Source organism: Onychostruthus taczanowskii, unplaced genomic scaffold (assembly GCF_017590055.1).
Source record: "Onychostruthus taczanowskii isolate IOZ18803 unplaced genomic scaffold, ASM1759005v1 scaffold20, whole genome shotgun sequence".
NCBI classification, from domain to species: Eukaryota; Metazoa; Chordata; class Aves; order Passeriformes; family Passeridae; genus Onychostruthus; species Onychostruthus taczanowskii.
The window spans coordinates 4,265,932-4,410,110 of NW_024499240.1; the positions used below are offsets into that span (position 1 = coordinate 4,265,932).

The 144,179-nt window shown below is 37.1% G+C and overlaps 5 protein-coding genes across 17 annotated transcripts in view; 3 read left to right on the forward strand and 2 right to left on the reverse strand.

Annotated features, from left to right (window-relative positions):
• Window positions 1–20,262: 20,262 nt before the first annotated feature.
• Window positions 20,263–46,046, reverse strand: METTL8 (methyltransferase like 8). Of its 5 annotated transcripts, none has more exons than XM_041403322.1 (11): window positions 45,917–46,046; window positions 45,279–45,391; window positions 40,403–40,558; window positions 37,009–37,100; window positions 31,806–32,197; window positions 31,185–31,234; window positions 28,641–28,704; window positions 28,169–28,308; window positions 26,188–26,294; window positions 26,027–26,092; window positions 24,980–25,310 (listed from the first exon to the last, which is right to left on the reverse strand). In XM_041403322.1, exons 2-11 carry the CDS (start codon window positions 45,281–45,283, stop codon window positions 25,123–25,125), a joined length of 1,260 nt encoding a protein of 419 aa, XP_041259256.1. In that variant the 5' UTR covers window positions 45,284–45,391; window positions 45,917–46,046; the 3' UTR covers window positions 24,980–25,122. The 5 variants fall into 5 exon arrangements, 4 of the variants coding, with proteins under 4 accessions (XP_041259256.1, XP_041259255.1, XP_041259257.1 ...); XM_041403321.1 differs by having other exon boundaries at window positions 45,866–45,997; XM_041403323.1 differs by lacking the exon at window positions 45,917–46,046 and adding an exon at window positions 45,653–45,788.
• Window positions 46,047–46,118: 72 nt separating this feature from the next.
• Window positions 46,119–64,949, forward strand: DCAF17 (DDB1 and CUL4 associated factor 17). Its single transcript, XM_041403320.1, has 14 exons — window positions 46,119–46,545; window positions 47,147–47,250; window positions 49,131–49,221; window positions 50,130–50,272; window positions 51,056–51,134; window positions 51,281–51,370; window positions 53,467–53,574; window positions 54,077–54,182; window positions 57,603–57,745; window positions 59,128–59,237; window positions 59,635–59,722; window positions 61,275–61,358; window positions 62,724–62,879; window positions 63,651–64,949. The coding sequence occupies exons 1-14, from the start codon at window positions 46,537–46,539 to the stop codon at window positions 63,774–63,776; spliced, it is 1,437 nt and encodes a 478-aa protein (XP_041259254.1). The 5' UTR covers window positions 46,119–46,536; the 3' UTR covers window positions 63,777–64,949.
• Window positions 64,950–71,852: 6,903 nt separating this feature from the next.
• Window positions 71,853–84,246, forward strand: LOC121335422 (plasma membrane ascorbate-dependent reductase CYBRD1). The gene is made up of 4 exons (XM_041403565.1): window positions 71,853–72,339; window positions 77,142–77,350; window positions 79,931–80,085; window positions 80,293–84,246. The coding sequence occupies exons 1-4, from the start codon at window positions 72,153–72,155 to the stop codon at window positions 80,591–80,593; spliced, it is 852 nt and encodes a 283-aa protein (XP_041259499.1). The 5' UTR covers window positions 71,853–72,152; the 3' UTR covers window positions 80,594–84,246.
• A 13,543-nt stretch (window positions 84,247–97,789) lies between these two features.
• DYNC1I2 (dynein cytoplasmic 1 intermediate chain 2) lies at window positions 97,790–125,446 on the forward strand. 9 transcript variants are annotated; one of them, XM_041403332.1, is made up of 17 exons: window positions 97,940–98,143; window positions 98,220–98,328; window positions 99,869–99,992; window positions 101,351–101,465; window positions 104,607–104,697; window positions 110,045–110,160; window positions 117,021–117,110; window positions 117,337–117,499; window positions 117,592–117,691; window positions 118,193–118,318; window positions 119,254–119,400; window positions 119,716–119,829; window positions 120,164–120,297; window positions 121,287–121,431; window positions 122,251–122,391; window positions 123,404–123,529; window positions 124,240–125,446. In XM_041403332.1, the coding sequence occupies exons 3-17, from the start codon at window positions 99,885–99,887 to the stop codon at window positions 124,351–124,353; spliced, it is 1,830 nt and encodes a 609-aa protein (XP_041259266.1). In that variant the 5' UTR covers window positions 97,940–98,143; window positions 98,220–98,328; window positions 99,869–99,884; the 3' UTR covers window positions 124,354–125,446. The 9 variants fall into 9 exon arrangements, with proteins under 9 accessions (XP_041259267.1, XP_041259266.1, XP_041259263.1 ...); XM_041403335.1 differs by having other exon boundaries at window positions 97,941–98,130; window positions 98,169–98,257; window positions 99,875–99,992; XM_041403336.1 differs by having other exon boundaries at window positions 98,078–98,130; window positions 98,169–98,328.
• A 2,159-nt stretch (window positions 125,447–127,605) lies between these two features.
• SLC25A12 (solute carrier family 25 member 12) overlaps window positions 127,606–144,179 on the reverse strand; it is a 44,677-nt gene continuing 28,103 nt past the window's right edge. Inside the window, exons 11-17 of the mRNA XM_041403337.1 lie at window positions 141,639–141,691; window positions 141,362–141,442; window positions 132,927–133,067; window positions 131,449–131,587; window positions 129,015–129,173; window positions 128,739–128,829; window positions 127,606–128,215 (exon numbers count right to left, since the gene is read on the reverse strand). Coding sequence (XP_041259271.1) covers window positions 128,026–128,215; window positions 128,739–128,829; window positions 129,015–129,173; window positions 131,449–131,587; window positions 132,927–133,067; window positions 141,362–141,442; window positions 141,639–141,691 — 854 coding nt within the window. The 3' untranslated portion in view covers window positions 127,606–128,025. The remainder of the gene's footprint in view (window positions 128,216–128,738; window positions 128,830–129,014; window positions 129,174–131,448; window positions 131,588–132,926; window positions 133,068–141,361; window positions 141,443–141,638; window positions 141,692–144,179) is intronic.

Here is a 144,179-nt window from a genome sequence, read left to right on the forward strand (position 1 = left end):
TTAGTTAAAGTTTTCTAAAACTGGTTTAGTGCAATAACACTTTTATAGGAAAAAGTTATTTTGAACTCAATTAAATTCTGAGACTCACTGAATTAGAGCTGTATTCTTAAGCCATATAGTGCACTACATGCTTTACAATTTTTTTTAATATGGCACTTGCTGGCAACTCTGAGTTGCAAGGTAACAAAAACATGCATAAATAATACACTAGCAAAAATATCTTCCCTACCAGCTTATCAAGATGCAGAGAAGCTAAAATGAAAACAATGTTATCACATTAGGCCTACATTTAAGAACTAGACACTAACACTGTGTAAACACAGTTTTAATTTTATCATTTATGTAATTGTCATAAACTACAATTATTATACCTTTAGTATCATTACCATTAGTCAGATCCAGTGATCCACCTCTGCTATAATGATTTTTGTTCCAAATCTCCAAGAAGCCTGCAAACAACTTCCTGTCAAACCAAACACAAAAATTAAATGGAAATCGGGGAATTTTTTTTTTGCCATGCAAATGTTCCTTTTTACTCCAGCTCTAGCTACTTTGATTATTAGCTACATTCCAGTAATAATCAAGGACAGTTGACAATCTTCTTGTTTATGTCATTTTAATAAAAAATAATTTGGTTTTAAATGTTTCCTGGTGAAGAAATAAAAAAAAAAGTCTGGATGGATGCTACATTCATTTTTTTTCTCCCCATCTGTCTGTTTTCATTTTATTGTATTTCTTTTCTTCCCATATCCCTTGCAATCTACTTGTCTGCTCTTCCCTGCAATTTTTTTCTACACTGAGACTATTCCTTTTACAATGCTGCTCTCAGGTAAACAGGCCCCTCTTATCTGTCAGGCTTCCTCTCAGTGTTTTTTTAAGCTCATGCTTTCCCACACGTCTTTCATAGTTCTATCTCACTCTTTACACCTTATATCTTCTTTCCTGAAGTATCTGTCTTGCCTGGAGCTTATTTTGTTGCCTTTGATTTTAAGCCATTAGAGACAAACAGTGTTTGCAGAGAGTCATGTCTGTATATGGTTTCCAATAGCAATGGGGCATGTCTTGATGCTTTTTTCAGTCAACAGGCTTACCAGTTTAGGATTGTTGGTTTGGGTTTTTTTTTTGTAATTGTTGAATAAGGCCTTCAAATTTTGGCCACAAAACACCAACAATAAGCCTGACAGATAATTAAATATTAAATGCTAAAATAACAGTATTCTAATAACAGATTTTCTGCCTCTGTTCCATTCCAGCTCCAGATGAGCTGGTCTGCTGCATCTTTCTGCAATGCCCCCTGTGCTGGGAATAGGGGAGCTGCTTTGCTTCAACTGTTCTGACACCCACTCTGTTCAGTATCCTACCCCTTGTTTTGTCCAAGCACACCTCCAAAAAAAAGATAACAGCCCCATAGTCAGCAGATTTGGAACAACATTTCTTTCGGGGTACAGAGACAGTTGAAGAGATAGGAGAGGAAAGGCTGCTTTGCATATTTAGCTCATCAATTAATGCTTCCTAATGAGACAAAGGTAGAAGACATAAATACGAAACTGATCACAGAACAATAAAATTAATGATGCCAAAGAAAGCATATGGCTTTCCAGAAGTGGATTTTTCTTGGCTTACGGAATGAATGGGTGGGTAGATCTTTTGGAAGAAATTCATAAGGAAATAGGAGCATAGAAGAGCCAACAGGTATTGAAAGAAGTGTACTAAAGGCACAACAGCAGACTACCCTGCTTGAAAGCAAGCACTGAAAGAGAGCAGCAAGGCTTCACCAGGAGCTATTTGGTTAACTGAAAAACAGGAAGGAATCACGCAAAACAGTGAAAACAAGAACCGATTACTAAAAATGAGTTTAAAAGAATAGTAAACTCATACAAGGAACAAAGGATGAAGGCTAAGAGGCTATATGAGTTAATCTAGGAAAGGATTTAAGTAAAAGACTGTCTAAGTAAAAGACAGCAAACAATGTGACACAAAGAATTCTGAAATATTCAAAGTTTATTTTGCTAATGTGTCTACAAAATATCTTCATGTCAGACATGCAAAGCAATTAATTTCAATGAAAGTCTGATACACAGACCAGAAAAGGGAAGGAATGTGTTAAGCAATATTAAGAAATGCCAGTTTCCAATCCTGCTGCCTTAAACATGTAGTTCAGAAAGCAGTGGATAAAGCCAGCTTCCCTGTATTCTCATGCCTCCTGATTACATTACCCCAGAGCAAAAAGTATGACTGAAATTTATGGCTGGAATATTTATAACATTCTTCTGTGAGTTTTCCAGTACTTGATATCAGGGTTTCATTTACACTGAATTCCTTGTTGCCATGGAAGGCTCTCTATTTACCTGCTTATTTTCACAAAATCTTTAGAAATGTGGTATCTCTGAGACCACAACTACTTGGTCTGCTTCAACTGGAGAGTAAGCAACAAGTTCAAAAGGCATGGTGTGGCCTGACTGGTCATATGTGGGATTGTATAAACTGTGTTTCCATAGGAAAATGTGTTAAAAATTACCCTGGAGCACTTAAAAGATAAAATAATCTCTGTATCATGATTCTGGTATGGGAGCAGGGGGAGGGTGTTCTGGAGGGGGTTTTTGTTTTGGTTTGATTTTTTTGAGAATACATTAAGTGCAAGAGAGGTCCAAGAAGACTAGAAATTATGAAAATACTGCCTTAGGAAAAAAATGCCATTGGCCTCTCATAAATAACCACGCATCTCTGAGAGATACTGTTATAGGTTATTAGGCAGTTAGTGTATAGGCATGAAGAGAACAATATGATAGAAAACAATTAGGTAGTAAGGCTTTAAAATGTAATCTTAGGATCATTATTGTGTCAAACCTTTCCAATTTCCTTCCTAGAAAGGGCAGCAGGCCTATTGAATAAGAAGGAAATAGTAAATGTGGTATCTGTACTTTAACAAAGTCTTTAGTTGGGTCCTCTCTAATTTTGCCTGCAATACAAAAAATGGTCAAGTAACAGTTGACACACAAGTAGTTAAGTATTTCTTCCAAAAAGTATTTATTTAATGGTTTTCTGACAGAGTAGGATGGCACTGCAGTAACATCCTTCAGGGACTTCTCATCCATCGCATTCTACTCAAATTTTCATTGAACAGTTTGGAAAAACAGAAAAGGGAGTAAACTTGTAAAATTTACAAAAAGTCTGGAAGGAGGATGCAAACCCAGGTAAGCAGATCAGAATCCAAAATATTTAGGTAATGTGGGAAACTACAACTGCAATAAGCTCATGCTAGACAGACTGAAATTGACAAAAATAAGACAGAGGATATTAATATAACCTGATGATGCTTTAACAAGGCAGTAGGATTGCAAAGAAGGATAGGAAGGTTCAGGAGGATTTCAAACTAAATACGAGTCAACATGATGACGCTGCAGAAAGGCATTTCACGTTCCAAGATGTATTAGGAAGTGCAGTATGTGAGATGCAGGACCTAATTATTTTGCAATCTTCAGTGCTGCTGAGGTCTCAGCTGGAGCATTCTGTGCAATTTTGGGCAATGCACTCCAAGAACAATTTCAACAATTTGGATGGAGTTGAAATGAAACCAACAAGAATGATATTTTGAGTATATGACTTATAAGGAAAGGTTGAAGAAGTAAGGCTTTGCTTCCTAAGAAAAAGGAAGACTTGGTGTAAAACGCATAATAGGTGCATACAGAAAGCCATGGTCCACAGATCTTTGTACACACGTGAATTATAACAAGTAACTGCTTAATTTGCATCAAAGAAGAGTAGTCTGGATATGAAAAATGAAACAACAACAACAAAAAAAATCCTTTTAACCTAAAGTCTAGATTAGATGGAATAGATTTATGAGATTGTGGAATCCCCTTCGTTTGTGGTTTTTAACAGCAGCCTATAAAAACATCTGTCAAGGATGACCTAGTTACCCATTTCCTGCCACAACAGGGATAGACTGGACCTCCTTTTTTTTTTTGTTTGTTTGTTTGTTTGTTTGTTTTGTTTTGTTTTTCTCTCTTTTTTTTTTTTCCCACTGTAAACATTTCATGACTGGAGAACCTGTTTCATTTAACTTGGTTGCTACAGATCAAGCAGTACAACTGTTACAACTGGGGAGCCAAGGCCTTAGTAAAATAAAACAAACCTCCACATAAAATAAAAATTCAGAAAATAAATAAAAAAAAGAAAACTAGCTTTAGTGCTTTTTTACATATATGTGTCAAAAATAATTATTCTGTATTAATTACATTATTTCTTAAAATACAATTCTATTATCCAAAACATACCTTTTACAACTATTAAGAAGTCAAATTGAGATTTTGAATTTTTTTCAAATAACCAGGGTACTAAAAGTTATAATTATGTTAATTCTTAATGTCATTATTTAAAGCAAAGTAATATCAATGATTTTCATCAGGAAAGAGAAGTGAAACGTGAAATACAGAAAAACAACTCACAGAAAAACTGTGAATGAAGCTCTTTTAGCACCTCAGGGATATGATGGTACTATAAACATAACCTGCACAAGAGCTTTTCTCCTGTACTTAAGATGCTGTCATCAGAAACCTGTGTTTATCTGCAGTGGCTTTAGATATCACTGTCACTGATCCTAGATCAAATCAAGCTATGCACATGCACAGACACACAGAGTGCCAAGCTATAGTTACAGCTGATCTGATGACACTTCCATCCCAAGAACTCATGCAATCCCTGTTAAAGAAACCAAAACATCACTTATGTTGAAATCTTCATGACTACTATTAAACTTTTAGATTATTTCAAAGAGTTAAGTTAAAAAAAATGCATGTTTCTTTTTCCATTTTTCTTAACTATCAAGAAGACCTCTTCCATTTTTCTAAGCATGAAAAAAATTCTGTTCCAGAATAATATTTTAAATTATTTATTTTAAATTACTTGCCTGAAACTCTAAAATGGTTATGTTTTCAGACCGAGCTTGTAGTTTACAAAATGTACATAGCATGAGAAGGTTTTCAGTTGTTTTAAACTCACCAATCAAGAAAATAATCCAATTCCTACTACTGGCCTGCAGTGGGATGAAAGAAAACAAGTCAGTAAATCACAGACATGTGGTTCAAAATATGGGATGCATGGCCAAAGGCATTAGCAGGTTCTATATTACCAAGATCCCCATTTACTTTTCCAAAATATGTGAATTATTAGAACTACACTAAATGGTAATTGATCCACGATCAATGTAATTCTTTCCCATTTCTGTAGACAGGTGTGTTTAATTCTTTGTGTGTTTCCCAGATTCTGATAGGTGAAATAGAACTTTGAAAGAATTTACTAAACTAGCAAGACAAGTAAGCAAAATGCTATTGCTTCACTTGGTGTATAACACTCATAAAGCAACTGAGGAGATTAGCTTTAATTTCCAATCTGAACACACAGTTGCATGCTGGATTTTTACAATACAAAGATGTGAGCTGGAGGATATTGCAGGAAAACTGACACACCAATGACTTTTCCATTTTCTGGATTGGATTTTTGATTGTCCTGCATGCCAAAATGTGGATTTTCTCCCCCCTCCCAAGCTGGTTTAAAGCACAAAGAAAAGAGATGAACTACATAATGTAAGAATTAGCATAACTGTTTGGGTAATACTGAGAAGAAAGTACAATAGTTTGCCTGTAAAACTAAGTTCTTATTCATGCAAAAAATCAAATGTAAACAGCTGTGCAGTTGTTACCTACAAAGTAAAAGTCTGTTCTTATAAATATATGTTTTTCTGGCTGCAATGTATGTAGAATTGCTTCTTTTTAAACCAGCTTCTTTTTAAACCAGAAGTGAAATTGAGTTTTAGGCCTTCCCATTTTTCCACCAATATGGTATAATACTGCATATAGAATGAATGGTATCATAAGGGATTTTTTTGTATCTCATATCCTTTTTCACCAAATTGTATTCCTAGACTGCTCCCAGCAGCTGTTCATCTAATTCATCAGCAAGAACCATATTCAACAAGATTATACTGCTTTCATCTGTCCCCTTCAGAAAAGCAGAGGAAGAGCAGAAAAATAGGAGAGGTAAGAATGCAGTAAGTGAGCCTACAGGAAAACACAAAATTCCCGAGTCCTGCAACTCAGTTAAACCCTAGTTATATGCAAAACACCACAAAGTGCCCTTTGATGTGTTAATTGAAATTTAGCTTTCCACATAGTCCCATTTTCTTCTCAGCACAGGGGACACTAGCTGTTCTTGAGAAAGAAAAAAATTAAATGCCTGTCATATAGTTTTTCCTTGCTTACTTCAAGAACAAAGGGTTAAGACAGGCATTGAAAAAGCATCCAAGAGATTAGATAAACAACTAAAAATGCTTATGTACATGTATATATGTGCACGATGATAAGACAATTCCAATACATCTTTCCTTCTCCCCTTGCTGCAATACAGACAAAAGACAGTGTCAAGCCTGTTAGGCCTCCTCCCTTTCTCTTCTGCTACAGCTTTCACTAGGCACAATGCTTATTAGTACCACAAGAAATAGGGATTTTGCAGTTCAAATGAATCACATATCCTGGGGTGTAATCAATGGCTAAATTAAAAAAAGAAAAGGTCATAAGTTAAGGATTGAAACAGCAAGCAAACCCAGAAAGGAATAGCAGATGTTAAACATGCCACAATATGTAGAGATGACATTAACTCTTACCTGCATCTTATCAAAGAAGCTCGAAGATCAAACCAGACACATTAATCTCTTGCTGGTAATTTGCTGTATGGCAGTCCAGCAGTGTTTCACACAAGTATTAACAATCACAACAAATAGAGATGGGAAAGAATTCTGCACGTCCTTCAGCCAATGCAGGATTTTTCATTTTGTATTTTTCTTTTCTTGGTTCAGTATCAAGCACTGGAGATTTTTAGTGGTGGATCTGCAGCCCAGTAGTTCTCAATACACTAGAGTATTCTTCATTATGGTCTAGCTTTGCTGATTTTTCTAGAAGGCAGAAGAGGTTTTTTTGCTACACTCTCTCATTAGCCTTCTAATTCTCCAATAAGTACTAAAGGGGGTTGGGTTCATAATTCTTGCCAATTTTAGTAGGAAGCAATTACTGTCCACTAATAATAAATATTTATATTTGCAAAGTTGTTTTTTCTGTTGTGTTACATCTTGACCTATAGCTGTTCATTTCACAAACAATCCATATTTGTTGCATATTTGTAAAAGTCAGTATCAGTATGCAGATGCTGAAGCATATTTTGAGGATGTCCTGTTGCTGTCTGGATTGCTGTGCAATTTATATCCTCCATTATGACCTTATTTTGAGATATATTTCTCATCTATGCTGTATTTCAATCCCCCTTTTTTAGATTGTCCCCTATTTGTTGGCCCTGTGCTGGTAATGAAGTGGCTCAAACTGACTGCTTTCATTCTGGTCTGACAGATGTATGCCAGGATGAATCTAGTGTCATAGTTCATATATTAGAGAAAAAAAAAAAATCAAAACTGCATCATCTGCAGCATTGATTAAGGGACAGCTTGAATCCCTAAGGCATTTCAGGGCATACTGCTAAAGATATTCCCTGTCAAAATAGGAGAATTTAATCTATTGCACATAGAATAAAAAGCCAAGTTCTGGACATATTTAGCACACAGCCTGAAACACACTAGCATGAAATGAGGCAATGAAGTGGTCTCACTGTGCCAAGCTGAGTATCTCAGGATGTTGACAGTTAACACCACAATGCAGAACTTTACCCAGTCTTGAGTAAAATTTCCAGTACTTTCAGACAGTAAAAGGACTCTGTCCCCTCACACTACTGTTCTGTTTCCCTCTGGTTTGATATAAATAATTCTTTTTTACTTTTTGGAAATTATTCAATGAAATCCTTTTCTTGCCTTCTCAAGTTCTCTCTACCACATGCACACATTTCTTCAAGTGTTTTCCCATTTGTGACCAAGAAACTTCAAGTTTCTCAGGGAGGATCATTGCAAAGAAATTCTGGAGCCATCTTTAGTATGAGTCTTGTTTTCTCTTTTATAGTGACAGACTACAGCCACTGCTGAGCTTAAAGTTACAAGGCATCCCTTGGTCTGAGAGTCAGCTGATTTTACATGTGCAAACAAATACAGGCAGGTACAACTGAATGATGTCTCAGAGCCCCCTTCATTTGGAAGAGGCTATTACACAATGCACTGAGGCACCCATAATGGCTCTATTCCTGCATATATGTATAAGCTCAGCAGAAGATGATCTCCATTGCTCGGGCAGGAGGCACTCAGACACTATTCAGAGAAAAGAGTGAGTGTTTCCATGTCATTAATCAAGCTGGTGACTAACATTAGTACACCCATTGACGGGATGCTCACAGCAGTTATTATTGGTTATGGGTGTCATTCAACGTTATCCTCTTCCCATCATGTTGCATTCATGATGTGCTGGCAGAGGCTGTATTTTATACATTAGCTTTCCTGGGAAAGCCCAACTACTCCATAGGAGTAAAACTGTGATCATCCTGAAGTCAGGAGCAAATCTCTCATTAGAATCATAGGCCTCTAGGATCACAAATACCCACTATTAACCTAGCATTAGAAATAGGGCTAAACTTTCACAGTAGGAGTTACTAATCCTTTATTTCTTATCTTTCTCTCTCAGGAAAACTAATTTTCACTTAGAAAAATCTTTTATAAGACTCAATACTGACACATAAAAAAAGATGTCTATCAGACTTGACCACTAAAAGACAATGCATCTCACCTTCTGCCTTCCAAAGATAGATCCACCATTCATATTCATCTGTCATAGCAACAACAGTGAAAACAATGCTGGTCTCAGATGAAGAGATTCAGCCAACGCTTAAGGGACTAGGGAGGCAAAGAAGACGTAGTTTGCTATCAGATTACTTGTCATACATGTGCTTAATAAAGTTTACAGTCCTCAGGAAGAGCCAAAATACTTCCTTCATTAGCAAGAAAATTTAACCTTAAACCACTAAAATCAGTTATACGACGCATAAGACAACTTTGTACACAATTTGCATATTTTTCCACAGAAAGTCCCACCCAATTTTCCTATCAGACAATTCCACTTCAGATAGTAAGGGTAAGTGCCTAATAACACACAGGGCTCTTTTAGCTGCTTGCACGCTAACAACCAGTATAATTGTGCCTAGCTTTTTATTTCAAATGGAGACTACCTGCTTCCCATCATAATGGTCCTTCATTAGAGGACCTATTCCATCATGATTTATATGATACCTAGGCGAGTTCCCAACAGGAGTTGTACTTTGAATAATAAAGGTAACTTCTTTGTTCCGTACAGATTTTGTGCCAGTTCTATCTCCTTTTCACTTATTCTAGTCACTATTTTGATCTTCTTTTTGATGACAGTACGACAGTACACTCATAAATTCATATGCCAAGTTATTAAAAAGTTTTTAAAATCCAAAGAAGTTATGAAGTATGCTGTAAAACTTGTTCAAAATTGAGTTTTTAGCAGAAAGGATAATCCATGGCCAATTACTGGCCATGGATTATGGCCAGTAATACTCATTTATTTAGAACAACATTTAGAGGCAAATAAAATAGCAGCAAGACATTTCTGCACATTCGTTTCCTTTTCTCATTCTATGTTTAATGTATTCCTGTATTGATTCCTGACCACACCTCAGGCATGCACAAAGCAACACAACTGCTATCCATGTAGTTCTATGATTCTACATGGAGCTGGGAAGAAGCAAGACAACTTGCTTTGTTTTGGAGTTTTTATTTTGGTTTACACACACATGCACATAAATATGGATACTTATGTTCTTTATCTGTAGTTTCTGAGACAGAGCTGAACTGTTTCCAAAGAAAACACTGTCATGGCCAAGCTTTGCTTTTACTGCAGAAAGATCCATTGGTCTAGATGACCTATGTTTTATTTCTGAGCTTTAGTACATCTCTTAAGTACTTCACATCTCATTTTTGGAGTGCCTAGAGAAAATAGAGCAGAATACTGATACTAGTTTATTATTCTTTGAATAGGTTGAGCAGAAAACAGAAGATGCACAAGAAGAGGTGAGCTGTACCCTCCATCTCTGAGAATACACAGCATTCTTCTGTCTTAGCTGCAAGTCTTCAGTGCCAAACCTACTGCTGTGCATGTTATCATATCCCCTTCACTCTAACCCAACTGAGTTAACAATGAGTGAGATGAGATGATTATTCACCAGGGCGGGACAACTTCTTACACAGGTTCATAACCATTTAGTTTAGCAGCTGTATTGAACTCGAGGACTGCAGCCATGCCATGCCTTTTTTTGCTCATGGGACACGTCCAAAAATATCCAGGTTGTCTGAGAAGCCTTTGTTTATATATGGCTTTAGTCAACCTTTATTATGGTGGTTATCTTATCCATGGCTCTTGTTATTTAGTCCTGATATTTAGCAATAATAAACTGTTTTCTGGATAGTTTCTTGTCATGGGATTCAACAAAATGAAAGCAAAGATTACATAGGAATTTTTTGGGGAAAAGTTAAGATTCCTCTTTTATAGAAGCTTTCACTTTTCAGTACTGTCATTCCAAACTCTAGCCCTTCTACCATCATGTGGTAAAGGGTAAGAGTAGCCCTTTTGACAAGGAATGCTGCAGAGGAGGGGAAGAAAAAATTCTATCTGGGGACCAGGGTGCCAATAAATGAGGCTAACACACATTCAGAATAACTCAGGACGTTCCAGACTCCAGCCGAAAGAGCAATTACACTGTTATTGCTAAGTTCCCCTAAAGACAGTGTGAGTGCAGAGTCCACAGAGACATGAGTTCTTTCTTGCTTTTCAGGATAAGAACCAAACTATCCCCCTGCTCTAATACAAAAAGTACTTACTGCTAGGAATAAACTCAAAAATGCTACTTACAATCTGATATGTCTAATGCTGAGTATATTAAATAGAATATGAAATATCTATTCCCCATTACTGATTTGGGTATTTTTCCACAAAGCACTTCCTGAGTATAATTCACTTATTAGATTCCTGTCTGATTTCAATATGATTTTGCTTTTGCATAAAAATCACAAATTCCAGTATATTACAAGTCTCAAGCACCTTATTAAATATTACCTTGTCCACAAAGACTGTACAAGATACCTGAGAGATCTACACACAAAGGCTGAAACAGAAGGAGACTGAAATAGGTGTATTATTAAGTAGTCCCACATAAAAAGCAAGATTTCTCTTATATTCCTAATACAGTATTTTGTGTAACCCCCGAGGCAAAAATTCTTATAACCATTGTCTGCAGGAAGAATTTACTGTCAACATATACTGTACACTAAAGGAACAAAATTACCTCTATCCACATTCACACCAATCCCACAGCTCCTTAAGACAATCATTTTCAAAATATCTTTGTTCAGTAAAATAGGAATTGTTTGAAGTTTCTTTATGGCAGACTAGTAGAATCAAAATGAAGGCAGACTTGCTCACCACTCAAAGCACTTGCCTTCTTTTTCATTTCTCACAGGAATGAAAAGTATATTCAGCTTTTCCTCCTTCAGCACCACACTCTGCCCTTGTAGATTACTGAAACATGAATATGTGAAGGGTGTTTCAAGCAGAAGGATGTGCCTATGTACAGGAATGATGTTAATTCCTGTCAGTCTGAACATCCAAGTGAGATTGTTGTTAAAGCTGCTTTCAAAGGACCAAGAGAATTTGTGCCATCCAGTTCAATGACTTTCTTCACCTCTATTAGACTAAACATAAATGTAATATAGCCAAGCCAGATTCCAAAGTTTAGTCTTTCATTTAGGCAAAATACTGGAGATGCAAAACCTGTGTAGCATTTACAGGAATCTAGCATGGATTCAATAAACCGACTGAACATGAAAGGAACATCCTTTCTAAATGCAAATTATTCAGGTGCAATTTGAGTTCCTTAAAGGTTACTCTTCAGTTCCCTCTCCCTGTCTAATAAATGAGAATGCAGAATAGCTTAGCTTCCTTTTTCAAAATTCTTCATATTAAGTCATTCTGCTGCTTCTGTTATGGGCCTTTTCTGTACTGAGCAGATACAGTCTCTGGACTGCTTCTTTTCTGTGACTGCTGAACAGAACATTCCATATTTTATTGAAGCATTTCTTACAAAAACTTAAAAACTAATTTAAAAAGCAGGTCTGACAACACAGCAATGTACAGATATACTCAAACTGCAGCATTTTTTTTCTTTCTTTTTCATTTTGCCAAAAGAGCCCAACAACTCTTGATGTTACACTCATCAAAGTGTCAACAGATCCCTGAAAAGGCATGCACAGCAGTTCTAGGTCTGACTATGAAATTTCTTTATGATGAGATCTTGGCTTAAGTGAAATCTGTGGCAAAATTTTTACTTGATTCCTGAGGGTCAGAACCCTCATCATATTTGTTGCATCAAATTTGAGACAGGGTCATCCTAGGAATCACATGAAAGAAAACATGACATATTATACTATAAGTGTCATAATAGAGGTGTTCTCACAAGAGGGACTTTATGTGTGCATAATAATAGTCACTGATCAGTAAGCTGCTCTAGGCCCTTTGTGGCAAGGCACATTCATTAGAGAAATTCACAAGTATATTTTATACCCCAAACTTGCGGGTTTTATGGGAATTTAATTTCACCACAAGTCATGTGGCAGCATTGTCAGAACTAACAGGGATGAGTGAAACTGGAAAAAGAAGCACTAGCAGTTTTGTGAATGCAGTAAATATTTTGCATTTTCCATGGGGCTTTTTTCACATAAGGCTCAAACAAGACATAATAACTGGTCACACAATGTTAATAGTTTAAGCTGAAATTGGCCTGTATTTTAGACAACCTCTGTCCCACCTCAGCTGTACTCTGTATTTTTTCAATTGTTTCAAGGCCTCACCATTATATGATTATGGTAGAACACATGAAATAACTAGTATTTGGAATGTTGTAGGTACAATATAGACAAATATCAGTAAAAAGTTCAATTAAGGAAAAGAGATGTATCATGGTTTTCAGTCTGTGCAAAGACAGCACCCAAAATAAAGACAATTATAATAGAAACTAGTAATAAATTCCCAAATGAGTATCTTCAGCATACCATGCATAACTGAAATAAGGATTCAGCCTTCTCCAAAGAACATTAGGAAATGGGCTGGATAATAAACATTTACTGATTTTTCTACTAGTGGAATAAACCAGGACTTTCTTGTTTTCCTTATAACTACCACAGACAGCAAAAATACACTTGTAGGTCACATATTAGGCATTCATCTTCTGGAGCCCATAGACCTTGACTCCACCCACATGCTGCCAAGAAACTCCATGAGAGGAACAGACAAGATGGTTATGGCTAGGGCCAGGCCTTTTAGCACAAGTGCCAGGAGAATCCTCTGCCCTAGTTCAATCAAAAAAAATTCTTCTCATCATGCTGCTACAATATTGTCAAGAAACCCCCTTTTGTTGCAAAATCATCTTAGTCTTACACCAGCTGGACGGAAATGGATAGAATTCAAGTATTTTCAAGATTTAATGAGTTCTTAATTTGTCGTGGCTCTATAACTCACGCATGGCCGACTAATTTTAAACCCTCACACTTTGCCTGCTTTAAGTTCTCACAGAAAATGAGGGCACAGCCTCTTTTGGAAGCTCACATCCTATAGTAAGGTAACGGCTGTTTTTTGACAGATGAATCAGCTGCACATGAACTGCCACCGTACAAAAGCACTGCATGTTGGATGCAATGGCCAGAGCTTTGTCACTTAACATAGCTAGAGGTTTTTTACATCCTGTTAAAGAGTTCCATTCCCAGCTATTTCACCTACAAAAAATAGCTCTTGAAACATACTGTGTATACTCATGATGAAAGTTAGACACAAAGTTTAAAATAAAAAACTATTTTTCCTCAAAACAGTCTTTCCTCTGCTGCCATCCACTTACTAGATAGTCCTTCCTTAACTCAGTTACAAGGAGTTTTGCCCACTTGGAATGTAAGCAATCTAAATAATGAAGCATGTGCTTCACTCAGAGCAGAGCCAGGCACTGGAGCGCCCCTGGACCACACTGGCCTGCCAGAACAATACCCATGGGAGCTCCCAGCTTTTCAAGGACTCACTTTCCTGGAAGATCTGGATGGGGAGATGGCACCTGCGCTGCACACACTCTGCAGCAGCAGATTTGAGCAGAGAGAGCCAGGGGTGAGTCACTGGCTGAGGTCTGGTACATGCTTAGGCAAACTGATATTATTGCTGACCAGGCAGGATTGCTCCCTCCCTGTCCCACATTTTCAGGTGGCAAAGCACTCAGCCAGCATCTCTTCAGCTAGGATCTACGTAGAAGGCACAGAATGCTGTCAAAATAAAACACTGAACCAACAATGTAAAAGCTTGCTCTATTAAGATGAGCTCCTACTGCATGATACTGAATTATACAAATTTATCTAAAGTGAAAGTGAAAATGCCTGTGTTAATTCTGATTCTGTGACAGCATTTTGAATGTCATAGGTCCTACTTTAGCAAAGTTTCCAAACAAGCCAAGCGTGCAGAAATTCATCTGAAATTAAAAAACCCACACCAATCTATGTACCGAATGTCAGTATAGTACACCAGCTACAAAGGTGCCTTTAATATAAATCTCTGACAATATTATTCAATAATATTATTATCAAACTGACAATTTTCAGGCAGACTCCCACAAACTCCTTATTCCCTGAATACAAATAGCTAAAACCCAGTCAAAGAGTCATAATTCACCCCTTCTAAGGCTTAATCTAAGATTCCTTCCTTAATTTAGGTTGCTCTTATGTTCCCTCCCCCAAAGTCTACTTATTCCACCTCTTCTGCATATAGCAAAGATACACAAGCTAGCATGAGAGGGTTCTGATACTTACCAAAGACTGAAACTTGTTGCTCTTCTATATTTCTTTTAATAATTTTTAATTTTTAGTTAATGTTTTGTCATAGAAACCATAGTTCTTCTGGAGTACTAGTCATACAAGCACAGCTTTGGTTTTGATACAACCCTATTAAGAATGAAATCATTCATGTTACCAACAGTGCACACGAGTGTCCAGTCCATTGTTAGCAGATTAGGGCTTTAAATGTTCACCTCTATATTTAGAAACCAAAAACCAAATGGCCAGCTTTCCTGATGACTCAGCATCCATACTGACTGCAGAAGAATGCAGATCCCCAGCAGGCCCCTTGCATAAAAGTGCTTCAAAAGTCCAAACGTGAAAGTTATGGCTTGTATACTTTTCCAGATTAAGAACAGAAAGATCTTTATTAATTTTTATTTTACTGCTCATTCCATACAACCATTTGTTTAAGGAAAAACTTCTAAGTGAACAACCTTTCTCTCTTACCTTGAGGTAAATGCCTGTTTAAAGAATTTATTTTTTCTCATAGCTGGACCTTTCTTTTCTTGGATGCCAGCCAATTTCCATTTCTCTACTTCTCAGCCTGCTGATGTTCCCTATGCTTTCATTTTATTTTTAAACATGCACACATACATATGTACATGTATGTGTATATATATATATATACATATATATATATAATCTAAGCCTGTTAGGCTTATCTTTGGCAATAACTGTTTTGTTGTGGTTTTGCTTTGTTTTGTTTTTAAAAGAAGGAGTACTGAAACTCTTGGAGAGAGAGAAAAGGTTGCTCTAGGCTACTCTGGGGAAAGTTTGCACGTTCATTGCTGATCTCACCAAACAAGCTGAGCATGAAAACCAAGAGGCCTGAAATTGTCATTGTTTATGTAGTTATACATGGATGCACATGCATGTTTATGTGAAACTTTTTATTTATTCACTTTATGAATACAACCCTTATGTAATGTATACTTAAAATATCTAAGTAATACTTACACTCCATTTGAGAGTCTCCAAAAGCTTTATTAAGGTAGTGTAGCTGGAAACAAGAATATAAAAATGATATAAAGTATCACGAGCATATATATAGCATACCTCTGCTAAAAAGAATTGCTGGTAACACACCAGATAAGACTGCTGTATTCTTGATGTCATATAGGAATGCAAAGTCCACCAGAAAAAAACACTTAGCTAGTATTTGCCTGCATTACCTTCAGCTATCTGTGACTTCCAAAGAGTGTCATGTTTGCTTTCTTTTTAAATCTGATTGATTAATTTAGAAAAAGGAGAATGAACAATTGGAAAAAGATGGAAGCCCAAAGCATAATGTAAGTTTAGATTATATTGCTTTACTGGTATTTCCTTAGAATCACATACCATTGTGCAAAGTCTTTTGGTAATGAAATAATACATTGTCTATGAAATGTGAAAACATAAATATGCATTTTTATTTTCTGACAATGCATTAAAAAAACCCATCTTTTCCCTTATTGGGGTTTATTTCCTATCTTCACAAACATTGTTACTTTGGACTTCAAAGGTCTTTTAAGAATAGGCATACTTTCTTACAGTAGTTTTCTCAAGTATTTGAGAGAAAAACAACAAATATGAACATGTCTTAAAGATTTTATTAAGAATCACTTACCTTAATCAATCATGCTTATGTGGTTGGTTATTATGTTTCATAAAACTTATTACCCACTACAGAATTTATTAGGATAAAAAAATCTGAATATCCTACACAAAAATATAAACACATATGTAAGCAAACCAAATTTTAGCCCTTAAACAAAGTAAGAGTAGTGAACAAAGTATTTTTACTTTAATGTTTGCAGTTTTATCTTTACAGGTAGTATTAGGCCTTGTCATGGATTAACCCCAGCCAGCAACTAAGCACCAAGTCACTCACTCGTTCACTCTGGTGGAGTGGGGGAGAGTCATGAGGGTGAGAGCAAGAGAAGCCATGGGTTGAAATAAGGACAGTTCAATAGGTAAAGCAAAAGCTGTGCATGCAAGCAAAGCTAAAGAATTAATTCAATCACCACCTCCCACGGGCCAGCAGCTGCTCAGCCATCTCCAGGAGAGCCAGGGCTCCACCACACGCAGTGGTGACTTGGGGAGACAAACACTGTCACTACAAACGTCCCTCTCCCCCTTCTGTTTTCCCCAGATTTATATGCTGAGCATGACACTACATGGTTTGTAACATCCCCTTGGTCAGCTGGTGTCAGCTGTGTCCCCTCCCATATCCCTGTGCTACCCCAGCCCCAGCCTTCTCTCTGGTGAAGCAGTACAAGAAGCAGAAAAGGCCTCGATACTGTGCAATTGCAGCTCAGCAATAGCAAAAACATCTCTATATAACCAAACTGTTTTTAGCACAAATCTAAAACATAGCACCATATCAGCCACTGTGAAGAAAATTAACTCTACTCCAACCAAAACCAAAGCATGTGCCATTAATTTGGATTCCAATTGTGAGCAACTACTCAATATCTTGAAAAAGCTCTATAGACCTTGAGAGTCTTCTGGACTTAAACTGACATAAATGACATTGGAAATTTGGGTCAAAGATTCAAAGATTTTTTTTTTCCTTTCAGATTAAACCCTGAGGCCTTTTACTAACATTGTTTCTAAGTAAAATAAATATTTACTGTTTCTGATATTCTGCCTCCAGGCAATTGATGCAAGAAGAAGAGTGTGATTTAGTAGCTTGTTAAATATCTTAAGTGATATAATAATAATACTTGCATTTTTTTTAGACTGTGTACCATGCAGCTTCCTTCTCCATCTGCTTTCTTTTGCTATTAAAATTAGTACATGTAAAAGAAAAAGAAACTAAACCCAAGGTTCTTGTTGATTGCATTGGTTCCTCATAAACTTTGGTAAAATAAAATGTAGACTTACTGCCAGGATGGTTTTGTTTTACTTTCTTTGTATAAGCTAGCTCAGACTGTTTCTAATTTAAAAAGCAGATCTTATTTCAGAGTTTGGTAACTATCACTGAGGATTTATTAAATTCACTACTATTCACTCTTGAATAAAAAGATGATATTTTAATCTAAAATAAGATAATGACTGTTTGTTGTAATTTATATGTCAGAGAAAGCAATGGTCTGCAACAATGACAGTTTTTTCATATCACCTTTTCTTAACACAAACATCTCTGGTTGTTAGATCACAAAAATTCAAAAGGGATTAAATGAATGATTTTGAACAGCATTGTGTGTCATCTTTGGGTTTAGCTCAGCCCATGTGTAAACAGGCTTAGCATTGTCATTGAGAATTGCACCCGTTTCTGCCAGGGATTAACAAGCCAGCATCTCTCTCTGTGAAATCAGAGCTCCATGCTAAAAATGCAGCTTCTCTCTACTGCTATTTTCTTTTCATTTTAAGTAAATGCACATTTAACTACAGGCTGCACTGGTAGTTTGCAGGGATGGAGATTAAACCTGAAGGGAGCACAGAAGACACAACTCTGCTCCACTTCAGAGTCAAAATTTTTTCTCTGGGGGATTGTCACCCACATGCAAGTGCTGGAGTGCAAATCTCCTCCTTCAAATGCCTCACACTGCCTTTTCACTTCTCCACCCACTACTCTTTCTCATGCTCTCACTGCTGAGTGTAATCAATGTCATTGGAAGCTAAGCTGCCCGATTCCTCAGAGCAACATCTGACTTCTGTGCTTAGTAGGGAATGTAGCAAACAGAGCCATTAAAAATGGCAAAGCCTTTCCTAGTGTAAAGTAAAAGACTACTGGTAGGTTTGGATTCTCTAAGCCCATCTGCTAAATGCTACACTGCACAACAACCCTTTTATTCAAGTTGAAAGATGCACTACTCCATTTAAAGAGCACTTGTTATATCAGAAGGAAATGGAGGCTAGAGTGTGCCTGACACTAAAGAAAGAAAAAATTAGTGCTGTCTTTGCAATGAAACTCTCCAAAACAGCCACTCTAGCTGTTAGCTGAGCATAATTAATTAATTGTAACTCTAATAGCAAACCAGCTACTTTCATTCTTTGGCTTTTGGCTTGTCCACGTGCCAGTTTGCAGTCGAGAGTGACAGGGAAGTGTGGCAAGACTGTTGTGTCTCTCCTGCTCTCTCAGGAACTGTACTGAATTTGTCATTCCATATAAAATACTAAGTGCTGTGTGATTGCTACAGGACTACACGTTGTCATGCCAATTATTATGTTCTCTATTTTTCTCCATTTTCTCCCTCTATCTTTTCTTAATGTGTTAACTGTGTCTATTAGACCCATTTTGTTGTATTCAGGCATATTCTTCAGCTCTATGGTTGGGCTCAATGTTGAGCAATGTTAGGACCTCACAAAAGGTAATGAGAAAAGTTTTAGGATTGTTATTTCTTCGTTTCTTTGGTTTTTTAATTGAAGCATTTAAAAATCTTGATCATGAAATATGCAGTTTCCCATTCATACATATAAAAATTAAAATGGAAAAATCTAATACAATCAGTTTTTGGTAACTCACCAATCTTTTAGCCTTATGAACATTGCGATTCCTTGTTTTAATAGGGCATGGTGATAAATATATACAATGAAATATATACAATGACCCTTTCTCTTCCAACTTGACTAATTTATCTTGCTTTTTGTATCACGTAAAGGTATAAATTAGACCTTCTAAATACTAAAACATAACATTATATGCCATTCTCACATGGTCTATCATTCAATTCCCAAAGCTGTTTTCATATGAAAATTCCTAGAGACATGAAAAAACGTCACTATCTATTTTTACTGCATCTTTTTCTTCTCGCTGAACATGACACACTACAGAGAAGACCATGCATTGGATTTATGCAGTAGATATAGAACATTCTGTTTTTACATCATACTTAAAAATTTTAACATTTTGGCTGTTTTTATAACTAGGAGTATATACCAAGTCTGTTTTTTTAATTAATTCAAAATTTCATTTAGAATCAAAACACAGGAATGTCTGGATTATTCTTAATCTAATTATTTATCAAATTGTATATGTCATCTGTGGGTTTTAGCCTTATTAAGCTACTTCACTTGCTTCCTTAATCTTTTGAATTCCCTTCAAAATTGTAGCAACCCGATCAATAAAATATCCTCTGAAAATGAGACTATCTTGTTGCTAACTCCTTTTTCACAGCAACAATTGACAAGATAGCTTTAGCTAACATTAAGTACACAAAGCTTCAAAACATGGATATTAGCTTTAATATTCTTGACATACATTATACCTCAAATAAGCAAAATTTTCAGCCTCTTGGATAAGTGCTCCTCTGCAACCATAAGTGTTTTAAAATAACAAAACACATTCCATCTCTAAATTGCTGTGATCCCAGATGAAGCCTATTCTGATATGTTTTTTATTTCTTGTTTATACAAATTCATTATAAGTTCTGTTGAACAGGTGCAAGTATAACAGAAACTGATATTGGGAGGCTCTTTACAGTGATAATCTGCAGATATTGTCTTGATTTAAATGGGGCATCATCAGAACACATGGAGTAAATTTAATTGTTCTACCTTGATTGCACACAATCAGGATACAGACACTTCTGTTATTCTCTGGTATTTGCTTCCCAGGAGGTTAGGAATGTAGCTTCTGTCACTATAGGATTCTACTTGAAAGCAGGTAAAAACATTTTTCCCTAAGGAGAAAGCAAAAGCAGGTGTATCACACACTTGCCTACATTGTTGAAAACGTGCACAGCACATACAAACTACAACAAATGAAACATTCAATCTTTTTAATATATTGAAATGCATTTTGCACATATGGATGAAAGAGAAAACCTGCAATATTCTACTAAGATGTGAAAATACATTACCATTTGGGAAAATAAAAAGTTTGAAGATAGGTCTTGCTACCTCCAGTCCTTACCTTGATTGCTTTGCTTACCCAGATTTCACTCTATTTTTGTGATGAATAGTCCCCTTTCTCTTCTCGCCTCCTCTATTTCTTAATTTAAATAATTTAATTAATTAATTTAATTTCATTCATTTCTAGGCCAAGGTCCTCACCCTGCACCACCATATCCCGTTACAAATCTTCTCCATAAACCATGTCCACAGTGTCCTGTTGCTCAGCTCCCTGTTCTGCATCTCATTTTTCTTGGTCAGTCTATCCAAGATTGCTTCTCACCCTAGCTCCCAGAGGAAACACTCCCTGTCTTGCCTGCCTTTGAGCTGCATCTTCATCTTTCTCCCCTCTTGCTTTCAAATCAGGCAAGTTCTCCTTTTGGTTGCTTGGTACTAGCAAGAAGTGAAGGATGGTCACTCAGCAGAGAAGAATTTCCTTCTCAGCCCAAAGCCCAGTCCAGGCATGACCTGCATGCCAGGAGGCACAGATAAAAGGAAGAACCTGCTAAGACACCCATGGTAACCCAGGTAGTTCCTACTGACTACATACAAAGTGCAACTGCATACAGGAGACTTACCTTGTCCAAATCCTGGATGATTCTTAAGAGAAGGGGAACTGGCACATAACTGATGTAAAAAACCCCTCATGTCCAATCCTTGTTCCAAATGTGGAGAAAGGTCAACACATACTGAAAGGCAAAGTGAACTGCATTATTAACGATAGCAGTGTTTAATATTTTTGCAACATGTATACATGTTTTATTTCCAAGGTTGTTCAACCACTCATTATGAAGATGCTCTATGGAGAAGAAATGGTTTATATATGAACTATTATCACAGACAACATACCCATATTCAAGGACAGGCTTGGTGGGACTTTGAGCAACCTGGTCTAGTGGAAGGTGTCCCTGCCTGCAGCAGAGGGGTTGGAACTAGATGATCTTTAAGGTTCCTTCAAACCCAAACCATTCTATGATTCTCTGACACTTGACTTAAAATGATTAAAAAATACAGCCACCACCACTATATATAATTTAGCATCTATACAATTAATTGCATTCACTCAAAAAGAAAAAGCAATCTGTACAGAAGGAAATAAATCTCCCTTTTTTCAATTCTAACAATAACTCAACCAGCCAACTTTACTGCAAATGTCTGTGTATATAGCTCCTTGGGAAACTGCTCAGTTGTCCACTACACATAGGAAAAAGAGGAAGCAAACCATATGTTCAAAGAGCACACTGGAACACTGAGTAAAGTTCACACCACAAATGAAAATGAAGTAGCAGAATTTATGTAAAGTGATTTCCACCACTGTTTAATACAAATTCTGGGGTTGTTTGCTACAACTTTTTAGCCATTATTAACCAGCAGAAACAGGAGATTAGCAGTACAGTTTCCAAGACAATAAACTTTTCCCTGGTGTTCCTGGAGGTCTACTCAGCATGGTGAGTCTCCTCATCATGCCTGCACTTGGCTGTCCTCTTCAGATTCCGTCAATTTGTGAATGTGGCACAAGCACATGCCTTTGTTCTGCTAAAAAAAGGTGTTGTTTTTTTGTTTTTTTTTTTTTTTTTCAAATATGAGCCAATTGTTATTGACTAGATACTTCAAGATTAGTGTGAGAAAAAAAGTTGGAAATTTTCTTTACTTTTTAACTTGCTCACACTTCCTTAAAAATTAAGCAAGATGTAAACAAATAAGTACCATGTACATCTGGGCAAAAAATACATAGTATTCATAAAGCATGCCAAAGACACTGAAGCTGAAGAACAGTTCTAGCAAGACTACCTTTCTCTAATTGCCATTACGAATTCATGTTTGAAACAACCAAAAAACTCCACAAAAAAATAAAGAAAATTTGCAAGTACAAATTAAAATGTTTTATATTTATAGAATGCGTATAAATCAATTTTAGGTTAACATCAGATTAAAGAATCAACTTCATATGTCAAAAGTGAAACTTAAGTGCATTTTTCTGTATTAATAAACTAGGGTTTTTTTTCCTCCAGAAATTAATTAACAATAAGCTCTTTTAAACTGCCTTTCCTATATACATGTCTGCATCTCTTTTTCTTCTTTTATTTCAGTAGTCCTTCTTGCTTAATACAGATAATTTGGAAGCATTTTAAAAATATGTCTTTGATTAAGCTTTTTGAAAACTAAAATGTCATGAAGCCAAAATACAGAAAGTGCTACTCAGATTCAAAAGTTCTTATTGGGAATTGTCCCTTTTTCCATATTCCCTTCTGTGAATCTTACAACTGCTCAGAGAGTGGATATTCTACACTTAAAATAGCAGCTCATCTTATTACTTCCAAATCAGGCACTATTATTCTAAAAGAGGCAGCCAATACTTGCCCTGTAATTGTGGAAGAGAAACAGCTGATTTTGCTTAAGGCCATTCAAAATTCAGGGTTTGTTTTTTTGTGATGTCACACTTTTGTTTAACTAACAACATAGCATATTAAAATCTTGCCAGAATCAATATACCCTCATGAGTGCCAAAGCAAACATTACGTTAGCCTCCACAAATGGAAAATTTACATCACACATGAATAAGACTGCATGATGCTCAAGAACTTATCATCATCACTTCCCTGGAAAATTCTACAAGTGAAAATGATTTGTGCCAGCTAAGAGCTATGTCTATTCAGAAGTCACAACTAATAAAACAGAATAGCAACATATTTAAAATATAAGGAGACATTTATTTATATTATTCATGAGGATGCTACAATCTCTCTTAAGGCTTTAAGAAACACAGCTGTGTTTTAACCTTGGATTTATGCCATGAGAATTTTATTGCAGGTTACAGTATTGCTATTGCTAACCAAAGCTTTCTAAGCCTCTTAATTCATAAAACAGTATCTTCCTCTAATGGGAGTTTAAAATATATCAAAAATTCAGGATCAGACCTCTTATTGCACCTCATTCTTGAAACATATCTGGGTTAAAGGGGATGAAGATATTTGGTATCCCTGTTTAGATAATGTAGGATTTTCTTCCTAGAAGACCATCAGTCCTCCTTAGCTTAGCAACTAACAACTTGCAAAAAGATCAATGGGCTGGGCTGTCAGCTGTGACATGTTTACACTTCAGCCTAAAACAAAAGCAACAAAAGAGACTTTGAGTGTCACTTTATTAATAGCACTCAAAACTACATGCTATAGATTACATGCTTCCCACACCCTTGTTTAAAGAGATTTATTTTATTCATTCACCTTTCTCTTGTTCTCTCCTCCTTGTGGCAAAGTGATTTAAAATTACATTTAAATAGCAAAGCGGCATAGTGGAATCCTTAAATACAAGCTCAACAGCCTCAGGATCATGTTCTACATTTGAAAACAGTGCTTTCAGTTCACTTTTCTTCTTAAAAGAATTCGAAGTGGACAGGACTAGTCCTGTCCTTTACTGTATCCCCACCCAGTCAATAAAAAACACTGTGTTTTTTCTTTCTAATATAGAATCCCTAAGAAAGCAACTTCTTTTTGTAAAGACCAAAAATATCTCGGCTGCCAGATAGATTACCATTCTAGTGTGACTACATTACCCCATAACATTATTAATAAAATGTACTTAGGACTACTGTGTTTGCTCCTCCCTCTAGCATATCTAACTTATCATAAAAATAATATTTGTATTTATCCAGACAACTATCCAATATTAACTATTTGGTTTCAGAACAGTTTTGGCATTTTGGTAATGGTTTTCTACAAGAAACGTTCAGTTTACAACCTAGAGCACTTGAAATGTAATGCATTATATTTGAATTTGGCATGTTCCTTATGAGCATGTAGATGAGAAGTGGAGACAGCATAATAAATCAGTCACAGTGGAGGACAAATATCACCGAGTAATCTGATACGTATACATATCACATGCAGTTAGTGTGAAAGGATAGCTACATGCAAACCAGAAAAAGATTTTTTGTCCTCATTATTTATGCACCAAGAAATTTCCCTCCAAAGAGGAAATACAGTCATAAGGCACAGTTGTTGAAAAGGATGTGAGTCAGAAATTAACATAGTGCAGCCCGTAGTAATAGTGAGAACAGATACTCTGTTTCTCTAAATCTCTGAAACAATACACTTCAGACTAAGCTTTTTACATATGTGAATTTCAACAGGAATGAGGTATATACTTATTGACTATTCATATTCAAGGGAGTAAAATAATTCCTGGTCACAGTTATGAAAAGATTATTGCATATTAAGCAGAAGTCAGAAATGGCTGTTATTTCCCCCCAGATTTTTCTCATACATATGAATTTACAAAGAAAAGAAAGTCAGAGAAAGGTTTTCAGTTCAATACATTTATTCAACTTTTTTATACTTTTCAGTGGCTAACACAACATTTACACATACTTAAATGAAAATACACATACTTAAATTTGCTTCAGTTTCTGAAGTTCAAGTCTGTACTGCATTTCTGGAGTAAAATTATTTACAAGGGTGCCTTTTGGTGCTTTCTTCAGGAGTATGCAGAGACAGCAATGGCTTCTGGAACTTGCTTTGTATCCAAACTCGCTGCATTTTCACTTTTTTCTTTCTGTTTACTTGTAATCGCCGATCAACTAAATTCTGTACTTCAGTTAATCCAGCCAAGGTGAACATGTTCCATACCTCATCTATTTTTTCATATGAAGAATTATTGCAATTAAAAAAAAAAAAGTAATTTGTAGAACATAGTAATTACCAACCTGTAGTTCAACCAAAGATGAAAGTAAATCTGTTTTGCAATTTGAAAGCTAAAGGACACTGTCTGTAATAAGGCTTTTGTTAGAAATTCATTTTCAGCTCTTGATTTATATTGCAGTAAAAGTTGTTATGTTGAGGCCCAACTCACAGTTATTACTCACAGCATCCACAGATACCCTTTCTTCACAAGGTTCAAGATGCCATAGTTGAGTAAACAAATGCATGCCATTTGGTCACTGTTCACGTATTATCAAGATAAAGCTACTTCCCCTGACAAATGACAATCCAGACTTTTATGCCATATATAGCTACAGACTGTCCTTCCAAGCATGTTTACCTCAATTTTAACAGAGAAATCATGTGCATGGTTAAATAATAAAATTTGAGCATACAATTACACACAGGACACTTAAAGAGAAATTTCCTGTGATATCTGTAAGCAACCTTGCAGGACCCCAAATGCAACAAGTGTGCAGAGAAAGGAAATTATTTTCTTACAGCAGTTAGCTTTGGGCTTTTTAAAAGCAGAGAATTTTTTTTAAGCCAATGAAACCTTCTTTAAATTTATGTTTTAAGATGAGCTTTCATAGTCCAAATCACCTTGAGAAACACTCAACCCATTCTATGAAACTATTACACTTCATACCTTTGGTAAAGAAATATACTCTGGTTCCATCTCCTCTTACATAAAAATTTTCTGACAAGCAACGACCTAAGAAATTAGAGCAATAATGAAAACGGACATGTCACTTTTTTCCCCAGAAAGAGCTAAAATGAACAGTGAAATACAAAACATTCAGGAATTACCTTCTTTAAAACGAAGTTGAGCTGTATCATATCTTCCGTAGTCTCGAAATAACAACATTCCTCCAGGCTTCAGAAGCTTAGCCAACCTATTTACAACCCCTTGCATCCTTAGAGAATAGATGAGATGCTGGTGAAGTTTGCAAACATAAGCAACCAAGTTTGCTGCCACAGACCAAAAAGGCAGCACCACCTAAGAGTAAGAGACTGTTCAGGACAGTAGTTGTGCACAGAACTACAGCCTTGCCTACATAAACAGAAGTTTTGCACACACAGAAAGAAGTGTAATGTGCACAAAAAGTGAAAGTGCTTTGAGAAATTTCATCCAGCAGAACTAGAAGACCTTAATTACACAGCTTGAAGAAAGTTTAATACTTCCAATTCTGCAACCAAATTTTAGAGGTGCCTTCTAGCATAATTGAAGTGTGTTAAAAATTGACTGCAAGAGTTGCAATTATCAAAAACTAAACACAACAGCCTAGAGAAAAATTACTAAGTAACAATTTTCTGACTATAAATGTATCCCTCTCACATGTCCTTTCCATCTTTTCAATGTACCCAAGTTCTGCACCATGATTCCGATGGTTTTCTTTTTCATTTCCCACTTTCAAAGTTTCCAGAAAAAAATGTATACTGAGTAAGATGAATCTGGATCACATTTTCCTTTATGCAGTCATTTTAATTCTATGAGATGACAGTAATGACTAAGGCATCTTTGGAAAGTGGGTCTCAAAACACAGAAATCTACATGAAAATCTTTGTGTGTGTATACACATTCATGTACAGAAAAGCATCCCTGTCAGCCCTGTGGAAAAAACCCAATCCAAACCAAAAATGACAACCCACCCCCCTCAAATTAAAAAAAAAAAAAAAGGCAACAAAAAAAACTCCAAAACAAAAAGAAAACAAACAAAACAGAAAATCAACCACAAAAACCTCAAACGTATTCTTAAGAGACTAATAGGAAAAGATCCACAGAAATTCTTACAGAACACCTGATTACTGCTTCTACAGGCACAGTGACTTAATGAATCACTGTTGTCCATCTCTTTCTGGCAGCATCACTGGAGTTACAGAGATCTAAAGTCTCCTGATTGAACTGTTTTTGAAACGTGGACCCTGGCTTTGTGTGACTCATGCTCATTTCTGAATAAACAGAAAGGAGAAAGATGCTATACAGAGAAGGTTTTTCTGTATAAAGCTAATCACTAGTAGCAGGGAAACAGTTCTCAGACTTAAGCAAATACTGTTCTGTACACCAAGCCCATTTTAATGACATTCTTGAAGTAATAAATGTATTATCACACAAACAGCATGTATTTCCCTTCATATAAACTAGTTAGAGTCAAGAAGTTTAACTTACCTGCACTCTTTTACACTTTTTGCATTAAAAAAGGTCACAATCAGCCAACCTTAACAGTCATAAAATTTGGTTCATTAGACATTGAGAGGCATTAGCAAAGGCTAGCAGTACTCAACACCATACATGAAAATTAGATCAAATGTTCATAATCCAAACGAGTATACAAAATTAATATACAAAATTATAGATCCATTTCAGTTTAAAAGGGCTGAATGTAAGCATTTGAATGTGGCTAAATCAGCAATCTAAGTCTATATCAACATATTGCAAGGTGTTAAATCACGAATGTTTGGTTTTGATCACTCAAAATAACTACCTTCTAGAAGACTTTCAGTCCGGTTTTTTAATTTGCCTTTTTTTGAATCTGCCACTTCTAGTAGAGACGTACTTAGTTACAATATAGCCCTTGAATTTTGATGGAGACTGGAGACTCACTAATTATAATTAGCCTGACCAGCTTCTCTCCTGAAGCCTGAAAATTGTAAACAGCATTTAAAATATCTCATATATGCTGTATCTTATTAAATAACAACGATTCATCATCTTCTTTTGCTATTATTGAAAACCTTCAGTTAAAAAAGAGATTTAACCCATTTGCTTTGCCCTTTAGTCTTCACTTACCTGTCAGGATGAATAGTAGAGAGCACAAAGACAAGGAGAATGACATCCAGGATCTCATCTGGAAAAGGATAGGGTAAAGCATCATCACACACATCATGAACAAAGGCAGAACACCAGGCTGAATTGTAGGACGAATGTGACTGTCAGGAAAAAGATGAAAAGAGGCACAGAGAGAACAGTAGTAGTTAATACGTTTACTGTGACTCAAGACACATTTTTTCTTCAATTATTCTGCATTGTAAAACATCTCATATAAAAGCCCATTCTGTCCGGTATCTTACTCAAGCTGAGAAGCAAGCTCACTGATGGTATTCATTCCTCTCTGCATACAGTATGACTTTGTTCTTTGGAATATTGAAAACTTCAGTTAAAAGTTGTCAAAGCCATCACATTCTTTTTCACGAAGATGGCTTCCTGGCAGCCTCCTGAATTACAGACTTGTAAGGTACTCTAAAGCGAGTGCATGAATTACCTTTACCAGCTCCACTGCTCCTGAAGCAAAATCACAACAGTATAGAAAGGTTCCAGGTGTATTGCTAGGAAAACAAAACATCAGTTAGAAAATTATTAATGTATAAGATAAAAGTCTACATCAGTGTTCATGAAACTTCAGAGAGTCCTCTGGGGTTCTCCACAGGCTTGATCAAGCATGCTTTATTGATGTCTAGCACATGGAAAGCCACATAGGTTGTAATGAACCAATAGGGCAGACAAATTCATAAGAATACCAACAGACAGCTAGTACAAAAAGAATTATAGCCTTGTCTGTGAGGAAGCAAAAATGAAAAGAAAAAAGGTCACAGAGGCTGTCAGAACTGATGACAGTGTCCTGGTGCTGTAATGCATAAATGCACATTAATAGGTCACATTTTCTTACAGGAGCACTGCATTTATTAGCCCATGCATGCAGTTTAGTTAGCAATATGATTTGGGCAGGGATGGAGAGTTGCAAAAGTCATCCAGTTCTATAGAAATTTGGGGTTCCATGTATCACCTTGCTGTTCTTTTGATTTGATTAAGCATTATTGGTTATTATACTCCATTATCTCCTTTGTTTTCCAGCCAGGATGAATAAGCACTTCCTGTAGCACTGTTTTCCCTTCTCTTCCCATCCAAGACTCAGCCAGCTGCAAATTTCCTTGTACCATTCATCAGACACTAGTAATTCTAGGGAGAAGTTTTTTCACCTCTGAAGGATAAACTGAGAAAGCTATTCAAAACCCACTAAGAGATGACCTCATGATCAACTCATGATCAATTTAATTAATTTAAAATATATTTAAGGTTTTAGATAGATGGCTTCTTTAGAAGGGAATCAATAAACTCTGCCAGTGCCTGTAAGATCTCACAATATACACAGCTAAGCTAGTGACTTCTGAAGGTTCAACAGGAGAATGCTTCTGGAACAAAATATACTCCATGCTTGCTTGGTTTGCTGAGCAAAACCTTTATCAACTCTGTGACCACCATGAGAATTGATGAATTTACATATTTATTATGAATGAGGACAAGCAGCCAGGTTTTGGACCCAGTCAGTCCCTTGGGAAAGGTTAAGCTGATTACCTAATAGACTTGTTAGAATCTTGGGGGTTTCTTTGTTTTTTAAGAGCAGAATAGGAGCTATGTAAAAAGTCCACTTGAGACAAAGATATGGCTTGATCTGTTTTTATGACACACTGTATTAAAAAGCACTAACTTAAATTTTAAGGGAGGCGGGGGAAGAGGTTTAAGAGTTACATTACTAACTTTAGTGAAATTTTCTTTTGTAGCCAGGGTACACTTGCTTGACACTGGCTTGTTTTTATATGCATATAATTATATGCATATAGATATTTTATATGCAGACAATTGCCAGAATGGCAATTTTTATATTATTCAATTCAGAGTAAAACAAACAGGCTAATACCAAGCCTGCTTAGAGACAAGAGATCTTTCCATTAAGTCATATACAAGACAAACAAGCAAGTTGTTCAATGTATCAACCACTGTGATTGACTGAAGGATTTACACACGAATAGAGATCTCCAGGAAAAATACCTGACGAGTAGATTCTTAATTATCAGAAATGCCAATCTATGACTAATGCCTCCTGTGAGGAAAACACAAAAGTTTGTCTCATCTTTTTCAACACAGCCACATGATATCTTTTCCTATATAGGGCTCCTTTCAAAGATATCATATGAAACCAGGCTCTCCTTTCACTACATGCTGTCTAAAGCAAAGCATTTGTTGTGGGATGAAGATGCATTGCTAACAGAGGTTTCACATATGACCCTGGTGCACCACTTAATTCCTCCTGCTGCATTTTCATATCTGCAAAATAGAGAATTTTTGTATAACGGTGATACTAGCAATCAGAATTCATTGATAGAATAGCGAATTGTGTTGTTCTCAAGCCCTTATAGGCATGAATAGAAAGAAATGTATTTCAACCCTTGAAATATACATAGCCTTTCCAATAAAACCTTCCTGCCTACATGGATGGGAGGACAAGCTGTCATAACAGATTTTTCTAAAACTGGAAGCTAAGTGGATTAAGATGTTTCAGTGAATTAAGTAATGTGATACAGGACTTGTGCCTTGACACTAAAACCACAAGTAATGTGACAAATATACCATCCAAATCAGAAAAAATAGAACTTCTTTCCAGTAGATCACATGCCATTATCTATGGTCTCTATAATTTTGGCCTTTTGAAGAGATACCTGGTAGCTTTACAGTGATCTTTAAGACAAGAGAATATTTCACCTGCCTGAGATTAACTACAAGAACTCAGCCTGAATGCACCGAAAGACCAACTTTGTCAGCAAATATGATCCTCCAAGACCAGGGTGGAGCAATATGAGGAGTATCCTGTACTGATGCCACCAATATTATTTGTGGTTCGACACACTAAGAATCTTAGCGCTGTAAAATGTTCACTCAACGCTTCCTGCAGCACTGATCCAGCACCAACATTTGGTGAAAATGAAGATATGAATTCAACATTCATATTTGGAAATCCAACACAATTTACCATAAAACTTTCAGAATAGGAAAGACACTGTTTCCAGCTCCACAACCAACCTAAAATCAGAAGAGAAAGATAAAGTTAAAATAAATGATCAATTAAAACCTTCTTTTGTTATTTTTGTCTTAAATTAGTTGGCCAGTAGAACCCATTAGACTTGAAGAAATGTTGGACAGAAAGGGTATAATCAGCTAATACCACAATTCTCAAATCATTTACATGATCATGTTTCTCCCCAACGTCTTTCTGAAGCTAAAACAGAATCCGTCTCTCAAACTGCATAAGAAAATGTAATACTCTTGTCCAGTTTCACCATTTGGCAAGAATGCAGCAATTACTTGCACTTTGAGACAAAGCACTTAAACTCACACCTCTCCTTAGGAAATAAGAAACCTGATTTTCAATGAAAATGGAATCTAACAATCTAGCCCTATTCTGATTTGGGAAAAATTGTAAAGGGAAAACCAAGCCTAGATTTAGGTTTCTCTGAAAGTTTCTGCCATAAATGAATGTAGTATGTAACATTCCAAAGTCTTGCTTTCTTGATACTTAGTAAGGGTCTTTATCGGATTTTTGAGTAATTACTTGGAGTCCTTTATGATGGGCAGAACATTTGCAGTGCATTACCTCTAATATTCGGTAAGTGGCATCGCAGCCAGGGAAGGATTCTACCTTGCCAAGTTCTTCTCCACACTTTTTACCTTGAGGATTGTCAGTAAGAGCTTTTACTTGATTTTTATTATATACATATCCTTGTACAGCAGTAGAACCAGATCCATACTTTTTCTCCCAGTATTTTTCTCCTTCTTCAGACGTTCCATTTTTGAGTAAAAAACTGTTGTCGTTATTTATTTTCATGTGTTCCAAAGATATTTCTTCTCTTTTGAACTCTTGTCTCCTTTTTTCTGGAAGAATTTCTGGAAACTCCAGAAACAGCCAATTGCGATCCTTGAAAAAGTTATTTTTATGTGTCTTGTAAAATTCATTCCAATATTTACTAGCTTCTCTCTCATATTTATCTGAAATTAAAACAGAACAAAACCTTGGTGAATATGAGCTTAGCTAGAAAATACTCTAAAGCAACATATAATTTTGACCTCAAATATACAGTTTAAAAATCCATAGAGCCACACATTGTACATTTAAATTAAAACACATGGATTTTGTGTGTCACCTTAACGTGTGCTCAAAATAACTCCTATGAAGGTTTAATTAGATTTTATGACACTTAGGAAGGGGTTGACAGGCTTACAGCATATTTTTAAACATATAGTGACATCATGGAACAGCACCACCAAAATACAGAATCTGAAGATTCTTAGACAAGCTTTCATGTCTCAAATTATAAAAACAATGCATTTTTTCAATTATTTAAGAAATAGTAAATTGAAATTCTTTAATGCTTTATGAAATTCTGTAATCAATGGCAAATTTTCTGGTACCTCATCACCTATTAAAAAAAAATTCCAGTTTTGTGAACTGGACTGATAAATGCTACTGCATAGCAAATAGACAGTAATTCACACTTAAGCATTCAACAATACAGAAGGAACATACTTGCTTTCTTATTTTCAAAACACTTCAGAGTCTTACAACAGACTTTTGTGTTTAGTTTTAATTCACAAAACATTCTAACTGAGTGGCAGAATGTCAGAAAGTAGGACTGGAAGGGATTTCACACAGTCAAAGAATTCATATCTCTTCTCCACAAACATCTGTCCAACTTATTCTTAAAATACCACCTTTCACATACAACTTTCTTCAGTAATATATTACAGTCCTTAATTTTCTACACAGTTAGAAACCTTTTCCACTACCTAAGAACCTCTATCTTGCAATTAGGTCAAGCAATTCTTGTCCCAGCTAGGGATCAAGCAGACAAAGCAAAGATGACTTTCTTTTTCTCTTTGTAACACTTATTTACATATTTGAAGTATTTTACTATGCCTCCATAAACAATCTCTTTTCTAAATTGTCTAAAACTAACTCTTTTCTTTTTCGTTTTTAGACTTCTGATAATTTCAAATTTTCTTCTCTAGATTCTCTTGAATTGATTTACTACTTTTGGGTGCTGTATTCTGGCAAAGGCATTATCACTGCAGAGCAAAAGGAGTATTTTATGAGGCTTCCAGGTTGTAATCCTGTTTATAACTCCCAGCTTGCCATTTTGCAACAGCGTGACACTGCTGATTCAGCTAGTGATTCACCACAACTCTCAGATCTTCTGCAAAATGACTACCAAGCCAATTGTTCCAAAACCTAGCTTGTTTTTTTTTTTCTCAAGGAATTATTCTGAAGCAAAGAAATCTGCACCATTTTTAGCAAATTTATATATTTCAGATTCTTTTTTTTCCATCATTTGTCCAGACCTTTCTGAATCTTAATCCTGTCCTTCACCATACTTAAAATGTGTTTTCACTTAACATCATCTTCAAGTCTCTAATTTCCTGAGGTGACTAATGAAAACACCAAGCAGAACTGGACACAGAATAAAACACTCCTCTGCCCAGCACAGCCTTCCATTCTGAAAGGATCTCTCTAGGCATTCATTCACCCAAAGGCAGTTTCATTAGCTCTCACTTGCTAACTTGCTTATGAAAATGTCAAGTAAAGCAAATCAGAAGCCTGACTAAGGATAAACTTCAGGACATCTGCTGCTTTTCCCTTATCCCCAGGGCTTGTAACCTTCTCCAAGAAGGAAAATAGCTTGATTTTACATGATTTATTCTTGAAAAAATATTTGTTGGCCAGTATTCATCTCCTTTGTTCTTCTGAACCCAATGTCTGCAAGCTCTGGATGTACTCTTCCAGTATTTTTCCAGGAACTAAAACCAATTATCTGACTCTTCTTTTTTTCCCACCTCCTTTTTAAAAAAGCAGATATTCTCTTTTCTGCTTTTCCACTCATCCATGTACTCTATGGATGTACTTTGTATCCTGCTCTTTCTCACTTCAAGAACAAAATCTTTCCTCCTTCTCACTAGCACTAATTGTGCTAGCCACTGGACTGGAGCTAGCTAACCCTTTCAAAGGAAGCCTGATAAAAAGATAAGAATTACAGCTTTTCAGTGTCTCTTGTTGATGGTTTTCTCTTCCTTATCCCTCCTAAGTACCAAACAAAATCTTTTTTCTTGTTTTTTCCCCCTTATTTCCAAAGCATTTGCAGAACTATCTTGCCACCCCTGACATCTGTTGCTGCAAAAGAGTACCTCATATAATGTGCTGCCTTTCCTATTTTGTTCTCACTCACACCAACACATTAATTCTTTTCATATAAATGTACTGAGTAAATGTACAGTGCACTTCTACTACTCTCTTTAAATCTTAACATATTATTTCCTAAATTGCTACAGCTTTTCAGAGATAAACAAGGCTGAGAATTATCATTAGAGGCACAGACAGGCAGTGGGAAGTGGTAAGGAGGTGGCAGAATGCCTTGTCCTAGAAATCTGCATAATGTTTTAAAATTAACATTTAATACATCCAATTGTATCATTAAAGGGCAGGACCCAGCCCTGTAATTGTAATTGTATAGGCCTGTTTTATATTAAAAGTTCAGAGTTGACTGAGGTCATATATATATCAGATTTCAATAGTTTAAGCTGCACATTTATAGATTGCTCAGCTTCAGTATAAAAACCAAAAGCCTTCTAGTCAAAAGATTCTTTAATTATTATCACCCCTTGCTATAGTCACAATTTTCCTACAAGTCTTCTCAGAGCCCTTGTACTTAAATTCACATCAAGTTTTCCAGATTTCAGAACTGAAGGAAAGAAATAGCTAAAGTCAGCCTTTCAAACTGTATTAGTATGGAATGACATGGATTTAAGTGAAGGAATACTTTACTTTGCATTTTTGCACAGGTCATTCCCGCATCTCTGTGTAATAACATGCATGCAGTAATAACAAATTTTTATTTGATTTTGTGTATTTAATTAGCCTACCCACAAAATATTCCAAAGCATGTAAAAATTACATAACTAAAAAACATATAAATGTCCAAGAAAAAAAACCAAAAAAATGCCAAAAGACCCCAAACAAACAAACAAACACCAAAACAAAAACAACAACCAAAAAAACTACCAAAAAGCCCCAAAAAAAGCCAAAGGAAAAAGCCCACCAACCAACCAACAACGACAAAAAAAACCCCACAAAAACCACAAAGAAACAAAACAAACAAACCAACCAAACAACCTTTACTTTGTCTATCGATTTTTCTCCATAAAAGAATCTTCAACTGCTAGCAAGCATGCCTTGAAACTGCACATGCTAATATGTAAATCAAATTCCTAAATGTAATATCAGGAGTTCATTCAGTTGCACTGCTCTTGCTTTAAAAAGGCTCACCAGAGATCTTCTACTTCAGTAATATAATAGAATTGTTGAAATCTGTCTTTTTTCCCCTCACTGTAGTTTTCAAGGCTCCAAAATAACCTGCTCATTAGCCTTGGTTTAGTTCATTGTTTACACTAATAGGCCAAAATGTACTTCCATTTGCAGAATGCAGCTGAAGCTTTCTGAAGGAACACTATCAGCAATGCTCACCTATTCAAATTCTAGACAGAGGGGCATTCATAGGAAATGTCCTTGGATTCTTGTGTTTCATGGCAATAGCCAAATGCCTGATTATGCCATTTCTCACCAGCACAAACTAACTTCTAATTGATTGTAGATGAAGAATGCAAGGTTCCATGAACACACAAGCATACAGCTTACTTTTTAATTACGAGCTCTTTTTCAGCTTTTTATACAAATCAAGTTAAGATATTAGATGTAATTTTTGAAAAAACAAACATTGCACTCCTGTATGGAGGTAAAGAATGTGACAGGTAACAGAGAAAGGCAGGATGACAATCTCAGAGTATTCAAGGTGATGAAGGGCACACAATGCAAGGCACATTCTCAGCTAATTCAAATAAACTCCACCATGTGCCTTAGCTACACCAAGGCATAGGATCATCACGACACTATCTGGCAGATTCAAAACATGCTAAGTAAACAGAGGCACAGATATCCAAGTAACCACTTTCAGAATACCCTTGTAACAGAACAACAAATGAAGCATCCAGTCTTCTATGCTACTATCAAGTTGATATTCCAGCTTCAGCAATCATAACTACCCTAGAGTTTAGTCTATGGTTTAGTTTGCCAGTTTGAAACTAGAGCTATCACTCCTCAGAAACCCAGAATACATTAAATTTCCTTCTGAAGACAGGCACAAAGCTCCTTAATCCCTTAGAGAGCAGACCATACAGGACGTACTGGAACACCTTCCATGCAAAGTGAACACAGATTCCTGAAGCACTCCCAGCTCACCCTGGCAAAGGCAGCAAGCTGGGACCAGCTGGGACCACTGCAACTTTCATGGCATTTAACAGAAATACGGTGCAATGAACAGAAACAAGCTCTCTAAATAGTGCACAAATCACTGAAAAGCATTTGAATATTGTACATGGGAATCTTCATCCCCAGCACACTAGCTGATTGCAAATTCATCCCCTTTGATTCTGTAAAAGCCTCGTGTAGTAGGAGTTGTATTCTGGAGGACTGCAAAATGGGTCAGAACAACTGCACCACACTGATGCACGTGTTTTACATAGAGTCTACTGCCACCCTAATTGTAAAACTGGTCAAATAAGTGACTGGATTGTTAGGAAAAACACACTCTGAGATCTTTTGAGGCAACAAAGGGAAAAAACCCCAAAAAACAAATTAAAAAATTTACACAAAAGTATGTAGAAATAATAAGAGTGTTCCTGAATTCTACAGCATCTTCAAATGTTTTAATAAAGAGCATTAAATTTTTTTTATACCATTTGAAATTTGTTACCTTGGTCTTCCAGTTGAACTCTCACAAGAGAGTTCTCTGTTGCTTTTTTCTTGGCATTCTCCTCTTCTTCTTGTGACCATTGCATGTGGTCCCTGCAGAAGGCAATTGAAGCAACAGGTTTTCAATAGGGTTTTTCATGATATTTTTCCCCAGGAAAATTCAGTCATGAATTAGCTACACTGTCTCAAATCTCAAATACCTTTTTTTTTTTTTTTTGAGTGCAAGCAAATGACCACAAGGAGACTGACAGTTAAAACTAAGTTTCTGTGTATGATAGATAAAAACGAATTACTAATTAGGTAAAAATCAAGTGACTAAGAAACATATCCCAACAGCCAAGAGAGTAAAGTAGAATGTATTTCTTTTATTAATAACAGGATTATATGTATCTTGCAAATTGAGTGTGTTACAGGAGTGTATTTTGAGTATCCCATTAGAACTGTATTTAGCTGAATACAATAAGAGACCTACTAACAAACACCCTAATGCAAGAAACACCTCACATTAATAGTGTTTACAATGAGGAATTAAGGACTAGCAAAGAAATCAGCTGTTCTGAAACAGGGAGCATAATCCACCTATTCAATTGGAACAGGTGGAATTGATAAATAGGATTTTACTCTTCTGAGGACTAGAGATAGGTAACAGTAAAAAAAAAAAAAAAAAAAAAAAACACAGAATGAGACATTTGTAAGACAAGTCAAGCAGTGCTGCAATGTTTCAAAGTCTATGGCATCTATACTTGTGTAAAGTGGTTACCTAAATGTTATGCTAATCCATGGTCACATAACCAAACCCAGATCTGACCCTGATGACTAAACTGCCTTCCCTGCAGATTCTGGTTTGGATCAGATCACAATGGGGAGGGCCCAAAAATGTGCTGCAGCACGTTTTCGAAAGCCAATCAGCTGTCCCTCCAAATTGTCCAGTCTGAACAGATAAATTAGATAATATAATTCAAGTAATCCATTAGATCCTAATCCTAGTGAAATCAGCTAACTTAAAGCCCATGACTAAAATTTCATTGGTTACTGTGGGAAAAGGAAGAAGGTGCCAACTTGAAAAGAGTTGATTGTCTCTAAAAGCTAATGAGTATCTTCCTTTTCCGTACTTGGTGACATATAGGTAATTTAATTATTAGACCTTCACTGTTCCTCTTTTGTTAATTGTGGGAGACTAATTGGTATGTATTTGTCTGCTTGCCTCAGACTTGATTTCCGCCTCTCCGCTGAAATATTTCTCATTATTGTCCCCAGCAGGTTGCCTCTCCCCTTCCTGTATTTGTTCATATACCAAATGTTCCTGTGCAGTGTCATGGCTCTGACAGACATGCTGCAGTAGAATAAAACTGAGTGGCCGAAGCATTATCAGGCAGACATCCCCTTGGAAACTCTTGCTTCCCTCACTGCTGTCATCAGTTTTGACCTTGCCTATTCCAGCAAGCTGAAACCAAGGACTATTCATATGGCAATATTACACAGTCAGCCCTTCTGACAGATGACTTGCTGCACCGTAATCTTTAGCTGATCAATTTTAATCCATCATCGCGTGTCTGTCAGAGCCCTTAGGGGCTCTACACACAATACTAAAGGGCCTGAAGCCCTCCATCTTCATTAACAGCCTTTTTTTCCCTCCTTGGAAATTCATAAAGCCCCTTTTGATGCTTTTGTAGGAATTTCTATGTGGTAGATCCCAAATAGTACTGCTGCAACACTTCTTGATCAAAATCTACAGAAGAGGGGACATTGCACAGTTCTTACAGCAATTGTTTACATAGTGTGGATGCTTCACATGAGGCAGCTCCTTCAGCAACACAAGCTGGTAGGAACACAGGACACATAAGAACTCTAAGCACAGAATTGTTTAAATACAGAAGTGTTTTAAGCTGAACACTGAGAGCAGCAAAGTAAGCTATCCATTTTAACCACACCAGGAACTGTTAACTGAGTAGGCCTGATATGAGACCAAACAATGCTGCTTTCAGTTCAGCCTATTCAACTTAGTCTTTTTTCACTAACTTGTTTGCTAACTTAGGGTTTAATTATCTCTGTGATAATGTGAAAACTGGTTCAATTACTGACCTGAACAGAAGCAGGCATTTTTTGCTCCAATGTTTAGCATCATTCATTATTTCTCTCTCAAAATGACAGAAAAGCACCACAACAGGCATCTAAAGCATTAGTTCCCAATTTTAATTTATTTAGTATTTCTAGCAGCAATGGTAGCAGCTCTTGTCTCTCTGCCAATTCACACAAAAAGAATGCCACTTTATGAACTAACAAAGATGATGAGTGGAAAACAAAAGGACATCATACATCAATGTTACAGAAGACAAATATCTTATGAGCATCTCACCCTGTATAATCTATTTAGCACTACCACCACATCCTAATTCTCCTTATCTCCCTAGTGAGAACCCTGCCAATGCAATGAGCTTCAGAAACAGTGACCTACACCCCAGCATAGCCAGGTTCTTGATTTATCAAGACCATCACCACTTCCATGCACCTCTGTTTCAATTCAATTTCACCTGTTTTCCCATCTGAGCTACATAGATTCACCTGCAGATCCACTTTCTGAACAACTCTGTTTCTTCACTTCCACCTTCACAATCCATCCCTGCACAATCCATCCCTTCACAATCCATTCACCTGCATCAAAGTTTGATAATTCTGTGTTAGACTGTCACCAAAGGGTAGCAGGTAAAACTGAAGCTACACATGATCAATTTTTTCGAAGGAAATTATAAAAAAAACAGAGTTTCATAAAAAACAATGTTACAGGAAAAGGGTGGCCCTTTTCTCAAAATCTTTTCCTCCCTTGATTATACCTTGATTATATAGCCTACATTTCAATCAGCACTTACACTGATTTTACATTTTATGTAAAGGATTCATCCACCTAGCAGGAAGCACTAAGCCTGGAAGACACTTAAGAACTACATTGCATATAGATTTATGAAACACAGAGACAAACTTTACACTCTTAACACAATAATCACAGAGCTTCCAGCTTCCTTGACCAAGGAGGTATGGCCAACTCCAAATTTAGCCTGAAAGTGGTAAGCATTAGGGAGCTAATCCAGTACGCAATGTACCTAGAAACTTTCTGCCATTTTAAATAACATGGACTAGCTTATCTCTACATCCTCTGTCTCCCAATTGATTACTGAACCATAATAATATTTACCTTTCCTTGACTAACTATCAGCTTTTAACACAAGTCACTGAGAGGTCGTAACTGTCAGATTACTTGTGACAGTCTCAGGTTTCCTCTAGTGCTACCTTCATATGTCTATTCTGGCAGCACCTTGTTTTAGACACCCACACCACTATTCACCAGAGCAAACAGTACACAAAATGATATGAAAATGATCCTTGAAGAAACATCTCACCACATGTTATGCTCAAAGACCTTAGAAGGATCAGTTAAAACCCGTGATCCGAGTGGAACCGTTGGTCGTCTATTACTTTGGTGCCTGTATTGCATCTTGTTTTTCCTCAGACATAAAGCAGAAAGCCTTGTAACGAAGTTTGGTGTGTTGAGAGACCTGAAAACACATTTAACTCAAATTACAGTTTTGCAGTAACCCAACTGTTTATGTCACTTACATGAGAGACTGGTCAAATAACCAAGAACAGCTATCAGATTTACTAAAAATAATTTACCAAAATATCAATTCAAATGCTTTTTAGAAAAGGCAACATCCCTTCAGTGTGCTGAAAGCCCAGATAATCCCAAAGGAGGCTACTGAAACCAGTCAAAAGATAAATTACCTGATATAATTTCAAAGTCCTGTCAGAGAGGGGAAGGAAAAGAGATACACAGTAAAACAATAACCCAAGACTGATATTGTACCTTTACAAATGCAAGCAAGAAATGACCAGTAAAGAAACCACTTCTTCTAGTGGGTACACACTGTCAGCAAAATTGACACTTTTCACCCCACTCATTTTCTTCAAAAGATTTCACTCTGGAACTGTGACTATTGTTTTATGCTTTTAAATAGGAAATTAAATATCTTTTTTTAAGTGTAAACATAGTGCACAGAGCTTTCCAACATTTCTGCCATTTATTCTCCTGATCCCTGTTCACTGCTGTCTTTGAAATGTAATTGTTATACATGTTTAATTTCTACCAATGGAAATTATAAAGTGATTCAGATTTTTCTATTACATGCATAATTTTATCTAATATTGCTATATTTTACTTTACTTGGAATATCTTCACAAAGGATCAATAATGAAAGAAAACAAGTGTGTCTAGCTAGTATTAGCAATTTTTGCATATTCTTATTAATGTAAGCTTTCTATGAGACTAATAAAATTAAACACCCCTCCTCCTACTTTTACTCTGATGGGCTTTTGTTCTTTATTCCTTAAAATTATTTTAAGTCCTATTTTCTCCTGCCTTTTTTCTCTTCTTTTTTTGCAGTGCTGCTTCCATAAAAACCACATATACAAATTCAATGCACTGGAAATCCAAAACCTAGTTACAAAAGAACAGGCACTAGAAAACATTCTGTGCAAATTGGTTGCAAAACAAAGATTTCTATCTCGAGGAAAATAGTAGTATTTGATCACAAGTCTTGTACTGTGAATTGAAAATTATTAATCTGTACACATCAATACAATGACTGGCAAAGGAATCACTTCAATTAAATTAACAATTCCTCATTTATCATGTACTTTTGAATGAGTCATGCTTTAAAAAGAACATTGTTTATTCATTTTAAGCCTACAGAAAAAGAAAGGAAAGAAGATTAAAATGTCTTTTTATTTGTCAAAGTTTAAATAAAATGGAGTTTGCCTTATTGTTGACAATGCCAAACAAAACCACTGTTAATTCTGGCTGCTGAGACTCTAATGTTACCAAGACATGGAAGCATTACCATACAGTGAATATGTAACATTTAGGCCTATTAAAAAAATCAAAACTTCTTCTAATGTTAATGAGTTTATTGTGTTTTTTTGGTTTTTTTTTAATGAGGCTCACCAACCAAAACTATTCCAATTTATACTTCAATTATTACAAATTTTTAATGTTTTTTATTTGAAAATATGTATGCATTTTTCATAACATAATCCATAATTATTAACATATATGGGATATAATGAAATAGTAATTATGATACATGAAAATTAAGGCCTCATGACAATTTCTGCAAAATGTGTAATTTATATAAAGGCAATGAAAAATAAAATTCTTGAAAACAAAAACATATAGAAAGTCCTCCAGAACCCCAAACCACAATACGAAATTATTATTATTAAATTATAGAAATGCTTGGATAAAGATTCCATTATTACATTGCAAACTGTTTACAAATCCTCTTCCTCCCTCAATCATTTGAAAAAACCTGAGTTAGTATCTTGCATTTCCTGTGCCAGCATTGATATTCACCATAAAATACAATGATTCAGCTGCTAGGCTAGTCACATAATTTTTCTTGGCTTTCTAAATATCTCAATAAGAACATGACAAGATGCACAGATGGGAACTACAGTCAGATGACTAAGATGATCTTACATCAGTAAAACCCAGATATGCAAGCCTTTCTATGAAAAAGTGAGCCTTTGAGTGATAGCTGAAGAATTTTAGCAGATAAATTCTGAAAATGTAAGACAAGTGGGGTAGGTGAGGAAGTTTCCTGTTGCAATCTATGTTAAACATGAATGAACTCCCTTGAGACATGCATGTACATCCCTGAGAATTATAAGTCATCCATAGATCATGGGATTAATTTGCAACATGGCTACTAAAAGCTCAAAATGCATTAAATCACTTTTAAGCCTAAATTCTGTTTTCTGAAGGGAGCCATTGTTTGATTGTTTAACTGAAGTTTGTTAATGAAACAGGCAAACACCCTTTCTTGTTATCAGGTAAGATGATCATACCCTGAAGTTATGACAGCAAGAAATGTTGCCTGAAAGAATTAGGAGTTCTTTCCCTGTTCACAGTCACAGTCAGGAATACTTTAAGTTTGATTATTAGTCAAAGAACTCAACTTTCATCTTTAAGGAAATTAACATAAAACTGAATTACAATAAAAATTACTAAATTTTGTAGCAGCATAACTATTTTTCAGAAAAAAAACCCTTAAAGAAAGAATGCACTTGATAACAATGTTGAAGAGAAACATGGAAGTCTTTGTTTCCCCATGGAGCACGGCCTTTTACACTTTACAGCTTTGTCTTTGTTACAACTAGAGATTAGGTCCTCAATTTAATTAAGAAATTTTAAGAAACAAGCAAACACGGCATCTTTAGTACAGCTTTTTGCAGGTGAACATGCAGAAGAATGTACACACATCAACACACATAGCCAGACCTCAAGTTGGCATTAAATAAATTGATGTTGTCATTAAAACCCTGAGCAGTCACAGTCTTAGAAGAAAAACTAGATATAGGAGAAAAGAACTGTTCTAAGATTCTTTAACAGTCAATTACACCCCAAAACATTTAGTAAAACTCTTAACTGATGAGTAAAATTCTTTAAAAGTATCAATTCTGAGAGAGACATCAGAGGAAAAAAAAACCCAACCAAACAAAAAGAACAGAAATAACCTGTTACTTTTGTCCAATAACCTAATTTAATGAACATATTGAATGAAAATATTTTGACATTCAGCTGATCTCCAACTACAAATCTAACAACATCTTTCATCTCCAATCACTATGCCTACTTGTAGAGTCTCTGTTATAAAGACAAAAATAGCCTATATTAGGAACAGTATGTGCAGCTTTTGTTACATTCCTAGACAGAAAAGTATTCTGGAAACAATTAACTTCATACTTCTGCTTGGTACCTTGAAGATTACCTAGACAACGTTTGACCATTAATCCCCAACGCTCTTCTGTAAAGCCTTGCTAATCTGTATTATCACCAACAAACACTACCAAAACTCAAAACACCTTACACAAAACAGGTGCAAGTGGCAATCGGGGACAGAAAGGAAAAAAAAATTCAAGATAATGGTAATACAGAAGGTATAACTACGAATTACCAGTGGTTATCTTAAAAATGCATACATGTTAATATTACTTAATATTTCCAATCTGGCTGGGGGTGGGGGTGACTTTACCGTCAACCAAACTCATTCATTAACTGAGTGCTTAATCTTATTCTGTATGACCAAGTGACTAATCATGCCCTCTTGGGGCTTCATAATTAGTTTTTCAATTATATACTTCCAAAAAAGTATGCACATTTGAAACAACATGGTATTTCACAACTTCTCAAACTCAACAGATCTAAAAATTTCAACTGTTTTTCTTTCTCATGCACCACACATGATGCAGACCTCCCTGTGAGCATATAGCAACTTCAGTAAAACTGCTGCAAAGCAGTCTCCCAAGGAAAAAGAAAAAAAAATTATTATTTATTTTGATTCCTATAGAGACAGCAAAGTTAAGATTAGTTAAAAAGCAAATCGGATAAAAACAAACAAACCTGCCCCACCAGATATGATTTTAATCACATATACATGTGCTGAGAAGTGCCTGTTCCTCCACAAGTGAGATAGTCTGTTAAAAATAGTTGAGCAAAGAGGAAATAGTTTATGCAATGAGAGAAAAGGGGAGATAAATCCTGCGGATTTACCGGAAACATTTACTTGAATAATCAAAGAAGGGTTCCTTGTTACCCTGCACACCCTCTGCTGGCTGCTACTTACTTACACAGGAAGGAGGAAAAAGGAAAAAAAAAAGCTATTGAGACTTTAGATGTATGGGTACACATACTTGCACAGTGAAGGTACATCTAAACCTCCAAATGCCAACACTTAAACTATTTTAAACATACTATCTACAAAATACTGAATATTTAAATGTATTGCCTAACAAAAGATAATTTGTCTCAACACCAACTATGGTGTTTTTTTTAAAGGTGATGAGAATTGGGATACAGCAGCATGAATTTTACTACTGTCTACAGTTTATATTCAAGAACCTCATCCATTTACATTCTTGCAGGACTCTGGATGTCCATGTGTACTTTGATGAGCTACAACCTGCCTTGCCAGCTCTGAAGTCACTGGCGATGTTGCAAATCCACTGGACAGTAAGCTCCACTTACTGCCCTAATCGGCTCTTTGAAGGAGCAACTGCAACCACTGTGTTTGTGTTTAGCTCCCTTCAAGAAATAACTGCAAAGCACCAGTTAATTTAAAGGACTCTCTCTTTCCTTCAGTATCAGTGAAGATTCAAGGTTCCACTCAGATCCTGAAGAATAGATATGGGCACACAAAAAGATCAGCAACTTTTGATTACCCCATTTGGGCGCTTGGCCTCCGGCAAGGAAGAGAAACGAGTCTGTCTCCAGACTTCAGTTGCACTGCTGGCAAGTAGCGACTGATGACCGTGACAGCAATTGGGATGTACCTCTAAAAATACAAAAATGAAGTGTCATACATCTTAAGAAGTTTCTACTGACGTTGGAGTTTTAAACGGGTTTCAACCGGTCCCTTAACCTTCCCCCAGCTCCGGGTACGCTCAATCCCACGGTGCCATACCCAAAAAGGCTCGCGGCCTTGTGGTGCCAAAGGCTCGCAGGTGCCAGGCCAGGCGCTCGTCCCGGGAATGCCCTGCGCCCAACCCCAAGGGCTAAGGTCTACAGCAGGAACATTTTAAAAGAAAGAACATACCAGTTCCCACTTCTCCTTAACTAGCTACCACTAACAAAACTTTCCTGACTTAATTGAAAAAACAACGGGTAAAATGTTTCCATCTGCACGCCCCGTACGTCGAGCGCCCACACCATTCAGCGCAGGATGGGCGGGGAGCGCGGCCGGGGCAGAGCTCCTGGTGCGCGGGCGGCTGCGCGGTACCGGCCGGCGGCCGCTGCCGGCGATTCTCACCGAGCCCTGCGCAACGCCTGCTCCTGCCCGGTCCTCGGAGCGGTGCCTTACCAGCACCAAAGCCGCAGCGCTCCCGTACGGGAGGGTGACCCCGCTCGGCCGGCCCCCGCGGGCACCACGCGGCCGCCTCAGCCGGCCAGGCCCGCCCAGGAGCGGCGGCGGGACGTAAAGTCCGGGAGCGCCGAGAGATTCCGCTCCCGGAAAAACTACAGTACCCGGCGGGCCGCGGGCGAGACGGCGCAGGGCTGTCCCCGCCTGGCGTCTGCGGAAACCGGAGCTGCGGCGGCCAGGGAAGCGCGGGGCGCGGAGCTCCGTAGGAAGGCCTCGGTTTGACTCGCTCGCGAGTCAAGGAGCAAGGGGCCTTTCGGGCCTTCTCCCGCTTCGCTTCACCTCTCGCCGGGCAAGGGCGGGGCTTTGAGATTAACCCGGCGCGGGCCTGGGCCTGCAAGGCTGCAGCCCTGCCGAGAGCGAGCCTGGAGCGGGGGAGAAAGGCGATCCCGCCCCGCGGGCCGAGAATATGCCCGCAGGCGGCTGCCGGCGGGGGCAGGGCCGCCCTCCGGGCGTGCGGGGTGCACAACGTGTGCCGCCTCCTCACCCGCAGGGCCCACGGCTTCTATGCCAGAGATGCTGGTGTCGCCCACAGGAAGAACCTGGGACTCCTCAGGAGGATCATGTGTCAGGTAACGGGCGGCCTTTCGGCGCTGGCTGCAGCCCCGCGCGTTCGGGCTTTCAGCCGAGTGACTGAGCCCAGGTGTTCGAGAGACACCCGGTAACGCTGGAGAACAAGTCTGGGGAGAAAAAAGGTGCCGTTTTGATGAAGAGAGTAATGGTTAAATTTATTTTACAAGGCTCAGACCTAGAAATGTAGAGAGGATTGTGCTGGGCAGAAACTGCGAAGGCAGTTACTTGTGTATCTGTACAAGTATTACATACTTGTGTATCTAATAATTGTGTTAGAAATTAGCTTTTGTGAGATTTTATATCACCTATTTCCCTAAGATAGCTTCATATTTAATACAGGCAAGTTGATGACAAAATATTCCTTACCTCTGCTGTCCATAATAGCTAATTAAAAAAATGTAGTTTGGTCTTTAAAAGGGACAAAATTTTCACATAAAAGGTCTGTTAATTTTATTTATAAAGAATAAGTAAGATTCTTTCTCATGTATTCAGCAGTAAAGTTTTAATTAATGTAAGTTATTAAGTTGCAGGAGCCAAAGAAAATATTTTCAGAAGCAAAGTTTGTTACAGCCATCAGTAGTTAAAACTATTGTGTTTCAGGAAAGTACTAAATTCAAGAATGTTTGGACAACTCATTCTGCATCTCCTATTGCATATGAAAGAGGAAGAATTTACATGGACAATTACCAATGCTGTATTACCAGGTAATAAATTTACAATTATGAGGTACTGACTTACAGATTTGAGACTCATTCTGTGTTATATTGCTAATTTTACTCATATAAATAGCTGCTCTGCATTAAATGGAGTTTACTTGGGAGCAAAAAATAAGCAGGTGATAAATCTTTGGTTTACAATCTTTGAATTATATTTAGGTGCTGTTTTATCTTAATGTGACACTACTTTGGTAAAAGAAAGCCTGATCTTTCAGGTGCAGTGTAACCTCAGCTTTCAGAGCAGGAATGGAAGATTAACCCAATTTTCTAGTCTTGCACTAAAAAGCCAAATGAGTTATTTGTAGTCAGGCAACTAGCACTGTGCTAAAGCGTGTGTCATAGAATCAGCCTGTGTAGCAAGCTCGGTACTATGTGAATTCTGTATAAAATAAGTAAATTATTTGTCAAGTAAAAGTACAGCCTGCAGTATGTGCTAATTTTTGCAAATGTATTTTGTAGATCAATTCTGTGATCTAATATATTCTCCGTGATCAGTTGCAGAGACACAGGTTAGGAGGCGGCACATGGTAGGGTGGAGGACAGGAAATCTGTGTGCACCAGCCCTTGAGCTTGCCTGTCCCTACTGTGAGGGAAGTAGCATGGACTTGAAGAACTGCATTGCTGAAGAAGTTGGGGACAGAGCAGTTTTGAGATAGATTAACTTAATTGACTCTTAGTGGTTTACCCTGACAGACTAGTTTGTATTTTATGTATCATATGACACTATCATCCACAGCTGAGATCTCAATCTGCTTTTATTCCTACATTGTCTGAATGTTTTCAGTACTGGGTTAACCTGTCTAACATCTTTGAGGTTTTTCTTTGTCTCATCCTCTCCCAGAGGGCAAAACTGTACACAGACTAAGGTTTTATTTTGTTGCCTTTTTCCCCACCTGGAAATGAAACTCGAGATAATTTTAGTAAGGAGGTAATATAAAAGGGGATCTTCAATGGAGGCCTTCAGAGGCAGTTATGGAAAGATGTCCACAGAAGGCCACCCTTACAGGGATGAGTACACATTTACAGGTTTTAGGAAATTAGTATAATTGATAAAAAGCCCCATTTAGGAGGACAAGTGGTGATGTAATTCCACCTTCCAGGTCAAGCCCCTTCTCTGGAGCCCCCCTTTCAGCGCTAGTTGTACTTTGTCCATGAAGATGTATCTCAAAGAGTTCTTCTCAGTCTTGGTTCCCAGGCAGAACCAAGATAGCACTGGGGGCCTTGTACCTCCCAGGGCTTGGAGCTCTGGTATTTGTTTTGTCTTTCTGCCTAGGGAAAGGCCATGGAAAACACTACTAATTAATTAGCTACTAATACAATAGGTGACAGAGTTACAAATATATGTGTGAAGAATACAGAGAATATAAAAAAGGAAAAAAGACAAAACCCAAATGGCATTAATTTTAATTAGTAGAGGGTTTTTTTAAATACTTGAACATGATGCCACACCTTTGTTATAAAAGGCAGCATTGGAAGAACCTGAGGGGAAGGTTGCAGGATGACCATTAGTTTTTGAAATACGCTTTCTTCTTCATGAATATCACTACAGCAAGAACTATTGTTACTATTGTTTGTTACTTAAAATAAAACAACCCAAAACTAAAAGTAAACCTGAAACTAAAAAAAAAAAGGCAACCAGACCAAAAGATTTAGAGAAGATAATCTTTTAAATATTACGTTATATTAACTGTTGTTTATTAGGCCTTATTTTGAGAGCAATTTGAGGTATGTTTACCAAGTAAAAATAAGATGTTTAGATTTCTGACCTGCCTAAGGAGAAAGCAGGATTTATAAAACTGTATGAAGTGACTTGTTGATAGAAAGTGGTGTATTAAAAACACTAATGATTAGCAATCATTTTTCTTTAGCATTGCACAACAGCCAAGACTAATTTATCAAAAGTCAAAGTGTGCCAAGTCTGAAAAAATAGAAGATGCTTTATTATTGGAATGCCCACTGGTAAGATTACTTTTTACTAGAACACTTTTGTGCAAAATACTAAATTAATATATTTTGATGAAACACTTAGAATGGAGTGGTTTTTCCTTGCAAACTATTTTCTCAATGTTTTTATGGAGTTAGGTCATTAAAGGTTTGCAACATGTGCCTTATTTACATTAACTGAACATTTAGAGGTATACTTCTCTGAATTTCTCAATAGTGCATTCAGATGCTTTTTTCATAAGCTTTCATGGAAGATTTTAAAACCAGTGCTTTTATTCTTATGCAACTAATTCTTAATTCCTTACAAAACAAATTCTTAGATTTTTATTTATTTTTTTAAATGCAAGGACAGTAGCTGGGAATTTTAGTTTTCTTCAGATCTGTTGACATTAAAAAAACCAAAAAGCAGATACACTGGAGGCCCATTGAAGTAACTCTGCCCAAAAACTCTTCTACTGTTTCTACCTGATAATTGCATAATTTCTCTCCTTCACCCAGTGTCCACAGAGTTTAGAAATATTAGCCCTATCCTTGAGGTGCCTAAAACTAAAGCAGTGTAAGTATCATTTGTAGCAGTTACTGTTGAGTTATTACTGAATGTCTTCTTTTGAAATACTTAAACAATTTTCTCTTCAAGATTGGTATCAATTAGATCCATAAGCTGTTAATTTTTGCAAGGAAAATATTTTTTAAGGGTGCCTTTTCTAGAAAAGGTAACTGTCTTGCAAAAAGTGTGACAGCAGATTTATGTCATAGGTAATTATTTGGCATGGACATGAGCTTAGAGATACTGATCTGATTAGCAGGCAGCTTTCCTCCTTCAGTTTTTGAGGAGTGTGTATTTACTTTCATGTTCATCTGTGTCAAAATGTTTTGTATCCTCCTGATACAAGCTTTTTTCTAATAGCCTTTTTTTAATGTAGGGGGAAATGCTACCGAGTCCATCAGATTATAAAGCTTCCCTGATAGTCTTGACAGTGCAGAACTGGCTTCTACGTCTCTCTGCTGATAGTGGAGAAGTACTGGAAAAAGTGTATCTTGCTGGTTCCTGTTGCAAATTCTTCAGGTATTAAACAACAACCAGGCTTCATATCATTAACAGTCAGTAGTAGTATAGTGGAGAAGGAGAGCTTAATATAATGAACAGTGATTAGTACTATAGAGGAGAAGGGGAATCGTGTTATTTTAGTACTACCCTATGGCTGACAACAGGCTTGTTAATCTAGAACATTACCTGCTGTTCCTGCATGCTCTTGTAGAAGAATTTTGTCTGCTTTAGTATTATGGTGTCAAGTTTGGTATCAAGTTCCACAAAACGTAGCCTACTATTTGCTTTTCTTTGACAACTTTACAGCCTTTAGTATTGCAATGGCAACATACCAGGAGAGGACTTTAAGAGCTGAAAAACAAACCTGATCAAACATACAAATTATATGTTCGAAGTCTGAGCTGTTTTTAATTTGCCAAGGTTCTTCTCCATAAGGTAGCCATATTTCTCTTTTAAAGCAGGGCAGGTACTGCTTCCGGTAAACTGCTAATTTTTTTTGGTTTTCAGAAAATAATATTTAGGCTGAATGATAGGAAAGTGGTGATTATGAAAGGAAGGAGAACAATGAAGATAGTGAATATTCATGCTTTCCAAATTTTTCTCACAATCCTATATGAAATAAGTCATTCCTGGTTCCATGGATTTCTGCATTATTGCAAACAGCACCTCTTCCAAATCAAATACTGAAGTTTCTCTGGGCACAGACATCTGCTTAGTTATAGTTGATTATATTTTATGTGAAATAATATATTAAGAAATGGTTTTTAAATGGTTAAGACAGGCCTTTCTTGTCACAAACAGGTATCTGAGCTGGGATACTCCTCAAGAGGTAATGATTGTAAAGTCAGCTCAGAATAAGCTCCCTGCAGCAGCACGGCAGGTAAGTGTGTTGAAAAACTCATTTTTGCAATATTGATCCAAAAAAAATTTACAAGCACAAAGATGGGGACATTATACATGGTTACTATGGAAAAAGATAAAGATGTCCTACCTTTAATAACTATACTCAGTATTGTTCCTTCCTAGGCAGGAATCCAACAGACTGTATTGTTTTATCTTGCTGTATTCCAAGTTTTGCCTCTTTCATTCATTGGAATGCTGGAAATAAACAAAAAGGTAAGTTAATTTCTCTAATAATATGTAATCTGTAATGTAGTTCTATGACAGCTGTAGTTTAGACACTTATTTCAGAAGTCATACTTACAAGCTTGTAAAAGCAATTGAAACATTAATTAGCAGCAACTGAGTATCAAACACAAGTGTTCTTGTGTCTGATAGGGGTGTTGGAGCAAATAGTCTTAATTCTAAGGACCAGAAGAGAAGATACAAATGGATTCTCTTACTGGGTTACTCTTTGACATGCAGCAGGACTTTAGCCTTTTCTTAGAGCTATCATAAGAATTAAGGAACCCTAAAGTGTTTGTATACTTCTTTTCACCTCCTTAAACACAGATGTACCTCTGACCCAGTCCTGGTAATAGTCTATGAATTCTATATGCAATTACAAATGTTTCACACTTTTATTATCACTGCTACTGAATAACAAAAGTAAATATATCTTGCTTTATCAGCCAAGAACAAGCAACCTGAGTTCAGTTTCTGACCTATAAGTAAGTGTATATACATAGGAAGAAACTTTGAGCCAGATTGTAATTTTTACTGTTCTATTTTAAGTCAGGAAGGCTCTGGATACAACTTACACATTAAACAGTACAAACATGGAAACTCTGTCTATGTAGGTACTATGACTTTTAGGGTCCGGAGTTGGAAGCTGGAGTTTCAGCTGGTGCTAGGTTGGGTTGAGGCTGTAATTGAAACTGGGCCTGGGAAGTGAAGGCAGGGGTTTAAACTTTTTAATTTGGGCCCATGAAAGCTTGGGGGTTCTGTTCAAAATTAGTATTTAGGACTGGAAAAAACGTTACCAGTATCAAAGGTGTTCTCAGTCTGGTTAGGAATGGCATGCCAGATTCATCATGGTCATAGTAGGCAAAACACGTGAAGGAGTTCTTCAGCTGAGTCTGTACTGATACTCATCAGAGAAATTGTTAAAACTGTAATGGACAGGGCAGCATTTGGGATGTGAGAATACACCCAACAGGAGATGCAGGCAGTGAAGGCAGTGCCAGACCTGACACAGATCAGTGGAATGTAACTGTTGGATTGGATTTGGGGTTAGTGTTACTGCCGAAGGCTGCAGAATGCACCTCATGAATCAGCTTTACTGAGATGGTATACACAGTACATTGTGAGTTCAGAGGTTGTGAGGCTGAGGTCTCAAGGATGAGACTTTAGAGTTGGAAGATTATTAGAGTTTGTGTCTGAAATACACTGAGACCTAAGCTAGCAAATTTATTGAGAAAGAGCCATAAAACGAAATAAAAGGCAAAGTCTCAGGAGTGAATTTCTCTTTCAGAACCAAACAGATCACAAAATCGCTGGTAGTGTTAAGATGTAGGTGTCTTACAGTGTCTGGGTTTCGTAGTTTTTTATTGTTTTTAAGCCTCTTTTAACTGCTTTTTCACATAGTGAGTCAGATTAAAGAAAACTACATTTTTAAGCATATCTATTAAAAAAAACCCTATCAACTTCATACGTTGGTATTAATTAAATATTAAGAATTAGTTTGTGGGGTTAGCTCAGTGATGTGTTAAGCAGTGGCACAAATGAATAGTGCATAATTATTAAAAAAGATAAGTCAACTTCTCATGTATATGTCTAATTTGGATTCACAGAGAACCCTTTACTCCGTGACAGCTGGATAATGTAGTTTTAGTACAGCTGTATGCAGTCATAGAGTTGTGATTAGACTAGTATTTTACACTGAGGGTGAAGAAAGAACAGAAGATCTGAAATCAGGACTTTTAGATTGAGTTACAAGTTTTGCTAACGTGGGATGCTGAATAATATAATCTATTCATGTATGATAATAACTGGGTAGCATGATATGAAGATATACTGAGAATTGATTAGAGTATGAATCTGCTTGCAGAATATGACTAATGTAACCTCAGGTGTTAACTGCAGTGCAATGGATTAAAGAAACTCAGCAGAACGGATGAGTTACAGAAAACTTGAACTTAAATACTGATCATAGAGTTTGGTCAGAATGAAGAAAAAAAGTGATTGCAAAATCAAGGACATAATGTCAGTTATTTGTGTTTTCTCTTAATTATTTCTTCTCTAATAGATTTTTTTACTTCATTTTATTCCAGATTTTTGGTAATAGTGTGACAGATGTTGCTGTTTCTAATGGAATCCTGATTGTAATGTATAGCATGGGTCTGGTCAGACTCTATAACTTCAAGGCCATTTTGGAACAGGTAATGAAATAAAAGAATTTTCATACAGCCCATGCTATTTTTGGGTAACAAGTCATAAATATTCCTGTACTCTACTTAAGTACAAGGGGTATGTAGGTTCCTGCCTAGATCTATTTACAGTCAGAAGACAAAAATGGACACACTATGGGAAAAACTACTTGCAACAGTTACAGGTGGCAAAACATAAGAGATATAGGGATAGACAGGCACTTCTGGGGAATGACATAAATGTTACACCAGATGTGCTTCTCTCTACACCTAGTCTGTAGTTATGGATGGTTGTTAAGGCCAGAGACTGGTGGGCATGGGGAAGTTTGATCTCAAACAGAAGTGCAGTTAGACATGGGAGTTTATATCCTTTCAATCAAAAAATCAAACAATAATTCAAAAATAAGACCTCAAGCAGTATCTAACAAGATAAAGAATGCAGTAGTAATAGACAATAAAACTAAACAGCAAGTAAATATGCATCTGTAAAGCTAAATTGTTCTATTTATTTTAGTTCATGGAACAACCATTTAATTTGGGACAAGAATTCAACTGGAATGGTCAAGTGGGAGTTGTAGGAAAGTATCCATTTGGTCTTCCATGTAACATTAAAATAACAGGTAATTATGATCTTTGTATTGGCTTGACTGTGGCTTTTATGAATTGATTGTGGCTTATTTCACACTAAGAAAAAATATTAAAATTACTGTGCTCATATTGTGCTGTAGCTGTATTCTGGATTTACATTATAGTAAAATGTGCTTTGCTTTACTTCTAATTACAGTAATAATTATATAGGACACACGAAGAAAACTGTTAGAGCAACTAAGCTGTCTGAAAAACTTTATAATCAATGCATGAAATGGAAAGCACTTTCTTTATTTCTGAGATGCAATTGCTCTTGAGAAAGAGGAAGGACTAGGATATCTGTTGGTAGCAGCCAGAAACGGAATATGGTGTGTAAGCAAAAGATGTGAGAACATTAACTTGAAGAGGAAATTCAAGGAGACTGAATACAATTTGTCTGACTTGAATTTTGATAGTCTAAGTTGTCAGAAATGTGCTGATTTCAGTAAAATGAATTCCTGAGAGGAGAAAAAATTACTAAAAACTATTCTAATGCCTCAAATCATTAACTTATAAATGTTCTGCATAATGTAATGACTTCTTTCTCTAAAAGTAAACAGTGGCTTCTTTTGTGCACTTGAGATTAGAATTTGGTGCTAAGAATCTTAATGAATGACCAAAGCCTGAGACTTCTTTTGAAATTTATTTTCTTTAAAAATACATTCTCACAAGCCTACACTTGAGGCATCTAAGAAAATTTAAAAGGTTGGTTTCACAAATATCAAAGAATGCATGCATTTATTTATTTAATTTTGAATGTTTATGTATTGAATGTTTTTTTCAGGTGATTGTCCACATAAAAGTGGTTTTTTTTTTTTAGAGTGTCAGATAATAAGAGAGAAATCAATCGAGATTTATATAAAAATGAGGGATAAAGATAAAAGAAAAAGTAGAGATAAAGTACAGACCTATATAGTGAGGTTAAAATTCAATGTTTTATCAAAACAAAGCAATAGGTTGCTATATTTGATGTCTCAGTTTTTGCAAAGGGAAATCTTCCCCCCTTTTTTGTCTTCATCTCAATCTGTGAAACCACCATTTAATGTTAGGGACTGGTGGAAAACCTGCTGTGGGGAACTTCAATAGGAAGATTTGATCTCGTGGCTTATAGATTATTGTAGTTTTTAGTTTTGAGATTTAAAACCAGTGTACTGGAGGAAAACCTTTTTGATCTTTAATCATAGTCAGGAATTTGTGGTTAGAAAGTTTTGAACCCATGACGTACATTTTTCATGCTTGCTTTTTGCAAATAGTCGCATTCCTGCGGGTTTTGAGTTGTTTTCTTTCAAGAATGAGATGGGCAAATGCTTCAGTGAGCAAGATCTTAGCAGTTTCAGAGTACAGGCTTGTATTTACTATAATTTAACACTGTGTAGACTTCTTTCTTACTTAAGTCCTAGCCTCCCTACAGAAATTGCCTGAAGGGATGGGCATTATTACAGTACTGTTTTTATGGTGTGAGGTACCCAAAAGGAAGTGTATAGAGATCAAAACATAAAGGCTAAGATGTACTGTGCTACAGCTCTTAGCTGCTGCTGAGGAATTGATTTTGGTCACAGTGTTTTTTTCTGAATGGCTGGCCCGGAACTTAAAATGGTAATTTGATTTATTGTTAGCTGATACAGTAATTTCAGAAAAAAAAAAAGCAAGGAGAAGGATGCTTTGTAGAAACCTTTTCTTATTATTATTTCTTTGGTTTTATTTGCATGTAGTACACTTGCTAGTGCTGCCAGGAACAGCTTTGTCTAGATAAGTTTGCAGAGTTTAAAGTAAGTAAACAAAGAAGCTGAACTGGAGATTGAAAACTGGCAAGACTTGGGAAAGGACTTGCAAACAATAAAACAGGAGGTGTTTAGCTACAAGAGCAAGTGACATACAAGTGGGAATGATGGAGTTGAGGCAGCAGAATCACATTATCACAGTGGTTTAGGTGGAAACCATAATAGGAAAGGCATATTTTATAAGCAGCCTCTAGTACTCAGTATTGATATACTATTGAGATACATTTAATTGTATAATTTAGTCCATCTACCAGAATTTTTGAGGGACCTTGATATATAAGCTTTATTTTAAAAGTTGTTTGGGTCACAAACTTTCTTAACTAATTTTTCATTATCTGACGAATTTTAGTATCAGTAGGTCCTTTGCTTATGCTTCCATCTTCAACATTCTCTACATTTCCAGCAGATGCACGAGTTTTTTATAACATATAGTTTATTATCTCTTGCACAGTATTTCCCATGTGTCATTCCAAAAGGCAAATGGGACCCAGCCACTTTCCAGCTTAGGAAAGACTTCATTTCCATTGGCAGTGAACTAATTCCATTCAATCTAAATGGCTAAATTGATGGAAACATGGACAAAGGAAGAGGAGAGAAGCACTCCATAAACATAACATGTGATGTCATGTGACAGCACCATTGGCATTAGGATAATTATCTAGACAAAGCAGGAAAAAAACAAGTCAAAATTTGGATAAGACCTTTGGGACTCAAAGTCCAGATAAGAACCTTGTTCTCCTTGCACTAATTCAGTTTGGGTTTTTATATTCTGCCTGTTTAAATTCCCCTTGTAATTGCAGATTTTCTCCATGTTTTTTCCCCAGCTTTTCTCTGTACTGTTAGAAAAACTTGATCTTTAGTCTAGAATTGTTTCAGTTATAGCAGCTGTAGAAATTGCTTTAATTTAGCTAGTTGACAGAAGTTGTAAAGTTCATTTCATTAAAAATGCCTCTCATTTAGTAAAAGGAATACTTGTACTAATGGCCTAGTACATCTCAGTAATTTATCCCAACTGAAGTGAATGGAAAACTAGGTACCTTTTGACATTAATTTCAAAAAATTCTATATTTTGATTGATTTTTATGGACTCAGCTACTGATTGAATCCATCGTGGTCCACACTATTTTGTTGTATTACACAAAAGGAGAAAGCAGAATTTGAATATTCTATCTTCCTGCATTTAACTCTGTTATTTGAGGTTGCTGCTTGCTGTTTCCAGTTATTTATCACTGGTTTTCTCAAGAGAATAGTGACCATCTTGATATGGTCTTAGATCTGTTATGTGTGCAACCTTTCTCAATCAGATGAGCTGGAATAATTTAAATTATTTGCTGTGTCTTTGCTTGTAAGTCAAAGGTGCTAGAAGAGTATTCAGCATCAAGATCTGAAAAGGCAGTAACCCTCCTTCTGAAGGGAGGGAGGGAGGAAAGAAGAGGGAACTGCAGATGTGCACCTGGATGCTGGGTGAGGTAGCATAGCTGGCACTAGAAAAGAGTTAATAGCCAATGTGTTTCCACCAATCTTCAAAAGTTCTGAAGAATTAGTAGCTTTATTGGAATTTAGAATTGTAAGGATCAATGGAATTATGACTGTTCTGCTACTAATGGTGTTAACATTACCAAATATTTGCAGATACCCCACCTTTGCTATTTGAAGCATCTTCTCTGGAGAATGCATTTCAAATTGGAGGTTACCCTTGGCATTATATCATCACACCAAACAAGAAAAAACATAAAGGAGTCTTCCATATTTGTTCTCTGAAAGACAATGCTTTGGTAATACATTCAGAAAGCAGCTTCTCTGAAATGAATGTGTATTATGTTTGTCTTCATCTCGTATTCTGAGTAGGTTACAATACCTTTGTTTACCAGCGCAGTGCTTTCACAGGGCTCACCCCAGTATCAAATTAGCTGGCCCACGGAGTCATGTGTAAAATACTTTCTTCTGAATCAGTACTGCTTCTCCTATTTCCTTCATTCCAATACAATAGTAGTGCAGTCAGAGCTACACAGCACTGTATTCATGACTTAAAAGTTAAGTCTCATTACCTGTTTCCTTGCATGGTAACACCCTAAAGCACTTCTGATTAGTCGGCCTACTAAATGCTGACTACAGAATTATTTTAAATTTTATGATATTGCAGAATAAATGTCCATTGTTTATCTTTGACTTGTACCTTCTTTCTCTCCCTGAAAAAGATTTGATTGCTCAGTTTAATCCCCTTCTGTCCCTATAAAGGTTTTATTAGTTAGTTTAATCTGTTCCTAATTACTTTTTGTTTATGTACTATTCATCGTTTGAATACTATTTTTGTGAGCTCTCCATCTCAGCTTTTATTTTGAATGTGGAATTGATCTGAAGATCATTCTGTATTTCAGGCAACTTCTGGGCCTGTTAAGAGTTTCTTGACTAAATAAGTCTCATCTGAAAATGTCCTTATCTTTTTTGCTTGCCTGATCAGTTATTTTCTCTCCTTATTTTCAAAAGTGATGTTCCACAATTGTGGCTGAAGATCAATTTTGATTCCAATGGGCTTGCAGAATCCTTTCTCATCTGGTTTTTTCTATGTGGATTCACATATTTGGCAATTTGAATGATCCATGTCAGTTAAATTTAATAACAGAAAGCCACTGTCAAAATACCAAGATTTTGACTGGCTTGCATCTGATTGCTGAAATCCAAGGTATTCCAGGCTTACATGCTCCACAAATAATTTGCACTAAAGAGGCTAAGACTGAGGTTTGAAACTCAAGTCAAACTCTGTGCTAATGTTTGTCGCATGTCTCTTCACATGCCATGTCTTGGATACTCAAATAGCTGGAATTGTTGAAGTGTTTGCACAGAGTGTAGGTTAAATATTCATTCTGCTTAGTTTCAGGACAGTACAATATATAGCTAAGGTACAAGGTTATTGCTTATTGCATGTTAAAAATCTCTAAACTGCTTCACTGAATACCTTGAGAATTGGAACTGAGTTTTTTTATTAATATTGTTGCTGGTTTTATTATTGTTCCATTGCCATCCTTTCTGGTCATGTTTAGGAGCAATACTTAAAAACCTCCAGAGGTATATAGTGAGGAGCTTAGTATTTCCTCTTTAATTAGATCTGGGAGACTTTCAAAATACTAATATTCTAAGCTTTCCTTTTATTCTTCAGGCAAAAAATGGCATACAGGATATGAAATGCTGTTCACTTGAACCTGACTGGATATATTTCCATCCAGATATGTCAGGTAGAATAATCCACGTGGGACCAAATTTGATAAAGTATGAGCCTTTTTTACTCAAATCTTTTATTCATTAGAGAAGTTGGCGTAATGGCATAAATTTAGTAGTCTGATGATTTGCAGGCCCAAACACTCATCAGACTATAGAAACTATAAAATCTATTAATTTGTCAGAATCAAACATTCTTCTAGAAACATCTGCAGATTTCTGTGTGATGAATGTGAGCACTAGAGGCCACTGTTTAGGTTTTTGCATGAGAAATACTCAAGGACCACTGTATCAAAATTCCACTGATAAACATTAATTACAAAAATAACTAATTTCCATTTTATTTATTAACAGTGTTTTAATGTACTTGATTAAAAAAAATCTATAGAAATGTTGTAGTAAGCAGATTAGAATACATTACTTACTTTGTAATTTGTTTCTTTTGTAGAGTCTTAAAGCTTAAGGAAGTTAAAAATCATGCAGATCAAATGGAGATTGCAGAAGATTTTACGATTGTAGCCAACAGAGAAAACTGTGTGAGTTTAGTGTCTGAGATCACAATGTGTGTGATTTTGAGCTATAAACAGGGGGTTTGCACATTTGAGTAATCACTGTGTTTTATGGGATTTATCCAAGTTTTATTGAAAGACATGCTCTGTCTTCATTGGACTTCAAGCAGTATGAAAAGAATTTTGAAATCAGTAACACTTTCGGGACAGATTTCTGAAACCTTCAGTCTTTTCTTTAGTTTTCAGTGTTCTTTAAGGTGTGCAGTGTAACCATGTATCATGGATATAAAACATACTTAAAAGATGGTGACAGATTTCCTTCAAAGGAAGGTGCCACCAAGTGATAATTGTGTGCATCTCTGGTGCTCAGGTAAGTTGGTCATACAAATGCTAGAAATGTTTCAAGTCTCTCATAACTTAGGGGTAAGTCTTCATAAGACAACAAAGACACTACATTGCTTCCAAAAGTCCATTCCTTTTCCTGGCCATGCACACCTGTCATTCTCTTGTGCCAAGTTTGGCATTTGTCTAACCCTTGGTGAGCCAAATCAGTGCTCCAACACAATAACCTGGCAGAAAAGGTGAGTACTTTCTGCTTGCTTGTTTTGCTGAATTCAAGCAGAACAGGACTCAGTCATCAGTGGATCAGAAGTGCGGAAAGGTAGAACCAAGTGTGAGAGGATTTAAAACTAGTGATAGAAGTGAGCTCTTTAATCACCTCCGTTGTTTCATGAAGTCTTTTGTGATACAGAATCACAAAGACAATCTAATGTCAAAAAGGTTAAAGAGCACACGTGAAAAAAATTCTGGGTAGTGCCTGGAACTGTCATTTTGATTCAGCAGACAAGGTTATGTCTTACCTAAAAGCAAGTTTTTATAGTTTGAATACTGTAAAATGTGCAAATCTGTGATGCTAATCTTTAAGTTTTTGTGGGAAAAAAGGTTTCTGTATTAAAAATCTACACAAACTCCAGAACAAAACTTGTATTGAATTCAAAAACTAAATGCCAACTAAATGCCAAGTCATCTAATAAGTTGCCTTACTGCTTTTTGAGAGTTGTGTAGGTAACTTCTGTTACAGTAAGAAGAAAGAAATATGAGTTCTAATCCTGCCTATGCTGTGCTTGTTCCTTTTGACTTCTATTAAGAGACTGATAACCAATTTTTAAGTATTTCTGGTGTTAATGAAGCCCAGTGAAAGCAGCCATGGTGGTTTAAAATGCTACTTCTCCCATCTTCTGGAAGTAAAAGTTCAGGAAAAAAATCTGTGGTGATTTAGCAGTCTTAATTCTCATTCCAGCATCTTGGTTCTAGTCATTTCTGTTCAAAAAATTATGGTAGCTGAGAACCTTTGCCACCTCTGTGAGACACCTCTGAATATGAGTAAACAGCAATAATATCTCAGGTAAAGTCACCAAGTTCACGAAATCATAAAGAAAACAGCAGCACCAGGGCTGTGCCTAGCTAATGAGTAAAACAAGGTCAGAAAGCAAAACATATGGAACAGATACATTGTCAAATCGATAGAAGTAACATTGCTCCGAAGTCTAGAGACACTTTTTTTTATGTTTCTCCAAAGGTGAACAACAATGTTACTGTAACAGCTTCTGGTCGAGTGGTGAAAAAGCGTTTTACCTTGCTGGATGATGACCCGGAACAAGAGGTAACTGATGTAGTGAGAGCACTTCATGGATTGCTTTAGTATTTAGCTAGCCAGAAGCCCTTCTTGTTTCAGGTGCAGTGGGTGTAACCATTTGCTGTGTATATCCTTGAATTCTTTATTCTTCTTCTCTTTGTCTTCTTCCAATTGTTTCACATGCTGCTTATCATCTTTTCTCCTTGGTCAACATTTGAGCTTTGTATTTTTTTTTTTCTTTCAAGAACTGATTTTATCCCCCATCACATTATCATAATTCCATGTGACTTCAATGGCACAGAAAAGATACGTTAATGTGACAAGCCATTTCTCTTTTCTCCATTTAAATATCTACTTTGAACATTTCTTATAAAGCATTTTATGAAATTAAAGAAACTTTTTTTCTTCCTCTGCTTTAGAATCCTCTTGTCTTTTTCTGTATTTTTCTCTCCCAGTTACTTTGATGGGATTGTAGGATAAAGTATTTAGCACTTTTTCTTTAAGTAAATGCTTGAGATTGAAAACAGCACTTGAGTCTTAAAAGGCTATGAAAAATATTTTTTAGCTCTCTGTCTAGAGTTCGATCTGTAATTGACATAAGCACAACAGGTAAAATTCATTCGTTTTTGGCAATCACTCCTATTCTTTATTCTGAGGAAATAGATTTTACTATGGTAAAAATAGAGCACAGTCCAGTATAACCCTTAAGGGTCTGCAGTTTATTTTTTTCACTTTTTCTTTTAACCATAATAAAAGTAACTGCACACTATTTTTTTTTTCGTGCTGTTACGCTTCACTTGTGATTCCAGTAAATGTTTTTACATTGTGGAAGAAAAGGACTGGCTTGAATTTTGAGTATGTCACAGTGAGGTAAAGGCAATCAAGGTCATTCACAATCTTCTAATTTTGGTGTCAGTTCTTCACTGACCTATAATCTGTGGAGCAAGAGAGAGATCTGAACATACAGATATTCATGGAATTACTCTAATGTACCCATTTCCTCAAAACCAACAATGGTTTAAAGCTACACTGTCTATTAGCATCTCTGCTTCAAGAGCCTAAATATACTTATTTGGCCACTTCAGAAGTACTTATTTTCTATTTCTTATATGCTACATAAAATATACATGTACTTGCACATTAGGATTTTTCAGAACAGCACTTAATTTTCTTCTGCTTAAGGAATTTTTGCTGAAATACCCTGACAACTCATGTTGGGAAAAATGCCTGTTGGATACTGGGCTCCCAAGTTTTCTTTCAGATAAGAAGACTTAAGAACTAGAATTTGCCCAATACTGCTTTCACATGAAGAAAAAATAACTATGCAATTTACGTATAGGGGAATGTGAGTTTGTGTTTGATTTGTAAACTTGAGGTTTTGTTTTTTCTAAGACATTCAAAATTGTGGACTATGAAGATGAATTGGATTTATTATCCACTGTGGCAGTTACTCAGATAGGAGCTGATGGAAGAGCTCACCTTGACTTTCACTGCAATGAACATGGGATTCTACTTAAGAGTATTCCATTAAAGGAGTCCTGGGATGTGGTGAGGAAAATTCTTGTCTTTTGTTCCCACTGTCTCTTCCCCATACTCATTCACATACCACTTTTGTTCAGATTTCATGCAGATATATAAGCAGTGTTGCAAAGAGATAAGACTTGCATAAAATAATAATTACAGCTCTAATATTGTAAAAATACTCCATCAGACAGTAGTTCATTTACCTGAAAATCTCCATTGTTTGAAATTGTTATTTTTTGTTGGTGGTTGTTTTGTTTGTGGTTTTTTTGGTTGGTGAAAGGGTTGTCTTTAATCTATTTTTGAAGTATTTATCAACTTAAATACTCCATGGCTAGTTATGTCAGACTAACTTTTCAACTTATAAAGAGTCTCCCTAGTTTAACTTGAAGTACTCATGCATAAAATGAAGCACAGACCTCACTGTATGTATATTTGGGAAGATGGAATGGGCTGTTCATACAGTCGACGTTTAGGTGGACATCCAACTTAGATGGTCTGAAATTTTCAGCACTGTTACTCCTCTTTTATCATTGACTGCATAGGCAACTTGTGGTCTTAAATCAGATGCTTTGAACTTAAATTCCTAAAATAGGGATGTGATAAACCTCTCAAAGTTATAAAATTCTGTCCTTTATCTGTGAAGAGTAAACTCTGTGTATCCACACAAAATTTCTGCCTGATCATGGAGTTCACCACCGTTAAATATTTTTTGTTCCTTGTGGAAAATGATACAAATATTAGCAAGTTGTGGAAATAGAGACTGCAATCATCTGAACTTTTTTTTTCTCATTTCAGACTTACAGTCATGAAGTTTACTTTGACAAAGACCTCGTATTACATATAGAACAGAAGCCTAATCGGAGATTCAGTTGTTATGTTTACCAGATGGTATGTGACACTGCAAGAGATGATGATTCTTAATGCTATACAAAACAAACCAGAAAGTGTTTAGTAAAAAAAGGAGGGAAAACTTTTGTATATATTTAAGCCATAAACACCAGCTACAGAGAATTTTGGATGCTGTTTAAGGATACTGCAAGAGATGATGATTCTTAATGCTATAAAATAAACCAGAAAGTGTTTTGTAAAAAAAGGTGGGAGAACTTTTGTATATATTTAAGCCATAAACACCAGCTACAGAGAATTGTGGATGCTATTTAAGGACTCCATACATAGTAGTCAACTACTGTTTTTCTGGCTGAATTTAATCTTAACATTTTGTATTACTAGATAAGGTCTTGTTTCTTTTTTTCTTTGTGACACTTGCCTGTAGTTTATCATTGCTTTTCATGTATTCACCAGCACATCATTAATGCTAGATGCAGCATTTATTGCTTCTCTTCAGCAGTAGGATTGAAATACTGGACATCAAGGAGAAAGACGTGGACTTACCTATTATGTACCATCTGCTATGATCTGTCTTACATAGTTTTACCTATGCAACTCTGATGATGCCTTAAGAGGCTACCTAAAACAGAGGCTAAACAGTGTTAAAGGAATCAAGTGGGTATTTATAAAAAGGCCTTCAAAGGATACACCTTGGGCAGTACCTTGGAGCCTGAACGTGGCTCCACCCAAGATGGATGACAGGTCACATGTTTTCACACTTTTCTAAATTTTGGTTCATTTACATACTGGGGTTAATTGTCCAATTACAGCTTCAGGTTATGAAGTCCCATCCTCTCAGATTGCTCTCCTCAGTTCACTGTTGTTTATACTTTTTGGGCCTGAAGCTGCAACGGTGTCCTTGGTTCTCAGGCTGGAAAAGGATCGTTTTGTCTAACGAAACTGTGAAGAGAACTTGCTAACACTTTGTATGAAGTTCAGAGTTATATAATGATGATGCAGTACAGAATCTGGAAAATATGAAAGCTAAAACTTAAGGCATCTCTAATACAAACTGTTAATTAATCAAAGTATGTAAAACTATCTAGGATAAATTTTGTATGTAGTATGAAAATTGTAGTGTTACCATTAAACCACTTAGACAAAATCCTTCTCTTGGTTTTGTGTGAGAAATAAAATCACTCAGGTTTTCTGGCTGTGTATGTTTTGGTTTAAAGAGAAATATTAATAAATTATGTATTTTACTGATTTTTAATACATTTTTATATGTTTTTACATATATATGTATATCCAAGCAATTCTCTCCCTGACCCTGTTAAAGTTCAGGAGTTGTTCAGTCTTAGCCAAAGCTCCCAGCTGTTCATCCTTACTACTGTGTGCAGCATATCTGATACATTGGAGTTCTATGCAATATATTCAGAATCTGCAGAATGAAAGCTTTCATTTTAAATTAAAAAACACCCACAAGAACAAAACACAGGCTGTAGACTTCATGGTGATAAAGATGTGCTCAGGAGTATAGCTCATTAAAGCAGAACTCACTACCATCACTGTCACCATAAGCATGGTAACTCTAAATGCAAATATTTATTTTGGCTCTGGCCTTTACTAATTAAGTTGGATCATTCTAGATGATGCAACAGAAAAGAGCTCTAGAAAAATGATAAACATTTTCTAGTGTGAGTTTTTAAAGAAAATGTAATGCAGAAGAAAAAGTGAATTACAATAGCAGAAAGCAAAAAAACAACACAAAAAGGACATTTAAAAAGATCATGAAACAACAGTAAAAATAAAGGGCAGCAACAACACCCAACTTCTGCCCTATGATCCATAAGTTTTTCACTTTGAGTCCAGGAAAGAACACCTGCCCATTACCTGCTATTTTATAATTAACTATGTAAGTTATATATGAAGCTGTACTCTTAAGACAGGAGACCCAACTTTTAAGCAGATGCTTAAATTTTATGCTCATTGCTGCTTGGCTTTTTGAAGCAGTTCCTCCCAGAGAAAGACATTGAAACTTCATCATTTACTAAATAGTGCAGGTACTGTTCATATGAACAGTCATGAAGACAAGCCTGATTTTTAAGTTATGGCAGACTTACAAAGTGAGAGTCGGCTACATCTATAAAAGTACATCAGGTGTTTTGGTTTTGTTTTTTGGGTTTTTTTTAAATGTAGCAATTTGTAATGACCAAAAGCAGTCCAGACTTCGATGAATATTGGGTCTTCAAAGAAGAAATTTTATCACTCTAAATGCATACTGTGTTGCTGCACTACAGATAATGGCAGACTTCCATCCTGGCAGGTCCCACATAGAGGTTTTCATTCAGAAACAGAAGAGGTTTCTGTTTACTTTAAAACACCTTGAAAGCTATTTAGGAACAGAGAATCCCAAAAAACTAGCCCTGAACACTTCTGAGTGTCTTGGCATCCTACCTACAGTCTGGAGCACACTAAAGAAGCAGAGTCATTAAATGCTTATGGTATGTGCTTTTCAAGCTGTGATTTGCCTTCTGTACTTATGCAGGGACCCAGAAAATTCTAAAAGTAAACTTGTGTTTAAATGGGAGGAAAATCCTGACCACAAACCAGTAGTTTTTAAACTGTTTGAAGTAACTGTATATAAACCAAATACAAATACCTGCATGCTTGGTGGCAGCCTACCTGAATTGACTGCTTTTACTTCAAGTTAAATTTCTAAACAAAACTCAGCCACCAGAAAAAAAGCTAGTATTTTACTTCGCCAGGAGATTTTATATGCAAACATTTTTTAGTCACTGTTGCTGGCAGGGGTGTACTGCTGGGTAGTATCAAATTGATATTAAATGTGAATTAATGCATTAGATTAATTAGAGTAAGAGAAGACAAATATTTTCTTTACTTCTCATAGGCAGTGCCTAACTCCTTTATGATCAGGAAATCCATTTACTGATAGGTTTTTATTTTACAAAAATCAGACTAAGGAACTGTCAGCATGAAATCGTGAGTACTCTTGTTTCCTGTGATTTTCAGGGGGTGCTTAGCACTCAGGCCATGGTTTCCAGAGTATGCAGATAAAGCCTCAGTTAATTATAGAGTATGCAGATAAAGCCTCAATTAATTACATCAAATGCAGTTTCAAATGCATCCTTTAAAAGATCAAACCTGAAAGGCTTATGGCCTATGCTTCCATTATTTTCACTAGCACTAGATGCCCAAGGGAAAAAGATTATATATACATACGTAGAGAGATGTAAATATACAAGTGAACTCTTTATGTGAGGAAAGACTCTCAAATGTGTATTTCACACATAGAGTTGAAGGGATCTTAGCCAATTTTGCCAACGTTCACAATTAAGTAACTTCACCCAAACTTTCTGCATTTTCAGTGTGGAAAAATGTTTCTTTCTTATGTCCAATTACTTTAACAGTACAGTTTCTTGCTCATTTTATTCTCATTTTGTCTTTTTTTTTCCATCTTCTTATTGAGAAAAAGGCTTTTCATATTACTTAACAGTAACTGAAAATTGCCAAAAACTCAACAGCAAGAATTTTTTTCCATATGGAACTGTAACAGCTATCCCACAAGATGGAACAGCTAATAAATTAATTTGGTTCCCAGTTATAATAAAGATTGTTTAAAGGAATATGTGCTAGAAAGGACACCTGTGTAGGGTGGCATGTAAGCTGAGTGCTTTCTGAAAGAACAGTTGTGAGGAACTGCTGTTTGCTGCTTAAAGCAGGGTCTCTGAGCACTCTGCCTACAAAAAGCAAAATGTTGGTCTAGTACTTAAAAAGGTCATGGACTAGTGAGTTCACGTTGGATTGTTTGAATCAAACTTTCTGCTGTTGCCAGAATGAACAAATCCTCGATGGTAAGTGCAAAAAGGGGTAAGTAGTAAAACTGGTTTTCTAAGACTGAACCACAGAAGAATATATAGAACAGCAACTGAGTTCTTTTCTAACTGACAAGTATTACTACACTGCAAAACCTTTAAAGAGCTTATTTTTTGTGGACTTGATGTGATATGTCTGTAGCAATGCCTCACCAGTAACAACTGAATTGTATCAACAATGCAGAGAGGATCACTTGAAGTTCTCTGATTGCTAGACTTGGCATTTCTACAACTATGGTATATATTTCTCCTTTACTGAAATTACAAAACAGTGACCAAAATCTTCAGGTTATTATATTTTTATAGAATATAGAAAGAATTAGAAATAAAATAGAGAATAATTTTATGTCAGTGTATTCAAATATTTATAGATCTAATAAAGTAGTCAAAATGCTTGATTTGGCTAATAAAAGATAAACAACTGCAAAAATAGATTGGTTTTTTTGGGATTGATTTTTTTAATAAAAGGAACTAGGTATCCTAGCAGAGTGAAGAGTTACAATAATGTGATTGCTAAGAACCACTTGGTATAGCTTAGTAACTCATTTAGTTACTAAGCTATACCAAGTACAAGTGCCTTATTCTTGCCTGGGTGGAGAAGGAATAGTGTTGTTGAGAACATCATATTTTTAGGGAAGAGTAAGAGCACATTATTCTCAGGAAGAAAAAAGAAAACATGGTAGGGAAAGCTAAAATTAACTGGAATTACTCCACAAAGTGACTCAAGAACTGGCTTACTTGAGATGCTGCAGCAGAAGCAATGCATTCCACATGATAGGCTTGCAGGCTCTCCAGACAGTCCCCAGTAACAGCTGCTTGCCAGAAGACAGGCAGGAAAATGATTCTGTTAATGTGTTTACTTGGATGTTCCATATTCGGACTCATACATTGGCAATTTTCCCTATTATCTTCTGTATCTGCAGTTAGTCTCAACTTCAGATGTTGCCCACCTCTAACATGCAATTTGCAGCGTGGTTGTACAAATTTCCATGCTCTGGGACAATGGAAATTAGGAAACTCCGGGATGTTAACACCATGCTCTTCCTATTTTAGCCTTTTGTAATGCCACTGCCTATTCTTCGTACTGCCTGAAAGCTGGCTTGATTTTGGCTGTCTTAGGAACATTTTGTTTTGTGGACCAAAGCATTTCTACTTCAACAAAATCACTTTTGATTTTACACTTCACTGTGACATCTCAATGACTGGAGAGAGGACAGAGAAGCAAAAATGGAATCCCAAAAATGCTAGCCCTTTATTTGTATTTGATAATAATAGCTGTTTAGAGACCCAGGTGGAACTTCCCAGCCTAGAAATTTAAAATATATGAAGGAGTGACTTCTCTTGATAAGATTTGCTTTGAGCAAAAAAAGAGTGCACATCCTGCCTTTCTCTTGTTATTTGAGCACATACTCACTGGCAAGGCTGGTGAGTGGTAGGGAAGAAAATAAGAAAGCACAAGCCAAATAAAAACTGAAAGCAGTAAAACTTTATAATCTTGCTTAGATAATTCCAGCTATTGTCCCACAGTTCCACAACATCAAAAAGCTTCTACAAAATAATTATTATAAAAACATCCTACAACTCACAGAAGCAAAATGTTTATAGATTGAAAGAGTTTCATTGCACAGGTAACAATGACTGGCCTATGACCAGTATAACATTCTAGACAAAAGGTGCACTATGTGTCTTATTTTATCTCAGCAAAAGCTCCTTCTAGAGTGGGGAATAAGTAAAAATCATTTATTGGAAGAGTCTTGCTTCATAGTCGCAATTTGCAAAGACAAATTAGTGATGTTCTCAATAGCAAAGGTCAAATGGTTCTGTTGCTTAGGCATCAAACTCAGTACCAAAAAGAGTAAAAGGATCATTCTGGTTTGTTTGTGCCATTCAAACACTACTTGAACTCCTTTGTCTGTATTACTCCTGGTAAGATAACTTCTACAGAGGCATTTCTAAAGCTTCCACAACAGTCAGTTAAATTAGCTGCCAGAACAAAACTGACTGGACAATCTCAGCACTTTTGTTTGTTTACAAAATGAACAGTCACCAGGTTTCTGAAAAACTCATCCAAATGCTTTAAGGGATACTGTAACTTTTCTGGAATATCCAGGTCTAAGGCTTAGATCTTAAATGACTTGTCCAGCATGGAAAAAGAGATGAAGTTGTAGCTGGTAAAAGAGACCCTAATCTTATCCTAAGTACAGCTCTGACAAGTCAGTTTTTGGTCACTTGAAACTAGAAACACTTCCAGTATTAAAAATTTACATCACAAGCACAAAACAATGGCCTATGGTGACATGGTGTGTTGCTTAGATAGGCATTTATGCACACTTATGTTTAGGCTGCTGCTCTCAAAATGTATGAATGGTATAGCAATGATGACAACAGTTGCCAAGTACCATACACATAATACTGGCAGGAATCCATGGCTACCTCTTCAAAATAATCTGTGATTCTTTGTCTGTTTTGTAGGTCTTTTTTTGCCTGTCTGCTTTGAAGTTCTTCCAGATCTGAAGTCACAGTTATCCTACATCTGACAATACAGCAACCCAAAGAAAGAAGTGCATGTTAGATCATGTCCCAACAGAACTGCTAAGAGGGAATACACACAGGCAGAGATGGCAATGTACTGGAAAATATCATTGTCTCTAGGAAGCTCTGGAAAAGAGTAAGAGATTATGAACTGCTGTAGAATCTATCCACAGTAATGATTAACAAAACCAGGTATTTATTGCATCCTTGCAAGGAAAGCCCCATACAGGGTAGTTTCATTTTTTTGTAGGGGGTTATTTTCCAAACAGATTATCAAGTGCATCATTCAGCCCTCAGCAGTCAACTGTATCGTGTTGAGTTCCCATCCCAAAGTAAACATGAAATGCACTCAGACATTGTAGCTGTGCTATGGATTACTTCTGATTCTGCACCAATCTGATATTTACACCAGACAGGCAAGAATTTTTCTGACCATAATATTAAGATGACCTGTGTGCCTCATAAGCTAATGACAATCTGGCACCCTGGAGAGATTATGCATGAGTGCATTCATCAGAAGATTTAGGGCTTGGATCTGCTCTTAGATGCTGTGACTTGTGAAATTTAACAATACAAGTGTTCTACTTTCCATTGTGAGTAGAATGAGTAACCAGTTAAATCCTGAGGGCAGGTCACACCAAATCCATGCAAACTAAAGCTAAATATCTTTATACAAGTGCTGCTCAAGTCAAGCTTTTCTTTAAAACGTCAGTGTGTATTTTTAGGAGATTAAAGACAACAATGAAGAAATATATTTGCATCCCACTCCAATCTGGCTTGGTCTTCATGTCTCTATGTAGATATTTCCAACACTTTAGTAAGTATGGTGTTTGAGTTGGCAGTATTCTACTGAAACTATTTTAAGTTTCATAAAACCGTTTCTTTTCATCTTCTAGGCCTCAGTTTAAGTGTGAGATACCAGAGAGATCAAATGCTAGCCAGAGTACATAGTATTTTTTTCTTCTCAATCAATTAATGAACTTCTAATTCATATGTAGTTCAACACTATATATACTTTAAAAGTAAGCTAATCAAATACCAGAAAATTAGTGCTGAATATATGTTTAGGCATATCCTCCTACCACAGTTGACAGGCTTCAGAGCCAGGTGAATGTTCTACACCAAAACAAAAGGTAACTGCTGACTACATGGTTTGACCAAACTGGTCTAATCTATCATGTTATATTTTTGTCAGGTCTATTGTCTCTTTTGCAATTCTGGGGTTTTCACCTTCTGTTTTCCTCTCTTAACTTCCCTACAATGGGCCTTTCCATACCTATTGGTATTGTCTAAGTTTTATGCATTCCCTTTCTTTGCTAGTGGATATTTGATGTATTTGTGCTATTCAACAGAACAACGTCCACATTCTCCTGCATACTTAGGCCAGACTCCACATATGAAACTGCTTAGTATCTGTACTACATTTGGAGCACTCAATGAATCCAGTGAGAAGGGGGTGTCATGATGGCAAGGCTGTGCTCTTTAGTATCTGCGCTATATTTGGAGCACTCAATGAATCCAGTGAGAAGGGGGTGTCATGATGGCAAGGCTGTGCTCCAGGTAAGTACATCAGTGTCTTTAAGTGCGCTTCTCCTCCTCTGCATTTTCTGTGTGTGCTGTCGGTATCTTCTTCATAACAGCACTCCTACTTTATCGGTAAGCGCTTATGACTGTGGTAGCTTATCTTTCTGGTGGGTCTGTCAACTCCCCAACCTCCACAACAGCCTCTCGGCACAAAACCCGTGACCACCCGCTCCCTTCCTTGGCTGCCCTGGGGAGCACAGTCGGGCTGCCACCACGGCAGGGGACAGGCTGACACACAAAATTATTTTCTAAGGCGGAGTTCTGAACGCGCCGGGACGCTCGGAGAGGGCAGGGTGTAGGGGCGCGGAGGATCGCGGAGTGCCGCCCTGCTCCCGCCCCTGCTGGGTCCGTCCCGTCCGGTCCCGTGCCCGCCGGACCCGAGCCCGCGCACGAGTCGGACCCCGCCCGGCCGCCGGCTCGCCTCTCCTCCGCTGCACTCGCTGCGCGGGCTCGAAAGATGGAGGGCTACGGGCGATTCTTGGCACTGCTGGCTTCTGCGCTGCTGGTCGGCTTCGTGTCGGTCATCCTCTCCCTCGTCTGGGTCTTCCACTACCGCGAGGGGCTGAGCTGGGACGGCAGCTCGGCGGAATTCAACTGGCACCCCGTCCTCCTCGTCACGGGCTTCGTCTTCATCCAAGGCATCGGTGCGTCGGGGGCCCGGGCCGGCGCGGAGCTGCGGGGGAGCCGGGCCTGCCTGGGGCCGGGGCGGCGCGGCCGGGGCTGCGCGGCGCGGGAGGCTCCGGGCGGAGCCGGCGGGGCGGCCCGCGGCCGGCAGCGGGTCACAGCGGGAGCGCAGCAATCGGTCCGCAGCTTGGGGAAGCCAGCATTCCCGGGAAGGGACAAAGAGTGCCTTGTAATAAGCCAAAATTGCTACATACGGGGTTTGAGTTGTTTTGGGGTTTTTTTTCTGCAAGCACTTGTTTATCCTGGCCCGGGGATTGCCGTGCATTTTGAGTAACGCCTGCGAGGTGTGTTTTTCCTAGGCAGCTGGAATTTATGCAAGTAGAAAATCAAAATGCCAGAAATGTTGCCCTAGGAAAGTTTCTCTTTGGGCTCTCTTCCATGTCCCAAGAAGAGAAAGGAAAGTTCAGTATCACAGAACTTGATCCAGGAGCAGGGTTTTGGCCACAGAAAACGCAGCACCACAAGCACAAGCAAAATGCAGTTCTTCAGGCTAGAATTAGGATGAATTGTTGTGTAAAGTATATCTCTTAAATGAATCATTTGTTCTGTTGCTTAAATAACATATAATCATTAAGATACAGGGTTGCTTCTCTATTTTTTTTTTTTTAAGAGTGTAGGAACTTTGGATTTCGTAGAGTTCAGTCATGGACTAACATTTTCCCGTTACACTTCCAGCCAGTCAAAAGGCTGGAAGATGCTGAAGGTTGTCTTGTTCTGGCTATGAAGAGAACATTGAGATTTAAACATACACTGTAAATTTTTGTTTTTCAGTGGGAGTGGGGCTGTTCTCAGCTTCTTTTTGGCTTCAAGCTGCAAACCAGTGTTGAGCAATAAACCATACTTTGAAGTTGTTTTACATAATATTGCTCAACAGGAAGTGTCATTTCAGGCTATAAATAAGCAATAAAAACCACCTGTTCACTTCACTACTAAGATCTATAATACTTAATGTGCTCAACCTATTTTTTTTATACATAAGCATAGAACTTTTGAAGAAAATAGGGAGAAGTTTTCTGCAGCTTATTCCTATGTATTTTCTGGGTTTTTTCCTCTGAAACTCAGTTTTTTCCCTGTGTCACGGAGAAAGGGCGTTGCCCCAAGCTCTGTTTAGGTAAGGACATATGTAAAGTCAATAGAAGTTTACCACAGCTAAGAAACCACATGCATACAAGGAATTCACTAATAATACAGTATAATTTAGGAAGTACTATTACATAATAGGAAAAGCAAAGCTGGAGACTGAAGGGGTGTTGTAGTAAATCAGATGCAATATCAACAGATAAGATGCCACTGTGAATCTGATTCAAATTTGGCTGATGGAAGTCTGCCACTGAATTCAAAGCAATTTGGATGAGAGTGAGAAATCAGATACCTCTTTGGACACATACAAGAAAGATAAGTCTTTAAGTATTTGAAAGTAGGAAGGTGTAGCTAAAAAAACCTTGGTTAAATATGAGTAGAGGATTTTAAATAATATACCAACTGTTTCTTGAGTTTAATAGTCTATACAAAGGCTGATGTTGGTCAATAACTCCAGAATTTTGCTCTGTACATTTGTAAAAGGATGTCCCATGCCATATAAAAATATTGCAAGATAACTCTGCCCTGTGTAATGGGTTTCAAAATCATAGCTCAAAACAGGAGTAAGGTCTGAGTCCAAAAGCTCAGGCCAGGGTGTCTACACTGTCAAATTTCTTAACAGTACTAGAAATGTTCTGCCTTGAGAAAGCTCTCCATGAGGCTGCTTTACCATGTCATCACCAAACACTCTAATTGTGTATGTGCTTTTAACCTAAGCTGTTTTAATTTTGACATGAAATTACACATCACATCTGAGTAAATTTTTAAGAGCTTGTTCTCACTGAAAGGTGAATCTTCCTTCTTTCCCCTTTGTTCCCCAGACTGGGCTGTGGCATGTAACATGGTAATGAATGGTATTGTTAACAACTGGCCAAAGCATTAGTTGGTTATTCCTTGGTTTCCTATTGTAATGTTTATGGGAAACAACTTAGAAAATTCAAGGCCCAGAGATCTGAGACTATGTGGACAAGTGACTAGGGAGTTTGATAGTGCTTCTGAAAGTTAAATCAGCTAGATGACGACCAAAAAATATTATATAAAAATTTTACTCCCGACTTGACCCTCTGAGATCAAAGACTAAAAACTGAGACCAGGACCTATGGTCTTGAAGTTTTATTCATACAGAGTCCAGTACTCTGCTGCACCTTGAATAAATTATTGACAATACCGTGGGACATATGGTAAGAAGGATTTATTTGGAATATCCTCACGGGATGTTGAAACTTGTTTTGGGGCCTTTTGACACATCTGCTTCACAAAATTAGAAGTAATTTTCATTAGTATTAAGTTGATTAATAGTAGTCTAATATTATTGGATATTATTGCCAGCTGGCTGAACATGAGCCAGTGTGTGCCCAGGTGGCCAAGAAGGCCAACAGAGTCCTGGCCTGTATCAGAAATAGTGTGGGCTCTATTGCCCAGGGCAGTGACTGTTCCCCCTGCACTCGATACTGGTGAGGCCGCACCTCAAATCTTGTGTCCAGTTTTTGGCCCCTTAGTACAAGACACTGGGGTGCTGGAACAGGTCCAGAGAAGGGCAGTGAAGCTGGTGAAGGGTCTGGAGCGCAAGTCTGGAGAGAAGCAGCTGAGGGAGCTGGGGGTGTTCAGCCTGGAGAAAAGGAGGCTCAGGGGTCCCTTATTGTTCTGTACAACTGTCTGAAAGGAGGCTGTAGCAAGTGGGGAAAGATCTAATTTCCCAAGTAACAAGTGAGAGAACAAGAGGAAATGGCCTCCAGTTGCACCAGGGGAGGTTAAGATTGGATACTCACAAAAATGTCTTCACTGAAATGGTGGTCAGGTATTGAAATGGCTGCCCAGAAAAGTGATGGAATCTTTGTCCATAGAAGTGCTCAAAAAACACACATGTGGTGCTCAGGACATGGTTTATTGTAGATGTGGCAGTGACAGGTTAATGGTCAAACTCAATTATCTGAGAGGTATTTTCTAACCTCAGTGATTCTAGGATTCTATGAGTCTAACATTATAATGTAAAGTCACTTTGGGAACTGTTGGAGGTGATAAGCTTGGTGTGCAGAATCAGATTTCTGTAATAGATTGCTTTAAGACAGTCAAATCATCTTATAAACAAGGTTTCTATCTTCCTGATTTTGTAGGATTTACTACTGTTGCTTTTTAAAGTAGAAGCCAAAACCAACCTAAGTGCTGTATATATTTAAATATTCTAAGGAACAATTTCATTCCAGTATTATATTTTTACACAGTATGTAAATGCATACATTGATTTAAAATCTGATCATAGTATGGAGATTTGACTTGTAAATGGTTTTCTTTGTGAATTATTTACTGTAGTACTGTATTTATTGAAATGCATTCAAGTTTAAAAAAAAGTGTGAACAGAACTTGAAAAGAATTTGTCATTTATTACTACTATTCATCGGAACATGCAGAGATAATATTCTATTTATTTTCCATAATCTATACTTTTTGCCTAAAATGCAGGGGTTGTGGAGAAGTAATGAATGACTAGGGCACATAAGAATCACTTAGGTAATACTTTCTTATTTCTTAATGTTTGGAACAGGATTTTTTTAAAAGAACCTACATAAATTATTATTCCTTTGTTTTATTATAGATAATTATATACAAAATTTTCACTATAATTTCATAAGCAGAAGCCTTAAATTAGGATGTGATGAATCACTGAGTGGAGTTCAGACTTTGCTCAGGCAAGACATTATAGATGGGGGCATCAGTCTTTATTGCTCAAATTATCAGTTGTCCTTATAAATATTTGTCCCCTGTTAGGTGAATATATTTATGTGCTGTCACACATCCAGAATTACTATCTAGTTTGTAATCAGATGTACCTTGAACTTCAGTGATAAAATCTGGTCCATTTGTGTCCCCTGTGGAAAGCATTTGGGTTGTATGACAGACAGGGGACAGTTGTGACAGATAGGGGCAGCAGGGATCTTGGAGAAAACTCGGCAAGAAGCAGCTCTAGGTTAAGTTATTTTTATGGATCATCTGGAGTTAGAGCAATGGAAATTATTGTTTTGTTCAGACTGGAAAAAACACTGTCTGCTAGAGTTATTAATTCAAGTATAGGCAAAACTTCCCTACATTCATCTAACAGTAGTGGAAGACTTGTATTTGTTAAATGTTTTTGTCTCTAAAGTCAGATTATGATTCCCTAATGCTGAAGAGCATTTCCCCATTCAAAGTAGTCTTACTGATATCAGTGTAATAGACAGTTATATAAGTATCTATGCAATTAGAGAATAGCATTAGCCAAAGTTGCAAAGAGAATAAATATTATAAAATAATCCTACATGCTTTCTCAACAAGAATCAGGCTATAATGCTCCAATCTGACTAGCAGCAGAAAAATCAAAATCCTATGCCAAATCCCTGTTAAATCAATTTAATGACTGAGGAAAAGATGATACCAAGTTGTTTACTGGGGTATTTTTTGAAACACATTTAAGTTTGTGGGATTTTTTATAATTGAGAATAATTCCCTAAAAAGCCATATTTAAGCTTCAGTTCAGAGTATGCTATGCTAAGTGTATGAAAAAAAGCCTTTTAATAGACTATTTAGAATACTTCAGGTTGGATTTTGCTGTAATTTACAATGTAACTCTGTGAATTATGCGTAATTATTAACATTTGAAAGAAATTATTCTATAAGGCCTAAAATCTTGTTTCCCTTCTTTCTTCAGCTATTATTGTGTACAGATTGCCCTGGACCTGGAAGTGCAGCAAACTCCTAATGAAGTTCATACATGCTGGATTAAATACCACAGCTATGATTCTTGCAATTGTTTCTATGGTAGCCGCGTTTGAATACCACAATGCCCAGAACATTCCTAACATGTACAGTCTGCACAGCTGGATTGGGCTGACTGCTGTTATATTTTATTCTCTCCAGGTCAGAATCTAACTGTATTTATAAACAGCTTATAAATTTGAAGAATGTTTTTAGTTAATTCAGGCACAATAGGCTCTTGCTAGTACATTTTAACTACTGGGATAGCTATTTTACACTCTGATTTGGCAAATTATCATGTAAATATACAAATACTGGATCATTAACTTTGAAGAAAAATGCATTTTTAAGCCTGTTTTGTTTATTTGCTGGTATAATGGCCATTAGCCTACAATACACTTACACAGTAGTGTGTTTCTAAGCCACATTAACTCCTGAATTTACAGCAAGTTACTTGGTTTGTTGGCAGCATATTTAAATATAGTTAGAACATTTATTAAGGAAGTCTCAAATGAAGTAACAGCTTTTCTTTTTTTTTTTTTTTCCAGTTATGTCTTATTTAAGTAGTCACTTCTTGGCCTCAAGACTTTTGTTAATCAGCAGAACAATTGCATCAGTAGAGATGTAAAGGATCTGACACCTGAATGAGCTACTAGTGGCTAACCAGTTTTCCTGAATCAGCAGAACTTTGATAGATGTTTGTGGGCGTGCTTTTAACTGCTCCTCTTGGCAGAGAATTAGCATTATTGTAATGTAAAATGAGCTAACTTCATGTGTTTTGCATTTGGCAAAGAAGAGCAACCATGCCCTGAAATTTACAGAACACATACAGATGCTTCTGCATATACATGCTGAACTCCCTATACTGTGTTCTTACACTATGGAGATTTATTTTGTTCCTTCAAATATTTTTTTCCCGAAAGACTAAAAAGAAAAAAAGTCTTAATTATCTATGATCAAGCACAGAAAACCTCAGCTAAGGGATTTGGGTTCTGGACTTTATTCTTCACTGCTCAGGCCAAGAGGTACAGGAAACAGTGTTGAAATAGTGTTTTTAACATTTAGAAAAAAAGAAAGCATATTGCAGCATTGTTGAGTATATTCTCTACAGCTGAACAAAGTAATAAGTATTAATATTAATGAATAAGAAAAAACAATGTTAAAATTAAGCTTGTCCTAACAATGCAGGTATTTCAAGGAAATCTGTGCTGTCACTACACTGAGTATCAGTATTTTTTCTAATGGTTAAATGAAGAATTGTGACTAAAATCCTAGTTCTACTTTTCATTTTGCTACTATAAACGTGATCAATGGCACTTAATGCCTTGCCTGTCAAATCAAAAGATCCTTAGTGTTCCTTCTTCCAATCTGGGATGTAAGTCTCCAGTCAGAGACTGATGTTTGTTAAGTGACTGAGCACTATAAAGAATAGTCACAAAGCAGTATCTTTGTTAACAGAGAAGACCCTTGGCATTTACCAGAAGGGGCACATCAGTCCTATGCTCACATAATACTCTGCCTGCAATATTGTAACTATGTTGCAATTAGGCCAAATGCAGGTTAATACAGTATATAGCACACTACATAACATAAATTTAAGAATAGGGCAAAAGCATAAAATGAGACTGTCTCTTGGAAAATGATGTCTCTGGAAAGAAGAACTCAAAAATGACATGAAGCTCTAAATGAGTTCTCACAATGCTGTGACAACAGGAAAAAAGATGGCATTAGTGAAACTAATATGAAATATTATGGATTTTTTAATATAAAAGAATGATCAGAAAAATAAAAAGCAACAAACCCAAAGAAATTCTGGAAAAGTAATTTGAGGGCTGGAAAAGCTATTTTCCATTGCAAGACTTTAAAAACTCCAGCTGTTAAGCAGATCTAAGATTAAGAGATGATTTGATTATGGTGTACTAAAAAGCTTCCCAGGGAGAAAATATCAGGCTCTCTAATCCATTATGGAAAGATAAAACAAGGACTGAGTTAAAGCAGATGAAATACAAATTCATGTACTCTGTCTAATTTAGCAGCAGGGGTGAATAATGGTAAAACAAATAAAGAGAGGCTGCAACCTCAGCATGACTGGGCAAACCTGTGGATGCAACCATGGGACATGATGGGTTATTTTCCATCACAGAATTAGTGCTAATAGGAGGACTAATGTCCCCTGAATAACTTGATGCCACCCATACATGTCTTCACTCTGTAAATGCCATGTGATCAATATATTGAAAGACCATTCTCCTTCTAAAGATAGGCACTTAAATTAACTTAAATTCTAACAAGATAAAACTATTTAATCTACTCAAGTCAGAAAGTTAGGCTGCTTTCTGATGCTCCTTTATGTGCAAATCTGCAACAGGAGCAGAGAACAGGACTTGATAAGACTGTAAAAATGTGGCTCCTCACACTATTACTATATTAGTGAATTAGTGACACTGAAAACTTGTGTTTCCAGTACTTAGTTTGGGTTGGAGTTTTAGCACTATGAGTAAGTTTGGACACTGATATTATGTAGGATGATTTATAAAATATTTAATGTCTGCTTTCCAAGTGCTAATATAGAATTTTGCTTTGGTTTTGACAGGAAACACATTCAAAAATAGAAATGCCAATTACTTTCAAATTTTTACCTGAAGACATCTCAGAATGGAATTTTATGATTATTTTTGTTCTGCTTGAGAAGTGTAGCATGTTTTCCATCTAGCCCTAACTATGAATCTGTTTTGGTTGTAGCTGTTCTGTGGTGTCGCTGTGTTTCTGCTCCCGTTTGCTCCAGCTCATCTCCGCGCAGCTGTCATGCCAATACACGTTTATTCGGGTCTGACCATCTTTGCAACAGTGATTGCAACAGCTCTCATGGGAATCACAGAAAAGCTTATATTTGCATTGTAAGTATTTGTTTCCACTTCTTTATTAAGGTTATACATTGCAAATATACTTCCATTTGCCCAGAATAATAAGCATCCAGTACTGGGACACTGTTTTGTTTTGTTTGTATTAAAAAGACCTACCTAGCAGGAGACTGCTGGTTTTAGACCAGGATTGTCTTTAAAACAATCTTTTCTGACCTCTTCTTTCTTTTTCCCCTTTCTAAGGAGAAGTCCTGCATACAGTGAATCCCCACCAGAAGCAACTTTGGTCAACTGTCTTGGTCTTTTGCTTGTCATATTTGGTTCACTTATTTTGTGGATGGCAAGCAGGCCCTACTGGAAGCGGCCCCCAGAAGAGAATGCTAAAATTATGAGGCCCATTGGAGCAACTCCTGAAGGCACAGAAGTAGAATCCACGATGACAAACAGCAGTAATGCAGATAAAGCTGATCTGAGGAGCAATACTGAAGAAGCCAAAAAACAAAACATCAAATTTGATGAAGCAGGACAAAGATCAACTATGTAAAGAAAATATACAGAATAAAAAGTACTATTATACTTCCAATTTCTCCCAGGTGAGGGTCCTTCTAATGTAGTTATATTGATATGTAAGTAGGTTGGGGGTTCATTTTTAGTATGGCTTGCTGAAACATACTCAAGTTTTCTGCATATGGATTTAAACTCCTGGAAGTCCCAGACATATTTTATTGGTCCATGACTAGTCTTTGCCTTGTTTAAAAAATCAAGAGCATCATATAATGGGAAAATCACATCATTGGAAACTGTCTTACATATAACTTCTTAATTTAATGCTTATCTCTCTTATAGTCATGAAAAATTTAACAAGATTCAGGCTAAATTTTTCTCTTGAGTGCTTTTGCAGGTTATGAATCAGCCATGAAGTATACCATACAGAATGATTTAGTTTGTCACACCTAAATTTCCTGGTAATGTTCACTTTGTTGAAGCTTTGATTGCTCTAGCTGATTAAGCCTCGCACTGGCTGCTATGTTCGACGGGATTTGAGGTAATTCTGCACTTTACAGAGCTGCTTCATAAAAATGTTTATTCTACAATTTTTAACTAAAAAAAAGAGAAAAGTTTGCTAGATATCTTCATAAAAGGTTATATTACCTTTAGAAACTTCTGGGAGTTTTTGGTCTTGTTTTTTTAAAAAACAGAATGTATCTGTTGGCCTTTCAACAAATTCTACCAAATACATTGTATACAGACTATTTTTGGCTTTGAATTATGTGCAATTATTAGTGTAATCTAAGAAATGTTAAGACATCCAAATGCAGAATTTGTCTTATTTGAAAAGCTATAGAAACACACTTAGAAAAATGTATCACTTAAACTAAGTCTTCCTTTTATCCCAGAAGGCAGCATTTTAGTTCTTTATTTGATTGCACAGTTCTGCTGATTTATGGTACTAGACTAGAATCTAGGTGGTTAGAAACCAGAAAAAATCTGCTATCAGTCTCACAGAAAAAAAAATTAGCTTCAAGTGAGAAATACTTTCTCCAGCACACAGGTGAGCTTTGCTCTTTTATTAAAATGCTACCTGTTAACTGAAAGCCAATTTGAGTATCTCCACACTGACGTCAAAAGCATTATTATCATAGGCACCAAGACATGCTTTAGTATGTAAGCAATCTATACAAACTCTATGACTTTTTAATTTGAAATTATTGTTTCAAATAATGCAATTTTCTCTAAATAATGAAGAGTTCCTACTGGCACTTTACTTTTATAGCTCTTTCTAGTAACTGAAATATTAATGTATTATGCTCATTCATTAATTTCACAGATACAGACAATATTTATACTTCTACTACTATGGAAGAATAATTATAGTAGATTATTTGGACTGCATATGTCCAAAATGATGAGCCATTCTATTATCTCTTGTAAAAGCTGCAGAGCCCACTACAAATACAAATTAACCACTGTTCATGTTGGAATATAGATAGTTTCAGACAGCAAATAATTTCCTACTTTTAAATACTACATAAATTTTTATCTACTCCAGCTTTTAAAAACACTTTAATATATTACCCTTCAACAAATGCGCCATTTTTGTAGTTCACTGTGTGTTTGTACAAACTATTTTGGACATGAGTTATTTTGGGTCTTCTCTGACAAAAAGTACCTCAGTTCCTGTTATTTGATTTTTAATAATATTTTACTATTTGGCGAATGCAGTACAGAAAGCTAGCATAATAAAATATTTTAAAAACTTTATTGCTGTACCACTTGGTACTCAAGAACTACATCCCAGAGTTCTATAGTTTCACTTATAGGTTTGTGGGTGACTGGGACCAACCTCACATTAATGTATTTTTCCACTGCAGAAAATGCCTGCTTTTAATGTACAATTCAGGTATGACAGAAGGAACACTAACCTAAACTGCTAAACTAATGTGTGAGCACTTCTCCAGTCCCACTATGTGCAATGAATCAAACAGTGAAGCATGACAGAGGAAGTGAATAAATGAGCTTACTTGCTGTAATTTACTATGCAGCTTTCTATACTGCACTCACACAGGCAACAGCATTTTAAATTGTTATGTATTGGCCTGTTACTGTGTCTCATCCACCTGTGAAAATAAGCTCACTCAATCCTTGCATAGGTCACATAATAAAAGCATATGCTTGTATGGAAGGTAGTCAATTGCCTAGGGATTGTTCTGGAAGAAAGTAACTGAACAGCGTACTGGAAACAAACACAGAATCTATGACTTCTTTTGTTACAGCACTGAGTTGAATGTATTGAAATGAACAGCTTTTAGGTGGTTGGCTCTATATGCTGTTAAATAAGCAGCATTCCTTCTGGTTTCCATTGATTGCCATGTACTGTTCAAGGGGAATGCTACTTGAAGAAAGGATGGTGGCATTTATTCTCTATTCTCAAGAAGTGCAAACGAGTACGAGTAACACCAAGGTTGTGGGTTCGAACCCCATGTGGGCCATTTGCTTAAGGGCTGGACCCGATCATCCTTCTGGGTCCCTTCCAATTCTGACTATGCTGTGATTCCGTGACATAAAACTGACTGAAAATCAAGGATTAGCAACCTTTTGAGAGGAGCCTCCCAAAACATAATTTTGGTTTTCAACTGAGAGGTTAAACGTGATAGTAGAAACTCAGCGGAAGCTGGAAGATTCCATCTGGGGAATTGTTAATCAGTGATATCTCACGTGCACGAACTCTGGGATTCTGGCTTCTGATCTTTGGAAGGTCCCCATGAGATGCAGTAGCTGTGAGCTCCTAAACCTTGATCAACCTTGGTGTGTGCAATTTATAACTGATAAAACATACTATAGACTTTTGGCTTAAGTCTAAATTGATTAAAAAGGCCTCTATGTATCCTTGCAAAAAAAAAATGAGGTTAGTTCAATGCTAAATAAAAATGCATAGGTGTTTGTAGAGTAAAAGTCCTAAACATGCTCCTCAAAGTGGCTTTCCATTAACTTTCCTTTTATGCAAATTTTCTTACCTGTATTTATGAGTAACATAAATACAGTAGCAACATAAGAAATGAAAAAAGTGTATTTTCAGAGATACAAATGGAAGGTAGAACTCTAGCTTTTTCATGGGTATTTTTATGCATGTTTGGAAATCATATACATGATTGTTTTTACAGGAACATGACTGTAGAGCTTACATTCCAGGTTTGGATTCCTATAAAAACCAGGAAGTTACAAAACCTAACAAGAAAGTGCTATCTTAAGATGCCTGGGAAAAAAAAATAGTATATTTACATGCTGTCATGCAGTATTATGCACAGAGCAGAAGAGTGTTTTTTCCAACATTAAGGAACTGAGAAATGATGGTGCAAATTAGATTCTAAAATTGAATGTAATTACATGTGTGTTTCTTACTACATGTAACCAAGAATATTGCATATGATAATGTAAATATGGATTACTTGTTTACATGGATATTTTATTGAGTGACTAAGAGATATTGCCAAATATTTTCTATTTGAAAAGTCTCTTTCTTTTGCTTTTATTTCAGAAAATTCCTTCCTCTGTTTTTAACTGTTCACAAGAACCTAAAAATTTATTTTATTATCCAAAGTGCTTATTTGTAGATGAGAGCAAATATTTAATTATAATGTCTCTTTTCATTATTCTTTTTTAAAATGTATTAATAAAAGTGATTTTTTGAGCTTGTGATATTATTGAGTACAGATTTTTATTGTGGTACTATACTGAGTACAGAGTACACATTTTTATTATGCTACTGTATTGAGTACTGAGTACAGATTTTTATTATGGTCATATAACTTCCTAAATTTGGATACAGATCAAATTGTTTGTAAATTACTTTTTAAAAACAGGAGGCCATTTGTACAAACTTTCTTACATATGTCTTAATTTCAACTATTTATGATAATCTTTATGATGAAATTTATGTACTCTGTAGTCTTAGGAACATAGTATTTAATGGAAAGTGAAAAAATTCACTGTATAAACAATTCATATTTCACCTTCTGATCATAACAGAAGTTCCTCACAGCAGTTAGAGGGAGGTAGAAAACAAACCAAAACTATCTTGTTGTGAGAATGCAATCGCAAATGTGGGAAAATCAAGAATTCTGATACATAATGGTAACAGAATGCACTGTAAGATTGAAAAATCCTCAGATAAGTAACAGCCAGACTAAGCACAGACCCCATGGAATCTTACCCAATTCAACATCTGCATATCAAGTTAGTCATAAATAGGTTAATGATCATAAAATGCTATAAAAGTAAAATAATCTGTATCAATGTATTGGTAACAACTAAGAATTAAGGTATTCTGAGTTTAATAAGTTTAACTGGAAATTATCCTGAAAATGTAGAGCATAAATTATTTGTGAATACCATAAGCTGTTGGCTAAAATTTTCCAACATTTTCATAATCATGAAATAATAAAAAATACTATTACAAACATCAACATTGTAGAAAACCTGTTGTATTCAAACCTGACAATTCCCTGTTGCTGAGAACTTCCCTTAACTGTTGCCTGTAGGCTGGATGTGTTGGGGAAAACTCTGGTAAAACAGTCCATGTTTTTAAAATATGGTGATTAATAAAAAATTCAGTAAAAAAATTTAGCAAAAACTCAATTTAAAATTGAAAGAGGGGACTCAGATTTTTACAGGAGTCATTTGTGTGGAAAAACCGGTTTTTTTAAGTAGTTAATTGAACCCTTGTAACTTACAATACAGATATTTGCATTGTGTTATGGTATGAGCAACACGTGTGATCTCTGTAAGACTAGTGGGCAGTAATGAGGGGTAAACTATGAGTCAGGGAGAAATTCAAGTCCAGGTCAACAAAATGGATGACAACTATTCCAGGCAATTCAGCTAAAAGAGAAGAGGTAATGTTGAGTTACTACTATATACAAACCAGAAACCTAAAAAAATGACAGGGCCCCAGCAAACTCTTACAGAAGGAGCAGAAACAATGGGTATAAATTTCAACAAGCTCAGCTATGTTCACCAAATGTACTCATCAGAGCCTCAGCCAACAAATGTTAGCATGGGGCTTGAGTTTACAGCTGAGTCCATGGCCACTTACACTGACTACTCACACTTACTACTGGCTCTCAAATTCCATATTTTGCTGGTCACCAAGTCATGTCATAGTTGCAAATACAGCTGTCAGATAAAAGTTTTGAAAAGGTTTCCAATTTGTAGTTCAATTTTCACAAGCTTTTCCTTTCAACAAAATAAAAAATCCATTAAGTAGTATTCAAATTCTGCAGGATGTAATCAAATATGAGTGTGATAGTGTATTTTTGTGGCAGATGATCCTGCTCATATGTGTATACAAGCAGTAATCCACTAGGTGGCAAGCACTACCAAAACGGCCTTTGGCAGATGCTAGACCAGCCTTGCTTTTAGGTGATACAGCATGATGAGTCATCTGCCTCAAAAGAAAAGCACAAGGTTAGTAGTCAAAAAACACACAGTCATGTCAGAATTTATATATTCACTTCTCTTTTCTTTTCAAGGGCCCACTCAGAATACAGTACTTCTTCACCCCTGGTGCTGGAAAATGTTCTTTATTGTATTCCACCTCTGAGCTCTTAAACTTCTGTTTGTAACTTTTGTGCAAGTCCAAGCTTAGTTAAAAGACACAACAAGATCAGAAAAGCATCAAAGTTTAGGGATAAGCTCATATACAAGACATGAAAGTAGCAAGAATTAGGAAAAGAACAGAATTTTACCATTTAACCTTGCAGCCTAAAGAAAAAAAAAAATTGATCCTGAAAAAGTAAACATGAGCGCCAATTTCAAATAACAGAAAAGTACATGCTGCCATCAGATACATGCTAACAGCTTCTGTTCCTAATTTAATCTCTTTGTGGATACTGGCTTGTTTTCTGATGATGTTTTCTGATCGATTCCACTGAACAGACTAGTTTCAGTACTACTGAAAGCTATTTTTTACATGGTATGCTAGTGCTATTGCTTGATCTTACTTGCTGACCCCTTCGGTCTACACTGGAAGTTATTGTGTCTCCTATGGCTAACTAGTACTGATGTAGACAAGGCACTGTGGTTTTTCACAAAGCTTGCTACTCGTGTTTAGGTCCATTAAGTGGCAAAATTCATGTAATTATGATTCTCCAGGACATTGCTCTCATTATTGTTATGACTATTGGATCTAGAAGAAATACTAGTTTAAAATACCCTAGAAATACAGCTTGAATGCTTGATCTTTTTGTTAAAAACAGCAAGTGCTGTTGCAGTTAAGGAATAGCTCATACGTCCCTGTGGCAATGGGAGCACTAATATTGTCTGGCTCCTGTTTCTGATCAGTTGTAGAGACAGATTAAAAATACAAGAAAATTTACATGACTGTTCATTGCTGTGATTACTGCATTAGTAATGAAGAATTTGAACAAAAGTTCAGTAAGGCAGAGCCTCTGTAATAATTTTAGTCTGTTTCAATGCAAGACTGCCAATGGACAATAACAACCCTGAATACAATAAGTCTTAGTGGCCCTTACCAGCCTCACCTGGGAGCCTCAACCCTCTCACTCCTGCTCATGAGTCCAGGGCCTTTAATCCTGCTCCACCTGGGTGTTCCAGCGCTTCCTGCATCCCCTTGGACCTGACTTCCTGGCCTGATTTCTGCCTGGTCCCATCTCCCTGCACCTGCCTACAGGTGACCACAGGACTCTGACCCTCAGTAGGTCGGGTTATGACCTGTGGATTGACTTTCCAGCACAACTGTCAGCCTGCTTCAGCAGCTGAACCTCGTTGCCATTCCCTGCAATTCGTGCCTCCCCTGCTGCCAGCCATTGCTCATTGCACCCTGCCAGCCATCTTCTTGCATGTTCAGCCTGTACTGTGAACTGGGTAGATCAGTCTTCATGAGGTATTTGCCACAGACAGACAGTAGCTTCCCCATTTATAACTATTTCTTCTCTTCATATTATTTTATGGAAATACTTTGCTTAAAAAGCCTTAAAATTATATTTTAGTTATAACAGACAAATAATGGATGAGGTGCATGGAGTGAACAGAGATATTTGCCAGACAGTTACTCAACAACAATAAAGCACCTTTTTCTTCTGCATTTCCAATTCTACTGAATGATACCATCATTTCACAGGTCACTATTCCTAACAAGAGTAGCAGCACAAAACATGCATTTCCATGTAGAAAAGTATGCTTTTTTAAGAATCTGCAGTGATAAATCTGAAATCAGATAAATTGGATAAACCTTGTCCTCACTTCATTCCATACTGTAAGCAGAAGTTACAAGAGCCTAGCGAAACACAATTGCAGCAGATCTCAAAATGCTGCAGCAGAAGTTTTCCTAGCTCTTTGGTCTGTACTGACAATTATGCAGCTGGGAAAAAAAAACTGCAGCTCTGAAAAGAAGGCACTGTTTGTTATACATGGATTTGGATGAACTCTTCTGTGCTACCAAGCAGCAGAAACCTAATGATGGCACTGCAAAAGCCTGGGAAGAATTTGCCTATCCATGAGACTGCAACTGTATAAGCACAAGCACTATTTGAGTAAATGAGTTTGCATATAGACCTAAGCACTGCTCTCCTATCCTCAAATAAATGAAAGAAAATTCACAGGCAATACAGGCAGTCAGCAATTCCCACATACAACAGCTGTTCAAAACCCCTCCACAGAGTTACTTGACTTTGAAAAGAAAGGTATCTCTAAGTAAGAATTGCTTCCAGAGCTTTTAGCTGCCTTCAAGGACAGGAGAGTTCCCTGTTACTCCAGTCTCTGACTGCACTTGTACTCCATTTGTACCTGCTTTTAATATGAATTCAAATATTCTGGCACAGAATCACATGGAGTGCTTCTTTTGATTTCTTCCTTTGTAAGCCTACATCAGCCATCATGGAGTCTTGTGTACTCTGTTTGAACCTCTTTTTTTCATTTTCAATGGTTATTCAGGTACTAACTATAGGAAACTCTATCAAGGAATCTACACATGGTTTGAGCTCGTCACAGCAATGCCTTGGTCTTCCTAAGTGAAGAAGTAACTACAATTCTGTGAGAGTTCAGTCATTTCTGCACATTTTCCTACAAATTGTATTATTTTGCACTTTCTAACATTGTGCTTTCCAAGCCACTGAGGTACATGTGCTCCATTCACTAATTAACATTTCCTTCTTATTCCAAACTCCTTTCTCCAGCTCATCTGAGGACATTTTACTCCTATCTTTGTATTCCCTGAATCTCTGCTGTAGCAACAAAATCTTTCTATTTCTCAGTATGTTTTCTCTGGTTTAAAACCTAACCAATCTCTCATCCTGGGGAGGGTAGCTCACTTCAGTCTGAGTAGGACAGTTCCTCCTAATGCCTTAAAGGACTAATTCAATCTGAAGTAAGCTCTTGGAATGTAATAAATGGTTACAAAGACATTTTGTACATCAGCCCGGTAAGTACAAATTCAAATTATACTGCAAACCCTACTGCCAGTTTTATTATGTTGTCACCATGTTTATGACAGTTATTTTTATTATACTTAGTGTTCCTTTGCCAATCTCTAAACATTTAAACATCTCTAAACAAATAATAACTGTAATAAAAAATACCTTGGGGTTTTGATCTAAAATTTTGAATTTTCAATTTAAAATATTTTTGTGGCTTTAGAGCCAATCTGTAGATAAAATATATGAAATTAATTCCGCCAGCTACATACAATATTTGGTTACTTTGTAATTTCAGGTCTGACTCATTTTGAGAGAAGACAGCTTGTGTAGCCTCTATGTAAAACACTAGGAAAAGCAGAAACTTCAATTTGTTCTCTTTATAGATTTGTTTATTCAGAAAGAAGCTTTGAAATAAGAGGCTTTGAAAGGCTGGCTGAATAATGAGTTGTCATTATTTGAAGGCATATTATCTTTAAAAATACAAGAAAACCTGAGGGTTTCTAATGAGTAGAACCCTTTATTTTTCAAAGAAAATAAATGGAAGAGTTTGAAAAGATTTTTTTCTTGTATTTTTTCTCCTTCTCCTGGAGCTGCCTGTTGCTCTTATGTGGAAGCTTCCTGCTGATCTGACTTTTTATTCTGCTGTGAGACTGATGCCAAGATTTACGATTGCTGTGGACAGGAACTGGATTTAGCATAAGAAAGATAACTGCTTTTCCCTTAGGGAGAGGCAGAAAAGGGAAAGACAGAGATGGCCCAGGGACAATAATATCTGAAGCTATATTCTTGGTCAATTATTTTATTCATCCTCTATTTTAGGTTATGCTGCAACTAATAAAAGGCAAGAAAGCTACCGGTCTCAAGCCAGGAACACAGATAAGCAAGGAAACTATTTGTGGTTTATGCAAATGTCCAACTATAATGGAAGCGATGTTTTTATATAGAAGTGACACAGTGCCCCTTGTAACATAAGTGTAATTAACAAAAACTCTCATCAGCATCTGTCAGGTAGAGATTTGCCTTCTACACAGTGTCCTTCAGCTGAGAGAAAAAGGTGAGTGTAGAACTGTGCATCGTTACAATTATTTTAGCAATTCATTGTCTATATAGTCTTTTGCACATTCTACAGTTTTTAATTACCTTCTCTAGGCATTTAAAGAGGTAAAGATTTTTGCTTATAAGGCAGACTTGTACAACTTGAAATTATTTACAGCCAGTTGGCAGACAGCTGTCTTCTGTTAACCCACAGTGCCCACGGAAAATGCAATTTTTTGAGATACTGGAAAGTTTGCATCAAAATGCAGGGAATTTCCCAAGCAAGGCAAGACTCCACTCTAAAAGCAGGGGAGCAAAATGTAAAACCCCAAACCAAGTCTCAATTTGCCATGATTTGCAAAGAAAATAAATTCTTGTTGTAAACCCACCCAAAGATAAAACTATGAATACTTCTTTGTTGGTTGACATAACAAAAAATCTTACCTAGAAAGTGAGCTTAACATTCCACACGTCAATATGGTGTATACAGTATTGTCATACACATGCAGCCATTTATTATAGAATAAACAAAATGAAAATTATTTTATGTTTTACTAGGTCAAGAAGCACCTGTAGAGACTTGCTTCAATTCACTGCAGTGTCACTTGAAATCTAGCTTTCATAAACATGAAGCTTCCTCTCCAGAAAGACAACCAAATCACATTGAATTTGATGACAGAGAGCTCATACAAATAGTTTTCATTGATTTAAATATATGTTTATGTTTCTCAGCTGTTGTCAGTTTTACAACAGTATGTTTATTCCAGGTTGGAAAAAAGCATTTAACCATTTCTTAACTGGACTTGGCTGCACAGTTCTGGCTGCTGGCAGATTCTGCTAAAATCTCTCGACTCTTCATAATAGTTTTGTGTATGATAAACCCTAATCCATTATCTTTATGCAGCTGTACACAGGATCAAATCAAAATCGAGTTAAGAAATCTTGGAGAATCAATCAGTGAACAGTGTTTAAGAGAGAACTGAGTGTCTAAAATAAATTTTAAAATGTGTCACAGGTTTCCTGATGGTATGAGAAGTCTAACATACTGCAGTAAGCCTTCCATCTGAATGTGTGGCAGGAAAAATACAAAACACAAAGTTAAAAAAATCCAGTAAAATTGTGAAGTCTTTTGTAATATTGATTCTACAGATCACATTACCTCTCGAGTTCAGATACAGAATCTCATATGCAATCCATTTCCAAACAAAACAGGCATCCTAGTAAAAGACAGCTTTGTGGCCTAGCATGGCATTCTAGAAGTCGTTTGAGATCTATATGTAGGATGTTCCTGCATCAATATATTCTAGCATCATGGTTTTGGCAGACCCTTCAGTACAAAATCAGTTCTAATTTGTACTTAACATCTTTATTGAGCAGTCTCAGAAGCTCCATCCTGCACACTTCCCCAGTGTCCTGCCACCTAGTTTTGCACACCTAGCTGTCTTTCTGTTATTTGGCACAGTTTCTTTTCACTTCAAGCTAAGTATGGAATAAAAGATTTCTCTTTAAATGCTTATCCTCTCTCTTTTTCTGTGGTTAGCCTGCACACTTGGTAGCCTTCTGTTTACCTTTCAAGCTATTTCAGAATGTAACAACATTTTTGCTCTAATTTTAGAACCTTAATCAGAACATCTTTTTTGCATTCACATGCAAAACAACAGCAAAGAGAACCTCACAGTACCTTTAAAAACTCAGAACAGCAAGGTTTGATCAGTATTCTGAAAGAAGTCCTTTAAAAATGGAAATCTGGGGAACACTTACTTCTCAGCACTACAGTGCAGAGCAGAGATCTTTGGCATACTGATGACAAAATCTGCAGAGTCCCTTTTAGCTCTCTGGGGAGTCCTACAAATTTGAGACGCAGTAGTCCATGGTTCAATTACTTGCTGGAATGGATTCTCCACAAGTAGGGATAATCCTTCATTTGATGCTTACTCACTTGGACACATTTCTGTATTCCATACTGGCCTTTCCAGGCTTTGCAATGCTTATTTTTTCTTCCCAGATTGTTTCTGCATTAGCTGATATTATTACTCTTATTTGGTTGAAATAGCACTTTTCTTTTATGAACTTCTCATTAGCTTAAAATAACTTTTCAAAGCAATTTTCTCTAGACTAATACCTATCATGCTTGTTCTCAGGCTGTCACACTTTTTTCCGTTTTTAGTTTGAAGAGGGCCACTCAGTAGTTTGTTAGGATCACACTTTAAAGTATATACAGGTACAGTTCATTTCAGTAAATACTTACCAAATGCAGTATTCCTTATTTTTATTATTTTTAAAATATTTACCCTCTTAATTATAATAGGCCATCAAACACCACTTTAATTTTTTTTTTTTTGTTTTGAAATTCTTCCTGAAGTTTATCTTCTCTCTGGTTTTGTAACAGCTTTAAGCATTTACAGCATCTTTTGTCTTGACTCAGTATCTGAATTTATTAAATAAAATGAATGACAACCTCAATATCCTTACTATAAGAACTATGCATAAGGTAACATGCATACTATATGAAGTATTGCTATGTTACCTACATTACATAATTTTAGTTTATATAAAAATTGTAATAATAAAAATGCTGTCTCATATCTCGGTAAAATGCAGCTTAATTACAAATTACAAAACACAAAATAGATGTAACTGCTGTCGTTTGAAATCTACAAAAGCAGTATAACTAGCTAAGGTTTCAAAAGAATATGTTCTAGGTAAATAGAGCACAGTGAAGCACACATGTTATGACCTCATGGTGATACAGATAAATATACATTTCACAATAATGCAGTTTAAGGAAACGGGTTATGGCACCTGAATGACAGCAGAAGAACATGGCAGACATGGAGAAATTAGCTTTATGCAAATCTCACGCTGTACCACCTGCCAGCTTGTGTCAGGTACTCTTCAGCTGTCACTGGATCTCCTGTGAACAATTAAAGATTCTAAATTAATACAAATCAGAACAAGCCACAGGTTTTTTACACTAAAAATAATCTTCCTTAATAATTATATTTTTGGTATCCACTGTTATTGAACTTTATTTAGTTAAGAAAATTATAAAAGCATTTTCAACATTTTCTTAGCAGATACTAAATCAGAATTTCCAATTACTAGAATATCACATAAAAAGTCTATTTAAAATTAATTTTAGTCCATGCCCTGACAGAGCAATTTCTCATTGCTCAACTTCCTAGTACCAGCACTGTTCTTTGCAGTGCAGAAACAATTCAAAATATACAGAGTCACATCAGCATTCTGTTGAGTCCCACACGTTCCAGCAAACAAAACAAGGTTGTTTGATAATAGCAGATATTGCTTAATCTTTCTGGACAAATAAAAGCCAGTAAATCTAAGCATTATATTTAATTTTGCACAATATTGTGGGATTTATTTTAATAAAATGAATTCTAAGGCCTAATTGATTGGTTTCCATCTGTAATTTAGAGAAAGATTTTCAAAGGCATGAGAGCCTATTAAGAACACATTTAATTGATTTTTGGGGGTCTCGATGCAGCATTTACTGCAATCAGCAGTGAAATTTCCATTGATTTAAATAAGAACAGGTTCAAACCTGCAAAGACCTAGCTGCTATTTATGCATTGCACAGTAGCCCCTCCATAGCTACAGATTTCTTCCCTTGTTTTGGTAAAAATAATCTAACATGCTTTTGTACATATACTCAGTACAATTTACTTTATATTAAAAAAACAAAAAGAAAAAAAAAAAAAGTCACATTTCCAAAGGTGATGAAAGTTTTAACACTGAAGACTGAACACAGTGCAGCTGCCATTCAGTTTTATGATGCCTCTCTTCACTGAAGTCAATGGCATTGTTCATGAGTAAAACAACCAAAATGTTGAATATGTAGTTACTAGGTACTAAGAAGATTACTTAAACAAGTTTGAGTAATTATACATAGAACTATTGTGTTACTGCTGCAAAAGTGAGGGAAATGTTATCAAATATTCAATTCTATCAACAAATGAAACACTGATTTTATTCTGGTTTATTTAGCAAAGAAATGCAACAGAATATTTTAAAGCATTCCTGTCTAAGAAATAAGGCTTTTCAGAGAATTGTCTCACTGATACGTGCAAAGATCAAAAAGGGGTGGTAATGTTAGCATTCCAAATTCATTTAGATGAAACAATAAGATAATTAGGTGTAAAAAATGCAGTCTTATGTTCAGTGCAGTAAAGGATCAATTTCATTTAAAGGCAAGTGGAGTGTACACTCCATCATCTGATCCAAAGGAGTGACCTTGATTCAAATGCAAAATGCCTGTGCCTATTGCAGATGGAATTTACCAGGACAAAATGTTCAATAGAAAGATTACATTTCCACTGGGGCAGAAAGGTATTTGTCAGTGTCTCATTACAGCTGTGATACAAACATCTTGGATTTCAGTTAGCTTTGAGAGAGAACAATAATCCAGCACTGAACCTGCAGACAAACCTTTGTTTCTTACACCATTATATGTGGATTTTTGTTTCATTTGCAATAAGATATTGTAAGATTTCCAAAGAAATAAATAGAAGTAAATAACATTCCAGCCATTCTAATGTCAGCAGTATCACTTAGTGGTTGTCTGTCTGATAACTTTGCACTGGGAGGCGAGGGTGACATAATTTGCATTTTTTCCAGCATGAATGAAAAGTGCTGAATTCTTTGAACCATAAGTGTCCCATCAGTTCTTCTACCCTCACTGTCCCACCTCCTATTATTAACATAGCATATCCACTTGGATGCTTTTGATCCTTTTCTATGAAAAGCAGTTTGCCTTCCCCGTGGAAATAAATACGAAATTTGCTTTAGTGCATATCAGCAGTTCAAACAACGGCCCATAAAAATTTCCACCCTATCGAGGTCATGTTTGAACTTCATAAATTTAGAGCTTGCCTTCACTTAAAATGCTCACTTCTAAATACTGTTTGATATTTAAGAAAATTTGTTTCTTCTGAACTGATCACGGGACTAAGAGAAGGAAGGGCAATTTTTCAGCATCAGTTGAACATCTGTGACTGATCTTGAGTTAACTCCTGTAAAACTCTGTATGGTATTTGTCACCTGCACTTCACACCTGTGTCACAAGGATAACTCTGTCAGCTTCTGAAATGTGGCAGGAAGAAAAGCTCAGAAACTACATAAGCATGATTCAGTTGTTAATTTCCTTGTTAGGATGAAAGTTATGAACTATTCCATGCAGATATGATTTTAATAACACTCCAAATTATATATGGTGCCTTCCACTCCAAAGGCTTCCTTTCAAATATCAAATCACATAGCTTTAGCAGGAATATATGTATATATATATGTGTGTTTGAACTTGTATAGACCTAAGTAAGTGTCCATGTTTCCCATCACGCATGGTTTTGAGACAAGAAATCCAAATTTTTCTTCAATAAATGCTTTTAACCCTAGGTGTCATCTCACAGGTCTTGACAGATGTTAGTGTTCATCTTTCCATTGAGTCAAATCTTGCCATCTCCTTTCTGCTCAAGTGTTTTGTAAATATGCTAGTAATAAATGCATTTTCAACTATCTACTGTCTTGCAACTTATGTTAAAAGCAAAGATTTAAGCTGAGTGGTAGGAGATATAGTGAGAAAAATTTTATATGAAAAATTGATGCTTATGTCTTTGCTTCATAGTTTAGCTGCACTCTGAATGCATGTAATTTTTCAGGGCTTCTTCCAACACACTGGCAAGTTTCTTATGAAAGAACCAGAAAAGGAACAAATTCCATTTCTGTTTTCAGAAAAATGACTCCATGGCCCCAGTCTTTACTGAATAGAGCTGACTGCTGCTGTGAGTCAGAGACTCAACTAAGCTCACAACAATGTGAAAATACTAAAATTTAACTGTTAGAGCTAACAGTTACAATAGAAAAAAAAGAGCACACTTTCTGTCTCCTTATTTACCCTCCGATCTTTTTGGCTAGTAATGCTAACATAATTCATACAAAAGAATCTGTTATCATCCTAACAAATATTCAAACATATTCTCCTCTTATGATGAGTACAGAAACTTCCATAAAGGTCAGTGGGAAACAGTGCACAACTGAGGGCAGAATACAGCCTAGCATACAATACATCTGAAAATAGTTCCCTCGGGCTGACCTCCTGGCACTTCTCATACTCTCTCACAAACCCAATCAAACTAGTGCAGGTTTTGGTGAATTACAGTATCCATTAAGAAGCTCTCATTAACTCCTGTCTTAGCCACATAACAGAAAAACAATTGAGAGTGCCATATGCGGACCGCAGTGAGGAAGGAGAACTCGGAATTTTTCCGCTGGTAAACCTGTTTTCTATAGTGCTTGGCAGGGAATCACCCTCAAGTGCTGGACCATCCACTCGTGTATGTTTTGTGCTAAAGGTTACCAGACTGCAAAAGGGTTTTCGTGTCAGAAAGGACCCACCATTCATCATCACCTTATTCTGACATGACAGAAAAGAAATACGTCCATCTAGCAGGAACAGGAAAGAGATGAGAAACTCTTACAAAATGTATGAAGGTTATTAAATTATCAGAAGTCATCTAAACAACAGAAGGTTTTTCTAAACTTTTTAAGGTACAGTGTGAACCCTGCCTCACATGGAAGGCTACAGTGGAATAAATAATCAACACTGATTAGTGCAGCAATTGAAGTTGTCCTAGCAGCTATCCCATCAAAGTACCAACCAACCTGTTCAGTTTATTATACCTAACAGGACTGCTGCAAAGCCAGACTGCAAATGAAACCTTTTTCCAGTGTTTGTCAGAACAAGTTTCAAAATACACTCACCAGGCATAACTATTTGTAGATCCAGTCATTGCAAGTAAACTATTCCAATTCTGTAATAGCAGAACATTTAACCTGCTCTGGAGTTACTGCCTCTAAAAGCTTTGTCTCATAGGGCGTTGTGAACACACACTCCACTTGAACTACAGCAATCTTCCCTGTAATTCTGCTTTGCTAAGCACAGTTCTGGCAGATCAGCAGGCTGGGGGCCCTGCACTTCACTGAGACAGAAGCAGTAGCACCATCCCAGCAGTTACCAAAAACGGCTACAGGATTTTGATATGGGCTTCCACAGGATACAAATGACAGTATATTTGTTTAGGACGAGTGGGAAACAGCAAAGTCGCTTGCTACCGGTTTGGAGCTGTACCAAAAGGAGCTGTGGAAGCCCACTGCTGCCCGACGCTCCTGACGGGAGCCGCCATGTCGCCAGGGCAGCCCAGCGCCCCCGGCTGACCCGGAGTGTGTCCGTGCACAGAGTGGCTGCGGTGGCCATTTTGTCACCGCTCACACCGCAGCAGGCTTTTACACTCGTTATCCCCAGGTCACTGCGGGGATTATGGTTACCGGCCGCACGTGGGCCCCGCGGTTAAAACCATACAGCTCCACCGACACGACTGGTTTTCAGGCTCCGCTGCGGGAGGGGCCTAACGTGGATCGTCCCTCACTGCCCGGAAGCCAAAGCAGAGGCGAGGGCGCGGTCCCGCACAGGGATCCCGCCTGGGCCCGCTCTGCCCTGCCCGGAGCCGCTGCCGAGCCGTCCGTGAGGGGAACTCGCCGCGCGCCGCGGCCATCAGCGAACCGGGGCACGGCGCGCATGCGCGCACGCACTCCACGGCAGGCGGTGGCGCTCGCTCCCCGCGCCCTGCGGGCGCCAAGCGCAGGCTGCTAGCGCGTCCCCACTCCGGAAGACTACGACGTCCATCATGCAACGCGCGGCCACGCCCGGGGAGAGCCGGCGACGGAGTCTATCCAGCGGTGCGCGCTGCATGCTGGGTGTCGTTGTTCTCCAACGGGCCTCCCTAGACAGGGACCAGCGGGAGGGGTGTGGCACTGGGACTCGGGAACGGTCCTGTTCCTGTGTCGCTTCGCGCTCGTTCTCCGTGTTAATTCCTTTCCGATTGCCGGCCCTTACGGTACTGACGAGTGGGGCATTGGGTGTTTTACTGCACAGATCTCAGTGTCCTTCCGCAGTTCCCGTAGATTTCCGCGCATTCCGCAACGCCTTCAGAGCTGGTTTGACCCTCGGCGTCTGCCGTCGGCAGCTGCCTGCCAGCTGTCGGCGCCTTTGTGCGGCGGCGGAAGGGGCGCGGGGCCGAGGGCGGCGGGCGCGGGGCAGGAGCCGCGGACCGGTGCGCAGGGAGGGAGCCGCGGGAGGAGCCGCGGACCGGTGCGCAGGGAGCGAGCCGCGGGAGGAGCCGCGGACAGGTGCGCAGGGAGCGAGCCGCGGGAGGAGCCGCGGACAGGTGCGCAGGGAGCGAGCCGCGGGAGGAGCCGCGGACAGGTGCGCAGGGAGCGAGCCGCGGGAGGAGCCGCGCCCAGCGCTGCTGCCGCCCGGTGGGAACGCGCCTTCCTTCGGCCTCGCCCCGTGCAGCGAGGGCTGTGGCAGCCGGGTGGGGCCGGGGGCGGCCCGCGCCGGGGCTCGCTGAGTGAGAGGCCGGGAGCGCCGCTTCTCGCGGGCCGCCCCTGTCCGGGCCGCCGGGCGCTCGGCCCCTGTGCGACTTGGGTGCGGACTGTGGTCCAGGCGGGCCAGGGTTGTGGCGCGGGCATCTCCAGGCGGGGTGGGATGGGCTCCCCTTCCCTCGGCTCCGCTCGGTCTGTGCTGCTTCCCCTCCCCGGGCCGGCGCTGGACGGGCGGCAGTCCGTGGTGTGACAGCGCGCTTTCCTAGTGCTGTCATTAAAGGGAATGCCGTTTGAAAATGCTGACTGTAGGTTATTTATTAATTTATTTATTAGCACTTAGTGCTAACAGGCGACATGAAGGAATACACATACTCACTCCGGTATACGTATTGCTAAGATGTGAGGTTAGATGTACGAGGCTTGCAACATTTTGCATCCCTTTCTGTGCTTAGCTGTGCTATGAAACACTTGCAAGTAGTCTTTATTTTGAACTAGCATATAGTCACATTACTAACGCTCAATATTGTATCCTTATTGTCAGACTTACTGTAAAAGCATTTATAGTTGTCTCATTTGTTGTAGGACCTCTTGTACATTTTCTTTGCTGGCCCGATTTTACTTACAAACAGTAAAATTAAGCTCTTCTTCACCTAGCCCTTTCACCCAGTGTTTCTTACCTGTGTTCTAAATCTTTGTGGAGTTCTAAACTTACAGGGTTTCCACCTTTTGTTGTTGACCTTCTTGTTTGTATTTGAGTTAGTTACATAGCAAAACTTTCTGCAGCATTTTTGTCTTTAAATGATCACCAATTTATTAGCAGTGTAAGAGTTTTGAAAAAAAAAATTATAGTGCATGTGTTTTACAGTTTTCTTTATCATTTATAGTAATCCTACTAAATGTTTTAATAAATCTTTACCTTGAATCATATAATGGTCTTTAGAAGGTTTCAATCATAGAATGGTCTGTATACTTACATACTGTTAAGTTATAACATGCCAATATTTAGCTGTTGAATGGAAAAATGAAAGAGAAATATTGTCTTGCTGCTTTTCTTGCTTTTTTCAGTCTTGCAGGTGGTTTTGTAGCTGAAAAAATCTTATGGCAAGATCAAATACTCACATCTTCAGTGCCTAAGGTTTCTTTCAAAGTAATTCCATCAGACCTACCTTAGAAATGGATGCTGTCATCATATCATGGTTCTATCTGTTTTAAATCAATCACTTTAGTACTGAGAATGTGTTAAGTGACAGAAAACTAGAAACAGGAATGTGGGTTTTTTCAATTATTATTGACTCAGGCTTCTGATAAGCTGGTTTTGGTAAGCTATGTCTTTGCAGACAGCTTTTGGAAAGAAAAGCTGCTATCTAAAAAAAAAATTTAAAAAAACCCCAAAACAAAAATAAAAAAAACCCACCCAAACAAAACAGAAGCCAAAGAGTGACATGATTTCTGTTGATCAGTGTTTCAGCCATGTCTGACAAAAGCGAGCTGAAGGCGGAGTTGGAGCGCAAGAAGCAACGATTAGCTCAAATCAGAGAGGAGAAGAAGAGAAAGGAGGAAGAAAGAAAGAAGAAAGAAGTAAGAAATAATTTTCACTTTGACTTGCATCTGTTACTTGCCCAAAATTTAAGAGTAGTTTCCCATAATCTATCAATCATTTTCTGTGTCATGTTCAGGGAGTGTCTATTTAATGGTTGGTGCTAATGTAAATGTAGCACTTTCATTTTCTGATAATGTAAACACCTACTGTTTTCTTTTCAATTGTCTGTATGATAAGCTAGATTTTAAAAATATTTAAAAATTAGTAATTTACACTAGCATAAAGTTCAGATTTCTAGGACTATCTCTGTGCATGTGACATCATTAATCAAATCACTCCGATCCATTGCCTGAAAGCTCTGCTTAATGAGTTGTGATAGGTGTAATCTAAAGAACTCATTTCTGAAGTATGAAGGTTCTGAGGATGTCTGTAGGAATTATCTGACTGTCAGTATTATCATTGTACAAACAGTACAATGATATGTGCTATGTTCTGCTCTTTGGCCTGTCTATACACTGAATTTTAAAATGAGCAACACGCAGGATGTGTATGGTGCTTGTGTGTTACTTTTAGTTTGTTAACAGTCTTCTGGATTTCTCACTGTTGGAGTATGTGACAGTCAGTGATAGATTACTGTTCCCCTGAATGCAAATTGTATCTCATAAAAGAAACTTTTACTGGTATGTTTTGGGTACTTTTTCATTACTTCTGTGTTTTGGTTTTGATCTAGTTGGTGTTCTAAATCAGCATGTGACTGAAGGCTGGGCAGCTGCCAACCACATGATTCAGACAAAAAGGAGAAAGAAATAGCTCAAATTATGTCCTGATGACCTTGTAGCAGTGTATTACCAGAACTGCTTTTTTAAAAAGCAGCTAACTAAGAGTAGGATACAGAGTGTTCAGCATATTTTGCAATAGAGCTTGCCCTATTTCTAAATGAAAGAGGGTGGGGGTGTATTTCTTTACACCTATCCTGTTATATCTAGCAGATAACACAAAGAAAACTTCTTTGACAGGGTTATTGTAATTTTAAAATAGGAACCACATGACTATCTCTAAAATACTTTTACACCCAGGTGCAGGTGTTTTTGTCGTTATTTGCATTTTACAGTGCTTAGGATTGGTGTAAAAAAAGGTGTTCAGTCTTATGAAGTGTTAGTTGTTTTGGCACAATACACAGACGCTTTTTGCATATTTATATATGTCCTTTGAAGACTGTACCAAAGCTTTGAAACATTGTTATTCCTCTCTATTTTGTCTACAAAAAAGAACCATCAGAATTATTGAAATTGAGTATCTGATATACTTGATAGGATTCAGTATTACAAAAACCCTGTGTGGTATCAAAATAAATGAAAGGTTAAAGGCTGTAACTTAATTATTAAATAATTTTTAGACTGACCAGAAGAAAGAAGTTCTTCCAGTACAAGAAGAATCTGATCTTGAAAAGAAGAGGAGAGAAGCGGAAGCATTGCTTCAGAGCATGGGGTTGACACCTGAGTCTCCTGTTGGTAGGAATGTTACTATTTGTTTGAAGTAAATGTTTGGGAGATTTTTGTTTAGTCTGTTTTTTGGGTGAGGTGTTTTTTGGGGCTTTGTTGGCTTTGTTGTTTTTGGGGGTTTTCTTGTGGTGGTGGTCTGTTGTTGTGTTGGTTTTTTTGTTTTTTTTTTTTTTTTAGGATTGAGGTATTTATATAACTAACATAATAATTCTCTGGACACTTTTTTGGGGGTTATGTATGTCTGGGTTTTATACTCTTTTGCCCTTCATGTTCTGTTATAAATGTCAAATTATGTGCTTCAGTACACATCAAATTACATTATTTTATAAAATAACACCATTTACACTTAGTGGATTATTTGAAATATATTAGTTAAAATATCATGTATGTATTTTCTTTTCCCCTCCTGTTTTTCATGCTCATTATTTTCCTGTATTTTTTTCCTTACTCTTTTCCACAATGCCAAATTTTAATGTATGGAGTTGGCTTGTTTCCTATCCACATCTGTTACACCCTAGTTTTTCTTATCTCAAATACCTGACTGATTTTGATGGAGCAATAGCAAACTAAGTATAAAAATTAACTTCCAAGGGTGATGATTGGTATCTGTGCAGCTCTTGGGTGTGTTAGCATATTGGCTCTTGCTTCTTGCCTTTACTTAGGCACATCCCTATGGAAGATGAAAGCAAGGAATATGATAATGCAACTCTGCTTTTTGTCTCCAACTCTGAAATCAAAGGGGTTTAAAGCTTATCACTTTAGCTTCTTGGTGAGGCTCTGTTCAGCTGGGTTTGTAAATAAAATAGTAATAATTTCTTACAGATATAGCTGCGATTGTATTTTCATAATTGCTTTTGTGGAATACTCAAGTGTTCAAACGTGAACAGTATTATAGCTGCTCAGATTCCAACAGCCCCAGCAGTCATTTTTGGTAACTCAAACTGGTAATTTACCAGTAAATTACCATTTTGGTAATTTAATAGTCGAGAGACTCCATTTTGCTGTGTTAGTACCAATGTGCAGCTGTTTAAGAAATCATTTCTGACCTGCTACAGATTTTCTTTGCAGACTAACAGTTGAACACTTCCCTTGCATGATGCTGTGCTAAGGCAGTTGATGAAATTTTGGTAGGAATGTATGTGGTTGTTGGTTTTTTTTCACACCTGGCAGAGAATCTGAAAGCCACAGAATGGCCAGTCCTCAAAGCAGGTTAATGTATATGCTCAGAGTAGGTGTTAATGAAAAACTGAGAGGTGCTGACATGCAAGAGTGGAACACACCCCTCCATGTTGTGTTTAATTCCACTGAGCTGCTGCTTAATCAAACCCTCAGTGCATGCAGGGCATTCAGTCTGTCTCCTTTCGAGATAACCAGGTCCGATATGGATGCTTAAGTTAAAATGTCCTACTTGCTGCCTGCAGTTGGTATGCCAAAGGCTCAAGCTCCTTTTCTGCTGACTGGATGGCAGCAGGTACAGCGATTGTATGCCTGAGCTGGTGCTACCTCGTGGCTGAGCTGGTTGGTGTGCCGCTGAGGTAGCTTGTGCTCACACTGTCAGTGGAGGGGGGTTGCTTGACATTAGATTCTTTCCTAGAAAATTATGTGAATTCCTAAGTCAATTCCTGTGCTGTTAACTGCTAGAGAGAGAGTGCTCTGTTACAGGAGAAGGGGCTGTATCAGTGTTAGTGTGTTTTGATGTCTATCATATCAGACTGTTGGTCCTTCCGCGGGACTGCCCTCAGTTTGGGGCAGGGTTTCCCGAGTCGCTTTCCCCACAAGAGAGCGCTGCAGCACCAGCGCTGAGCCCTGCGAGTGGCGCTGGGCCGCGACCTCGCCCTGTCCTCAAAATGCCCACAGAGGGCAAAGCCAAGGCCTGCTGGAGGTTAACCGATACCTGCAAGGAGGAGTAGAAGAATTTATACATGCCCCCACTTATAGAAGTATGAAGTCTAAATGTGTATGTGTGTGAATTTATAAAATACAACTCAAGACTTAGAGAAAAGGTCTCTCCGCTAGGAGGAATGAAATTTTAATAAATTGAAGAATTCACTGTTACTTTGGTGAAATTAAGGGAGAATTTTTGTAAATCAGAGCCATGTCTCTGTTTTGAGATGAGGTAGAAAAATTCTTTAGCATTCACAATATACTTGTGATTTCAAGAAATTATGTAGAAACCTTGCAGACCTAATTTCAGAGTTCTCCCATGCTTAACTGTTGACAGAGTAGGCAGCAGTTTACATAAATAATTTGTCTTCAGTTGATTAAAGGGTTTTTTGAGGGTTGCTAAGCAGTGAACGCTTTGCATATTGCTGAAAAATGAAGCATAGAAGGACCTTCAAAACACCCCTTAATTCTTGTGTTTAAACCCTAAGTTTCCTTAAAAAATGACCATTTCTAAAAAGAAAAGTTGAAAGAAATAGGGAAGTAGCTTTGCATTTGTATCAGATTGCATGATATCATTCACTTTATATCACTTCCAGAAAGAGTGTTACTTTTCAAGTGGTAAAGTGCAGTCTTCATCTGCTAGCAGGAAATGAACCGATACTTAAGAAGTTTAAATACAGTGGTACTAGACTGTTTACTGTCAAGCAAAAAAAAAAAAGTAATTATCAAGACTTAATACTAGAAACTTTGTAATACATAAGATTTATGTTGATTTGATTCAGCCTAGAAGAAAAATAACAGAATGCTGTATGACACAGCCACTTTTTTGGTGATTGTATATTTTGAAATAACATTGCCAGTTAAACACATTCATTGTCTAATCTTTAAGACTAATGTCAGAGCTGTATTAACAACTGTCTCTGCTATGTTTAAGCAATACGAATCAGTGGAACTTACCCTTTGAAAATCAGTGTCATCATTTGTCAAAAGTTCAGTTTAAAAATATTTTTTCAACTCATTTTCTCTTAAATGTCTTCCCCTCCATGCTCCAGATGCATAAATGCCAAACAATTGCATGAAAATCCAGCATGAATTGTTAACATTGTCTTTTCCCCTCTCTTTCTACTGTTCATTTTCATCCATGTTTTTTTTTTTTTTGCCATCACTTTTTTTTTAATACTTCATTTTTAATTAATTTGCAAACATCCTAAGCTGTGCACCCTCTGCGAGTAGTAACAGCGGATACCTGTCTGTTTCACTATTTAGTCCCTCCTCCTACCTCTCCGTCCTCCAAATCCGTGAGTACCCCAAGCGAGGCTGGGAGCCAGGACTCTGGGGATGGTGCTGTTGGATCGAGGTATGTCACTTTCCTTCTCGTGTTCCTTTGCTCCATACCTGTGTTCTGAATAATTAAGCTTTAGAAGAAAATCGTGGTTAATTATTTGATTATAATACTATGAGGTTACAGTGTTGAGTCTGTCAAAAGTGACTGTTTTGCAGAAATACTTCACTTTAAAATTTGAAATGCAACTATACTTCCTGATTTGAGGTTGCCAGCATTAATGTGAAGTTGTTTACACTTGCAAGTTTGAAGTAAAATGAGTGTCTTGGGACAATAGCAAACTCAGAAAGTCTAACTTTTGCACTCCTACCAGTTTTTTCTAAATGAGGATGAATATGGATGATAGGCTATTTGCTTTTTCCCATACCTAGTTGATCTAATAAAAGGTACTGTCTACAAACTTTGCATTACTTCTGATTTTATTTTTTCCCTTACTCAGAACCATATTTCTCATTGTTTTACTTCATCTGTGTGGCACAACTTCAGTGCTTGCAGTCTTTTATTTTGTCAAAACAACTTCATCTTAGTACAGCCACTGTTGTTTTGGTCTTTTTTCAGTGCCAGTACTTGTCACATTTGACCATTTCTTTGAGCATGATGGTTTGAGACATGCTACTCTAAAGAAGAGTCAGATAAAAATTTCTCTTAAATATTTCACGTGGTGATGTAAGGGTGATAAGGCAGGAAAACATTACTTCCAAAGGGTATTTCTGCTGTTTCCCATGCAGAGTCTGCAAATAAGAACAGTAGCTGCCTATTAATATTGGTAAGATATTCTCAGCAAGTGAAGTTCATGTAGTTGAAATTTAGTAAGTATACATGGTGGCTGAAGTTCAGTTAAAGTAACTGCAGCAGTTATCAGTCACTGTAGTTGTATGAGTGGTTGTTTTGGAAAAGAAGTCTGAGGTTAGACTACTTTGAAACATCTTACAAAAAGACTGCAGTAACATCTTGTATGCATGTGGATTATGCATAAATAACTATATGCATCTTAATCTGAAAATATTCAAGAGATTAATGAACAAAGGTTATGTGGTGCCTACTTCTAAGTAGAAATCATTCAGCTAAAACAGAGAATACATCAGACAGCAGATATGAACCCAAACTTTTTGTTAAGAGTGCTCAGGTATGATCTTGTTTGCCTGTTGTGTTAATTAACCAATATAATCGTTCCTTAATTGAGTGGCAAGCAAATTGTTATTAATTAAATTGTTGTTTATTGCTTAAATTGTCTTTTAAAATTGTCTTTTTAAAATATATTTATATATGCATTTATGTTCACTAGAAGAAAAAAAATATTTGGTGATGATTTTTTAAAAGAAAATATTTTCTTTCCATTCACACCTAACGTAAATTCAGTATGGAACTGTATGCATAGGCCATATACCTGGAATGGAATGCCACGTTGTATACTGCATTTATTTCCACATCATCACTGCACTCTGACTGTGTGTTCTCAGACATAGTAATGCAATGTTGTATGCATGCATTTTCTTACGAAGCATTAAGAAAACCCATGTCCTGAGTCTCAAAAGCTTCATGCATTTTCAAACCTTGAAACGAAATCTGTCTCAGGATTGTGATCTTTACGGAATGGTGGTGTGTATGTACAGCTAAATTGGAGGCATTATGGAGTCCCTGTTGGAGTCCCCTTGCTTGTTCTCCCCCCAGTGGATTCTTCCCTTCCCCCAGGAAATGGGTGTCCACATCCTGGTTTATTAGTACAAGTTCATACATTTTGGACATGAAAGTTGGACTGTATGATATCCCTTGGTGTTACACGTGGCATTTCATAGGTGACTCCTGCTGATTTGAGATTCATTATAAATATATCTCATCACCTCTTCAGTGATGCTGAATCTTGTCAGTAACTCTTTCAGTAAGTAGTGGAGCAGTGTTCAGACTGTGCTCCTGCTGTTACTTCCATCTGTCTTGCTTTATTTTCGTTAGTAAAGAGTTTTGTTTCCTAGTTTGATTCTGGTTCTTTCTCTTTTTTCCTCAGTCAAGACTGCAAGTCCTACACTCAAAAAAAAAAAATACAACTGGTTTACTTTTAGGATGGTGAATGCTTCATAGAATTAGTTTGAAAACAGAAAATATTTTTAGCTATATAGGAATTGTTAGGAAAGTGCCTGAATACAGAGAAACCTGGACATATGTGGAAGAACGGGAAATTTGTTCACTGAAGCTTGTAGATAAATTCATTTGACTGAAGGCAAAACAAACTGGAAAACAAAAACAGTATTTTGCATCATTTTGGTGTATATATAAGAGGTGGAATTTATCTTCGAACGTTACCTTCATTTTAAAAGAGTATCTCAGGGAAGTATTTAACCCTATCTCCTGTACTACTTGTTAGCTTCAACTATTTTAAAAGACTCTCCCTGGTCCCAGTGAAGCATGGGAAATGAAAATAATACTTTGAAAGCAGGAAAGCTACCTCATTAAGGGCTAGATCTTAAACAGGTGCAGAAGTTGGAGCATTTTATGTTTATAGCCTTTTCCCCGAGTTCCTCTCAAACACGATTGAAAAAGTTGAGAAAATATTGGACAGGTGTTGTGCTGATGCAGCATCTGTATCTGAAGCCAAGTTATTCTTTGCAACATGAAGGTTGGGATGGTGGTTTGATTTTGCTTATGGTTGTACAACATATAAGCAATACCCAGGTTTAAGTCTCATGGACCATATTAAACCCTTAAGCTTAAATCTCTTTGGTCAAGAAAGATAGCAGAGATCTAACGAATAAGTATGCTCAAAGTAATTAACTTCAGGCTAAAATCATGGGTTCTCTTAATGCACAAAAGATATGGAAAGATTTTGGAGATTTGGGTATTAAGCTATTGCTGTGGATGCAGTTGACTGGCTATATATGAAGACAATGCATTTGTAATTCCTAATTAAGTTATGATTAATAGTCCGAATTCACACTTTCCACTAGAACAAGGTAGTGCATGGCACACCCATATTTATGAGCTTTTATGGCATTACATGTATATTTTTCAGATCAACTTTAGCTTTAGGAATTCCTAACACCTAGTTAACAGAAAATTACCGTGTATGGGATGAAAATGTAAAATTGTCTTTTATTGACTTATCATACTAAAATATTGCATATTCTTTATTTTTTTATTCAGAAACATTATTTTTAAAAATGTAGATAGCATATGAGCCTGTCAGAAAAAAAACATGCAGGTGAATCTGTTAATCTTACAAGTGTGTTTCTAAAATTCTGCTTAAGCCTGATAGCCAGTAGACTACATGAAAATTGCTAAAGAAGGGATGAAGGCTAGAAATGAAGGTAGAGGGAATATTGATTTCCCCCTTGCTATTTCTTCTAGTACAGCTTGAAATGGAACCATTCTGTTTGTTATTCCACATGACTTTGAAACATATTATTAATATAAAGCCCACAATTTATAAGAGATTTTAAGTGTCTTAGATGGAGTTGGCTCTAACTCAGATGACACTTACAAGCCCAAGGCAGTGCTTAACCCATAATTACTGCAATGTCACATCTTGGAAACTCTAGCAGTTCTTTATCCCAGTGGAAATGCTTCTTTTGCCCCACTACCAAAAGGCTTATGTGTTGACTCATTTCCTTTACCAATATGACAGTTTCCTCCACATATTTACTGCTCTGGGCAAGTTTACGTTATGTTAACAAATCTGTCTTCATATTACAAACCTGAACATATTTTAAAAAGAATTTCAAGTTTTTTAGCAGTTCTTATCAGTATTTAAAATACTTTTATTTGCCTTTCATTAAGGCAGCATTTGTTTGCAGACCTTTAATTTTCAACCTTTAAAATAATTTAGTTCTTTGCTAATAGCTCTGAATTCTGTTTGCTTCTTAACTTTTGTATTTACTGCATGTGTTATTGCACTGAATGTTTGCCGAATTTCCCTTAACTGATGTTGCATTGCCTTGTTTCTTGTGAACAACAAAATAACTATAAGCTTGCTGTAACTCTAGAATTTCATAGTGTATATTTGCTTCACTAATCTCTGGCCTTTTTTGCTAATGCTGCATGATTGTTCAACCTGGGGTACCAGGACGCTGCATTGGGATACTGATCCATCAGTTCTTCAGCTCCACTCTGATTCCGATCTGGGGTATTGCATAGATTTCTTATATTCCCTCTTTCATGTGCTTATAGATAATAAGTATGAGCATTTTTTGCTTTAAGACTTGTACTTGTTCTTGTTGTTAAGAAACTATTTTGTAAGTAATAGAAATTTGCTGTCCCTAGACTTAGCAAGGTTTGCTTACAATGGGAAAATTTGATATACTTTAATATACAGTAGATGCTTATTTCCAATAAACGCAAGTTTTGTTTTCTTTGAGTCTTTCTTGGAGAAAATATAATCTTTTAGAAGTCTGAGAAATATATTGAGAAAAATATAGTATTTTAGAAGAGTATAATCTTTTAGAAGTGCATTTATTTGAAATAAAAAGGTTAGCAGTACTGTATTTATAAACAGAGCAACTCCCATCTTTTCTTACAAATATGTTTATAAAAGCTGTAGCTCATTATAAGCACTAACTAAAATCTGTATTGTGTGCTAAGAAATATGACTCTGCCCACCAAAACCTTTCAAAAGGAGTTACTCTTCTGCTTTTATCTTGGGAGAGGAGTGGATAAGAAGAAACTAAATCTGATATAGGTAAATTGTTGGATCATTGCAGTATTATTAGAGTACATACTGCAATTAGGTTTTACAGAAGGCTACAATGCCTGAATTAATGTTGGGCAGGTTTTGGACTATATTACGTTTTGTATCATGCTAGCTTATATCTACCTTCATTAAAGTCAGAAAGCTCAGAGCTTTTTGGTATTGTGCTCTGAAACGAAGTATTATGGCTAAATTATTTGTCAGCGTGAGTTCCAGGTCAGCTTGGCAGTTCTGCATTCTAGATAGTACCTTAGAGGTGGACAAACAAGGGCAGCAAAGTTAAAAGACTAGGAAATGCTTTTTCCTTCAGTATAACTAAGTTGGTGTTCAAGCTTTATAATCCTAAAACAGTTGCTGTACAAGCATGACTTGTGAGTAGATCTGTACCCCTGATAATACAGATGTATCATATATGTGGCAGTATTTTGGTCAAGCACAAAGAACAAAAATTTTAAATTATATCCTATATCCAGATATTTATATGTGCACATCTTCCTTTTTGTCACAGATACATAAATAGTTGCTGATTTTAAATAATGATGATAAAATAGTAGTCATAATTGTGTGACTTTTCAAAGTTTCCACTGGATTTAAGTTTGATTAAGCAGTGCTGTGATATAATGATTTGAGTATTATTCTAAGCAAAATGTGAAATCATAAAATTAAATGTTTTTTTCTGACTTTTAGACGTGGACCTGTTAAACTTGGAATGGCTAAAATTACACAAGTTGACTTTCCTCCTCGAGAAATTGTTACCTACACAAAGGAGACACAAACACCTGTCATGACTCAGCCCAAGGAAGGTGAATGCTTACTTTTTTACTATAAAGTTATTTTTTGTTTCTTTTAATATAATAGTGATGACTGGCTGAATTAGAACGAGCACTTGTGCTAGTAATAAGGTAAATGAAAGTTGATGTGTGAGATAATTTATATGAATTCTATTACTGCATTTTTGTAGATTTTGCTTAACTGTTACTGTCATTCTGCATCTCTTGTAACATCACTCTTGCTACTAATATGTGGTACTTTCACACGGCTAGTATATGTTCAGATTAAACACCAAGTTGCTTAATTAGCTGACAGCAGATAAATAAATGGGATATATTTTGCATTTATGATGTTCAAGAATCCACAGTGGCTTTCTACATGGAGTGACTACAGCAGTGGACAAGGGAAGTGTACAGGGTCTCTTTGGATTTCTCTAAGGCTTTTGACATGATCTCCCCCCCACCCCTCCCCAATATCCTTCTTCCTAAATTGGGCAGAGATGGATTTGATGGGTGGATTATTAGGATAAGGAATTGGTTGAATGGTTGCATCCAGAGGCCAACATCTCAGAGTCCTGGTGTACATCAGTGACAAGTGGTGTCCCTGAGGGGTCCATACTGGACCAGTGCTGTTTGTTATCTTCATCACTGACTTACAGAGGGATTGAGTGCACCCTCAGCACACCTGCAGGTGACACCAAGCTGAGTGGGGCAGTTAACATCCCAGCCTGAGGGATGGGATGCCACCCAGAGGGACCTGGACAAACTCAAGAAGTGGTCCAAAAAAAAAGCCAGACATATCCTGGGCTGCATCCTCAGCAGCATGGCCAGCAGTTCAAGGGATGTGATCCTGCCCCTTTCCTGTGCTCCTGGAATGCTGCATCCAGCTCTGGAGAGAGACCTTGCACAAAGGCATGTGGTGACTGGACATGGGGCAATGGCTTTAAACTGGAAGAGATTAGATTAAATATCAGGAGGAAATTCTTTGCTTTGTGGGTGGTGAGGCACTGGAAGGGGTTGCCCAGAAAAGCTGTGGTTGCCCCATCCCTGCATGTGTTCAAGGCCAGGTTGGATGAGGCTTTGAGCAGTCTGTGTCCAGCCCATGGGATGGGGGTTGGAACTAGATCATCTTTAAAGATCATCTTCCATCCCCTAACATTCTATGAACTTACTTGAAAGCTGTGTATCCTACAACAAACTTAGGAATTAACCTCCCTACTTCTTAAGAATTTATATGTTTATACCTGAAGCTTGTACTTTGAGTTTTAAAAGAAGGAAGTAATTTATTTATAACTTACACAGTTTCTGTTTTCGGCAATTGAACACAGGCTTTCTTTCAGTCATTGCTTGTTTGCTTTTCAAAAAATAATTTTTTCTGAAGAAAATACGGTTGGCTAGCAGATTTGCTTTTCCATGCTGAAATACTTGAATGTCTGCAAATGAAAGTATTAGTCTTGACCTAGTTTGTGTGTAGTTCTACAACAAAATCTCTTGATTGTTTAGTATGACTGACTTTGAGTGTGTGTCTATGTTAGCAATTTTAGGACCTACTTCTACATTCATAATTTTGCATTTTTCTGCTCTTTGGTATGTGAACTTTTGGGTGCTTATGCAAGGTTATATCTTTCTAAGTTCATTATTCAGTGAGCCAGAGGATATGATTTTTCTCTTAACTGTGTTTCTTTTCTGTTCTTCATTTTATCTGTATCCCTGCACAGGTAGGTGTTTGGCATTTTCCTGCTTTTGTTTCTCCCATGCCCTGAGCATTTCCTTTCTCTAATACCTCAGGTCTTTTTTCCTCCCTTCTGTCAGGTTCATAGAATCTGAAGACTTAGATCTCAGTTTAGGTACTTGAAGAGTTCTACTGCCTGCTGGCAGTAGAAATTGCTTGGGATTGTATGATACAAGTTACACGGTAGATAGGCTGTAGTTGAGGTTTGCTGTAGTGGAGTGGAACAGTGGTCATATCTATTTTTGCATTTACCAGAAAGTTGTCTCAATGATCCATTCCACCTTACAAATACTGATTTCTTGAAGGCCATCATAATTTTTTAAAATATATTTCATATGCTTCACAAAATTCACAGGTGTCTTTTCATCATTTCAGTGTTGGAGATCTTTTTAAGATCTTTTTTTTGAAAAGGGAAATTAGAAGCAGTTTTTTATTAGATATGCTCTGCTGTTATTCTGCTTGTTTAGGTCCACTTCTGCAAACGTCTGATTTGGTGGGGGAGGACAGCACATAAAATAAATAAAACCAGCAAACCCACAGCAAAACACCAAATTAAATAGTTCTCTTTGTTCCAGTTCTGTGTGCTGCACTGGTTTTTTAGTTTCATTGTAAGCTAAATTAACAAACATTCAAACTACACCCAGTCTGCCTTGTAGGACAGATAGGCAGTAGAAGTAAACTAGTTTTAGATTAAAACCATTCCTAGTTGTTCTGGAAATATTTGTGGCAACACATACCAAGTGAGTTAAATAGGAGAGACTTCATGTCCTCAAGTAAAACTAGGCATTTGGAAATGCTTGTTTTGGATTCATGTAACAGTTAAATTAATTTAGAAATGTGGCGGCTTCCTTAGGAGATGAAGGCATTTGGTGTTCTAACAGTTCTCAGAACTTCCATTATTTTATTGCAGTACTAATATGTTGATTATTATGACCTCAAAGTATTTGAGAAACTGCCTTAGGAAAATTGATTCTTATATATTATAAAATAGTAAAATTGGGATCTCTCCTAGAAATCAGTCAATCCAAAGAAAGATGGGTATATAGGGGAATATGATTTTGTTCAGCTGTCACAGTTAAGGCTTTCCAGGACTACCTGGGTACTTGCTGCTTAGTGCTGTACAATACTGTGCATGTGGAATCACAGCTGGCTGCAGACAGTATTAGTGCGTTAACTCCACTCTTTGAGGAATAATTGTCTGCTGACATCTCCAGGACAGAGAATTAAAATATTAAGCAGAGTAATAAAAATCTGATGTATAGGATTTGCTTCTTGGATGCTGGTACAGTGAATGCAGGATTTATGCATTTTAATATTTTTCAAAGAATAACGGACCATTGTATATTCATGTATGATCCTTGTGGGTCCCTTCCAACTCAGAATATTCTGTGATTCTGCATTATCTAGTACATGCCTTAAATGTACAGAAGTACAGGTAGGAAAACTTGATGTGAAGACATTCGGCTTAACAAAAGCCACCCATTTCACAGGTGATTTAACTTTGATTAACCTACTCCACAGCAACAGATTACTCAGACAACTGCAACTACAGTCTACAGTGTTATTGCTAGGTGCAGCCTAATATACAGCACTGCTTTTCTTTCTGTCTTGCCAAAATACATCACAATTTTGATGTTAACTCAAAGTAAAAAATTGAATGGTTCATTAAATCTGTTTTTAGCATTCATTGGCAAGACATTTGTTGCTATTAAAGATTGCACAAAAATAGTAGCTGCTTTGCTGCTCAGTTTGTAACCATAGATCCCCTGATTGCCTGTCAGAAACAACAAGGAGTTAATTCTTTAGCATATTATAATGAATATTCATCAATATGTTGATGTGACGTAGAGTCCCATTTCCTGTCTTCGTGGCCCTGTGACTTTTCCAAGTCTTTGCAGTCTTTTTTTAATCTGAAATAGTATTTGGTACACTGACAATTGAAGTGGCTTAAAATGCCAGTAGGTACAGTCAATAATGAATAAGGTGGATGCAGTTCTGGAGTGCCCTTAAGGTTTCAAATGTAGGTAGCTGACTTGAGATAAATTCAGTGCATGGCAGTATCATGGGTTCTTGACTTAGCAGACTGGAACTTTTTCAGAAATAGTATGCTCAGTGTTTCAGTGTTTTCTGGGTAGTATATCATTGTTATGCTAATTCCTTGCAAATTCTGACATCTGGCCTGCTATGAAATAAATTCAAGATGAAGGAGAGACAGGAAAAGTAATCAAAACAAACATTTCTGACCTCATTTTTTTAGCCCAGCACCTTAAAGGTGCCTATTTTTGTAAATTGTGAGAAAGCTTCCTGGGTTTGGAATAGAAAGCATTCTAGTTTTGGATAGTGAGGTCAAGAACTTGTATATGTGGGAATTTATTTTTTTTGGGGTTTTTTTTTGTTTTTTTTTTTTTTTTTTTTTTTTGTTTTTTTTTTTTTTTTAGTTTTGGGGTTTTTTTCTCCAGATCCCTTAATAAGAAAGTTTGAGTGGACTCTTCTTTAGAGAGAAGGTTTTAGATTTATGCAGTTACAGATAAATCAGTGAGATGACATGTTCAGTTTCAAGACTGATACTTTGAGAATATTAAAATAAATGCTGTATCCTGCATTTAAATGCAGTAGTATCAGCTGGCTGTATGCAGTGAAAGTACTATGAAGGAATTTAGAGCTCTGTATAATATATGCCATTTATGTTTCAAACATTAAAAGGCAGGAGCAATCAACTATATGATCTTTTGAATAAAATATGTAGATTAGAAGGTCATATAGCACTAAGGGGTTGACCATCTACATTTGACAAGAATTTGACTCCTGTCACTGAAAATGGTACTTAGAATCAGTGTAGTATGACTAATGGGGGGTTGGGCTGAAATTTCTAATTTGGGACTTTCAAAGCTAGAATACTGCATCCAGGGTGACCCAAAACCAAGTTTCTAAATTTGAAGGCATCATTTAGTTCTGCAAGATTGATTGGCAGGGCAAAAAAGAGGGGGATTTTTATCCAAGTGGCCATAATTTGAATACATGATCCTGTATGTGTTGTTCTCAAATTTGTGTGTATTAACTCATATTGCATTTTTTAATTAATCATTGTTCACACCTTCAGTTATTTGACATTGAGAGTTCCCTTCTTTAAAATGGCCACAGGTTATACAGTTTTCAAGTTATGAGTCCGCCGTGCATGCGAATCCATCGAAAAAGGAGCAGTGTCTTTCTGTTTCTTTGCGTGATTATTTTGCCCAAAAAAGCTTTCATTTTTTTTAAGTAGCACAAAAGCTGTAATTGGCATGCTTTGTAAGGAAGTGTCAATGTGCAAGAGAGTGGAGATCACTAAGAATTCTTTTACGGGTTCTTTCCCCTTTGCACCACCGCCTCCTCAGCAGGGTCACTGAGATCACTAGCTTTTCTTGAAATGGCCATTTTCACTGGCAGGTGCATTATACCCTGTATTTTCAGATTGTTTTTCCATTCTGAATGTTTGGCAGGTTGATTGCTCTGGCTGCATTGACGGAGAAAGGGCTGACAAATGCGGTTGGGCTGGCTGAAAAGACAGTGATTACTGTTTTCCTTTGTGGCTGATTGAGGCCCTTGAAAGGAAAGATTTTAACCTTCACCATTTGGTTCAAAAGTATGAGCATATATTGAAATCATTCATGCCATTTATCCTAGTTCTGTAAACTTGTCAGAACATAAAAATCGCTCAATTTCAAGTAATGTAGGATTGGCATACGTCATTATCATTTTGATTAAGTTGGAGTTTGTATTATTGTGTGCATTATACAGTGTCATTTAAAGCTTTCTTTCCTGCAGGTACAGTTATATTTTTATTGCCTATACTATGGAGTTAGAAAGATTTTCAGACCTCTTTAAACCTATCACTATGTGTGTGGTTTGGCAGCTGGTATGGCCTACAAGCTGTATTTTGTTTGCAGGGTAAAGGCTTGTCTGTAGACCTCCTGGAGTGCTGGTAATTGCACAGGCTTGCCATTGGGGAAAGACATGATTGGAAGCAGTCAGGCAGAAAAATGTTGTGCCATCCCACTGCCACCTCATAGCAGAGAGACAATCCTTGCAGTACCATCTGGTTGTTGCTATCTAGTCAGCTGGCCTGGCTGCTGGGACCATGGCTTGGCAGCTGGTTCCCATCCCTTGACCACATCTTTTTTTTTCACTCTTTTTGTGTGCATGCATGTGGATTTTTTTTTTTTTTTTTTACTTTTTGTGTTAGATAACTTTGAACATGGGTCAGGAAGATGGCTGCAACAAACAATCCTAGTCCCAGTTTAATACTGTCTCATTACTTGTGATGAGGCATGCAGCAGTTTCCTGCTGCCATTCCCTTATAAGTAGATGACGTAGCTGTTTAACCAATAAAAACAAGTCTTTTCAGAAGCTTATTCTAGAAAGTGGGTGAAGAAAAGCCAGCATATCTCACAATTCTGAGTAATTTAAAGGTATTTTCTGGCTCACAGTATTCAAAGAATAAAATGTAGAAATGCAGAAAGTGATGTAAGCCTTGTCAGTATTCCTGAACATTAACATTTTATGTTATTCATTGCAATTAGGGAAAACACATTTTCTTGTAAAGTTTTCATTGCCAAACATGATACATATAATGAGACTTGCATCTAGAATGACAGAAAAAATGTAATCTCTCCGCTATTATCTTTAGCAAAATTTGCCTCTCAGAATAGCAACCTGAAAGCTAATGTAAGCCATCTTCATGCCATGTGCAGGCCCATTAGACTGATGCTTTCAGATCATAAGTAAGCAGCTGCTCTGTAGACTATTTTAGACATTTGATTTTTCTTTATTCCGCAGCATTAATGTGTCAGTGTGTTACACAGAACACGCATCCACCGCATGGTTCTGTGTGGAATCAGAAATGCCTGTAAGACAGATTTCCACTTTGGATTCTTTACAATTTCCTGCCTTTCTTATTTCAGTTTATGCAACTACATAACTCAGTGCAACTGATACCCAGGTGGAGACAGTGTTCCAATGATATTTTGGATTTGATAATGTTATCCTTGGGACTGCGTTTTACAAATGCAACCATTTTAAGCTACATTGATACCATTTTACATCAGCTTATTTGAGATTCATGTAGAATGTTACTGTTCCCCTTTGGAAACACTGATGGTCTCACGATAATGTCTCTCCTTAGATGAGGAGGAGGAAGATGATGTGGTTGCACCAAAACCATTAGTTGAACCTGAAGAAGAAAAAACATTAAAAAAAGAAGAGGAGGAAGAAGGTACAGTTCATCTCAATTCAACATTCTGAGTACTGTAAAGTCATTAATACATTTTTTAACTTTTTGTTCTACTAATTTAAAATTAATTGTGTTGTTAAATACTAATTAGCCAGCAAAACATAAAATGCAAAAATTATTAAAAATCACGATAAATACTGTTTTTCTTTCTTGAAAATAACTGGTGAAAGTGTGCAGTCCAGAAAATGTCTGTATAAATTTTTTTCAGCTGCCCCTCATGAACTCACAGAGGAAGAAAAGCAGCAAATTTTGCATTCTGAAGAATTTTTAAGTTTTTTTGACCACTCCACAAGGATTGTTGAAAGAGCCCTTTCTGAGCAAATCAACATTTTCTTTGACTACAGTGGAAGAGACTTAGAGGACAAAGAAGGGTAATGTGAATGTTAAATACTTTTCTGTGAATTTCCAACTTTTTTAATTGAAAAAATGATCTAAGATTAATATCTCCTAATTGTCTTTATAGAGAGATTCAAGCGGGAGCAAAACTGTCCTTAAATAGGCAGTTTTTTGATGAGCGTTGGTCAAAGCATCGTGTTGTCAGTTGTCTGGACTGGTCATCTCAGGTAAAAAACAATGCTTGAAGTAAACTTAAAAGTTGACTTTGTAAATTGTTGTAGTTCTGTGCATTTGATTCCCATAAAAGCACAGTTGATACAGGCTGTATTTCTACAGATGTTCCTTATGTGCTCCATGGTTTGCAAAACCATGAGTAGAGCTGTTAATCTTTTGTGAAAGGCAGCAAAAGATTCATATTGTGAAGAAAGTTGGTTTTGCTTTATAGACTGCTTTGCAGAGGTAACAGCTTCACTAAGAAGAAAGCTCACTTAAAAGAAAGGGGTTTTAGAGTTAAAAGAGTTATGATGAGAGAACAAGACTAATGTGTATGTGAATGCTGGTGTTGGAGCTAAATTAGCAACAATTGCAGTTTTAACTGACAATTTTTCATGCCTTTATAATGCAAGGTGTTTTTTTAACCCTGTTTTGGCAAAATAAAGATTCTAGGATTATCTGGACCATTAGCCAGTCATCTTGCTTACTTTGAGTCTTTTTCACTTACCATGCAGTATCCAGAGTTACTTGTAGCCTCTTACAACAACAATGAGGATGCGCCTCATGAGCCTGATGGGGTGGCCCTTGTATGGAATATGAAGTACAAGAAAACTACCCCAGAGTATGTCTTTCACTGCCAGGTATGATTCTGCATTGGGAGGGATTTTATGTTGATGAATTTGGACAAGTACCTTCCTTATGTTTGTCAATATAATAATTTAATTGGGCTGGCATTTGCTTGAACCACATTCGTTTGCCAACAGATGTTATAGCTAGACACTTCAGCTGAGAAATATTATTCTGTTCCAGAATTTCTGACATCAGTCAGAATTCAGTCTTGTTTGAGAACTCCTTTTCTTTTTTTGTTTAAAAAACAGGAAAACTTTCTTTTGTAATGGTTAAACCACAAAGGTTTGTACGTAAGAGGCTTGAGTGGGATTGTGTACTACAGCTTAGTTCACTGAATAAAATGAAGACAGCCTGAGGAAATGGAACAAGGATGAAAACTAGAAACATATGAATCAAGAAAAAGACAGTTGGAGGTTTTCTAGTAGTTTTCTGAAAGATAAAAACATGCAAATCTCTTCCATTATGCCAAGCCCAAGATATCCACACTTTTCCTATCATTTTGGAAAATTACACAGTTGAATCAAAATTTAACCTCATTGTCACATTACTGTCAAAGCCCAGATTGCAAAAGTAACTCTGTTATATCAAAATGTATTTCTACATTCTCTAAGAAGTAATGACTACAGAATGTGGCAAAACATTATTAAAATTCTGTGTGTTACTGGGCCTTCCTTTGCTAATAAACTATGCCAGGAGGAATACAGATGTATGCATATGAAAGGAAAGAGGAGGAAAACTTTATTTTATAATTATAAATTGAAATAAAAAGACTGTTGAGAGGTTACAAAGGGTGGGTGAATCCTTAAGTAATTGGATGGTGAAATAATGTACTGAATAAATTTAGGCAAAGAAGTTGTTGTGATATTTGGTCTCATTCCCTTTAGTTTTCGACAGTGTCACTGAATGATCATTTGTGTATTTTGTTCTTTGTTTTTCTTCCTTTCAGTCTGCAGTGATGTCAGCTACATTTGCAAAATTCCATCCCAATCTGGTGGTTGGTGGCACATACTCGGGCCAGATAGTGCTGTGGGATAATCGCAGCAATAAGAGAACCCCGGTGCAGAGAACGCCACTGTCAGCTGCCGCTCACACGGTACGAGGTGAAATGGCTGCAAGGACTGTGCCCTGCTGAGATCTGTTTCGTGTCTAGGAAATTCTGTCCAGGGCACTGATTGGCAGTGCTTAAATGTTTATGTCCATATTTTGACACTTAGGAACCAGGCTATTCATAAAAATCAGAGGGTCAGAAAAAACAAGTGTCAGGTTTATAGGAGAGTATCATTTGTACTTTTGATCGGGATCAATCTTTTTGCTTTGTTAAATGGTGAAATTGTGTATTTTACTGTACAATACTTATACCAGAACTGGTTATTACTTCTAAATTCTTTTCTGATATTTTCTTTCTTAGCACCCTGTGTACTGTGTAAATGTTGTTGGGACCCAGAATGCTCATAATTTGATTAGTATCTCAACTGATGGGAAAATATGCTCTTGGAGTTTGGATATGCTTTCCCAACCACAGGTAAGGTAACTTTTGATAAATAAATATATATATAGTGTCTATTCTAGATTAATATTTTATTAGAAATTCAGTTGATCTCATAAACATTAATCAACACTTTCCCAACACAGGTAGCTTGATATTTGATAAAATATTTCCCCACCTGTGGAATAAAATATTTTCTGTTGTTTCTTTTGTATAGTTTTGGTGTACTTGTGTTACTGGTGATCACAAATGTAGTAAGAAAACCTCCTTATTCCTGCCCAATGTAGAAAAATAAAATCCTTCTATTGAAAGATTTTTTAGGTGTTAATATTTCTTTTTATGAAGTAAGTTGCTGATATTTTCACTACAGGATAGCATGGAGCTGGTTCACAAACAGTCCAAGGCTGTGGCTGTTACCTGCATGTCTTTCCCTATTGGAGATGTCAACAACTTTGTTGTTGGCAGTGAAGAAGGCTCAGTGTACACTGCATGCCGTCATGGCAGGTGAATACAAACTTTTAATTCTTCAAAGGAAATAAAAATAGTGAAAGGATGAGTTCCTGCATGCTTTACACTCAATTTTTTTTAAGTTCATACTTTCTCCTTTGCACTGAAGGAGTTCAGAGTATCTCTGTCTCAATTCCAGTGCACTTTTTCCTGAGTAAGAGCTTTATTAAAACCAGAAATGGTTAGAATATTGAATTGGTGTTAAGAATTGTTGGTGTTGATGAGGACAGCATAGGTCACTGTGGTTTTATTCATTTGAATTGTAGCAGAACATTCCAAACTTTGTTTCAGTTTTGTAGATAATTGTACAGTAACATCACGCACGGATCTTAAATTGGCTGGCTGTTCTCCTGCTGTTCAATCTATTTTGAAATTGTCTGACTGTATCTTATCAATTGCTTTCTTAAATACAATTGAGTGTCCAGTTTCTTCTCGAATACACATCACCTTGCTGCACAGATTTTTTGGTTCCAAAATACCCAAAATTGTATCACTTTTGTGTAACATCCTTCCCATCTGTTTCCCTCCTTTTTCATCACCCCTGATAGGAGGCTATTAGGGATATATTGTTACTGGTTTATGTCTGAACCTCAAGCCCTTAAAGTATATGCAACTTCTCTTAATTTAATAGGAGTTTCATGCTTATTCCTGAGTCTGGATTTTATTCTTTGTATGAACTGAAGTTGTAGCTACTGCTTGGAGGACAATGTAGTTAAATGTGTGGTCTGGTACCTGAATGAGTCTCGTGTCCCTAGGATATATTTTGGCACTTAGAGTTAGTAGAAAATACAAGTTGAACTTAAGGTCTGTTTTCAAGCCTGTTCTTCTGTGATCCTCTTGTGGTGCAGCCTTTTGCAGTGAGGTAACATCCATATAAGGCAGCAAAATCTTCTTGTGGCTGTGTTTAAATTGCATTTCAGTGCTATCTCTGTCTGCAGATGTTTGGTTTCCAAATCAATTAACCTTGGTTGTATATTCTGAAACAGCAAAGCTGGAATCAGTGAGATGTTTGAAGGACACCAGGGACCAATCACAGGTATCAACTGCCATGCAGCAGTTGGACCTGTAGACTTCTCACATCTTTTTGTCACCTCTTCTTTTGACTGGACAGTAAAGCTTTGGACAACGAAGGTAACTTAGATAGTTCAGTGGTTTTCTTCATAGCCCTTGACACAAGGTGGTGCTATAATGTAAGCTACTTAAGGAAGTTCACAATCCTGAAGTCAAATTATGTGAAGTTCTGAGGTTCTTCGCTGCAGTCCTGCAAAGAGGAGACAGCTGATGAGCAGAACTAAGATTAACAGCATAAAACTTTGCTTTCAGCTTGCACATCATTTGTGTAGTTTTGATCCATTCTTTTCAACTTTTGCCCTTTGTTATCAACAATTACTACAATGTAATCAAATGTAAATCATGTTAAAGTCAATTACCTCACATATTCATAAGGCAAATGTTTTGCTACAATTTTTTGGAGGAATAAGGGACAGCACCAAAACTGATGTCAGTTAAACTTGATGAGGCTCACAGTTGAAATATCTCATTTCCATTGCCAGAATTACTTTTTTCTCTGTTAGTCTGATGCCCTGAGGAATGCAAAGCAGAGGAAGCAGAGTTAAAATCTCTGTGTAATAGTCACTGAATTATCATTGGCTTGATTTGCAGTTCTTAAAGCATTAAATTTATAATTTATAATTGGCTTGCTGTTGATTGTTTTATAGTAGCAGCCAGGAAAATGGCTGCATGGTTTGGAAAGCATACCTTTAATAATGAAAAGCATTAGGTTTTGGCTGATTTTTGCAGTGGCATTTTTTAAAGCAAGTCAAAATGCAAATCACTTCTTACTTATTGCTGGTAATACTGTTGAAGTTCTGTGTTTTGCTTTACCTGTTAGTTTTATAATTTTGAAATGTAGGGTTTGGGTATCGCATTGTTATCTTTGCTTGTTTTCAGAATAACAAACCTCTCTACTCCTTTGAAGACAATTCTGATTATGTTTATGATGTGATGTGGTCTCCAACTCACCCTGCCTTGTTTGCCTGTGTGGATGGGATGGGCAGGCTTGACCTGTGGAATCTCAACAATGATACTGAGGTGAGAAGTCAGGTTAACTGTTAAATACAGCTGGAAAAATGTTTGTACTCTTAAAAAAGTAGTTGGGTATTTACCATAGTTTGTGCAGTTTTTTTACCATAGCTTGTTTTTTGTTGTTTTTAAATATTCTGTAGTTTCAGTAGTTTCTGTGTAGTAGATCCAGTAGTTTCTGTGTAGCATTCTTTGATTACAGGGTTACAAATGACTCCTCTTAACGAAAAACAGCAGTAATTAAATTGTTTTACCTATAACAAGACAGCAAAACATCTGCTGGTGTAACACTGATCCATGTTGTGAAAGTGATTATAGACCTCCCACCCCGAGGCCTTGTCAGCCTGCAGTTCAACAGTGTGAACAACTTTGTTACCACACACCACTGCTGTTCCTGTTGCCACAGTAATACTGCAGTGAAAGTGCCATTTGTTTCTAACTTTGTGAATTGAATGTTTGCTTTTCTGGTGTGGGTTGTAAACTTCATTATAGTGGAAACCTTATCCAAGGTTTGCTGGAGGAAAATCAGAGGAGAAACCTGACAGATACTTAGTACTTAAATTTCACCATCTGAAAACTACATATAGAAGAGAGTTGTAGGACCGTATGCCAGCCTGTGGCTTTAAGTTGGAGTTGCCTGTTCCAGCCTTTTGGACAGGGACCTGCCAAAACAGCTGCTTTCATCCCTGTCCTCTGTCATAATCTTCCTGAGATCCCAAGGTGCCTCATCACTGCCTGAAAACATACCTGTGCCTCCTGTCCCACAACAAGAGTGCAGATGTGCCTTTTGATAGCAGATGTTTGTACTTTGGCCAAGGGACAGATGTGTTGTTGTGGTCATGTCACTGGTGATAGCTTAAGGCCACTGAGGTGTATTGTATTGTGTCCTTGATCTGCATGCCATGCACCAGTTGCAGTGTTGGGCACTTCTGCTGCAGCACAGATGGCCTAGGTGCGTTCTGTTATCTCTAGCTTATGGTTACCTGATGCATTTTTAGCAATGTGTTTCACATTGGTGCAGGTACCCACTGCAAGCATCACCGTGGAGGGCAATCCTGCTCTGAACCGCGTGAGATGGACACATTCTGGGAGAGAGATTGCTGTAGGTGACTCAGAGGGACAGATAGTTATATATGACGTGGGAGAGGTATGTATGTCATGCATTGTGCAAAGCATATTGCAAGCACTTGGGTTTCTTTATTTAGCAGCCTGCTTTTCATTTTTTTCTCTTGTCATTGGAGGAAAAATAATTAGGTTTAATTTGTATTTTTGAATTAATATTTCCTAGTAGTGTTTTAATTAAGGTGTTCTAGCATAACTTTTTAGCATGCTGTCATCCAGTCAAACAGAAAAAGCTTTACTGTTAGGCTGGTGAAATAAAAATCAATGTTTTTTTTAATAGAAATTTTATCTTCTGTGTAACTGTGGCACACAGGAATTCTGATCCTTGCTTGGGAAGTAACAAACAAAAAATTTTGCAGTGGAGCAGCCTTGATTTTGTTCTTAGAGGGAAGCAGTTGCTCTTGCAAGTATGCGTACTGCCGTAGTACCTGGCTAATGGATGGGATGAGGATATAGCATTAGCATTCCCTTTGAAGGCAGTCTCTCAGGTGGAGATACGTAGCACAAGTTTGTAATAATAATCATTTTACACTTCAGTGCAGGAGTCTCAAATTCTGCTTCATTATCAGTTAGAGCTTAATTCTGCTTCTTTATTAGTTAGAGCTTTTGAGGCTTACACTAAAATAAAGGCAAGCTTAACTGGAACCTCTTCTGAACATATTTAAGCGCTGTGCCGTTCAGAATGAGCCCAGCTTTATTCCTCAGGAGGTGTCAGTAACACTCTGTGTGTCACAGCAAATCGCAGTTCCCCGCGGGGACGAGTGGACTCGCTTTGGCCGGACGCTGGCGGAGATCAACGCCAACAGAGCCGACGCGGAGGAGGAGGCCGCGACGCGCATCCCGGCCTAGGGCCGCCAGCCCGCTGCAGGGCCCCGCGGGGACCGCTGCGTGCAGACCCCAGGGGTCACTTCTAATCACAGCACAGGGAGGAATATATGGATTCAGCAATGGACTCTGAAATACATCAAGATCACTGGAAATCGGATCTTGCATTGTTTTGTTTTATATATTAATTACAGGTACATTCTTGGATTTGTGTAACTTTTAATACACTTAACTTTGCAGGGATCTTCTTTTGCTGAAACACTAACCTGGTATAAATTTACTACTTGGCTTCTGTAAAGTCCAATCTGAAACAGTATCTTTCTGAAAAGGAAAAGTTTTGCTCCTAAAACTTTCTGTATTACAGACTAACCTTCATTAGGCAGTAAATCTCTGAAGCATTCTTGACTTTGAACTCTTCAAGTTACCCATGATATGCATGCATATGTTCTAAGTTTCATTGTTTATATATAGATAAGCCTCAGACTCTGGTAGTGGGTAATATATGTGAATAAAAATTTGTCTGTAGTTACAAACTTATGTGATAATTAGACCTGAATTAATGAAATACATATTTAATACTATTTCCTTTTGTTTGAATTGGTGCATTAAAAGGTGAGACAGATTCATAAATAAATACTATACGAGCACTTGTCAGCTGCCCTGACCTCTAATGTGTGTTCCTGCAGTAGTTCAAAGCTTCTGGGAGCTGATCCTTTGTTTTACTACACACATCACAGCCTTGTTTTCTACCCTCAGCCACCCCTTACTGCAGTGGCAATGGCCCAATAGCAAAAAGGCTCCCATTACCAAATTTTTCTTTTCCAAAGGATAAGGAACTAGACTTTATCTTAATTTATATACCATGATGATTTTCACTCTGTTAACTACAGACTTGCTACTAATTTTCTGTACTAAGTTCAAGATTTTTATTATTATGGATTTTTAACATTTTTATCAAAACAAGACTTCTTAATGGCTTGAAACAGAATCATTGTAATTTCTGTTAAAGGTTACTTTTTTTTCTTAGCACATTATAAAGTTTTCTGTCACAGTGGGTTTCACGGGGGCTGTTTCTTTTGGGCTGTTTTTTTTTAATAAATACTTTGAGTTTTACTAATTAGGCACTAAATCAGTTTTGTAGCCTTTAATTTAGGACTCTACATTAGTTCTTAATCTCTTACAAGCTTACTGTTTTGCCAGAAGAGCTGTTTTTATATGCTTAAAAATAGGAAATAGGTTTATATTACTCAATTATTTTCATGTCCAGGAGTATTGTTGTTTCTTTGTTGTTTAACATTTCTGTTTAGTTTTGGGGTTTTTTTTTTCTCTTTCTCTTAGTGTTGTTATTATGAGCAGCTTGTGGAGACACAGCAGTAATAGCAATTCTTTCTTCAGAAAGTTTTTTTTGGGGGGGTCCAGAAGTGAAATGTGTTTAGGCTTCCATTGGTGTTAGCATTTCAAGAGTTTGTGTCCCTCCCTTTTCAACACAGCTGTGCTGCTCAGCATGCAGACATTTATCCTGTGTGTTCTCCACAACCCTACAACAGCAGCTCTGTTCACATGAGAAGCATGTGAACTGTGAAGGAACAGGCACATCATGAGATGGTTTGTACCTCTGGGCAGAAGAATTCTTAATGAGCAGAAGTTCTCTTGGTTTGATGGTTTTGAAGGGAGGGGGTGCTGGGGTTTTTGGTTGGTTGTTCTCGTGGGATTTTTCAAGATTACTTTTCATTGACTAATATACATTTCCCTCACACTTCTATTTTCAGAAGTCCAGTAGGTAAGGCTTTCTTTTGCATACATGCAGATCATATGGCACTAGTTTTGTGTAGTTTCAATTATTAAATTTAATACTACTCTATCTTTATTCCTGCTTGTGGTCCTCCCTCACAGAATAGCTGAGTACAGATTAGAAATGCAAAAGCCATACCTGTGACGTTAAGACCAAAAGTGATGCTAGATGCTGTAAATGAGGGTTCTGGGGGTCAAACTGTCCAGTTTTGGAGCTGCAAGAAATAGAAATGCTGTTGTGCATTGTCAGGTCTCCTAAGGCCTTGATCAAGGCAGTCAACAAAGCTGTGACTTAGATTAAATGCAGGGGGTCCCCACCGTTTTTTCTCTTATTTAGAAAAATGCAAGACAAAATTCATAGCTACAGTAGAGTTCCCAGAAGCCTGTCTCTATCCAGAAAAAAGAACAAGAAATTCCTTAATTGCAACAAATAAAGAAGGAAGCCTTCTCCTGGGTTTATCTATATTCATATTGCAGAATAGTGATCAAACTTCTAAGGTCAGTGTATTGTAACCTCTGGCTCACTATATATTATTCAGCACCAAAATAATTTTTAGCTTCCTTAGAGGCTAGAGCAGGAGAAAGGCTGCTCTGTGTAGTGTTCAGTTCTTAGTAAGCCATTTCTTCATAAACTGACTTAATCCCTGATGGGCCTGCTGTCACCTAAGTAAAAAAACAGAACCTGAAATCAGTTTATATGCTTTGGATATACTCTATTCCAGGATGTTTAACCATGTAAGAAACATGTAACACTTCAGTAAGCAAGGCTGGAAACCACCCATCTCCTCTCTGGCTGCAAGGACGGTGTGACTAACTTTCCTCCATGACAGCAGAAATCTCAACTCCCTTATTTCCTTTGACATTTTTGCATTTCAGTATTATACCAGGGAAATAGTTCAACCTTTCACTTTTGCTTTTGCTTCCACTTACCTGTACATACAAACAATGAGTTTTGCATATAAAAATAATACAGAAGTAAGTAGATTTTCACCCCCCCACAGAATAGCCTAATTTCAAGGTAAAACAATCTAGAACTAAGGAGAATGCTTTCAGTTTCTTTTGTAACAAGTTTTCTATTCAGGAAAAAGAAGGCACTCTGAGTAGTAAGTCCTGTAAAAATTCTTGAGTGTGCTAGTAACTGGCAAGTCTCTCATTGTGTTTTGAATATGCTACTATAGAAGTAATATCTATTACACATTTAGTATTGCCATGTGTATTGAGAGAATTGCTTGTCACAAAGTAGTGCTGCAAAATAAAATATGGCATGTGCTCATCTAATTACTGTGTTCTCTAACACTTACAAGCCAGCACATTGCATTTCAATTCCTTTGCTGTAACTAGCAGTGAAGGGCATTCCTGCAGAGCTCTGTCCTGTCCTGTCCATTCATTAAATGGGTGCATCTGATCTTCACATTTTCTCTGTGGAGGGAAAAACAATCATACCAGACAACTTCCTAGAAATTCAAAGAAGCAAACTGACACAAGCATTTTTAAACATTTTATTGTCACGATGTTAACAAAACACCTTCAAAACATCTGTACATTCCAAACTATTTTAAACTGCAATACCCATTATATAAATGTACGTGTATAGATGCCCTGATGTCTCTGTACAAAGATGTACAATATGTACAGTAACATTAAATGTAAGCTGTGCAAGGCAAAGTCTAGGCTACAGTTTCATGCCACTGGTTAAAACAAGGCAGAGAACCACAGCTTCAATCAGTTCCTTGTGTGCAAATAAATAAATAAATGCAGGTATGTATGAATATTTGAAAGGAGCAATTAGATTTGCAAGCTCAGTTCAGCTAGAACACATGCAGCTGACTGGAAAATAATACAGCAGTACTCTTGTGAACTCTTTCCACTGCATCACTTTGTTCATTTGAAACCTCTTTTCAGGACTCAGCTGCTACTGTGTGCTTGAGCTGAGGTGGTGGCAGGAGCTCGAAACTTTGGAAGATACAAACCAAATTTATTTTCTATACCAGCAAACGTAGCTGTAGCAAGTCTGTATCCTCCTATATGTGCAGGGTTAACAGGAGGAAGATCTGAAATTCGTGTTTTTGGGGTAGATTCTGATCCAGCGGGTTTGCTGTTTGAACAAAGAAAATAGGTTATTTTGTTAGTTTAGATTTCATAAGAACTTTCTTAAGACTTATTCAGGCTTAAATACTTAAGTCTTTTGTCTGAATATGGAAGACTGTTAAAGCTGACCTTGATTAACTGACTCCTATGGTGAGGTGAATGAGGTCAGACGACTACTTAATTTTAACTCTAACCCAAAACTAAAGTCACATTTTTACTGATACTTTTGTAAATGCTTTCAGCTTCCAGTGTCATGAGGAAAATGGATAAAACTATCTTGCTACAATGGAAATACAAATTAGTGTACTGAAATAAATATTAAATGGCTCTTTATCTCCTCATCTGTTTAGAAGTGGCATGCAAATTTCCCTCTTATATGGACAGGCGATTTTTACATGCTGCAATTTTAAGTACAGGTGCTCAAGTCAACAAGTTTTAATGGGTCATCCTATGCATGAAAAAGTTTATGCTTTTTTTCTTTACATTTGGCAGTTGTTTTGTGCAAGTTAAATAGCAAATGCTTGACTTACTGGCCTCCAAAATCAACATATAACCATCTCTGCAGAAGCTCATAAGTGACCAAAGTAACACCAAACTGGGGCGAAGATCTGAACACACGAGCTGTTAAATATTACAAATCATAGTGTTAAACATATAAAACAATTCCTCAGGAGAGAAGCTAAACATTTTTAACAAGGTATTATGTTTTTCACAATCAGACCTTGGAAATACTTCTCTGATTTGTCCTTAACCAAGCCAGTGCTAATTTGCAGATTTGGGGTCAGCCTTAAAAATTTTTTTCTCACCTCCAGCTCCCTTCCACAAAGCTGAAGGGCCTTCTTCCCTTAGAATCTTTCTGAAGCAGTCAATAACTCCACTGTACGTTGTCTGACCAGCGCGAGCTGCCACTTGCAGTCTTGTCTTGATGACATCAGCAGGGGTTACCAAAGAAGCAGCAGGCACACCTTTTAGAAGAAAACCACATTTAATTTGCACAAAGGATCTTGTAAAAGATGAAACACTTACAAGTGAAAAATACAAGTGCAAACTTTCATATTTTTTACAAGGGCTAGACATTACAAAATAATGCAGCTTCTTACTCTTGATGCTCATATAAACTGTCGTGCCTGAGATAATCATTCTGACTTTCTTCTAAATTTAAAGGCTGAAACTGGTAGTAAAGGAAATAAACTATCAAAATCCATTCTCAGCATCTTCTAGTGGTCTGGCTGTAGCAATAATTTGAAACAAGATAGATAAAATTTGCTATACATATGTAATAGATACAGTAAATTTGCACAACTAATTTTTTATTTGTTTATACTCTACAACGTATTTTGCAAATTACACAGATGATTGATTTGGAAATTGAATCCTATGCCTCCATTTGTTAAAGGTGTTGATGAGAAAAACTACTGCTTAAAGCCCCTATTCCATAGAAATATGTCTAAACTGCAATTTGGACTGTTCTGTAGGAGAATAGATGCTGCTTACTTCAGTAGGCAAGCCATAAAAAGACTGAGGACAATGAAGGTGTTTTACAAGTCTGCTTAGTACCAACAGCGTGATATTAGCCAACAGTGATGGAAGAACAAATCTCCACTTCCAAGGCACCACTCTCGGCTTTCTAGTCAAAGGAAAGGAGAAAGTTTTCAGAAATGTACTCCACAGTATATAACTGTGTTATCTGAGATATTTCTGAATACTTCTAAATACTATAAAAACTTAATACCCCTAAAAAGAGGAACCATCTTCTGACTTGAAATCATGAAATTAATTTTGACTTCTGTTAAACTTCCAACTGGTTAACACTGAATTAAAAATGTTAACAAGTAACTGATTGCATAGGTACTGATAAACTGCGAAGTGTCACTGGGCAATCCAGGAGGTTTTAAACAAAAACAGAAGCACTGCAGTTAAGGCTGCAAGCATACACAGAGAGCAATCATATGCAGATTCTCCTGACAGGCAGATCCCTTCAGACTGTATTCTTGCCTGCTGCGCACGTGTAACTGGGATTGAGTGAGCAATCCAGAATGTGAAATTTGCAATTCAGAGAGGCAGATTCCTATACATGCTATAAAACTAGGCCTATGAAATTTACATACAGTTTTAATAGGATTCATCCCTTAGTATGAGCAACAGAGAAACACAGAGAATGAAACAAAGAGAAACTGAAGTTTGCAGTCTAAAAAGTCTTATAGGAGATACAAATGAATAATATATACGAGTATTGTATTGTATGTATGTATATATATATAATAAGCTAAATAATTTTCCATTTCTGGCAGCTCTGCAATACTAAAGAATGAACGGGGCTACAGATCTCTTAGATGTTTCCTAGGTGGTTTCCCCTCCCTCTGGCACGAGGAACACGCCAACAGGCATAGAGAAGGTGCAGCCAAGCCTATGTCAAGTCCAGTATGGGAAACTGCTATTCACACACAGGCGCTCACAACTGATGTATGTATCTATATAGTGATTCCTTACAACTGTAACAAGTAGCAAAGGGTTTTGCTCAGCCCAGTGGTGTTTCTGAACTGCAGATTCTGACACTGAATCATTCACAGTTGCAAGGCTGCGTGAAGATACCTGGTTTTCATCTGCTCTGCTTGTCCTTGGCAGTGCAGAATCTGACCATCTCTATCTGCATGTTTAAATACCCACCACTATAGTTCTTACATCTACTATTTTTATACCCTGTGCCTTTAGTAAAAACTTTTCATCACAGCTGCATATTGTCTTTATACTAAACTTGTCTGAGATACTGTAAAATATTTTAAATTTCAGAGTATGGTACTTCAGCTTCTTTACAAACTAGTGCCCTATTTTCAGCAATTACATTAGAACAAAGTTTCTTTTCAGTCATTCCACAATCCAAACCTGAGTAAGTCATTTTCTTCTCAGCTCTTACGATCTCTCATTTTATGTTCATCAAAGATTCAAATCAGCCTTCAACTCTGAGAGCTCAGTAACAAGTAAAACCCCATTGAGACAGACAGATCAAATTTGACTACAAGTTGCTGAGCTGCATTACGCTGTTTATCCACATTATGCAAATGTAATTAGCTCTCATCAAAATTACATCGCCTCCCACTAAGGATAACAGTGATCAAATTTAGATTAAATCAGATACAATGGTACAGTACCCTTCCTTTATATGGGGCTACTGAATGAATATTAAATATTACTCACTAAAAGAAAAGAAAATTACTTTTAGGAAACATTCTGCAACATTACCTGCAATGGCTCCAGCTGCAAGGAGATTAAGCCCTCCCACATGGCCACTTTCATCAGCAAGCATCAGTTTACTATGAGCATAAACCGGAAAGTAGATTGCAGAAAAGGGAATGTCTCTGAGGAAACAAGCTTTGGCACCCTGACACAGAGAAAAGACACATAAAACAAATAAATTCTATCAATAAGGCTAAAATTGATATCCAGCAAGCAGCCCGAGCCCTGAAAGTACAAACTCATTTGATCTACCACATAAACAACACAGAAAATAAAATGTCTCAGGAAACAGATGACACAGGAAACTTGAAAATAAGAATAAAGCGTATCTAAACTAAGTGTCTGGAATGAGGAAGATTCCAGGTTCATATATAATTTTGGTAAGTTATATGTGACATCAATCATCGGTACTTATGATAAATACTTTTTACACACTATGTGTCCAAAGGCAATGAAAGAAGTGACACAGATCAGTCCTTATGTCTTTCTGAAACTAGGGAAACAGCAGGACCAGTCCCTGCCAGCCTTTATTCCAACAAACACAAAAGCACTATTAAAATACCAGTGAGCACTGTAAGACCTCACACTGATCATCATCTGTTTGACCAAACAAGCTGCACTGGAAGATTAGCAAAGAGAGAAAAAATACTGCAGATTGGGTGCAGTTTAATAAGGAAATACAATGGTCACAAATCTCATCTACTAAATTCAAAATAAAATCTTCAGCTCTAAAAGTAAATGTGCACATTTTTATAGTATTATTACAGGTTTATGGGCAAATCACATAAAGCAATGTTTTGTAAGTGCACAGCTAATATAACTGCTGAATTTACGTATTACCCCTTGCACTGGCAGAAGATACAGGAAGAAACACTCTTCCTTGTTTAAGGAAACTAATAGCTTCTGCTCCATTACACCTGATCTGTAATGATGGCAGTAAAGTATACCTGCAGGGAAGGAATCTGTTGACTGGCATTTTGCTGAAGTACTATACAGAACAGGCTTTTTTCAGTGGAATTTATTGACAAATCCCACCACTTAACTTCTTAAAAATCTGAATCCTACTAAACTTCACTACTGTTTCACTGCCATCAAATTATTAAGACAAAGAGAATATCCTGCTGCAGAGGTAACAACAGAGATACAGAGATTCAAAATAAATATAAGAAAAATGCACAGGGAAAGCTAAAGAAACTTTTCACAAAACCCCACCAAATGAAATGAGCAGTGCCAGAAGCCAGCAGGTCTGCAATACAGGACTCCCTGCAGCTTGGCATAAAAGCCCAAAGGATAGAATGGGGGAGTATTTTTTTGTATCCCACTGCCATTAATATAGAAGTGAGTTTTCTTCAGTTTTCCACCGTGGGGCTGCCCTGCAGGAAGAGATTGGTTTTAAATTCAAAAGATGTCTTTGTTTTTAACAGTTTTTGTTTCAACAACATAGAAGTTTAGCATAAAACGATGAAGGCACTCAAAGTACATACCTTATAAAGACCAAGAAAGCCTAAATCTTTTATAACAGAGAGGGCACTGACTCTGGGTCCTGTAGTAATTTCTCCTGCTACCTGCAACCGAATCTTTACGATCTCCAGAGGATTAGTGAAGATGACCTGGGAACCTCCTGCCTGCAAACCCAAGGAAAAAGAAAGTAAATTGTGTTACTAGAGCATGTGGTGACATATTGACTTTTGCAAGGTGATCAGTGCCTTCACTTCTCACTGCATTGGCTGATATTCTCATGTAAAAATATATGAGAGAGATTTAATAAAGCACCTGTCTGGAAGTCAAAAGACCTGGATCAGAAATCATGAGTTTGGTAAAAATAGATTTTTACATATATATATTTTATAGCCCCCTGAGGTGAATTAATTCAGTTTGTCTCTGCTTTTCTCCTCGACATCACTTTCTAGAAGTCATTGCTGTGTCTAGAAGTCTATCAGATATTACAGGAAATACTAAACTAATCATTACATTTGTGCTAGTAGAGCATCAAATACATTTAAAGAAGACCTTATGTTTATTCAATAATAATCCATCACCAATGTGTAGACACGCTATTTGCATTTAGAAGTGATGCTGTTTAAAAGGTAAATTTGCATTTAACGGTGTAATTTTAAATTATTAGAAAAGGTGTTTGGAGGTTTGTTTAGCAGCCTGTAATAGTCCTAAGTGGAAACAAAATATAAATTTTAAATAGGAAGACTAGTATTTCAAAATATGATACTAGATAGAAACATGAGTCATATCTTTGAGCTAGGCATGACAGATTTTACTTGCAAGAAATACTCTGTTGGCAGTGTTGAAGAACTGTCTTGCAAACTTCCTAGCAGGAGTGTTGTGAAGCTGCTTCTGACTGCACTTTAGCCAAAGACTTTCAAAGAACTGTGTCCCAGGTTTGAGAGAGATACAATCTGGCAGTTCTGTTTCAGAGTTTTTAAACCTGTTTAGAATTACATGTTTACATTTTTCCCTGGTTTGCTGTAGGTACTACCATTCACTTCTGAAGAAATTTGTGGTTCATACAATCCAGCTACGTTTTACTAAGCTTGTTATGCTCCCCTCTTCTAAGCCACCTTTTTAATTAAAAAATTAAACCCAGTTCCTTAAAAACTGTGGCATATAACGCTTGAATGCAGCCAACTCTAAAAAGCATTTTTGCACAATATAAAAGCTCCTCTTAATTCTGACTGATTCCTCCAACCCACCAAATTTTAGTGAAGTAAACAGATGCAGAACATCTGCAGTTAAAACTTTCTACCACTTCTAAATTGCCCAAGCAATAAACTCCTTGTGATGCTGGGGGGTTGGGAGGGCACTCTGCATACAGGGGTGTGGTGAAGTAAAGTCAACAGTCTGCTACAGCATCTCCTGAAGAACCTGCATCGTGTTCTCTGCTAACTGACTGACAAACGACGGACACTAAGCATTTCTGCATATAGCACAATCTTCCTCTCTGCAGCAGCAGGCAGAATAAATCTGAGATTAGCCCTGATGCACAGTTTAGAAGCTGGCAATCTCAATTATTCTAGCCTAGAGACAAAAGAGCATTGCAACCCCCATCAGCTCTTACTGAGAATGACCCAGCACTCCAGCAGTATCTGTGGGCTGGGGGCAGGCAGCATCAACACCTTCAGCACCCATACTTCACTGAGCCTCTGCTGAGGACTGACAGCCTTTCACTGCAAGCCCTGTTTATTACTTCACTCAACATTGACAATGAAAATCATCACTGCAACAGCTTTGCTGAAGCACCTTGACCGAAACAGTGGGAGATCAACTGCTGCTTTTGATTAATTATTTCCATTGTAGTAATTACTGTCTTTAACACTTCCCACTTAAATAATGAGTCTATACAGTTAATCTTGATTTTATTCCCTCACTTCTTCACCTCTCTGAAAGCAAATCAAAGCCTATGTTTTTGTGGTCATTTGTTGCAATCATCAGGAAGATCACAAGAACTCCCAGACAAGCCAAAGTGATTCCCATCTTCTATGTTCCTTGGACTTACTGCCTTGTGTTTACTCAGTTATCTGACACCATTCATATGTCCAAAGGCATTCTTTAGACTCTTTACTTCTCATCTCACCTTTTCCAGTTCATACACACCTATGCATGCAAGATGAAATGGTTGTCTTGTTAAGCAAGTTCCAACCCAAATAAAATTTATAAAATTTGCATCTGGCAAATTCTGTTAACCTTTTTTTTGTTTGTATTGCATTAAGCATAAAACCAATTTCAAATGTTTACCATTTCCCTGTATCTTTTAAAAAATAATTTTGGTAGATAAAATGTTAAGCAGTATGTTCTGGCTACATAATACAATGGATCACACAAAAAAAGTAACTTTATACTCCAACACTAAGCTAGAAATTCATTCCTTCTAGACAAATACCAGCTACATGCCTATTAAATATGTATTATTTGTTTACATGTATATGTGCAATTCCATTTTTTATTTTTAATGTTAAAAATTAGCACACCCTGCTGAGCAGCCAAAATAACTCTTCCTATTTGCCCAACACAAAAACATAAATAGGTCAATTTGTAAACATTTCGATTTTCTAACTTGAATTCACTCTTCCTGAAATTAACATTTTCCTCTCCTAGGTGCACAGCTGCCTACCTTTCTGTTAAAATCAGCCATAGCCCTCTTCTGATACAGAAAGCAAAAGAACACAACACATTTTAATATTTTACTAGCAACACTAAGTAGAAATACAATGTTACAAATTCTGTGTAGTAAAAATGGAATCATGTACTCCATCGGTATTAGAAGATGATTGGTGGTCAGGTTATTCAGCAAAATAAAATACAAGGAAAACCCTACACTTAAAATATCAGTAGAAAACCCATTGAAAAGCTCTTTAATTACATCAACACTTTGAGTATTTACAGTGCTGACAGACTTCCCGACAGGCAGCTTTCTCAAAAAGAGCTGTAGATACCCAGTTACACAGTCCCTATTAGAGTATGTCCTTCTATCCAAGCCTTGACTTAGGCTGTTTTACTTGGAGCTTGGCAAACTTTTCTGCCCAGCAGTGATTTGATTCTCAGGAAGATGAGCACAGCATTCAGTGGAGTTGCACATATGAGTTAGGTCCCCCAGCGGACCACAAGCACAGACAGGACAAGCTTTGACTTTAACACAGAACGTGTAACACAAGAAAACTCCCATTTTCACGGTGTGTTTTTTAAAGAATGAACACAAGGGTGGTTGTTTAGTTTGTCTGTGTTTTATATTTAAGTAAAAGGTGGCTATCTATGTGACAAAGAACGTGTGAGGCAGAGGAGAGTGCTGCCTTGGGGAGGAGAAGAGCACTCTGCAGAAAAGGATGCAGAGGAGAATGACACAAAGGATCTCCAAATAAAAACGAACTGGAAGCATGTATAGGTTTGCAGTACAAATCTCCACGCTCCTGTGCAAATCATTAGCAATCAGCATCATTCTTTTTCAAAGTCTCTTACTTCAGCTGTCAGCTCTGTATGTTAAATACATGTGCAAGCTTATATGCACACAGAGGTATACATTGCACTCCCTGAATTGCTTTTGGAGATGGTGCAGTAAATCTAGATTGCTCTCTCATAAATCCTCGCTTCACACATAAATTGCAACAGACACTTTAAAAAAGGTTGACAAATTTGTTTCTGAATGGAGGTTATTCATACACATCAAAAATACCAGTAATAAAAGCTTCTACTTAACCTTAATGTCATGTAAAATAACTCTACAAGGAGCAAATAAAGGAACTAAATCTGACAGCAAAGGTTATGAGAGAAAAGATGTAGTTTGAGATCCCACAGCAAACGCCCCATGACATGCCAAAGGCTGAAGGAAATACACAAATGACCCTGCAACATGAGACCTCTTGCCCTTTCCAATTCCACCCGAGAGGCAAATGCTCCAAAGGGGAGAGGCCTACTTCAAGCCCTTCCTTCCTTCCTTTCAGAAACCACCACATCCTGGACCACAACTATGTTCCACAGAAGCAGCTAAAATAAGATGTTACTTAAAACAGTCTTGTTTAAAAACATCAAAAGAACTTGCATTTCTTTCTCTAGGCAAAGCTGACATGGTTCATGAACCTAGAGTGAGCTTACTGTCTCTTTTATTAAACAATCATTTTCTCCCTGATTTTAAATGTCCACAGTAGAAATCAAGATAAAGTAGTAAAGTTTAATTCTGCTTCTAACTTTATTTTGTTAAAGTATAATAAAAGAAGTAACATATCTTCAGGGTTTTGAAGGAAAAGCATTCTGTAATTCTGTATTTTTTTTCTTGTTATACAAAACCATTAAGATTTCAATTATTTTCTCCAAACTAAATATCTGACACATTCCTATTTGCCTCGTACACCTATATGCATTTTTGTGTGTATGTATATATAGATATGCATAAATATGTATGAAAATTATTTCTTACAAGCATACCAAAAATATTTAGACTGAATCTTAGATTTAATGTTTATCAAAACTTCAAAATCAGTGGTAAATTTGAATCTCTCTGTGTATGTATGTGCAAACACAAGCACACATACACACATCCCAACCTCTAATTATCAACAGATGCATTGCCTACATCTCCAAAGGTTCTCAAGATCATTTCTGCCTGGCACCCCACAACATCTTTCCTCCTACTGCATAAAGCAAGAACATCTTTCTGGTGAAACTCAATTTATCCACTCAAAATGTTAAGCACCACACACAGGACGGGAAGAATCTATTTATTCCTGTGTAACTCACAGGGATTACAGCCTAAAATCACAGTACTACTGTAACAGTAACCACGGATCATTTACACAGCATTAGGTGTCTACTTCAGCACTGCTTCCCAAGTGAGGAAGAGCAGCTCCCTAGAGCACCTTGCCCTGAGGATGTACTCACATGTGCCATGTGTATGAGCACCTCTGGGAAGCACTGTCCATATCAGACATGCACTCTCTGCTTCCCAGGCCTCTGTTGGGATAGAGGAAAGCATTGCCAAAGCCTCACTCTGTCCCCCTGCAACTCACAGCTAATGGGAGCTGAAAACTTCAGGAATGCAGGTTAATCACTGATTTACAATGGAATGTAATTCAATTAATTACAGTAACAGTAGGGAAAGAAACTGTTTGCTGTGAACAGGTTTAAATATGGATAGTGCTGTTAATGATTAACAAACCAGCATACTTCAGGCAGGTAGGAAGATGGGGTATCAGTTTCATCCATCAGGGACAAGAGCCCTTTCATTGACAGGTATGACCTGACTGCTGTAACTGAGCTGCCCGACGTAGCTGCTCTGCAGTTTTCAAATACAGCTCCAGCTTGAGAGCAGCTGGGAATATTTGGGCTCTGACAGAGCAGACCCTGCACTTCCCAGTGACATTTACATTGCCCAGCAGCCAGCAGGAAGGTTTAGAGGAGCAGAGGGCACGGGCTGCCTGTGGGAGGTCCCTGCCCTGCAGTAAGGAAGGAAAGACAACAGATAGGCAGCTGACCACACCAACAGGCCCTGCCTGGGTAACTGCTGTGAGAATGACAGTGCTTCTTCTTACTGGGAATGCCACTTTACTCCTTAAGCTGACAGAAGATGAGAATGATTGGAGCCTGAGAAGTAAGATTTTGGCCAAAGTGACTCAGTCTCTCAGTGTCAGCATTTCTGGAGGAGGGACATGTCTGTGAGTGGCCCCTTCGCTGGACAGTACAGCACTGCCTCCAGATACTCCAGAGCTGAGGATTCTGACCAGCCTACACAGGGTCTCCTGAACCACCACTGCCTTAATGTCAAAGGTTTCACCTGTCCTTATGTGTGGGCCTTGGAAGACTGTAACACCATACATAAGCTTTTTTACAGCACTGCCATCCAGAGAGGAGAATTTGACATGTCTGCTGGAACCTTTCCCAAGCTGCCTCCACTTCCTCACAAGAACTCTTTTGATTGCTGTTTGAGGACTGTGGCATGCACAATGTGCTTTTGTGTATCTTGCAAGAGGGAAGGCTTTCAAAAGTATGAAAGGTCTCTGCTGTAAGTTCTGTAAAATGGCTGAAAATATGCCTTGCTCATTTTGCTCATCCACCAGCAGTTCCATACCAGACATGATCCAAAACTGCATTATTCCTGTTAATGAGGAGGTAGTTCAACACTAAACACAGGTAAGTGAGGGTCAGAGACAGTAGCAAGTCCATCTCTGAGAAGTACATGTGGGCATAATGCTATTTCTTCTGATGTTATGACAAGGTAAAAAAGTATGGTTTTATTTTAGCCTATATTTTTAGCAAAATACTTAACTGTTTCAAGTAACAAACAGTAACAAAAAGCCACAAAAACACAAGTTACCCAAATCTAAATGCTGAAAATAATTTTGGCATATATAAAATCCAAACATTCCCACATTAACCCATCATTCTGTACTAACAGAGAGAGAAGGAAGAGAATAAAGGAAAAATGAAAGGCAGCATCACCCAAACACAAAGCCTTCTGTGCCCCTACAAGGAAGTGGACTAAGCTTCCTTGTGGCCTTTCCTTTGATGGAATTGTTGGCTGCATCCCATAATATTTTGTAGAAAAACAGAAAACAGTAACAACAGAAGTGTGATGACCAACATTATTTCCAAGCAAGTCAACACAGAAAAGAGCTGTCAAAATGAGAATGAAAAGGTCTGAGGACGAAAAAAAGAGAGACTAATGTCTAATTGCCCTGCTTTAGCCAACCAGTACTTTCAGATTCTTAACCTTATAGGCTTGCTAACAAAGATTCTGCTATTTAGGAAGAAGTGGAATTGCTAAAATTGAACTAAGCAGCAGCAGAGACAAAAAAAATTCTTCAGCTCGTAAGATATCAGATGATCCAGTGGAAGCTATAAAGAAACACCCCTCAGGTTGCTAAACTGTGACTAACATTTCTATAATTTTGTTTGAAATTCTCCCAGATTGAGTGATATTAATATTATCTTGAACAAGGGGATGAAAATACCAACTCAGACAGTCATCTACAAGGTGTTGTTTGGAGAGACTACAGCTCTGCTCATCTTCAAAAAAAACCACCCAAATCTCTGAAAGCTTATCTGAAACTCAATTTCTCCCCAATTTTTGCATGTTCACTACAGTAAGACAGTGAAGTTATTTTGAAAGACAAGTACCTAGCAAGTGAAAAAGGCTCTAATCTAGATTGAATTTAGTATTATATACTTCATTACAAAATAATGTAAAATAGTAAAATTCATTATCAGATGTTTGACTTTAATTACGAATGCAAGCACAACACAAACACAAATGAATTCTATTCTCTGCCACTACAGATGACCTGTATTTGCTTTCTGTGTTACTGAGCTTCCCAGAAAAAGGTTACTCTTCCGCTAGCTACGCATTAGAGCTGCTTTCTCACATTTCTCAGAAAATAAACTTTGTACACTGACAGGTGAAGACTCAAACATGTACCAGGCTGCCAAATTCAATCAGGCAGAACTATAAGCAGTCTCCCTTCAGGGCTGTTTCTTTGAATTAAAAGTTTGCAGAGGTCAACAACCTTTCTGCCCCAGGTTTTGTTGTAAGCCAAGGAGGATTTATACCAGCCTGTCAGCCTACTCAACTGGAAGTCATTAGTGTTCTCTGCTACAAAAGAAACCCAACTCAAGCCTTAAACATATTATAGGGTTAACAACTGTCAGGGAATCCCACAAATGAAATTAGCCAACGTGCAAAACCAAAAGAAATCCAGCATCAATATCAATTCAAACCACTTACAGATTGCTAAAACATCCACTGAATTACAGCCCTCAATTTCAACAAAACGTGGTTTGTTTTTTAACTGTATTTGGATGAGGGATGTAATTAGCATCTGGAGTAACATAGCTGCATTTTATACAAAGTCATTTAAATAGACAATTCACTTATACATGTTACATGAAATGTAAGGATGCATTGTTCATTTTTCCCATCTTTTCACAACAGTAAAAATTTCACATACAGCAAGTTGAAGACTGCATTTCTTTTCCTTCTTAAAATCTTCAGCAAGAATTAGATTTCCTTAAACCATTCTAGACATCTCCATCCCTCCCCTGAAGGAAACTTAATCACGCCTACAATCCATTCTCAAGGACTACCTGTATCTTCCCAAACTAATGATGATTGGCAGCAGTAGAACATAAGGAAAGGGAGAATAGAGCACCCTCTTCTTCGGCCCTTGTGAATGAAACCACTGCTGAAACTGAAAGTTATAAACTGGGCCAAAACAAGTTGCTCAAGCACATAGTTCCAAGATAACTTAATGCAGAAGCATGCTAAGCTTTCCAAACAGAAGAAGTACTTGTTTTAGTTCTGTGACGGGGAGAAAAAAGAGCACTCCTGCTCAAATCAACAAAGCACACCCATTAACTGTCATTCCAACTATTCTGGGCATAACTGAGAATCAATTTCTCCTAGGAACACAGGACAGATACTTACACAGCCTCCAGCAAGGATTTCTGCAGGCAATGGAATGGAACCATCTTTCTTGGTAAATTTGTCTCTGACAAAGTCATTAACCTAATAAAGATACAATATATTACACACTATTTTATTTTTCTTCCTTATTAATATATATCAAGTAAATTTGTAGCCATATATGTTAGAATGCTTCTAAGTGGTCATCTCTCACACATTTTAGGAAATAAATCCTGTGCATGTTAACAAACAAAAGGATGCCAGGGAGGAAAGAAAGAAAAAAAAAAAAGATACGTACAGTGAGATTAATAGCCTTTTCTGGAGCAACACCTATCAGCTGTGGTAACAAGCCTATAGAAACAAAGACATCATAAGGCAACATTATCTTCCTAATAGAGAAAATAGTATTTTATCAGTGCTGTACAGAAATGCCTTTCTGCACAGGGAATATCCTTTAAGATGGGCAGCATTTAAGTATGGGATGCTGCTAGAGCACTGCATATTGATACCAGTATAATTTTATATTACAATTTCTGTTGAAAATTATAATGAAATGTGTGACCAGATCTGCCTTCCTCGACTAAGTCAAGCCTGATGCTGCTGCTGTACAGATGGAAAAAAGGTTTAAGGATCAAACATAAACCTTGGATATGTCTACTACATAAGAGTTTGACTTTTTTAGCCCCTTAGCATCATTTTCCCATAAAGCTTGCATTCAGTTTTTAAAATGGGATAGTAATTGTGAGATAGACACATGACTATGATAAATTATACTCACTTCTACTTGACTCACTAACCTGAGTTTTCTGAAGACTCAAGGCAACTAAGGGTAAGAAGGATTTTTCTCTTGTTCAGTTCAATGTGCTAGCATGAACTTCTTTAAACCCTATAACTAATGAGCGTTTTTAATCCTACTAAGAGGAGGGATTAGTGGACAGAAACTGATTTTGGCAAGACCCATGGTCCTGGAAAATAGCTACTATGAAAATGAACTGTCATTTGATAAACACACGTGCACTTTTCTGAGAACTAATAGGTTTAAGAAAAAAATCAGTAGATGGCAGTCTTAACTTCCAAACATAACACATTATAGCAGCATCTCTTATTTTTAAGCCCATTTTCTCCATGGTCGTTTTGGCACAGGTATAGAGCATAAAACTTAAAAGAAAGTTGTTTTTATTGGATATGGTCACTTCCTAATGTTATTCCATGGTTATGGAGTATCATTTTGTCAAAAGTGTTTGCTAGTTAACCAACAAAAAAACCCCACAGCAACAAAACTGCATCAATGCCACTTTCCATTATTTGTTAAGTACAGAGAAATCATAGCTAAAAACGGTAAATGTTCAAAATTCCCAGAAGTACTCATTCTGCAGAATTTTTTTACTATTTCCCGAAAAGGAAGCTCAGAACAAAGGTGCTTTAATAGAAAGATAATATATGCAGTGTAGTGTGTTCTTCCAACACAGTACTTTCTGTGCGATTTACAGACTTACTATGCTGAGGAAAGGTAGCTATTAAACACAAAGAAAGGTTGACAGTAACAAAAAGAAATGGTGCCCTCCCAGCCTGAATATCCAATCTATGATGAAAAGACAATCCAGTTCTGCAATGCCTATACTTAAAAAAAACAAAACCACCAGACAAAACACCGCAAGACAATCCCCCCACTTCCTTTTTTGCTGCAGCTGCACTCACTGAGCATACACATTTGGTGTGCCAGAGAACATGGGGACACGGCAGGGGCTAGTAAGGGACCTGAGAAGAGACTTTATTAATTCTGAAGTTCCATGCCAAGACTCAAAAGTGTCCTTATTTTCTTGGCCAAAAATTGTAAGTTTTTCTTTAGAATTATAACATTTCCAGTTTGTGTTCAGTTCTATTTTTAATTGCAGGAAACAACGACATTGTACCATTATATTACGGTATAGATGTATTGTTACATTGCAATGCAATTAGGATAACCCAGCTCAGGAATATAAGAACCCAGTAACAGACACACAGTAAACTCCATAAGTGTTTCTGCTGTTTAGTTTAACATACTTCCAACAGACCATCAAAATTTCCAAGTCCAAATCTTAGCAACATACTGACCATTAACTGTAACAGTGTCAAAACAACATTAACTTCTTATCCTAAGCAATCTTAAAAACAATTATTAAACAGGCTATTAAAAACTTTAGCAAACTGATATCCTTTCAAAGAAGAATATTTTTTCCAATTATAAAACACTGATTTTAACTCATCAGTGGAATTGCTTGAGGTAAGGTCAGAAACAAAAATAAAATAAGTTATTTTAAATGCTGCTGTGCAAAAATAGCAGGGTGGGGGGGCAAGAGAAAGAAAACAGTACTGTAGAACAGCAGGTCACCTTACAAAGTGATTAAAACTCAGCCTAATTGATAAAAAGCTGAATTCTTAACCTGTATCTTAGAGGTTTATTCTTTTTCAAAATTACAATTTTCTGAGTTTCACTGATGATCTTTTAAAGTAAAACTGAGCAACATAATTCAACAGAAGAATGCAACTTCTATTCACAAGAAAAAATTATAAAACAAGTCCGACTACCTGCAAAAGTATAAGGCACAAGATCTTGCATCCAGTTTACAGATACATTTCCAAGTTATTGCCTTTTGTCTCTTAACAAAGAAGATTTGCCGCAAAACCAATCTTTATTCCTCAGATGCTAATTTGCTCCTGCCAGCAAAAGTTGCAATCCTCAATTTGCAAGATTCCAATTATATCCTCAACACTTACACCCCAAAAATTAGGTCTTTAAGTTACTTAAGCAGCAAGGAGCAAATCACTAACAACAACAAGAAAAAGCCCAGTTTTTCCC

Bases quoted from the DNA above. Each gene is read 5' to 3' on its own strand.
- METTL8 (XM_041403322.1), bottom strand. The intron at 31,235-31,805 runs GTAATGCACTGC...TTCTGATTTTAG, and splicing joins CCACTTACCGAATATTAGAG to GTTGGTTGTGGAGCTGGAAA. The intron at 26,093-26,187 runs GTAATTCCTGAA...CTAATTTCTTAG, and splicing joins TCAACTTCGTTTTAAAGAAG to GTCGTTGCTTGTCAGAAAAT.
- DYNC1I2 (XM_041403333.1), top strand. From the start codon at position 99,885: ATGTCTGACAAAAGCGAGCTGAAGGCGGAGTTGGAGCGCAAGAAGCAA. The intron at 104,698-110,044 runs GTATGTCACTTT...TCTGACTTTTAG, and splicing joins GATGGTGCTGTTGGATCGAG to ACGTGGACCTGTTAAACTTG. The intron at 118,319-119,253 runs GTATGATTCTGC...TCTTCCTTTCAG, and splicing joins AGTATGTCTTTCACTGCCAG to TCTGCAGTGATGTCAGCTAC.
- DCAF17 (XM_041403320.1), top strand. The intron at 54,183-57,602 runs GTAATTATGATC...AAATATTTGCAG, and splicing joins ATGTAACATTAAAATAACAG to ATACCCCACCTTTGCTATTT. The intron at 61,359-62,723 runs GTAACTGATGTA...GTTTTTTCTAAG, and splicing joins ATGATGACCCGGAACAAGAG to ACATTCAAAATTGTGGACTA.
- LOC121335422 (XM_041403565.1), top strand. From the start codon at position 72,153: ATGGAGGGCTACGGGCGATTCTTGGCACTGCTGGCTTCTGCGCTGCTG. The intron at 72,340-77,141 runs GTGCGTCGGGGG...TTCTTTCTTCAG, and splicing joins CGTCTTCATCCAAGGCATCG to CTATTATTGTGTACAGATTG. The intron at 77,351-79,930 runs GTCAGAATCTAA...TTTTGGTTGTAG, and splicing joins TTATATTTTATTCTCTCCAG to CTGTTCTGTGGTGTCGCTGT.